General features: G+C 33.1%; 1 protein-coding gene and 1 long non-coding RNA gene across 5 annotated transcripts; one reads left to right on the forward strand and one right to left on the reverse strand.

Moving 5' to 3' along the window:
* Positions 1-1,809: 1,809 nt before the first annotated feature.
* On the reverse strand, positions 1,810-104,195 carry LOC146999152 (uncharacterized). Its single transcript, XR_015041430.1, has 2 exons — positions 103,807-104,195; positions 1,810-4,770 (listed from the first exon to the last, which is right to left on the reverse strand). It is a non-coding gene; the product is annotated as an uncharacterized LOC146999152 (long non-coding RNA).
* LOC118201820 (uncharacterized) lies at positions 51,007-116,571 on the forward strand. 4 transcript variants are annotated; one of them, XM_085817845.1, is made up of 4 exons: positions 51,007-51,292; positions 58,613-58,806; positions 109,731-109,855; positions 114,655-116,571. In XM_085817845.1, the coding sequence occupies exon 4, from the start codon at positions 114,669-114,671 to the stop codon at positions 115,653-115,655; it is 987 nt and encodes a 328-aa protein (XP_085673971.1). In that variant the 5' UTR covers positions 51,007-51,292; positions 58,613-58,806; positions 109,731-109,855; positions 114,655-114,668; the 3' UTR covers positions 115,656-116,571. The 4 variants fall into 4 exon arrangements, with proteins under 4 accessions (XP_085673971.1, XP_085673975.1, XP_085673973.1 ...); XM_085817849.1 differs by having other exon boundaries at positions 58,613-58,758; XM_085817847.1 differs by having other exon boundaries at positions 58,613-58,725.
* Positions 116,572-144,179: the final 27,608 nt, after the last annotated feature.

A 144,179-nucleotide genomic window follows, 5' to 3' on the forward strand; every position in this document is an offset into this window, starting at 1 on the left:
TCTTTCTTTATGTTTATAGAAAATAGTAAGTGGGTGGAACAAACTTTAAAGTAAATCTAATTGCACTTGAAAACATTGGGAGAAATAATGTAATAAAACCTGAATAACTACATTAAATTGGGAAAAGATACGTGCTTTTATAGCGATACGTGATCAAGTAGCGATCCTAGTAAAATAGAAGAATAGTTTCTTTATTTTTTATTTATTTTTCCAAAGAACTTCCATTAAGTTTTAAGTTTAATGCAATAGTACCAAGATAAATTCCTAAAATATATTTTCTTAGTTTTCTATATAGTAGCCGTTGACTTCAATTCACTTAAAACAGCTATCTAGTAATCATCCAATTCCAGTAAAAAGAAAAGTTTTGTCATACCCTTCTAACCATTCTTGAAGAGCATTCTTAGCTATAAATATGATTCTTGAATAGAAATTCATCATCGTTGCTGTAACGTGAACCACATAAAAACGCAGCTTTTCATTCAGAATTTGCCTAATGATCCAGCACTGATATCCATTTTCGTAGCAATCTGAGAAATTGTCTCACCTTTACTTTTTACACAGCTTCAAAACACATTTCTTCAGTGAGCACATCCACACTGTGGCTTGGTCTGGAATCATCTTCGAGTGATGCTGTTCCGTCTAAACAGGATAATCTACTTTTCGGTGGGGGTATAGGAAGGAGGTACAGTATCACGACAGACTACAAGTGTGGCGATCGGTGAATATTTACCAGTGTTATGCTTTCTTTTGTCAAAAACTGGATCACCGAAGTGTAATTTATATTTTCTTTGTTAAGAGGCATCAGTGCCTGCTAACATTTAACAGTCACAAAATCAAATAATAACACCTGCTATGTATATCAGATCATCCCTTAAATAATGTGTCTTTTTCAAATGAAATAAAACTCCAAGACGAATGGAATAAAACAGCTTCATCAACTTGCTATAAAAGGAGGTAGAAATCTAAGCTTTCTCTTATTCATAACGCAACTTTTGACGAATTCATCTCAATTAATAGCTATTTTTGCAAAGACGACTGGAAATCGGCATCGAACAAGAAGTGTAAGTTAGTGTGAACGGTTGTTCGAAAATTTCCGAGCTTAGAAGACTAGTTTCTTCCTGGAAAATTTGGAGAGCTGGTGAAACATAATCCTGTCGTAATTATAAGAATTATCAGAGGATAAAAGAGAGCATTTTACATTAAAAAGAAATTTTTACCTTTATTTTTAATAATAAAAGTCGTTTTATTTATGAGATATCCCAATATTATTCTTTTTCCCACTTGCAATAATTTTACAGTGTTTTATCGTCCTACGAGTATTATACCATAATTAGAATTTATTTAAATTTGCCGAAACTGTCAGTTGCTTATTCCCGCAACTTTTTTGTATTAGAGATGAGTTGTTAAAGCTAATTTTGTAAATGTTATTGAGTAATTATATAAAATTTTTCAACTTTTTCATTATTTAATTAATTTAGAAAAACGTAATTTACTGTATTCTCTCTCAATCAACAAAATTTCTGAATAGATGATGTCTACGTTACGCACAGATATAACATAGAACATTCAGCTTTGAAATCAAAATTAGATTTTGCAGTTATTTCTTCTAGTATTCACTGATACTCATCCCTTTCAGTAAATACACAACAATATGTTTTCGAGTATTTTATAAAGAAACATCTTAATAGCTTCCTCTGCATTTTGCAAGTAATTCTTAAAACGTTTAGCACCAGAGATGCTATTACCATGTTTTTCAGAAAATAAAAACTGGTTTTATATTAATTTTTGCTGAAAAAGACACGCTAGGGCTTATTTTCAGGGAATGGTTTATTTTTCATGCACAATAATTAACATTTATTTAAATTCAAGAAAAACATTTCTTCAGGTTCAAGAAATATGAGCATTCACATTCAACAAACATTAAAAAATGAAAAAAAATCATTTATTTTAATACAGCCAAGGCGTTTTCTTCTGGAACATCGTCATAAAGCTCTAAATCGTGAATACCGGCCTGAATATTTTTTGCGACTTCATTTTCTCTAAAACTATTGACCTCTCATAATGAGCTCTCCTCGAATGAGCTCTTCTTGTCCATGTAGCATGCTCGTTAGGGCACTGGCAACACAGTTCTTCGTTAATTTACCTCATGCATTCTTTACCCATGTAATGACTTTTTGTAGCTTAGGCTTTACAAAGTTTCCTCGTTGAAACCTCTCCATTCTATTTTCAATGAAGTCATCGATTTCCATGCGCCAATAGTCTTCAAATAGGACTCTGGAGATATTCAGTCTTTCCTGCAGGAATTATTATTTGAACAGTTCTTATTTGTGGCTTTAGCACGGTGACTGCTGGCAAAATCCTACACTAGCATACTTCTTTGACCACCTCGCAAAACATTTAGTTGAAATAAATCGACCCAGTTTCTTATTGCTGCTTGTGTGTAGCAAGCGTTTTCAGTCTCTAGAACATAGATACCTCAAACGCGTTCGATTTCCTCTTTTTTGACCCTAGAGATGATTAGAGGCGGGGGGGGGGGGGGAGATTCTATTTTTTCCAGACAAACTGCCAAAAAACATGTAATGTCTGCAATTTGGTAACCAGTGGACGGAGTGCATATCGCAGACGCACATCTCTGTTCAATACTAGTGTGAGACCCTTGACCTATAAACATTATAGTTTCATCCACAGAAATCATGTTCGAAAGTTGGTACTTGGAGAAATCGAATGTCATGTTTAATCACTTCAGCATCTTTCAAGTTAAATAGTCTTGTTAATCTTCTTAGACACAGTTTATATCGCTATGAAAAGCTATTCATCCAGTGTTGTGATACTTAGAGTTCGTCTGGAGATATGTCTAGGTACGGTGCCATTACAGCATTATTAAGGACAAAAGCTTGAATATTAGCTCTACGGACAGCCAAAAACTTGAATGCTTGCTTTTCTGTCAGCAACACATTCACAGATGATGTGTTCCATTTCAGGAAATAATGGCCGCCAACCTGATCTACACTTACGCTTCTTGGCATTCTGCTAACTGAGGGTTTCGTACTCTGATCTTCATTTTCGGACCATCTGATCGCCATTCGATCGTAGATCCATCTTCTTCTCTTTGCAGAAAGCTGCTATTTCCCACAATTCCATTCTTTTACTCCACATAATAAATCTTCCTTTTTACACTCATTTTATCTCAGCATCAGAATTTATCATCCTTTAAATTTATTATTAAATCAAGTTCTAAACATCCGTTGTTAATGTATTAGTGAAGATTCTAATTTGCCACAACCTCGTCCCCTTTTTTTTTTTTTTTTTCAAATGTGCATGTGTTTTGGGCCTACACTTGATCATTGGGCAATAAGGGGCTGTCTTCCGGGTAATAAGGCGTCCGTCTAGATGACGATCTTAAGTACGGCTTATATTAGAAGAACCCTGAAAAATCGTGCTAGGTTTTATTTTCGAGGAAACACGTTAGTCTCACACCTCACTTTTTGTCCGCATCACTTTTCAAATATTGTCGGCAAATTACTTTTATAGCGAATATAAAATAATATGTGGCACTGCAAATAAACGGATGTAGCCACCAAATATTATTAGTTGTCTTGTTCGCTTTCATTACTGATGTCTACTCTTAAAATGTAAACTCTAAGTTTTTGGACTGAAAGACTTAACAATGATGGACTTTCTTTGAAGAGATATAATTCGAAAAAAAAGGTATTCGTATTGATAGCTTCTCATGCACATGCACTTTGGTGATTGCACCGAACCGAACGGAAACGAAATCGCTTTACATCCATGCGCTACTTTGTTGTTATTTGTCTAAGCGTTAGATAGTTAAATCTTTGTTTAAATTTAATCTGCATATTATTAAAGGTCTGTATCTGTCATAAAAAAACTAAGCGAATGACAACAATAAAGACAGTCAGATGGCCACACCAGCGGTTGGTTATTTTGAAAAGCGAAATGGACAATAAAAGTGATTCGGCATAAAAAGTGAAGTTTAAGAATAATAGTCGTTTTGAGCTAAAAAATGCATGGCAATACTTAAAATATTGTGCGAATTTATTGTTATGCATTATAATTGCTAAGAAATGATGTTTAATAATAAAAAGACAAAGGCGTTGTGTCAGCGGAAGTGAATCCATAAGCAGATAGATAAACTGAGAGTTGATAGAAAGCATTAAAATACTTAACAAAACATCTAATGCGGTTTTTATATCCCTCACGTCCTGATTCTAAGGAAATCTTATTCCATTAGTTTGAAAAGTATTCCCATTTTTCAACGTTTTACGCTTGTGTTCTTAAAGCACTGGAATTACTTAAAATATTCATAAAAAAACGATACTTTAAGAGTGGTCAAATATGGCCCTTAGTAAATGCAGTTTGTCCATTACCACAACCTAGTCCCTTCCGAATGTTAACATTGATTGAAAATCAACTCACGATTATTTATTTTCCAGATATCTGGCAGGAAAATTCTGCTTTGTTCAACCCTTTCAACGGGGACATTATGCCCTCGACGTTATTTATGAGAGCTTTACGAGATCGCTCCTTTTCTTTATGTTGGCTCTCGCGTGTCAACACGCCGAACACAATAGAATGCAAATGCCTGAGCGATAGATTCATTTTGACGAGGAGACAATTTTATTTTTAGACAGTAATCTTTTCTCTTCAACAGACGTGTCAGAGGAGCTTTTCATAGGATTAGTTTGAATTCTTCAAGGTCAATCATTGTTGCTCGAGCAAAACCAGTAGGAATACCCATTCCAAAGAATACTTGAAAAGAGAAAGAAGAAAATATTTCAGTCATCCTGAAGAAATATAACAAGATTATACATGGTTACAAACAGGGTCAGGATACAGATGACTTAAAAATTCATTGAAAATGCCCTTAAAAATGAAAAATGACTTTAGAATATTAAAAAAAAAACCTAAAAAAATAAATAATAATAATATAAGAAATGGCACTATTAAAAACATTGAAAAATGGATTGAACTTAAGCGATTACACAAAATAGTTATTAGAATTTTCTTTTCTCCCGAATTTTCAACTTTACACAAATGTAATACAGTTGCACTAAATTTTAAGTGCTTCTTGATGTTTTCAAAAGTGAATGATCTGTTGTCAGTATGTAAGTTGTTGCGTTTTGAGAAGCTTTTCTCGACATCTACTGCAGTTATTGGAGCATACTTGAAAAAAAAACTACATCACTTAGCATTAACTTTTCTTCAGTTTCAAAAGAGTTTGCTTCTTCTGTCAAAATCCGGGATATTTTTCGTATAATTTGGAAGGCACACTATTTAGTCAAAACAGTGCTGAGTTCTGCAAATACAGTATATTAAACTTTGGATCTTTTTCCCACTTTGCCATCCATTCATAAGAAATTAGTAGCAAATCCCATAGGAAAATTCCTGACATTGGGATACATAATCTGTTACAATAGCGCACATCATCTTAATTACTTTTGTACAGCACGTGCAGGCTAATGTTAAAGTATTCACAACTATCAAACATTATCCTGGTCCATATCAATAAACCACCACCTCCAAAAGATCTTAGTCCGTTTTGATGGGTGACAGTGTCCTGGCTCTCCCCAGAGAGTTTGACAGCCATTATTGATTTGCAAGATGAATCTATATCCTATACATCAGTAAAGAGAAATACCATTTATAATCATGCCATAAACCACATCGTCTTCAACAACTCAAACGATGTGTACGGAGAAACAAAGCCTACTGGAAAATAAACCTAAGTTACCTGGTACACAAACAAATATCACCAGTCTTATACAGAGTTTGCTTTCATAAATTTCTACCTTTGGCTGCGAACAGTCGTAAAGTCAGTTGATATTCATGTTATATCATTGTTGAAATTAAACAGCGGTATCTTTTGCATTATATGTCTTTGGAAGAAGATGGTCATGCCGGTTAAACATATCAGAAATCTCACTAAATTGCTATCGAGTTCTTGACACTACTTTGACCCGAATGACCAAATCTTTTTTACCTTAAAGCTTAGAAACCCCGTCTACATAAACAGACATATCTACGAACCAGTCTTCCTCCCCGAAATGTCTCCTGAAAGCATTCACAGATTTCGCAAGGAGTATCTAAGTTCCTTTCAGCTACTAAGCTAATCAGAGTAGTCAAAACAAATAACGTGATTTGTTTCTAACAGGAGACCTCTATCGATCTCACAACAGACGTAATAATTTACACAATTTTCAATTCCTTTATTGTTCAGGGATTGTTTTTAAATAAGTTATCAGAATAACTCATACGAGTAATAACCAGAAGGCTTAATAACAGACCGAATGTAATGGTGACTAAAAATGCGAATAAAAATACAAAAAATGCAAAATTTAAAAAATGATTAAAGACTTAAAAACATTATTTAAGTATCTATTAAGTTAAAACTAAACGGGCAAAAGAAAAAAAGTAAGAAATTAGTAATATATCATAAACTAAAACTTAGAGATACCGCAAAATTTAAAAAAAAAAAAAAAAATTGATTAAATCTAAAAATGGAGTCAAAATAATATTTTCTGTATCATATAAATTAAATATAGAGGCAGAAAATACAAAAAAGTGGAAAAAGCTGTATTATTATCTTCAGACCTTTACATTGTCAAGAGGAGGCCTTCTTATGATAATACACTTTTTTGGGTAGATTTGTTCTGTTTCTGTAAATTTAAAAAAAAAAAAAAAAAATTATCAGAGGTACTGAGTTACGTTTGATGAATGTAAGAGCTTAGCAAATGCAAAGACGATTGTGTTGACCAATAATCAAATATTCTTGAAGCACGTGTTTAGTCATAATGAATTCTCAGAGAATTCTAAACACAAATAAATATTAATCAGTGATAGCATTTTAAAACACCTTTGCCATTTCCTTTCAAAATCATATCATTCTTATTGATATGACTTTAAAACCCGTAAGGTAAATACTCTTTACTCACAGGTAAACACTGTGTGTTTACCTGTGAGGTATGCCATAACTTGAAACAGGTTGGAAATAGTGAATTGCAGCAAAGCAAGCGCATCTATCCTATCTCCTTAAGGAAAATGATACCTTTGGTGGAAGGAGGAGGAGAAACCGGTACTATTCGGTTTCGAGGGCCGTAAAAAATTGCAGCGAAAATGTATGCGCAAAAGCGCCAAATCTAGCAACCGCGCCCATTTAACAGCGCGCCAAATCTAGCGTACGCGCTGATTTCAGATTGCGTACGTTTATATAGTTCTATATTTCTTAAAACGCCATTAAAATACTAGTTTAATTTTTAAATCCTTTTTTTTTTATTTTTAATCCTTTTTTGATATCCTATGGATTTAATAATTTGGGAATTGCCCATGACGAAAAGTCGGCAGTAAAATGTTGGGTAAAGTGCAGAATCACCCACTGCTTGACGCGTTTTTAAGAATTGCACATACTCGGTATCCATGTGCACATCGACCTATTTTCACTTTAAAAAAAATTCTAGAATTGCACAAAAATGGCACTGTGCACCCCTTTGACTTTATCTATGTACATATCGACCTACTTTCACTTAAAAAGTAAAAAAAAAAAATTGACAAAAATCCAATTGTTTTTACCCTTGTACAAAGCGGCAAACAAATAAGTGAGCGATTCTGCACTTTACCGAGAATATTTTCAAAGAAAAGGCATCATTCATTATAGAAAATTACATTTGAACAACCAACGAGATGAAATTATGCTTTAGCGATAAGTCGGTAGCGAAGTAGCGATGCAGGCATCCATTCAGTTATGTTTAGCAATTTTTATATAAATTATAATAATGATCTGAAATAGTTATTTACTCTTATGCTTCCATTCAGTCATGTTTAGCCTTTTTCATATAAATTATTATAATAATAAAAAAGTATTATATGAAATTAACCTTTCATCTAAATTAAAACATCAATCTTAAATAGTTATTTACTGTTATACTTCCTTTCTTGCCGCAATTATTAGGGTTGCCGCAATTATTTTTGGCAGCATTGGCATCAACAATAGTTTGGCGATTTTTTACGGCCCTCGAAAACGAATAGTACCGAGAAACCTTTCTAAGGAAAGCAGCTTGTGCTTATGTTACGCATGAGAAAACCGCCTATACAGCCAATCATTTCGCCGGGATTATAATCTTTGTCAATCTGCTTACGTTTACGTGCTTTACCCACTCGAAGGCTGGAGTATCTTCCTTCATCCAGAGTGAAGAAGTGCCTCCTTCACTTCTTGCTGCACACTAGCAAGCGACGGCGTTACACCGCTGGAAAATACTTGCTTTAACTGCCAAAGAATGAAAATTGGGTAAGTAATGAAGAATCACACTAGAATTTGCTTCATACATTTGTCTCTATTATTAAATAAAGAAGGATGGGTAAGTACGTTCCTCGTACTGTAGAAACACTTTGGAACCTACAGCCACTAAATTTTGAATCCACGTCCAAACATATGCAGCCAGGATTTTAAATTTGCTTTTGATTTATTTCATATTTTGTACAAATTTAGGGAATTTTTTATTAAAAATTCCGCGATGTGAAAGCTTTGTATTAGCTCTCGGTAAAGAGTGATATATTTAGGTTTCAAATTTAATCAGAAAACTCAGCAATATAAAAAAGTGCGTTTCTATTCGGCAAAGCGCAATATATTTGCTTTCGAATTTAATTGCATTGTGGTAAAAGCATGATAGCATGATGTAGTAAAAAATGAACAACCGAATTTTGAACACGCATAGTCTTCCCCACCCGAACATATGTACCTCGAAGCCCAAATTTCTGAATTTCGAATTTTTGTTTAAATTTATTTCATGTTTCGAGGGAATTTAAGGACTTTTTGATTAAAAACTTAGGGATATGAAAGCTTCGTGTTGCAACTAGGTAAAGCGAAGATATTTGATGTAGACTCAGTAGGTTTTTTTTGAAGCAGGAGACGTGAAAAGTGTGCACTGCCCTCGCCAGGAATCAAACCCTGGATCTCTCAAATACATGTCAATTATGCTTCCAATTACACTGCGAAGGCATGCGGAAAAGAGGGACAAAATATCTTAAATACTTATCAAATTTAACCAGAAAAGTCAGAGATATAAAAAAGAATGTGTTGATCATTTGACAACATGCGAAGTATTTGCCTTTCGAATTTAATCAACAAAGTCAAAGATTTAAAATAAATATGCTAAATTATCTTATCTTCCACGCAGCATTGTGTTATCATTCGGGAAAGTATAAGATAATACTTAATTTTTCTTTCATCCTGTTATAATTTAACAAATGAAGAGATTTAAAACAATAAATTCAGATTCGTTTCAACTATTAGAAATTACTAGGTGGACCATGAAATAACATTAGTCGGATTGATTAAACTCATCATATATGTTTTCCTTTCTTTAGGTTGCTTTTCCTGCAAGTGGGTAGTATAGCAGAAAGATTGAAATCGTTTGCAAGAATAATAAATCCCAAACCATTTAAAGATAAACGCATTTATTACAGTTTTTACTGAGCCGTTACAGAGAGCATTTCAAAATTCAGCTCACTTATTCACCCACAGAAATAAATTTGCCTGTTTACGTTTAATCAAAAAACCTCGTGAATGAAATTTTTGCGACTCTGAAGGAAGAAAAATAAATGTCTCGGAAGTTCTTAAAGTGATAAACTGCTGCTAGTAGTAATTATAGGAACGACGATTAACGCGTTTGTGGAACAGATAAATTACTAAGCAACGAACCGAAAAGTTGTTAAGTGGCCAAAGTTTATAAAGGAGAATTGCGAAAGATTATGTTATACAAACTCTTCCCATTAAGTTTCTTTTTCCCCTTCCCCCCGCCTTCTTTCCCATCAGATAACAAAAATGATGACACTTTGCGCAGACTGTAGAAACAAATTATTCAATTAAATGTATAACTCAGCTATTAACTGCAAAAATAAGGAAAGTCGGGCAACTGATTAAATCAATCAAAACTCTGGATCCTTAGAATTCAAAGAGTAACATATAATTCGAAAATTTCGGCATTAGAAACTGATAAAAGCATATCTAAGAAGTCATCCATATATTCCTTTTCCCCGTTTTTAGACGATAAAGGAAGGAATCTTACGGCTTGGAGGAAAATTACAATTGTCCGATTTCAGCCCCGAAGAAAACCATCCTATCCTCTTACCTCAAAATTCAACGTTTACGGAACTGATTATTGAAAGAAAACATAACAAGTTAATGCATAGTTGAGTTACAGCCTTCGAAAAGATTACTGGATACCGAAAAGTCGACAGCTTGTGAAAAGGATACTTAAAAACTGTCTTATTTGTAGAAAATGTACAACAACACTGCTCAACAGATGATCACACAGCTGCCAAAAGATAGAATAGTTCAGATTCCACCATTTCTTGTTTCTGGAATGGATTTCGCGGGTCCTATTTGAGTTAGATTAGCAATCGGAACTCAGAAATCATACATAGTTCTTTTCACCTGTGCCATTACGAGAGCCCTTCATTTAGAGCTATTCTCCAGTATGTTAACAGAAATTTTTTTAATGGCTTTTAGATGATTCGTATCAAGACGAGGACATTGCGACACAATTTACTCGGATAATGCCAAAACCTTTCAAAAGGTAAACCGACAATTCAAGCATTTTTCAAAAATACTAAAGCATTCCAAATTTCAAGATTTTATTGCCTGTAAGAAGATAAGCTGGAAACTTATTGCAGAACGTACTGCATGGTGGGGAGGCTTTTACGAACATTTAGTGAAGTCTGTCAAGGACTGTTTAAGAAAAAAAATGCGATGCAGCCAGCACGTGATTTCGCACTAATTCCAGGCTTTAAATAGCAGGTAACTTCAAACAAAGCATTACTTTCGGTTAATTATTTGAAAAGAAAATCTAATTTGTTGTTCCAATAAGCATAAATATTTGTAATGCAGAATTTTAAATAACATTTTATGTATTAGCTATAATTGTCCATTTGTAAAAATTGGTTTTTCTTAATTTATACCAACATAATTAAATATCTGCCTCTATTTTTAATTTTTTTAAATTAAAAATAAATTAAAAATTATTTAAATAAATTAAAAATATAAGAATTTCAAGTAAAGTATCACTTCTATATTATCATTTATAGTCAAAATCTATTATTTCGGAATCATGTACGAGTTTTAAATCAAAATCTGAGAAGTTCTGCATTATATCAAAATATATATTTTTACGAAAATCTCTTCAGAACTTTTCATTAAGTATCATTTCCAGTTTATGAGTATTCTAAACTCATAAATTGGTAATGAGTTTTAGCCAAATCCAATATACTGTTTTCCAATTGGTATAAAATTTTAAATAGTAAAACTAAAAAATCTGGGTATTTTAATATAGTTTTTATTAAAAGCTGTTATGAGCTTCAAGTAAAGAACCAATTCCGGTTGTCCAATTTTAACCAAAATCTAATCAGAACTTTATATAAATGTAGAACATGTAAACACGGAAAACAGACAATTTTTAAAATATGATATAAGTTATTGAGGACGAAAAAATTGTCATACATAGACACACATTATTGTAAATCAAGTAATAACGTCTTGTAAAACTCTAACTTGCCTTATTGACTGGAAACTCACCATCAAATTTGTGGAACAAAACACTGCTTCCTTTATTTATGTATATAGCTTGGCTGTAATTAATGATAATAATTATATTGTGAACTATACTACGTTACAAACTGTGTTGTAGTTTATTACTTTACAATAGGCACTTCATTAAGGGCCCTCTCTTCATTTACGATTGTAAAGTATCGCCATTACAGCACAGGATTAGAAGATTTTAACAAATTAAGCTATTCGACCCCTTTTATTTTCATAGCAGCCGTTGCCATAGTTATGAGTCGTGGTTTGAGAGAAAGAAATAGCTTTGAAGTGTTTATTCTAAAATAACAGATTGCAGCAATTAAATTAAAACAAAATACATTGTATACATTGTAACGCAGTGTCATACATTTTTGCAAATATTTGTATTTATTTGTTTATTATTTGGCCTACTTATAAGCGCTAGTATAATTTATTGTAGGTAACGTAAGACATATCAAAGTGACGATCTGCCTCCTACGTATGAACACCGTGTAAGGATTTTAAGTTTTACTAACGTTTATTTTATTTTTAAAACTTTACTTTCCTCTCTTATTTTCCACTTCCGGCCAGAATAAAAGAGGTTATTCGGTTATGCAAACTGAGCTTGCAAATTTTTAAGTATTTAAGTTGTGGTTTTTAGCCAAGAAGGAGTTAGAGACAGAGTTCTCGCTACCTTACCTCACGGGCGCTTTTCGGTCAGTTGCTGTCTGCCTTTAAGGCCAGAACTTAGTTCTCTTTGATACTTGAAGACGTAATGTAGTTTACCGTATTCTGCTTACTACATACGTAAAGTTTAAAAGGCCAAACTTCACGTTTCTAGTCTTTGTAAAGTATTTGATTTTAGTTTTAATTTAATTTCGTTATTTTGTAGTTCTTATATTTACGTTTCAGACTATAAGTACTGGTCTTTGTATCCCTAAGTGCAGGAACAGCTGTAAACTGTGAAGAATAAAAGGTAGTTAAATTCTTCCCATTTGTGTTGTATCTTCTACACGTGCACGAACATATTTTTAAGTAAACTCCCTGTTCTTACTCAGGACTTTAGTTATGTTTATAAGGTATTTCTCCCACTTTCCTAGCGTGCCTGCGTGGTGTAGTGGTTAGCACACTGGGCCGGTATTCCAGAGGTCCGTGTTTCGATTCCCGACGAAGGCATTTACTCATTTTTCATTTTGCTTGCTTCTACAAAAAAAATAACCTAATGTCTCTACATGTTCGCAAAAGCAATCAGAAGAAACAGAAATCCTGATAACTGTGGGCTTGTCTCTTTGCCATCGACCACTTTCGATACCGGTCATATATCTTTGAGATGTGTACATGTTCCTACAGCCTTCGGTTAGAAGTGAACGTAGTTCTGGTGCCATATTGGCCAAGACTGGTGAAATTTCCCAAATTCTTATACGAATTTTTGAAGATTCCGACAAAAATTATAATATTCAGTGACCAGCCGATTGCTCAACGCAGCGAATGATCCTTACAATACAAAGAGTGTGTTACCACTTTGTTCTTGCTATGATTAATCGCGTCTGCAATCCTGGACTCTGATCATGATTATCTGAATTATTTCTTACCTTCTAAGTGAACCATAAGAAATCTGTAAAGCGATTAAAATGATTGCTCTATTTATTAACCCAAATATGATCATTCATACAAAATTAGTATACTTTACTTACGTACATACATGATCATGCATATATGTAAGCAAAAAGTAACCTTAGATAGCGCAAGACCTTAGATAGCGTAGACTTCAAAGGTGTCTGATACAGATCATCTATTCTTCAAAAGCAAAAATAGTTTATAGAAAATACAGCTTTAAATTGTCCTAAATCTCGCGTAAAACCCTACCGATTTTGAGGGCGACTTACTTATAAAAAAGTATTTCTTAAAAAATGCATAACCTAAAAAGGTACTAATTCAGAAGTCAAACAACAAAAATCAGCGTTATATTTACAAAATTTTCACAGACTGTGAAAATTTTGTAAATATAACGCTGATTTTTGTTGTTTGACTTCTGAATTAGTATTTATTCGGTGTGTTATTGTGTCTAAAAATGTATTTCTTAAAATAGAGAGAAAACAAATAGCAGAGCAAACATAGGGTGCTTTTTATTGGAATTACAAACTATAGGTATTTTTTGAACGACAGTATCGCGAAGCACGATCTCCTGATGACGACAACACTCACTGTTGCCAGAACTTATCTAAACTATATATTATATTATTATTATTTTTATTAACATACTTTAATACTTCTCCTTGTAAAAATAATAATAATAATAAATTAAAAGAAAAAAGTCACAAAAGTCCCATCTTATCACAAAGAATCAACAGTCTCGGTTGAAATAAAGGTTTAGTCATTATGTCAGCAACTTGCGCCTCTGTAGGTACCTGCTGCACAATGATTTCCTTTTCTAGAACTTTCTCTCGTATGAAAAAGTGCTTGATATCAATGTGTTTTGTGCGTCGATGAAACTCCGGGTTTTGTGACAGTCTCACAGCAGCGGCGTTGTCTACTTGAATTACTGGAGTTTCACGTAACTTCGTTGCATCACTAAATAGTCGCTTTAACCAAATTACTTCTCTAAAACATTCACTAGCTGCAATTACTTCTGCTTCAGTCTTCGAAGTTGCAACAACTGATTGTCTTTGGCTAATCCATGATATAGCTCCACCACTATATAATATCACTACTCCACTCGTTGATTTTCCTGTTTCTTGACAGCCTCCAAAATCTGCATCACTATAGCATTCTAGAATTTCTGGTTTGTATTTATTCTTGTATGTAACACCTTTAGTTAGAGAACCTGCTATGTATCTGAATACACGTTTCACTTTTTTCCAATCATCTTTCGAAGGATTTCCTAAGTAACGTGATAGAATGCCAACACAGTAAGCTAAATCTGGTCTTGTGCCTAACATAAGATACATTAAAGCTCCTACAGCTTCTCTAAAATGAAAAATTTCTCTGTTTGATTTAGCTTCCTTTTTCTTTTCAGTTAGACCTTCCTTCAGGATAGGAGTTGACATTGGCTTGCAATCTTCCATCCCAAATTTTTGAAGAATTTTTCTTGCATAAGCTTGCTGACTAATTTTAATACTTCCATCTTCAAGATGTTTAATTTCAAGTCCAAGAAAGTATACTGCTGGTTTAGTTGTGATTCTGAATCTCGACTTCAATTCTCTGAGAAATTTTTCAGATTCCTGTAGATCTGTTGATGCTACCAAACCATCATCTACATACAAACATACGATTAGCTTCTTGCCGTTATTGTTTCTTATATATAAGCATGGATCAGCTTCACTTGTCTTGAAGCCCAGCAGTGACACAAAATCTGCAAAATATTTATTCCAGCAGCGTGATGATTGTTTAAGTCCATACAAACTGCGTTTCAACTTACAGACTTTCTTCGAACCGTCACTATATCCTTCTGGTTGCTGCATGTACATAGATTCTTCAAGTTTTCCATATAAGAATGCTGAACCGACATCAAACTGAGAAAGATGCTTTTTCTCATTGGCTGCGATGCTCAAAAACTGAACGAATAGTTCCTAACTTTGTTGCTGGACTAAACGTTTGATCATAATCAACTCCAAAACGTTGAGTACATCCTTTGGCAACAAGTCTAGCCTTGAAATTATCAATAGATCCTTCAGGATTCCTTTTGATCTTATAAACCCACTTGCATGGCATAGCTTTAGCATCTTTTGGTAATTTTTCTAAACTCCATGTTTCATTCTCTATCAATGATTTCATCTCTGAATCCATAGCTTCTTTCCAATTAACACTTTGCTTACAGTTGATCGCTTCTTCATAAGATTCGGGCTCTTCAGAATCAATAATAAAAGCTTCACTTATCATTATATAATCTTCAAAACGCTTTGGCTTTCTCAAGTCAGCTCTATCTCTTAGGTATCTTGGCTGTGCATTATTTTGCAAATTGATATCTTTACATTCTTGTCTTTCAAAATGTTCTTCTGATATATTTCCAGATATTTCTTTGTTGTATTCTTTTTCTGAATTATCTTTTTCACAAAGAAACTTTTCTGACTTATCTTTTTCTGAATTTTGTTGATGTTCAGAGCCAGAAATTAGGCTATCTTGATATTGAATAGGTAATTGCACCCTTTCTTCACAATTTGTGAGCTTTTCGTTAAATATAATATCACGTGAACAGATCACACTATTGGTTTCTTTGATCCATAGTCGGTATCTTTCGTCTCCATAATAACCAATTAAATAAGCTTTTGTAGCCTTATTATCCATTTTCCTTCTTCTTTGTTTAGGAATATGGGCATAACAGACAGATCCTACTATACGAAGATGCTTAATTCGAGGTTTCTTTTTAAACCATAGCTCATAAGGACTCATGCCTTCTACTGATGATTTGCCAGTTCTGTTTAGTACACATATGGCAGTGTTGACTAGTTCAGCCCACATTGCTGCAGGAAAATGAGCTTCAGAATTTGAGTACTTAAATGTTCTTGCCATTTCGATTATTGTACGTATGTCTCTTTCACTAGAGCCATTTTGTTCAGGAGAATAAGGTGCTGTTAGTCTTTGAGTTATACCCTCAGAATGCAAAATAGCACGCACTTTGTCATTGTCAAACTCGCCTTCATTATCGCTGAGAAATTCTTTGACTGAATGTCCTAAGATTTTAGCGTGTCTGTTGTAAATATGAGTTGTAACATATTTACAACAGCAGATTTTTCCTTGATAAAATACCCATAACGAAACTTTGTGTAGCTCTTTAAACACAACTAAGTATCTTTTCTTCTGGAAAGATTCATCAAAAGGTCCACAGACATCAGCTGAAATTAATTCACCAGGCTTGCTGGCTGGCTTTCTTATGAAAAATGCTAAACGGTGTGCTTTGCCAAAAATGCATGGTTCACACAATTTTCTTTCAAATGGGATTTTAATTCCTAATTCTTTCTCAAGCATGTTCTTAATGTGACGTTTATCTTGATGTCCTCATCTCTGATGATATAACTCTAACAAGGAATTGTCTGCTTCAGCAACATGCACTTCTATAATTTTATCAGGCATAATAGGTTCGATAGCTGCCTTGTATAAAGTACCATATACTTTGCGAGTTCCAAAAAGCACTACTTCACCATTAACCTTTAACCAGCATTCTGTAACTGTTGAAATAAATTTACTATTCGGATTTCTATCTTGAGCAGCAAGTAAAGAAAATAAATTTCTATTTATCTTTAAGGTAAATTCTTTGGATTTTACTACCAATAGTTGCTTTGACACATACTGTACCTTTACCAAGAGCAACTAAAGTTTCTTTTCCAGCAGCCTTGATGCTACAGGGACTATCAAACTTCATAAAATCAATAAAGTATGTGAAACAATTCATGATATGTCTTGTAGCTCCACTATCAATCCAAAAAGATGTTTGATCAGTCTTAGCCTCTTCGTCAATGGACATCAGTATTACACTGCCTGTATTCATTGGTTTTCGTTAACCTATTCTTGGGTGGTTTTCCATCAGCAATCCACTGTTTACAATCTTTTACCCAGTGTCCTTTCTTTTTGCAATAATTGCAAATATCTTCTTTTCTTGGTTTTCTTCTGAATTTGTCTTTTTTATATTGCTTTTGTTTTTCTGATTTTGACATTACTAATGCCACTTGTTCATTTGTATTGCCTTTCTCATGACTTTTAAATTCTCTTTCATGAGAGCAAAGCTGTGCTGTTAACTCATCAACTGTTCTCTTGTCTTCACCCAAAAGTAACCAACTTGACTTAAACAAATGGTATTGTCCTGGTAAGACATCTAAAATCTTGCAATTAAGTAGCATATCAGGTAACTTATTTTCAGTTTTCTTTTCAAGTCCTGAATTCAACTCATTCCATAAGTTTTTTAATTTGGAAAGATGAGCTGCCATATTATCATTTTCAGTCCACTTGAATTGAAAAAATTGCTTGCATATATTATACAATTGATTTTCTGATGATGCTTCAAATAACTTATGTAATTCCAACCACACTTCTCTAGCAGTCTGAAATCTCATAACTTTTTGCAGAGTTTCTTCCGTCATGGAATTCGTTAATACCATCATAGCACTAATGTTTGCATTTTGAAACTTCTTAACAGCTTCATTATATTTCTCTTGTTGAGCAATCGCATCATCTACAAGAATTTCTAGTTTTTCACTATAGTTCCTTCTACAATTTCTAAAGCACCAGAATGATAATTTAAAACAAATTTTATCCTGTATTTCCGTATAAGCCAATCGCTTTCACCTGATAAAGGCTTTACTTGGACCTTAGATAATTCCATACTTTGATTTCTAAACAACTTTTGATTGCTATAACAAAAACAAAACACTTACTTGATTAGGCTTAACGAGTTTCGTTTCTTCGAGAAAACATCAATTCAAAACATTTGACGCAATATGGGAGCTTGCTGGGCCCATAACCTAAAAACGTATTTCTTGAAAAATACATAACCTAAAAAGGTATTTCTTAAAATAGAGAGAAAAGAAATAGCAGAGCAAAAATACGGTGCTTTTTATTGGAATTACAAACTATAGCTATTTTTTGAACAACAATATCGCGAAGCACGATCTCCTGATGACAACACTCACTGTTGCCAGAACTTATCTAAACTATATATTATATTATTATTTTTTTTATTAACATACTTTAATAATTTTAGTTCCCTTTTCTTCATGAAAGAGCTTTCTTCCAGAAGCAAACATATTTTTGATCCCGGAGAATTTGCATCTGTTTCATTCGCCCTCAAAATAAGTATTTTTTTAGGAATTCTGAGGCTGATGTATGCTTCTTCCATATATATGATTAATAACGTTTCATAATCATCATACGATATTAAACTTTCTTACAGGAATAAAACATTAGGTTTGCCTTCTGCTATTTGCAGTAAGAAGACACATTTAAATTTGTTTTCTCAAATACCACAAGATGGCAGCATCGTATTTGCTTTGATCCTATGTTAAATTCTTCGCGGGGCGTAGCTTGAAAGCCGAAAACTTTTACTTCTGTAAATAATTATTGTAACAACATCTGCAACTATTCAAAAACTACTTCCAAATAGCGATTTTTGAGTTTGTAGTCAAGAAAAATATTGCATTTCTCTATCAAACATTTTAGATAAAAATTCCTTTAAATTTCCAGAGTAGTATGTAATCATGTATAAACATCGAAAATACAAGCAATTTATGTTACCATTGCTCATAAAAAATATAAAATTCATCAAAGAAATGTGAAAAAAAGTGTTCCTGTAAAAATAGCACACATTTATGCTCAATTTTTACGTTACTTCACGTATACTCATACTGCTTACAAAATTAGGAAGACTTTCAAATGCTTCATATACGTATTGTTTTCCTAATGCATAGATGCCAATTGCATTTCATGCTTATTGAATATCTTCCAGACACAAAATGCTCATTTAACAACGAAAAAAACATAAAGGAGGTTACAAGAGTTCAGACAGTAAATATAATATTGGTCTTCAGAATGGAAACTATGATTTCTCGGCCCATAATTTCAGGTGATTAACCAATATTACATATATTAGTTAAAATATTTTAATACGAGCAATATAATGTAATAATAACACTTTCTATGCAAAAATCTTCAGTTTTATTTCTAGCTTTTGTGTCAAATCTTTCTCTTCTAAGTCCTTGCATCTTCCTATCAAGATGCAACTTTGTATGTTGTAAAATTTATACTAGAACATTTTGGCCCGGTTTAGTTTAATTTCTTGATTTCTTGATTATATGTTTTAAAAAGTTATTTGAAATTTAACAGCTTTTTCATTGGAAATTTCTTCAACGCCAAATCTGTATCTGGGCATCATATACTATTTTCCAAATTCAAATCATTTACATCCTACACGTATTTACATATTAAAGTCAAAATATAATTTAAGCAAGTTCAAATATTATATTCAATTTGGAATAATTATTTGGCACAAAAGTGGCAAAATTACTAATGTAATTTTCCGTTATAGAAAATTAATAATAACAATATGAGAGTTGTTCCAATTCCCCATAAAAACCAACTCAGTACAAAAATAAAATTCGTATTAAAATTACCTCATACATAAAAGAAAAGTGCAAAAAACTAAAAGCACGTGTATTGTACATCTCCCAGCACGTTTTTATCAAGTGGTTAGTGTACCGAAAAATTTAAAAGGAAAAAGCCTATTTTTGTCTCGGGATTTTGGAACAGCTGTCCTATTGTCATTGTTTATTTTTCAATGGAGCAGTTTTGCTATTTTTATGCCAAGTCATTATCCTAAATTGAATATGATATTTCATCGTAGGTTATACAGGGTACCCATAATTTAATCACTGGAAAACAAAATTAAACTGATATGCAATTTTATGAAGTAAGCGGAAATAATTTATATCAATATAATCTTTAATTCAAAGAACTTCGTTTGTTCTAATTTTTGTGAATGGCAACAGGAAAGTTGTTTGTTAACAGACAAAATGGCGTCATGCAGTGAAAAACTAACATGCGTTCTGGTTATGGAAAACGAAATCTTCGAAAACAGTTCAGAAGCGATTCGAATATGAATTTAATAAGCCTCCACTAACGGAACAATTAGTTCAAAGATTATACCACTTTCGATAGATATAGATACACTTTTGAGAGACCGGTCATGTTTTGCATAAAAGAGTTGCAGGTAAGCCAAGTGTCAATGATGAAAATGTTTCCGCCCTTCGAGATAGATTTTTCTGCATTCCCAACAAATCTATTCGCCGTGCCAGCCTGCAAACAGAATTCTTAGGTCGACTGTTCATAAAGTTGTTCATGAACGTTTGAAACTGACTGCATATAAATTGCGATTTGTCAACAAATCAAACATAATCGTGTCATTCGTAAGGAAGTTTCTGTAGATATTCTTCACCGTATCAGTAGTGATGATCAATTTTTGCAGAAAATCGTACCTCTCTCATTAGGATATATTATGTGCATAATTTCATTGATGAAACATTCCTAAATCGTTGAATTGGTAGAAGTGGACCAATTCCATAGCCATCCGGTCTCCGAAAGTCATACCAATGGACTTTTTTTCTGGGGATAGAGAAGAACCAAGTTTATGTTGCAGAGATTAGCCGCATCGAAGAATTAAAAAATTGAATCACCACAGAAACAGCTACAGTTATGTCACAAATGCTAATAACATCTGAAGTGAGATCGAGGACAGGGTTAATACTCTCCGACCAAATAATGGTGCTCGTGTTGAAGTGTATTAAAATAAATTTTATTTTAAATGCTAAATAAAATTCAGTCAGTTTTTCTCCTACCTCTTATTCTGTATTATTTGAAGTGTGAATAAATTATAGACACTCTGTATTTTGATTTTGATAAATAGTACCACTAAATTAGTACAGCTTACAGTGCATAATTTGGTTTTATTTCTTGAACTTATTTTTTTTCTTTTATTTCAATTATTTAAATTTATATATTTATGCATGTATGCCTGTACATGTGTGTGAATAGACAAGTTTGTCAACTGTTTATCGTGAGGCAGCGATTGAGATATTTTGGGGCGCTAAGTACGAGGCGATCCAATAGGAATCTCAAAGACTATTTTCATAATTTTGTAATGGAAAAACATGAATATATCAAAGGATTATTTGGGAGGGGACCCTTAAAATTGGAGACATTCCGAGTTTTTCGGATTTAGGAAATAATCAAGTTTTGCTGCTGTTTGAATAACAGTAATCTTTTCAGAAGTCATCTTAATCAATCGTTATCTTTTCACTTATTATATAGTTATTATATTTATTCTTTGTATGGATATCATTTAATGCAGAGATTTCCAACACTTTTCTTGCATCGACCCATTTTAAAAGAATGGTTTTCTTATTCAACCCCTTTACCTATTCTTCTATAATATGCAGCACACAGACGCAATCATCATACAAAATAATAAGGATAATTGCACATAAATGCTTTAAAGATAAAAATTATATATTATATAGTTATTATATTTATTCTTTGTATGGATATCATTTAATGCAGAGATTTCCAACACTTTTCTTGCATCGACCCATTTTAAAAGAATGGTTTTCTTATTCAACCCCTTTACCTATTCTTCTATAATATGCAGCACACAGACGCAATCATCATACAAAATAATAAGGATAATTGCACATAAATGCTTTAAAGATAAAAATTAAACTATTAAACTAAAAATACGAAAAAACGTTCCGAAACAAGGGTTTGTTAAATTTACACTTTATTTTATTTTATTTACTTACTTATTTTTGGTATTATTGTTATTCTTAATTTTATTTGTATAAGCAAGTTTTCAGAAATATAATCACAGATTTTAATTGCACAAAAATTCGATTTTTTATGTAAAGTGATGGCTTCGCTTGATATAGTGATGAATTTGTTTTTAATATTTAGCATTAAATTGCTTGATTTAAATCTTAAATTATCTCGTTCAAAAATATTCAACTTGTTTCTTGTTTTGTGTAGTATATTATTGACTTGACTGAAGCTTGCTTACCCTAGATAAGAAGAGGGAAAAGTTCGGTAGCAATTTTTAATTTGAGATATTTTTCTCGAAGGACTTTGAATATAAAAAACTTATCTAACTAACATGGTTTTGAAAAATATTTATGCTTAAATATTCTCGTCAACTCTTTTTCATAATATCAGGTAAAAATATATCTCACTTCGGCTGCTCTATAAACCAAGTCGACACATTCAGATTTTCAATATCTAGGCAACGAACAATTTTTTTAATTTGCAAGTATATTTTATGTAATATATTTTTTAAGGAAATACAAATATTTTTAATAACGGTCAATGGTATTAAGTTATCAAAGTAATGGAAAACTTTTCTGTTCATTATGGATGTAAGCAAGTTAGTTTTAGAACGAAAATCAAAGATTATCGTTCTAGCTTTAATCAGATCGAGATCTCTTTTTTGAAGTTTGTTTTGTGTGGCACTGAACAATATATATATATCACTAAGTAGAATATATATTTTTTGAATTTTATTAATTGTGTCTCCATAGGGTTGTCAGTTTCAAAAAACATTATATTGATTATGACGGTCATTGCCCGTACATATTCGGATGTCGACGTCTTTGATCCTCGCTGATCATCTTTCAAACTTCATCAACCTCCATAAGGTCAATACTGATACCACTGGAAACTTCTAATTTAGCTAATCCCGCGTGGCAGTGAGAAATGTGAAATAGTGTTTAAAAAAAAAGTTACCACTTAGTATTTGTGGTGGATTGCCCTTCGCCTTTAATGGCTGTTTAATTAGAATGTCGTAGTTCTTAAAGAATTTATTAAATGAGAAGTGTGGTTCTCGCAATACCTCTGGGGGTTATATTTGGTTTTCTTTTATTTGTGGATTGTTTTCATAGTGATACATTTTAACACCAGATGGCAGCACCAGATATTTTAAATCTCGTTTCTTTGGGTATTCTTGCTCTACAAAGGATTTTCTACAACGCTATAATTTAATATAGAGAGCAATTTTACATCAAATAACAATCTATTCAGAGGAGCGAAGAATATGTAGAGCTAAAACATAAAAACTTTTCGAGAAGAAAAAGTGAACTAGGAAGGAATATGGAAAAATAACTGATACATTAACTCTTTTACTTCACAATAATTACAAAACCTATTTTAGCACTATTCAGATACTTTTATGAAATAACGCAAGAAGAATTTTTGAAAAACAAAAACTTCTTAGATGATTATTGCAAAATAAAATTTCAGTTTATCTGTTTAATGTAGATCAAATGCAAAAACATTAATAGCATTAGCATTAACACTTTGAGTTAACTCATTGAAGGCTAATTATTTTGCAATTTTTGTAATTAGTTTAAAGATATTTACAGTGGCGTTAGGATATGCTAGGAATGCCGTCGTATACTGGCCTAAAGGCTTAGAGAACCCTTGAATGTCCTGCTGAAGTACATTTGCATGTTTAAGCGAAAAAGAATACGGATTTTATTATAAAAAGTTTTGATCTAATGCGTAGATGAAGAAACTGGAACCCTTAATAGCTTTCGATATCTGTCATGGCTTATGGTTATGCCATACCAATGAAGATAACAAAACTGGATTTTTATAAATCACCAATCTTTATTTTCACCCATATCCAATTAATTTGGCAGACACTTATTCAATCATAATTAAACATATAAATTTCTATGTACTACATTGTTTATTTAAAAGAAAAGGAGCAGTAAATGTTTTGAGAATAAAGCACTCTAGTACTAAACGAAAAGATTAGCGCAAAATGCAGCTAAATCATAATTTAAGAGTTAAAAGATCCCAACTATCAGTTGTAGAGACATCAGGATTTTTTTGGAAGCCAGAGATATTAAAAATTAACAACCGCCTTCGCCGGGAATCGTACCACGAACCTCTGGAATACCGGCTCAGCGTGCTACCGTTACACCACCAAGGCATGCTAGGAAAGTGAGAGAAATACCTTATCTACTTCCCTTTTTAAAGAGCGACTAGGGTTTTAGGGGGCCTAGTCGCCAAATCCTGGGTGCGGAGAATCATCATCCGCAACCTTCTTAGTTCGGGCGCCACTTGTAGAGTCATTAGGTTAATTGGAAGCAGAAAAGATGAAAAATATGCAACCGTCTTCGCCGGGAATCGAACCATGGACTTCTGAAATACCGGCCCAGCGTGCTACCGTTACACCACGAAGGCATGCTAGGGAAGCGGGAGAAATACCTTATACAGTAATAAGACTCGAATTAATATATGAATAATCAAAGTAAATTAATATATGAACTACATAAAAGCAAAAACGTAAGAAAAAAAGGAACATTAATTTGAAAGAAGAAATAAAAACTAAAATTCTAAAACAATTATGGAACAAGAAAGTAAAGAAGGGAAGTAATGGTGTAAAAAATGAATTATGCAAAAATTTTTTTAATCTCCCTTGTCTGGAGCTTCATAACAGTACTTGTCAAGGGGAAAATGTTTTGAAGTTTCATACCTGGTCGATTAAAAAGAGAGCTAAGACAAATTTCGTTCCTAAATTTAATGAGATTTCTAAACGCAAACTTAATTTATTTGTCAAATAATTAGAAGAAAAAGAAGTCTCATTAAATTGTCTCGTTTCTTTACTTGTCTTAGCTTTCTTACACATAAAATGAAATATTTAACATGCATACAATGACAAGATAAAAATTATGTTACAAATTGCATAAATAGAAAATTTTTTACAATGCAAAAAACAAAAACAGAAAAACTCAAATTAGTCTCTGTTAAAGAATTTAAAGAGACAGTTCTGTAAAACAATTTAAAAAAGGAGTGTCTCGAAAAACTGTGTTGAAAAACAGTAAAGAAAAATGTAAATAAAATAGTCTGTGTTTAAGTAAGGGAATGCTAATAAAAAGAACAATTGAATCTTTAATAAGAGCAGAAGTGGCTTCAGATAAAAAAGAAAAGTCGACCTGGAACGAAGCAGTTTGCTAAAGTAAAAACAAAAAAGAGGAAAAGCCCCATAATTAAAAAAAATTCTATTTCAATTTGAAAATGAAAGGGTGAAACGAAAAAGGTAGAGCATTAAAGAGAGAGCTTAAGCAGAAATGAAATTACTTAAATGCAAATGAAAAAAGCTAGGAAACGGGGAAAAAAATTCAACTTACTTATTACTTATTCTAAACAAGGAATGAAATCTCAAAATCTGATGCTCTGAAGGTTTCCCATAAACCATTGTGAAAAAGGTTACCAAAGCAAAAACGTACATTTTAAGCGAATAGGCAGTTCAACCTATAAGTTGACGTGTCCTTGTAAGAGGGTGGGTTCTTCTAAGTCGGAAGAAGGGGGGGAACAAACTGAGGGGTCAATCCTCCATATCAGTTGCATAGGGTCTAAAAAGGCGACTTGTAGAGAAAGAAATTCAAAATGGCTAGTTCAAACTTACAATTTTGGCCAGAAAGTAATGAAAAAGAAAATGATACAATTGTTAGAATAGTCGTAATTCTTCACGTTTTTTGAGCTGCAAAAACGTCAGTTGAAAATGAAAATGGCTCCTTGATTAATTAAGAAAGGACAGATGGTCAGTAAATTACTGTAAAAGTAATATATACAAATTAATTTACTGAAAGAACTGTACACTTATAACTGTAGAATTTAGTATACATACGTACATGAACACTCTTGTTTCAGTCATGCATCATTTACCTCCCAAAAAGGTTTAAGTAAATGATATCATATCACTTTTACAAGTAATTCAAAGATTAATGTATATACCAGATTTTGTTAGGGTGTGTGAGATGACCTTTCCTGAAATTTGATTTTCTAGTAGAATTTCAATTAAGTATTAAATCTCTTCTTGGGGGAATTTTCAAGTATTACTAATTCTTTTGATCCTGTATAATTGTGCATTCTGTTAATTAAAACTCTTTTAGAAATGTTAGAGGTCCAATAAGTAAGCTTAAGAGTGTGAAATTTGAATTATCTTCTTTTATCATAAATTTTAAGTGTAATTTAAAATATTTAAGTCTAAGTAAACTATGCCATTTTGTTATGAGTTTGTTATATGTTAAACTATTTGAGCTTTAGGCAGAAACGATAGATCTTGGCTAGTTCGATTTTATTAAAGTTATTAAAAGTAATAATGTCATCGATATACTAGTACACATTTGTAAAAAAAAAATTCCATTGATTATTCAATGAAATCTTAAATTTGTACTCTTGCGTGAAAAAGGAAAAGATTTTACATAGCAGTTTAGAAGCTTGCGCCCATCGGCAATCCTTTAACTTGCTTGAAGTATTTATTATTAAAATTGATATAATTATTACAGATTGTAACTTGTAGGAAAAGTTTCCATTTTTCTCCGGAGATGATGTTTAAAATCTGCGGAAAAGATCTGGGAGGGAGAGTAGGCTAATGTAAATTTCTTTGAGAGGTAGAGAGATGTATAAATTTTCGAAATCATACGTATTGATATCTTCTATTTTGAGAGTCTGAAGTGTATCTAATATCTTCTCATTATTATAAATAATCCAATTAAAGTTGTGTTCTTCATATTGAAAGTTATGTAGAATTTCAAGAACTTGTTTCAGTATTTTGGCAAAGACATCTATTTTAATACTATTTGCGATAAAACGGAATATAATTGGATTTTTGTGAAATTTGGGGAGAGCGTACACGTTAGCAAACCTGTTAAATTAACTGTTAGGACGTATTTTAAGTTTTTTTATGCAGTGCTCTGAATCTTTTTAGAAGAACATTATTACTGGATTTTAAGAGCTGGTAGGTGTTTTAGGAGCTCATTATTAATTAGATTGTAGTAGAACCTTTCGCAAATGATATTAAAGTTATTACTCGCTTTGTCAATTTTCGTGACGATAAATTTATCTTTCAACTGTTGAATTTGATCAAAGAGTTTGTGTTTGTCATGCACTTTTATAAAAGAAGGTCTTTCTTAAATTCTTTTTTTAAATTCTTGAACTATTGCATCTTTTCATTCTAGAAAGGTGGAAGTGGGGAGACTGGTGTGGTAACTTGCTAAAAATATGAATGTATGTAGATCCTTAATAAACTGTTGTATACAGGAATTCTTGCTCAGATGGAAAGTTGACCGAAATTTAGTACCATATTTCATAATATCTCGTATTTCTGTATCTTGTACAATTTCAAGATCCCCAGTAATTATATAATGGTGAAAGGAATTCACACAGTTTATGCATTCTGGAGGACTGCAAAACCAAATGTCGTTATCCTGTATTTCGAGGTGGTTGGTAAGATAGTTGCTCAAGTGTTTCATGTATTTGAAACAAGGAGTGATTTTCAAACTATGGCAAGGTAGGAGATATTGCGATCTTGTGTATAAATTGTTTATATGAAGTTTATCGTAGTAAGGGTTTTTGAAATGCAAAGTACAATAGAGCTTTTTATTGAAAAATTGCTATTTTTAAATTTAAATTTACAGAAGTCAATTACCACATCTTTGATGATTTGCGTAGTCCGAGATTAGTAATATATTCTTTCCAAACATCTAATATTGCAACACTAAGCGTCCTTAGCAAAGTTTCAAAAGAATCTCCTTTTCATATAGGATAGCGGGCAACTAGACGCATTGCAAAGTATTAACTGTAAGTCAAAATTAAAATTCTTGCTTCTTGTAAAAAAATTTAAATGTTACATCCGACAATTTTAAAACTGTTTTATATTGGATTGTAATTAAGTACCTTTAACTTATATATACTGTTTTGGTTCTTATGAATTACCAACATGTTTTTAAAATTGGTAATCCGTTATTTTCTTAATTTCATTTGTCTTACTGTAGATCGCGTCAGGAAATTTCTTTCGTCTTTGAAATTAAGTGGTTTAAATTTTATAATACTATATATATCTGCACTTTTTTCGAAACGTGAAGGGGGTTTCATTCAGATCTAGGATAAAAATGAAACGCAATCATTCCTAATTATTGGTGATTTTGTGAGAAATGACTAATTCTCGTTCAAACGATAGCCATGGGGTCGACAATAATTCATTTTCTTCTAACTTGTGGGTGTTTTTTCTTTATTATAACTATTTTTTTTATTTTGTGCTATTATAAATTCAAATACAATTTATTATTTCTAATTTTTATTTTACATAGTTTTTCTCTAGTTCCTAAAGAATTAACTTTTAATATATAGCCTATTACAATAGTTTTTCTCTTCATTTCCTGGGGATAAACGAAATTAATAATTAAAATTTATAATCTTAACAAAGTTAGTTCTGGATTGGACTTTGAAAGTCCATTTACCTATTTACTTAATGACTCTTTTAATGAAAAGATGCTGTCGTTTGTATAACAATGAAAATGAGAAGCTACAGCGTACTTGTTCAGATGGTAGTCGAAAATTTCTTGCTGGTTTAATTGATCTAAATTTTCTTCAGGAAGAATTTCAATATTTTTGTTCTCGTATTTCAGTTTCTGTGTTCATTTTTTGAAAGTCTGAGGCTGAGAGTTATGACTCGCATCAGAAACATGCAGAGAATTTGATCTTTTAAATCTGATCTTTTGTATTTTCTTGCATGTAAAGAAGAACAGTACCAGGCATATAACGATGAAAATCCCGCACATTATAAATATTAACGCATTGAGAAATTTTCCCCAATCAGTGTCTTTTAACACGACGCTAAGATCTTTAATTGTGTCAAGGTCTTTTCTATCCGAAATCCTCGGTAGTGTCTCAAGTTCATTCGGAGCAATGGAGGATTTGAAACTGCTACGAGCAAATAATGAAGCCACTTTTCGACGATGAAAGACAACTGAGTGGTTAAATTGTTAATTGACGATGAAAGACAACTGAGTGGTTAAATTTTCTAGCATATCAATAAAATTCTCCGTATATTCGTTTTTCACAGTAACAAAGCCATGCTCCTTCAGAACTTGAGATGGTTTTTCAGAAGCCAATGCCGAAAGCATACTACGAAGAGAATCTGTTATGTTCTTGTAGATGAAGAAGGGCTTTTCAGTTGCAGTAATATCAGACGCGTCAGAAAAATGTATCTTATTAGCATATTTCTCACTGACAAAATTTTGTTGATGTTGTATTAATGATTGTTGTTCACGAGCAGATAATGGAAATACGTTTCGAGTATGATCTGCATTCTTTTTATTAATAGTGGAAAGTTTCTGAACCATTACATTATTAAGTGCATTAAAAAACGATTCCCATTCACTATCTTTCTGTGCAAGCAAATTTTGTTGAGGAGTCAACAAAGACATATTTTGATATTTGAAGACAGCTTTGGAGTCTTTAGTAACGCAAACAATTTTGGAAAGCTATTTGTAACTCTTTCGAGCAAGAAAGGCGTTTGAGCTTTAGTAGTAATAGGCATCACAAAAAGCTGCTTAGATATGCTATTTCTCGACTTCAAATAGTTTGTTGATGGTTGTTTACGAGCGAATAATCGAAAGAATTTTAGAAGCTTATCTGCAGTGTTTCTGTCAGTCGTGAAAAATATTTGATCGTCAGTCATATCAGGCAGTTCGAAAGTCTGCTGTCGAATATGATCTTTCGCTAAAAAGAAGCCCTGTGGATCAGAAAATCCGCTTGTTCGTTGCAAGAAGGCATTCAAACAAGAAACGTTTTTAAAAAGAGGTACAAAAAGAGCAATACACGATAGAAATCGTACCTTTTTAGATATCATGATTTATTAACAGTAGATTTCATTCGTTTCTTGAAATCGACACATGTCAAAAAGTTTTGGTTAGCAATGATTAAAATACTTCCATGATAAGTGACTAAAAAGGTTCGATGAAAAATGTTGGATTACAAAAGCTGATCTAAAAGGAAAGCTCTGTGCAACAATGCCTATGATTTGTAAGCAAATAAAGGCGCAATAAATAATTATATGCCAACCCTTAAGAATAATAATGACAATGAAAGCGCAAAGTTTAACACTAGACCAACAATGAAATATTCCTGTGAAGATAATAAGTTAATATTTACCTTCAGACCTACTTTACGTTCATATCCAGTTACGCCTGTCTGAGCATTAGCCAGTAATACCATCCTGAATAAAAACTGTACAAAATATTTTATTTTGTCAAATTATTAGGATACCTTGAGGCATTCGTAATATCAGAATTTAGAAAGTATTTTAAATTAAGATACTTTTCGCCTTTTTCTTCGAATTTATTCTCATATTCCACAAAAATTACTGTAAAGCTTACAATAGCACTGTAAAAACGTTTTAATTATGATAAGATACTAATTAGCCATCATACGGATATAGTGGTAGAAAAACCGACTGAACAGCCTATCTAGTAGCGGGTTATAGATAGGAATATATATATATGCATAAAACGTTGTCAGCTTTTAAAATAAAAACAAAAGCTTTAAAATTGTTAAGAGTCACTTTAAAATTGCTCAGATCTTTAGCCCTGAGAAGAGATTTGATCAATGGTAGTGTGCGGATGTGGGATCCCAAATAAAGTGAGATATCTCCTGTTTATTGTCGATCTTGTGAATATTATAGCTCATTTAGATGTGCTAAAGGGAAATTTCAAAGAGAGATTTATTAGGCTAGCTCGTACAGAAATTTAACGATTCAAGAAGATACGATTCGAAAGGAACAATGTATAACGTAAATGTGAATTGATCTCTGTCAGCAGCAAACTACACACCGCTCCTCAGATCCAGATCCGAATGCTATTGAAAATTCCTGTTATAGATTTGATTTCTCTCTCAATGTTTCATATTTTCCCAATTAATTTGTGATAATTATTTTAGATTTCTTTGAAGCATATCATTCAAGAATAAGGCAACAAATAGTTTTAAATTGTCGAAACGAATAACAGATAAAGATGATGTAACTATATAATAACATTCCTTTTAATATACGCAGAGTAAAAGAAAGATTTTGTACATTCTCCATTGTTTAGTCAAAAATTTACAATTACTCATTGAAAATGTTTATTTATTTCAGTTTCAAGTTGTTATAAGTATCTGTTTACTCCAGCCGCAGCTAAACTCTCAAAAAAGATTTAAATAATATTACGAAGTCTAACAATTACCAATTACTCTAGTGATGGTTTTCGGAATATTACATCGACATTCCTTTTCTTCCTCATTCATACTCTTTAGAGGCAGTTAAAAGGAATTATTCTTCATAAAGTTCTTGAAATGTCATTTATAGCAACCACTGGTCATTTATTAATTTTAGATAGATATTAAGCAGTATTTCTACTAAAGGTAAATCTACAGAAAAAAAGTAATATTAGTTTTCGTATATTTGAGGATTTTGATACCTATTAAATTCTAAGGAATATTTCTGATAATGCTATCTGCACTGTCAAAATTAATGATAGGACATTAAAATTAAAAAAGACATTAGAAATATATTCTAAAGTATTTTATTGCAAATAATAGCTGCTATAGATTGTGAAAATCAATGGCTGCATCTCTGCAGTTTTATGAAGTCATTTTAAGGAAAATTACGTAACTCTATCATAACTACATGCACACTACCAGTTACAATAATACAACACTCTATGATTATGTTTTCGGATACTTAATATAGTACAGCTCTAAGAAGTTAACTTTAGATCACGGTACTTTTATTACTCTTGTTAGCTACATTAAAATAGCACTACCTTAATGAATCTCTATTCGAGATGCTTCATTGAAGAGTAGTTCACAGTTTTACAAAATTTGAACTTGTCTGGGTTATATAATTACAAAACGTAAAGGAAAAAAATCTGATGTGTACACCATATGACTTCCTTGTCCGGAATATTAAATTATACGTACTTTTTTTTTCCATTTCATTTAAACTTATTGGATTGAATTAAATCTACTTCGTCGATAGCACATAAACCACAATAGAATAAATGGACTCTTTAAAATTCACTATATTTGTTTATCATAGCGACACTCTGGCGCTAGGCTCACTTAACAGCGTTACATCTCATTCATTTTTTAACTCAGAATGTACAAAAATTATATCATCTGAAGAATCAACTAATCGTTGAAGCGTGTTCTATTCAAATACTATAATAAATCTAAAAAGATGTATAATATAAATTAAACAAAAAAAAAAAAAAAAAAAAAAAAAAAAAAAAAAAAAAGAAACATCTCTTCACAGACGATTCAGTATTTCTCATTCAATTAATTCAGTTCTCCCTTCGCGACAAGGCAAAAATACATAAACTCTCAAAATATCTATATAGAAAATTACGAAGTAAATCTTAAACACTTATTTCCTATTATAAATTCCGGAATGGATTAAGCATGATTTAATTCGTAATAATAAATGAAGGCATTATCTTTGTTGTTGGGAAGCTTAGTTTCTCTAGGTTGGCAACAAATCCACTGTTCTGCTAAGTTTCAAATGTAAACAAATATAGCCGCCATGGTAAAAATACTTAGGCTTAGCCGCACTTAAACAACTTTTAGGATTCCCCACTGTATAATTATAAGTTACAGCTGAAAGTGAAGAATCTTAAGAACTGGTAAGAGAATAATCGATTGAGTTCGTGTACAGAAAACAACAAGTGAGAAGGGTGAGATAACCCTTTATTATTCCAATTAAAGTTCAACAAATATCCGTCTTGGAGTTGTACAATAAAGCTGACAGTTGGGCTTGAACCTAAGAGACTAAGAATAAAACTAAACTAATCTTAACTAAAGGAAATATAGCCGAAGCTATCAAGGTACAGTCGAGCGTAAAATAGCTTACGAGAAAGTAGCCTAAAAAGGCGGACGCGTGCAGCCAGAATATCCGGTATCTCTCTCACTAAGACTGTAGAACTTCGCGGTTATATACCGCTCTTCCTCATTAGCATTCAAACACGCTTCTAAAACTGCGTTCTGGCCGGAAGTGGTAAGTTGAAATAAGAATCGATAGAAAAGGAAGTTTAAATCAAAATTTAACTGTTAATAAAATTAACATAATTCTTACAAACCTTTAAATTCTTGATAATTCTACAAATATTGCATGCAGATTTACTAAAGGCAAAAAAACTTAACCAGAAGATAAGAACAACATAATTCAATCATTTTTAAAGCAAAAAATGCATTATTTACAAACATATAAGAATGGGGCAGCCGATTGCAACCAAAATACGAGGTACACATCTACATATTATAGCACTCCTACATACAAATTTCAACGTTCCGAGGTTACTCTTTTTTGAATTATGCGAGATACGTACGTACGCGCAAACGCCACGAAAAATTCTCATCAGATTTATGGGGGAAAAAGTCTTTTATTCTGTCTTTACGTGCAGATGTCATGCCAAAAACATTGTTAAATTACATTCGATAGCCGTCAAAATGGATATTTTCGTTGAAATATTATACCCGAAATTTTCCACAATTACAATACTCCCTTTTTACTTCTTGCAATGAAGTAAAAATATGGCATAGCCAAATCCATGAATAATATTCGACAAGCTAAAGTCAGACAGAGAGTTCTCCTTCAACAAATGCTTAGAAACCTCAGATTATTGACAAAAGTATTTATAGGAGTTTGTTCGAAGAGACAAGGATGCTAAGGATGCTTAGAGAAGAGTAAAGCTGGAGAACGTTCATTTTCCTTAGAAACAGATTATCTGAGCCTCGATCCTACTTTATTGGGCGCGGAAATCAAGAACTTTTATTCACCATCTGCATCTCGGAATCTTAATAATTTTTGAGGGAAAAGTTAAAAGTATTTCATTTTAGATTAAAATTATTAATTTATGTTAATATGATCATATATTTGAAAAACATACAAATTCATTTATCAATCCTTGGGATCCGATCACAAAGGTTATGTATGAGTTTTCCACCGTAATTGCTAAAATTTAAACTCCACTTTTCTTTCAAATTGAAAATTATTATATTTTTGCATTAAATAAAGTTTATTCCCCATATCATAAGGATTTCTTATATTGATTCAGAATAAATACGAATCGGCGAAGATGAAATCATGCGTCTTCAAACTATCCTTCGATCGAGCATTGTAAAAGTCTTAGAGATTTAAGATGAATTATTTGAATCTTGTTCAGACTTAGTAGCAATTCACTATTAAGATTATTACATTCGGATAATTTATTGAAAAATTATCTTTTTTTTACAACTATATGTTATGTTCATACATGTTCAATACATGTTATGTTCCACTAAATGCATAAGACTAATTTCAAGCTGCGAGCTAATACTCGTATCTGATAGAATTCTGCTGTCAAGCTACTTGTGTTTGCACTGACTGTCAAGCTGTTTGTGCTGTCAAGCTATTTTTGTGAGAGTTGAAAAGATTTTTCACAAAACGAAGCCACTTAGAGGTATTTTTAGTCATATGACTTTGAGCTTGCAAAAAACAATTTAAACTGCATAGGAATGAATAATCGTAAACAGAAATGAAAGGCTATTGGCTTTCTCCTTCAGGAGTCCTCGAAACTTAAAAACAATTAAGGGAGTGGAATAAGTAAGACATTTTAGTATCATCTAACTGAAAAGTATGTTAAAACACATTTATATTTACGGGACGGCATGTTTAAATCTGCGTGAAACAAACTTAACATAGTGAATCTTCTGGTGGCACCATTCTTCCTAAGACGACCATTCGGAGGGGGGGAGTCATTAATAGTTCATTATCTGAGATTATTCCTCAAAAGTTCATTTATGAACTATTCATATTCAATGTTTCTGGAAATTTGTTTCAGAAAGCTACAAGCAGATGTCTTCTTATGGATGCTGACAACTTGAATTTATTCGTCAATATTCACCCAAGCGTTAACTTCCTCACAATTCATGCTAGTTGGAGACGTTTTTAGTTATTTAGCTTCCTTTATTTCCTCATTTATCAAAAACCAGACATTCGAAAACCTAAATGTTGCCTGAAATCAAACAAGTTTCTTGAGACTTAACTCCTTACTCGGCGATATGCCTCCGTCACTTAATAAATTTTATACTATATTTGGACCTTATTCAACGATTTTATCTTTTATTTGACAGCCTCTTTTGAGTTTAAACATTCATTCTGTTATATTTTGATAATATTAACGAATTTTTTATCACAATAAGGGATGTATTTTGCATGTTTCCATATACAAACCGGAGGTATTTCGGCGATTCGATAACAGTATCATATTAGCATTAACCGAGGTCACATTAAGTGGCGCCTGTTGTATATATAAATATATATTGTAATATTACTATACATACCTACATATACACACACACGTATACACCCAAAAAAAGGCTTTAAATTGATTAAAATCTTCTGATGCCAAAGACTACATCCAGACTGAGGCAAATGGGCATTTCACAATCTGTCCACAGAAAATCGTTCCCTTTTTAATCTTTCTTCATCTATGCGTCTATCAAATATTTCCTTAATAATATGCTTTTATTTTTTAACAATTAATCTAGATTTGACAAAAGTCATCATCAAAACGTTGGATCCTGGAACCCTTGAATTTTTGTTTGGGTATTGTAAATTTATTAGGGGGCTTCAAGAAAACATTTTGCATAACGATACAAGAGTTCAAGTTATGACGCTGGATTCTGCAATAAAAAGCAAGTTCCTTAACAGCTAATGAATATAATAATAAGTGTTATGTTGTGGCAAAAGTTGCAATGAAAAGTAAACGATTTCAAAAAGCAGAAGAAATGCTGTAAATATAACTTCGGTCAGCAGATTAAAAAAGGAAAACGTTTTGCTAACATTTTTAGTTTATTTTACCATCAGCAGTATTTTGAAAAACTGTTTAGTTTGCGGCTAGTTGAGAATTACATCTGTAATATAATACAATAAGCACAGTGTATCATAGATAAAGCTTTGGGTTGCCACTTTGCAAAGCGTAAAATACTTATATTTCACATTTCTTCATTAAACTCGGAGAGTGTTACCAAAGGAAGTATATTTATTGCCTTCCTTATCAAAACTCAGCAAAACGCAATATATTTGTCTTTCGAATTTAATGAACAAACTCAGCGATTTAAAAGAAATGTGTTCTCGCTACATGGAAAATGTTGCTAACTGGATTCATTGAAATCATCTATCTATATAGTAAGTATATATGTATATATAAAGAACAGAGCATATTTGTTTGTTTGCGTGTGTGTAATTCATGCTAAACTTACGATCGTGATGAAATTTTGCACACGTGACCTTAAAAACAAGCGAAATGTCGTTTCTATATAAAATTTCGAAAAACCATCCCATGGAGTCTACACTCAAGGCGTTTATATTAGAGCATTGAGCTTATATCACCCATTTTAGGTTCCCGTCACCGTTGTTTCTTTCCCTCTATCAGTTCTTACAAAAAATGTTAGATGGCGATACATTCGTTTACTTTTTAGAACAGTGTACAACTTTCCAGAATATCGCGAAACCTTTGAAGCAGAATTTAAGTCCGATCTCTATCAGTTTTTTGTGAATATTTAGAAATCGTTGAAGAAATGAGCCAAAGTAAATGATGATTTTCCCAAAAAAGACATAATCGATAACAAAGCAAGTACCAGTTATAACAAAACCGTTAAACGGCGCCATATTAGTTCTACAGTTTTACCCAAGCTTGATAAAATTTTGTTCATCTCACCTTGAACTAAAATAAAAGGATAATCATTGTCTACCGAAATTTTCGAAAAACATTTTTCCACTCTCCTAAAGGAAGCCTCTTGACTTTGCGTAAAGGGCTGCTTACGCTACTTTAAATTTTATCCGTATTAAATTTTTATTGCTGTATTTTATTGTGCATGCAGTTGAGTAACACATAATTTAATTAGTTTTTAACAAAACAAAATTGTTTATAATAAATAAATTTAAATTAAATACTTTGAAACGAATACATTAATTTAATTTCTTTTAAGTTACTTCTGTAGCATTAATAAATATAAACTCATCTGCCCGTATATCCTTTCAATCTATATATATATATGCGAAATACCACTGACTCATCACCAGATCAAATCGAAATTTAGACATTTTGTCCATACAAAAAGTCTAGATTCACATTCAGATAGATAGCTTGCCCAGCAAAGCGGGCGGATATCAGCTAGTCTATATATATATGAGCGAAATACCACTGACTCATCACGAGATCTCCGAAACTATACATCCGATTGATTTGAAATTTTGCATAGTTACTCATTCGACGATGTAGACGCGCACTAAGAACGGATTTTACGTAAATCCTGTCCAAAATGGATTTTTATTATACAACAAAAGTTTCCCATACATTTGGTTTTCAAATCCAAGTTCATAATTTTCTCTTATTCTTGCTAAAACTAGATAAGAAATACAATGTTGCCAATAAATGCATTTTTCTACAACATTATTAAATTTGTAAGTAACTTGCATCTGTCCAATGAATACAAACAGTTATATTTATAACATTTATATTTAACTGTAACTACAATGGGTGATCAAATAAAAAGGTACGAAACGACACGGTGGGTACAAATGTACAGTGGTGGTCAAAATTGTGGACACTTTTGGAAATTTTTATGTTTTTGAACTTTTTATGCTTACACTGGTGTGCAAAAATTAAGGACGAGACGGTATTTTCAATATAATTTTGTACAAAAGCTTTCCAAATCAACACATTTAATACCGTAAGATCCCCAATACGTAAGGACATGAGTAATGTAAGCAACACTTACTAAAAGAGAAATCAGAGGGATAAAAAGAAGCTTTATTGAAAAAGTAGCATGGAGCGCAGTGCGACTGAAGGCCGAAACATCCCTGTGATGGGTGTCCAGCAAGAAACATCCGGTCTTTAATAGGGGATATGATTTCCCCTGACTGGCTAGGCAGGTTTCACAGCGTCTGCCCATGCTGAGAATGAGGGTGTCAATGAGTTGTTGAGGCATTGCTGCCCATTCGTCTTGCAGCGCCAATCGAAGCTCGGAATCGTTACTGGTGGTAAGGTACGAGCTGCCAAGCGTCTGCCTAGAAAATCCCATACATGCTCGATGGGATTGAGATCCGGAGATCGTGCCGGCCAATCCATATGTTCAATATCCTCACTCTCTAAGAGCTGTTTGGCAGCTACTGTGCGATGACATGGTGCATTGTCGTCCATGGAAAGGAAATGCGGACCCATAGCGCCTCTAAAAAGACGCACATATGGAAGAAGAATCTCGTTACAATAACGGGTCCCGTTGACTGAACCTGCGTCGAAGATGTGAAGGTCTGTACGACTACCAAGCATGATGCCTCCCCAAACGAGAACACCGCCACCTCCATACCTGTTCCTTTCAATGATGTTCGTGGGATGATTGCGGCTTCCCCGCTCTCTCCAGATGAGTATGCGATGAGAATCGCTACTCAGACTTAATCTGCTCTCATCTGTAAAGAGTACTCGTCCCCATTCATTGTCTCTCCAATTCCGGTGTTCCCGGCACCACAGAGAACGCCTTCTGCGATGGGCAGGCGTTAGAGGTACACACCGTACAGGGAGTCGTGCAAACAGACCACCACCGTGCAGTCTTCTGGCCACGGTAAAACGCGATATCGGTCGTCCAGTCGCCTGTCTAGCGATTTCTCCCGCTGTCTGCCGCCTGTTTCTTCTGGCTTTTAAGGCAATATACCGGTCATCTGCGGATGTGGTTCCTCGTGGACGACCACTACTAAACCCCCGGATAGCTGTTCCTGTAGTTTGAAATTGTCTCCAAAGTCGTGAAACGATGCTGTGAGCAATTCCGAACTCTGCAGCCACACTTGTCACACTGCGGCCTTCCTCCAACTTCCCAATGATTCGACCTCGGGTAAAAGCATCCAGATGTCGTCTAACAGATTGATTATTCGCCATTTCTCGCTGAGGCAGCAACTCGGTGTGATTTTAACTGCTATACGGCGTGCAATCTCTTTGCCAGAAATACTGATCTTACACCGACAACATGCTTTATACTACTCAGACACTCCCCCATTACGTTTACCTGCATATCTGCGCATGTGCTACCGTACATCACCTTACTTAATCTCCTGATTGGTCTTTCTGTCCGCTCTGCCTCTTCGTTCCGCTGATATGCTAATTTTTCGACTTCGTCCTTAATTTTTGCACACCAGTGTATAGAAAATGTTACGTTTCGCAAAATGCAAACTTGTATATATCATTTATAAAGAGAATTTATTACTGAATTCAATACAAAACACAAAATTCAATTATTTGCAATACAAAAAAAGTTATATGTACTTTAATATAAATAAAAAACACAGTTATGAAGTGGTTTGTAATGTCTAGCTTTCCTGGCCAATCACTGTTCTTGTTCTGAGAACCAATCAAATGTTAGTAACTGCCAGTAGAAGCTGACATCATGCTTACACTTGAAACAATTCATTATTTTGCTTTGTTCTGTAGAAGGAGGACCTGTTTCATATACACTGCAATTACAAGTAGGAATTTTTGTAAAAATTTTTAATATTTAGTCAAGAAGCAATGACATCAAATAAAAGAGTAGATTGGACGCCTAGAAAGAGAAGTAATATTATTGTGGTACGAGAACGTGGTCTTTCCTATGCTGAAATTGCAAGACAGGTGGGGGGTTCAGTGATTACATCTGAAGTCCGAAAGTTTTGTTTACGATATCAGGAGACAAATTCAATAAAAAGCAAAGAAGGAAAAGGCCGAAAAAGGTGCACCACATCTATTGATTACAGAAGAATAAAAAGACTATGTCACCAAGATAGAAAAATGTCATCAGCGGCCATCAGAAGTGATCTGAATGATGCTGGTGTTTCTGTCAGTTCAAGAACAATCAGGAGAAGATTAACAGATGTTGGACTGAGAGGTAGAATTCAACGAAAAAAGCCTTATCTTAATTTTCAGCAACGAAAAAAAGACTACACTGGGAAAAGGAACACATTAACTGGACAGATGATTTAGTGGTCACGAGTTATATGGAGTGATGAAACTAAGATATCGTTATTCGGTAGTGATGGGCGAATATACGTAAGACGTAGAATAGGAGAAGAGCTACATTCTGACTGCATTCAAGCAACTGTGAAGAACCCCATGCATGTCAGCAGATGGTATTGGTCGCCTTCATGTCATCGATGGGACACTGAATGCCAGAAAATACATTGACCCTATTCTAGAACCAAAACTTCTACCTTCCATCAGAGATCTCTTTCCCAACAATGCTTCGTTTATTTTTCAGCAGGATTCTGCTCCTTGCCACACAGCCAAAATATCAAAAGAGTGGTTTCGTACAAAGAGCATTAAATTGTTGTCATGGCCAGGAAACAGTCCTGACCTCAATCCTATCGAAAATTTGTGGCGCCGTTTGAAAACCTTTGTCCGAATGAGGCGCTCATCAAATAAAAGGGAACTACTGTAATCAAAAATAAAGGGCACCCTACTAAGTACTTATAACTCACTGCAATCATCACTATCTAATGTATATCGATAACTATTATCGTTTAACTATTTTTGTATTGCAAATAATTGAATTTTGTGTTTTGTATTGAATTCAGTAATAAATTCCTTTAAAATGATATATACAAGTTTGCATTTTGTGAAACGTAACGTTTTCTATAAGCATACAAAGTTCAAAAACATAAAAATTTACAAACGTGTCCACAATTTTGGCTACCACTGTAGACTTTATTCAAAATATACACCATAGGCCTGAGCACAACGATCCCACTGATGAAGAAGCCGCAGGATTCCTTATTCCCAGAATTCCTGTGGCTGTGACAAGACCCAGTCCTTCACAGCGTCCTTGAGTACGTCATCCAAGTTGAAGCGCTTCCCTTTCAGGTGTTTCTTCAGTGGACCAAACACATGGAAATCGCAATGCGACATGTCCGGACTGTAGGGCGGATGGTCCACTTGAACTTGGCCAGTTCCATGTGTCTGACTCTGGAGACGTGTGGACGCGCGTTATCATGGAGCAGAACCACACCCTCCGTGAGCAGCTCCGGTCTTTTGTTCTTGATGGACCTGCGTAGGCGTCGAAGTGTCTCACAGTACACATCGGAGTTAATGGTTTTTCTGTGCTCGAGGAATTACACAAGTAGCGGACCTTGAACGTTAAAAAAGACGGTGAACAACACCTTGCCTGCTGACGGTACGGCTTTGAACATTTTAGGGGGAGGTGACGACGCATGCTTCCACTGCATGCTGTTCCACTTTGTCTCTGGCTCGTAGTGATGGCACCTGCGACGATCCGCTCCATGAAAGCAGGGTCTTCCTGATACCGAAACGATGTTGCAGTGCTAGCCCCATACGCAGTTCCTTTTGCTGGTCGGGAAGCTGCTTCGGAACCCAAGCGGCACACACCTTCCGATATCGCAACCTGTCGTGAACAATTGTCCATACTGACATCCACCTTCACCGCCAACATTTGCAATGTGACACGCCGATCACTTCTCACTAGGTCGTCCACCTTGTCGATGAGATCGCTCGTGATGACAGTGTTTGCCTGGCCTGGTCTTGGGTCATCACCCACACTTTCACGGCCTGCACAAAAACGGGCACTCCATTTTCTGAGAGACTTGTCAGAGACACATTTCCCCCCGTAAACTGTCACCATCCGGCGATGAATAGCTGCCGATTTCTCACCTTCCGCTGTCAGAAATCGGATAACACCTCGCTGCTCCTCAGTCGTCGAATTTTGGAATGCGAACGCCATCCTGTCCTCATACGGACGCCGCTTTTGATAAGAGCTTCTGCTCTCTCCTGCGCATGCGGGTGCCCGAGCATGCTCCGATCCTAGTCAGAGACTCCAACACATCCCGAGATGTCTCGCTACGTTCTCCCATTACGGAATATGCAAATATTTAACTGTTAGGTTTTTACGTCGTTTCGTACCTTTTCATTTGATCACCCCATGTATTATCATGAGTTTCAGGAAAATAAATCTTATTAAGAGAAATAAATTATTGTGATGAAAAATTAAAATTTGCCATGCATAAAAAATCAAGGACAAATAATTATAATTGATTAAAAAAATTGATAACAAAGACAATAACATTTATTTTCATGATACTTATGATAACAGTTAAATACGAGTATATATAAACCTTAGTTTTATGTTGGCAATTTGTTGTGGTGTAGGCCTACTAGGGATCCCGCCACGTTAAATAATGGGGATGCATCCCAATGCATAGTACCTCATGGGTGATGGCGAAATCTGTGTATGACAGATTCATTGACTGGCACTATATTTCCCGACTTTGTAAAAAATTTACATTAATTATCAATTTGAAATTAGACGGTTCGTTCATATAAGAAGTCTAGGTTCACATTCAAATAGACAGTGTACCCAGCAAAACGGGCGGGTGTCAGCTAGTACTTAAATATCAGCGAATAATGGTCGTTCAGCTGCAAAAATATGTTATGTCTTGTATGTGCAACAATATGTTATGTTGCAAATTCTTATTTGCTTCAAGTTAAGTACCATTTCCAATCGTCCAGTTTTATCTAAAATCTAATCAACTCATAATAAAAGATTTTGGGAGTTTGATGTAAGAGTTATCGAGGACGGAATAAAAATCGTTACACACAGAGAGAAGGATATACGATACATGGATCGATTACAATACCAATTATAGTTATACAGGTGACAGGGTTGAATGCGGTGAGGAACACCCGAGCGGCTTTATAATTACAGTTATACAGGGATTTTATAGTTACAGTTATACAGAGATCGTACCAAAATTTCCAACATGGCGACATTTGGCTATTTCTCGCCAAATTTGGGGATAAAAATTAGTCGCCAAAAGAATCGACAGTTTGACGCTATCTCGCAAAGTTGGTAAGACATAGACCCAAACCTCAGTGTTAAATAGGAATTTCTATATAGTTCTATAATTATATAAAATATTTTCGTAAGGGTTTGAAACGCCTTATAACGAAAACTTTATCGAATTCTTAGGCTCTACGAGAAATCAGAAATGCCTAAAATGTTTCATATTACAAAACGTATTTAGAGTAAGAAGATTTGTTAATCTGAGCTTCATTCCTAAACTAATGCTAAGCAAGCTTGTCTACTTCTTCTTTTATTGTTTGCTTCCTTTGTGTAAAATTTTTATAGAGGTTGATACAACACTATACAGATTCCTATAGAACTTTTCCATAAAGATATATACATTTTAGGATTCCCCGCAATGTAATTCTAAGTTACTGTTGAAAGTGAAGAATCTTGATAAGCGAATAATCGCTTGAGTTCGTCTGACAGGAAACAGCAAGACAGAAGGGTAAATTAGCCCTTTATTATTCCAACAAAAGTTTAACAAATTCCGTCTTGGAGTGTACAATAAAGCCGACACTTGGGCTTTGAACTTAAAAGGCTAAGAATAATACTAAATTAATTTAAACTAAAGAGATATAGCCGAAGCTATCAAGATTCTAACTGAGTTGGCCCCTTAACGTTAATAGACTGTGAAGCTATCGAGGGCCTAAAGTGCGGCCGAGCGTAATAATAGCTAATGAGAGATTAGCCTAAAAAGGCGGACACGTGCAGTCAGAATATCGGGTATCTCTCTCACTAAGACAGTAGAACTTCGCGGTTACATACCGCTCTTCCTCGTTAACATTCAGACGTGATTCTAAAACTGCGTTCTGGCCGGGCCGGAAGTGGTCAGTTGAAATTAAGAAGCGATAGGAAAGGAAGTTTAACTCAAAATTTAACTGTTCGTAAAATTAATATAATCCTTACAATATATATATATATATATTGTAAGGATTAAGAGCTTTCACAAGCCAGGATTCTACTGAAATATCGCATTGCAAATCTCATAAAAATTTAATAAAGTATTTATATAATGAAGTTCAGTAGCAATCTGTAAATTTTTCAAACTATAATCAAAGAAAGGTTTGCGTTTCTGACGTGCTGTATGGCAATGATCTGAAACTGGCGGACCGGGGGCCGCATGCGGGCTCCAAAACAATTTTATTAGGGCCGCGAATACATTTTTATTATGCATTTGATGAAAAGGTTTTAAGATTTCAGTTATTTGAAGTCTGAGTTTCCGCTATTTTCATTATCATTTAAAACTGTGAATAAAGCACCAGAAAATCTATAAAGGAAATTAATAAATTTATTGTGGAATATAAATCTCTTTCGAAATTTGAATCTATATATTTAATTAACTTTTATTCGTACATGTCAAAAAAGGAAATATGCTCAGTTACGAAATTTTGCCCTATGAATAATCATTTTGTTTAGAAAGATGTTATTATATGCTAAGAGCTTTATATTTTGCTGAAAATTAATAAGAAAAGAAACCTATTTACCGATCAGCATACACAATACGAGATGAAGATAATTTCTAGTAATTTATCATCAAAGCTACAAGCTTTATCAGAATCAAAACACTATCAAGCGTCAAGCTGTAAGAAGCAAAGAAATTTGTATTTATTTGCTTGAACATTGTAGAGACATTAGGTTATTTCGAAGCAGGAGAGACAAAAAATGAGCAAAATCCTCGCCAGGCCTCGAGCCACGAACCTCTCGAAGACGCTCCGAGTGTGCCGACCACTACACCACGAAGGCATGCTAAGAAGGCGGGAGAAATACCTTATAGACTTACGCTTTTAAAGTGCGACTTGGGATGAGGGGACCCAATCACCAAATCCTGGTGGTGAAGAATCATCATTCACCACCTTTTATTTTAGTTCGGGCCCCACTGTAAAAAACATTAGGTTATTTCGAAGCAGGAGTGAAGAAAAATGAGCAATACCCTGTCCGGGGATCGAATGTCGGACTTCTCAAATACGCACTGAGTGTGCTGACCACTACATCCCGAAGTCACGCTAAGAAGGCAGGAGAAATACCTTGTAACATATCCATTTATATTTAGCGTCAAAGAAATGCTTAGCAAATAAGAGAATGGTTATATATTTATATTATTTCTTCTCAATTTTTATCCCACTTGGTAAATTTTATTAATTCTCAATAAATTCTTTTATTAATTCTCTATTTATTAATTTTATTAATTCTCAAGTTTTATCCCACTTGGTAATTTTTAACTAAACATAGTATAATTTTAAAGAAATATTAGTCTGAAAATTTAATAATTATTTATAAATATGTGCGAATTACAAAGTGTAACCAATAATGTTTTCTTGCAGGTGCCAAACTTTAGATTTCATATGGAAAATAAATATTTTTTTCTTTCGAGATATTATTATTGTCTACGTATGCGTTTATAATTATTTAGTAAGCAAAATTTTATATTTAGTTTAAATATTTTTAACTTTATTAGAAAAAATTATTTAGACCCGTCATCAGTTTTCAGCCTATGCATCCTGCCCGCATTTAACTTTGAGCATTCTGCCCACAATGAGTTTGAAACCACTGCTATATCGAATACAGAGGAACAAAAATAAATATTTCGATAAGTATCGCAACATTTTTGAATGGAAAGTCTTGCCAGTTTTACCCCCAGCTTACCGTGTTTAGCTTCTAAATTCATGTAATATATTGCGCAGTTTTTGTACAATATTGCTTATATAAGTTAAATATTTTAAAACTGTAAAACCAGTTTTAACCATAAAATTAATTCAAAGCTTAAATTTATGCTGTTATTATAATTAGAAATTTTAATTACTAAAATAAATGCTTTTAATTGTTGTATATTGATCCCTGACATGAGAAACAGCAGCTTAATTTGAATTAAACTTATTAACTGTTATCGAAAGGAACTTATTTTTATTTAAATATTTTTGGAAGTTATGACAATATCTAATTTGTATTAGCATGAATCAAAATATTTTTATTAGAATGAATGAAAAAATTTTATCAGAAAACTAATCAACTTATTCTAAATTTTTCATATTCCTTCCATCTTTCATGTCACAGATCAAAGTTTAGACTTAAAAATTATGTTCAAAAATCAAAATTTATTTATTCTTTTTAATCCCAAAAAAACTTTTCTTGATTTCATGATGCTTTTAATCATTCAAAATCTTCTGTAGGATGTTTTCAGAAAATTAAAGCAAGGAAACTTGTTTAGAACTATTCAGAATTATATCCCAGTTTTTCTATAAACTGGATCAGATACTTTAGTAAAATTGCATTAGTTCCTTTTATATAGAATTTCTATATATAGCTCAATAGAAATAACTAAATGCAAAGTAGAAAACAATTAAAAAAACCTAATCTATTTGCGCGCTGAATGCAGCAACAAATGGTGGAAATAATCCAAAATAAATCAAGATAAATACTACGCTTAAAATTCATCCTATATTCAGTTCGGAATAAACTATATACAAAAACCAAAAACTAGTACAGAGTAGAGTAAACTGTAAGAAAAGGGAGTAAAACATGCCAGAACCAAAATTGAAATACGAAATTTGCATCTTTTCGCTGCAGTAATAAATTGTAGCAATAAAGAAGTAAATAAATCAATCTATTTCTGAACTAATAAAGATAACAATTAAAGAATAAAACATAAAGTAGTCTCATAAAAACCATCAAAAGTAATCAGTGTCTTTGTTAGTCTAACTCTTATAGGTAGAAGTAAGAAACTGCTAAGTTATAGCACCAAAAACATGAAAACTTTCGAAAAACATAAAAATATTATTTTGAGCAGACAAACAAAAAAACAAAATGAAAAAATTATGTTTTTATTGTTGGATTGTATCTCTTTGTATTATGATTTATTTACTTACATCTGTAAGCCTCGTGGAATACTTCGTGGATTACGGGAGTTTTGTACATGTTTTCTTAATTAAAAATAAAAACGTGAAGTATTAGATGACTTCATAATCAATGAATGGAATAAACTGCAGTGTTTAGGTACCAAAATAATTATAGTTTTAAAGTTATTTAAATTCAGCTATCGAAAAGTTTGTAGAGCCTGAAAAAGTTTAAAAAACTGTGAAAAATAAATAAGTGAACGCGAACAAGCTAAATAGTTGTGATGAACATAGGGCAGTGTCTCGTAAAGCGTGGGCAAATATGGGAGCAACCTTAGAGAATGCAAAAGAGGAATTTAGCAAAAATATTACAAATTATAGATAACTTAAAAGAAGGGGAAAAAACAGAAAACAAAAGTAGTTGCCAAATGTTACAGAATATAGAACTCACTCAAGCGGGCATTTTTGAGACTTTGAAGCTGAAGTAGGCCCATTTTCTTAATAAAAGAGAAAGATAATTACTACACTATCTAATCTAAATTAAAATGTAATGTAAGAATTTTGTCAAGCTATACTGCCAAAATGATTTAGGCGCAGTCTATCATAAAAAAACAGCAGTTTGATAGTGAAAATAATTTTTAGACTGATAAATGCAATTTAGCTAGTTATGTTTTGATGAAATTACGTGGAATTTTGTTATCTTTTAGCATTTTAATTAATAAACTAAACTCTGTTGTAAAATCATTGCTGTTATTACAAAAGCTTTTGAATTTTTCTGTTTGTTTAATAATAGCAATAACTCTTCTGGAAGTATTAGACTTTACAGAAGCTTTATTTACAATTTTCTACAATTTTATAATTTTTTATAGAATTCTCTGACATTTTCGCAAGGGTTATCAGGTTTTACTTTTGCATTTAAAAAGAACTCAAACTTCCTTCTATGACAACATCAAAAGCTAAAACATTTGCCCTACTCATTTCACTGTGAATAAATCAAACACTCAAGATGGAATCTTCCTTTCCTATTTCAGGTAGAGAAAAAACTCCTTTGTTTCTTGAGCATAGCATCTCATAAATCTTGAATTTACAACTATGCTTTTGCAGTTTTGAGAAGAACAGCGTAGATATACGAAAGCAATCTTTTTGTTCCCTTTTGACATTGATGAATATTAGAAAAGTAGGATATTGTTACTTTCAAGAATCTTTTCATTCACGAAATATATGGCTTTTCCCAAAATAAATTTAGGAAACATTATTTTATTTGCTCGTAATACGTGCCATTTTGTGTTCTCGAACAAGAATGGGAATGTTTTTTTATCTTCTTGCTCATTTTTTGTCTTCTTCAATTCTGCAGCCTAAAAGTTGATTAGTTAAATCTCCACTGCCAAAAATCAGACCAAATATTATTTAACATTTTTCTTTAGAGCATCATTCTTCTTCACCTTTAAGCAATTTTTAGTAAATACGTCTTTTCCATTATAGGAAACCCTGCGCCAAATAATTTTTTACAGAAAATTATAGGCTTTAATTTTTGTCAATTGGCCATCTTAAGTTAAAAGTGTTTTTCTTATCTTTCATAACTGTATTCTTGTTTTTAGAATAAGTATTACTAATAAAAGGTTTTTAAGAGTGTTGTTCTACTTTTCTTCAAATAACTAATTAAAAAGATATTTTTTATAATTATTTTACATTTATTAAATGTATTTTATGTTTAGAAAAAAATTTACCACAAATGAAATACGTTAATGACGAAAGTATATTTTCTCACTGCAAGTATCTAATCGCATCCTGTAATACAAAAGATCCCAGCAGATTTATTCAAATAAACTTGCATTTTCATTTGCTAGAACATTAAGTTCTCTTTATTGCTGCTCTGAAATTAGAGATTATAGCATCAGGATATGAAAACAACGTAACTAAACAATGCAACTTGGTAAGATAAATTTCAGGAATTTATAATTATTTGAAAATGTAGAATTTATAATTATTGTGGCTAGCGTCAGAAAATTTGTTTGACGTCTCTCGCATTTTGAGATATTAAAACATTTTAATGAACACCTAATTTTTTCCATAATCTCAATTATTTTTTTATTAGAAATCATTTCAATTTTTCACTTTCAAAATTCTTTCAAAAGAAATAGACGCTTTCCAAATTACCAGCTATCGCAGGAACGAACAAACCTGTTCTTAAAGAATGAAATCTCTCAAAGTTGAAAAAAAAATAATATTAAAAACTCTTGATGAAAAGATAAAAATCAAATGTTGATAATGACAATCCAAATGGGCGATAAACCGTTTCGTTTGAAACAAAAGTAACTGCAATAAAAATACTTGAAGAAGAAGAAGAAATAAGAAAACATTCGCATTCGAACAGTGCAAATCATTTAACCATGGAACAGTTCGTAAGTACAAAAATCGCATAATTGAACATGTCAAAAGGTGTAGAGCCAATGCAGTCAACAGACCGGTCCACTTCGAAGAGTAGCAGAGGTGGAAGAGACTACTTCAGTTAAAATTGCTCCATACAATGCTAATGGCAATAGCATTTTCCATGTTTGAAACAGGTCTCCTTTCTGTGGAAAACTAAAAACCAATTTTTGAGACGTTTGCTAAAATAAAGCCTACTGTGCACGGTGACATACAATACTCTTGTCTTATTCACTATGAAAGAAAAATAAAACTTGTTGAGACGTATATTTTCTTAAGAAAGACTCTTCAGATATCGCCGTTACTGCCCCTTGCCAACATGCTAATTCCTTCCACCTCTCATACAGCTTGTTTTAGTCGGCCAGACTGCTGTACCACCGGAGTTCTCGAGCAAGGAGTTCAATCTCTGTTAAAACGATTAATATCATATTAATTATGAAAGTCCAAATAAACTCCCTTTCATGCAGCCCTCGCATTAAAAATGTCCCTTTTTGTTTGCTGATGAGCCTTCAGAGAACAAATCAAACGTCGACTTATCCCCATCCATGTAAAAATCTACAAGCTCCGTTCTCACTTCATCCACAATCTCAAAGTCGACAATCCGAACGTACTGTACAGCGCACGGAACTGTGTATCGGAAATTCTAAAGAAATGCTCATTATAAAATTATTTTGCGACATTGCTATTGAACTGAATTTTATGGTTTAAGTGCAAAGAACATGCTATTTAATAAATAAAGTTAACACGCAAAACCTTAAAAAAACGCCCCTTCGGACGTAATTTAAAATCTGAAACCTTTCACTTTTTTTTTTTTTTTTTTCCCTCATTTATTTTATTCTTATTTTTAAAATAATATTATAACTATTATTCTTAAAATAATGATTTAATAAATAATTCTTTTATTCTTATTATCAATATTTAATTGAAAAAAAACAGTATGCAGTTTGCATTAATTTGATTTTGTTGTGCAATAGAATTAAAAAAAAGATATTACATACGCAAATATTTAATCTCGCAAATAAAAGCGTAAATTTTCAGATTTTATGAATATTATTAAATGGTAGACAATCGAACAAGTAATATTCTTCTTATTCTTAATCTAATAAACCTCTTCTTGTTAAATAATAGCTTAATAAATAATTTTTCTTATTCTTAAAAATTTATTATATTTAAATATTCTTAAAAAATTATAGTATTAATTTTCTTATTCCCATGCTTAATATGATTCTTTTGATACTCAGCGTTGTTTATCCAATCAGCGTTGTTTTTCTTACGCTCAGTTTTACTTGGTGTGCGATATTTTCCTAGTAACCCTTTTATTCTTAATATAATATTCTAATAACTGTAGCCTTTTTTAATGTAATTCATTTAATCTTCCTTTTAATATTTAAATGCAAATAAAAATTTTTTGTCAGAAGCAAATTCTATCAAAATTAGTTTAATTTTGCTGCTCGATGATGACATGAATATTAATATGTAGACATTTTAGCTTAACAAATAATAATAAAAATTAGAAGTGCAAGTGGTATGAATATGATTCTAAACGCTAAATAACTGAATAAATAATAACATTTTCATTCTTAAAACAATTATATTCTCCTTCTTAAAATAATAACTTAAAGAATAATTTTTTTATTACTTTTGCAAAAATTAATTGTATGGAAAATGTATTTTTGAATAACGGTTAATACTAATTTAATCTTATTGTACAAACAAATAAAACGAATATTAAATATTCAACCATTTTAACCTAACGAATAATAAAAAGCAGCGTACAATTCCAGGTGCTATGGATGTTATTAAACAGTAGGTAATAATCGAATAAAAAAGAAGCACCCCAACTTTAGACGAACAGGGAGGAGTGTTATCACGTGATTTCCGTTACAACTGCTTTGTCGCTTCTCATTGGATAACCGAAGTTGAGTCACGAACGTGCAAAAAAGCAGACGAATCGATATTTTATAGTAGCGGCAGTTGCATTTGTTTTCCACAAACCCACCTCCTCACTGAGCCCGCTTTGTCAGTTTCCTCTTTCCAATGCCAAAAAGCTCGTTGCTTGCCTCACATTTCATTCAGCGACCTTTTAAAAGTTGAAGGTACTGGCGTTACGCATTTTTTGATGATGAAGTGAAAACTCCGCTGCGGGTGAAACGAGCGGGAAATGCTTCAGTTCGACAGGTAGATACGGTAGTGAGTAAGTTCAGTCAAAAAATTCTGTGCGATGAGGGAAAAAAGTGCTGTTTTACAGGTGAGAAATAATTTACTAAATTTTAAATTTTTTATTATAAATGTTTCTCATATTTTTTTAATCTTTCCTTAATTAAAAAAAAATTATCGTAACACTTTATATTTTATTTATAACTACCTACATATTGAAAACACTGCATAGTGCTATAACTTCATCGCGGGGAGAATTTTTGCGAGTTTTAACTTCTCTTAATTATTACTTTATTTAAATAAATTTCTTGTTACTTACTATTAGAATTTCGGCAAAAAATACACTGCTCTTATGCCCAGATACAGAAGAAAACTTTGAATTACTCTAAGCTCTGATGGACTTCTGGAATGCCAGATAAATTGTTTCCTTAAGTTATAGACATACAGTTTCGATGCTGAATGATATTTTTTAAAACTCATACTATGTAATGAAGAAAATTCATGCATGCTTAATATTATGTGCAAAAGTATCATCCGTTTAGATAGCAATCTTGATACACAACGTGTTGGATACCTTTCCAGAATTTATAAATGTCAATTAAATGTCCATCATGTTATAGAGTCTCACTCTTTTTGGAAGCACACAACGTAGACTCTACGTAGAAGACAAAGTAGTAAATTACTCGCTATGTCTTTGAAGAATAAATACTGCAGAAGAAGGTTTAAACAACCTTTTTATTTGAACCAAAATAAACAGATGCACCCAGTCGGTGTTGACAATTCACCACCACTTGTGGCTAACTTAAATTTAACAGAAAATAAAAATGTAGCAATCGCTAATAAACTTGAATTGCTAACGACTGGCTCCTTAGCTTAACTAAACGCTATCGGCTGCACACAGCAAAGCTGAGCCTAGAAATATCAGTATAAACTGATAGGTGTCTAAAACCGACTAGAAAGCTAATTTCAAATGCACAGCATAAACTCGGAGCTAACTCCGCTACTACTAGTTTGGGAATCTTGAAACGCAGCTTAAATACTTCTTCTGAAACACGTTTAAATTAGCACACTATGTCATTTGAAAATTTACATTCCGGCAGGAAACTGAGATCAGGAGTGAAAGGAAAGTAAAATTAAAAAACAAAAAAAAAAAAAAAAAAAAAAAGGCATAAAAAAACATCTGAAAGGTTTCGGATTTTAAATTACGTCCAAACGGGCGTTTTTTTAACGTCTTCTGTGTTACCTTTATGTATTATATATGTTCTTTGCATTTAAACCAGGAAATTCAGTTCAACAGCAATGTCGCAAAATAATTTTTAAATGAGCCTATCTTTAGAATTTCCGATACAGAGTTCCGCGCGCTAGAGATAAAAATATCCCCCCCCCGTACAGTGTTGCCATTGCTCACTTTGAAATCATTGAGTTTGTTAATCACAAATTAGTTAAAGGCTTATAAAATATGAAATTGATAATAAAACAAATTTCAAATTCTAAATTGCAGCTTCCAGATGCCCATATTCAGTGCAAGATGACGTTATTCAAAATTTGATGGCTATAGGTACCGTTGTTTTATCACAATGCGAGAAACATATACAGTCAAAAGTCGTTAATCCGGACACCCATAATTCAGAATGATCTATAATCTGGACCTCAAAGCTACAAACTTTCTGCGGATGCGTCAACGCATGCGCATAGGCGTTTACGCATGCGCATATGCGTGTGCGCATTATACATTTACGCATGCGTGTTTAATGTATAACAGACGGTATAAGCTAAGTTAAAATTATCTAATTATCTATTTCAGGTAATGTTGCAGTTAATGTTTCAGTAATGCCACGTTATTCCGAATAAATAGCAGTAAAACGTTAAAAAGCTAAGATGTTAGAATTTGGAAAATGTTAAGATATTTTGTAAAACTTTCACGAATTTTTGATTAACAAAATCAACGATTTCGAAGAGAGCAATGGCAACACTGTACAAGAAAAAAACATTTTGATTTCCAGCACGCGAAACTGTGTATCGGAAATTCTAAAGATGTGCTCATTTCAAATTTATTTTGCAGTATTGCTGTTGAATTGAATTTTATGATTTAAATGCGAAGAACATGATATTTAAGAACAAAAGGTAAAGCATAAAACTTTGAAATAAACGCCCCTTGGGCATAATGTAAAAATCTTAAAGTTTTCAGACTTGTTTTAACGTTTTGTGCGTTACCTTCATTAAATATCATCTTCTTCTCACTTAAACCATAAAATTCAGTTCAACTGCAACATTGCGAAATAATTTTTAAATTAACATATCTCTATAATTTCTGATATACAATTTCGCACGCTGGAGAATAAAATGTTCCCCCCCGTACAGTGTTGCCATTGTTCGCTTTGAAATCGTTGAGTTCGTTAATCAAAAATTCGTTAAAGTTTTACAAAATATGAAACCGATAATAAAACAAATTCCAAATTTCAAATTTGAGCTTTCAGATGCCCATATTCGCAGTAGGATTACGTCATTCAAAATTGGATAGCTGTAGGTACCGCTGTTTTATCATAATGCGAGAAACATACACACAGTTTATGCAGATTTTTCATTATTTAATTTCTTCGAATATAATTCAGGACTCTAACATTTGGTGGCAACGATTTGAAATGTGGTACGCCGTTTATAGAGTTCCGACGCAAAATCGCAAAACAAAAATAATAGTCCTTCAGGCACAAAGCCCTTTGAACTAATAATTAGTTAGAATAAAATAAGGTCTTTACAGTGTTATGCTTAATTATGTTCTATGTACATACAGTGGGTCACATTTGTTTTCAGAATTAATGTTCAAAATTTAGTTGCATATGCATTAAATATTGAAACACAGACTCTAAATATTTTCTAACATATTTTTTAATTGCATACAAATTAAAAATCATTAAAATATTACTTGAATAAAATAATTTATTTAAAAACTGTTAGTTAATAATTCCCATAATAATTCATATACTCGAAAGTTTTGTTGCATATTTCTTAATATGATATTATTTACCAGAATTTTTTGTTTTAAATGAAATAAATCGTAAGAATTATCGTCTGTAGTTGGAAAATATTACTTTTTTAGAAAAATATACTAATAATTCTATATTTGAAGTTAACTAGGAAAGATGCTACAGATTAAGAACAAGTTCTGTTAGAAATTTAATAATTCTTCATTTTAAAAGTGGTAAAATTATTCTAAACCTAAAAAAACTCCATAAAGTAACATGTTCAGTTATCTCGAATGCTATATGAAGATCAGAACTGCGTGGAACTGTTGGAAATGCCCAAAAATCTGGACCTTCTTATAAGCTAACACGAAGGAATCGGAGATTTATCCTACCAATAATCAAACAAAATCCAAAAATTAAAGCGGTTAAATATACAGGAAATTTCGAAGAATGATTTGTAAAAGAAATTACTAGCCTGAAACTGTTAGAACAGTCACTTAGGCACATAGATACAATGGGCGGTCAGCAAGAAAAAGATTCTTTGTCAACTAGCATGCAAGCAAAGAAATGTCTGGTGTCCGCAGAATTCAACGTAAGCAAATGTTTATCCTGTAGATATTTAAACATGACTCAAGATTTAATATATTTGCTTCCAAAGTCATTTTGCTAATATTTATTAACTGATGTTTGCAAGTAAAATTGAAGAACACAAGTGTCTGAAAACAAATGTGAGCCATTGTATGTTACTCCTTTGTTTCTGGTAGGTAGCCTCCCTTCGCAATATTTACATAAATTTCCTATACCACCAATTTGTTATTGCAAATCCCAGCCCACAAAAGTTTTATGAATTAGTAAGGTTGTTATTTAAAAATAACCACTTATTTATGATTTCATCCTCATATAACATGTTTCATATGTAATTCATGGAGTAAATTTTGCCACATGTATATGTTTTTGAAATTTATTTAGACTTCTATTCAGTTTCTAAAAATGATACATCATTAGTATAAGAAGGTTTAAATAAGTTCAAATGTGATAGCTAATTAGATTAAACCTCATAAATAATATCGTATTGGCCTGCGCGGGTTTACATTCTGCAATTGGTAACATGACCAGCTAGCCGGGCGGAAGATCCTGTCGTTCGAATCTCGGTGAAGGTATAGATTATTTTTCCTGTTTCTCCCTCCAAAAAATATCTAATGATTCTTCTCAGTTTGCGATAGTAATTTTTGAACAAGCTTAGTAAAATAAACTTTTATTCAAATTTTTCGAGTCACATTTTAAATAATTACATTCCTGTGCAGCAATGCAAATCAAACAATTAAGAAAGTTTATTTTAACAAAAATTTTTACGTCCATAGTGAATGATCAAAAAAAAAAAAAAAAAAAAAAAAAAAAAACTTTCTTGGTGTAAATAAGGATGCTAAATTAAAATTCTGATTGGGAAACCGAAAAATAGCAATAAGTAAGCATAGATGAAAGCCATATAAATTGCAAAAGATTTTTAGAACTATCATAACATTAAAATCTCCAAATCTGAGTAATCTTTGCCGTGTGCGAGTCATAACAAAATGAATATGCTAAATAAATTTTCATACATGTCAGGTTTTTACCATTTTTTAAATTAAAGGTTTTCAGAATTTTTATTTCATCTTTTATTTATTTTTTTAACTTGTTGGAAGGAGATAGTCTAGCCTGAATTCTCCTAAAATTTTAAAGAAAATTCAACCATGGGGTTTACTTTTTTTAAAATTTACGATACTAGTGAGAATATCCACTCTACAACGGTCCCACCAGCGGCCGTCAAAACACCTGACTTGTGTTCGATTCCAGGTGAATGGACTGTCTGCATGGGCGTTTTTGTGGTTTTTCCCATGTGTAACGTGTATACGAACAAATATCCCTAAGAAAATCCTACATGAAAAGACCCCTCCCTTTACGCAGTGGTGCTTTGCCATAATTTTTCCCAACAAATTAAACCACTCAACAACGATATCACTGACTTGCGTTATTCAAACAACGTAAATTGTTCGAAAAAACGTTCAATGTGTCCACTTGTATAATTAAAATTACGTCCAAACTCTCATAAGATTAAAACCAAAAGGAATTTTGTATATAGAATTTGTATTATTATTAACACAATGACAAAACAGCTTGGTAATTGAAAAAGTAAAGTTGCACTACTTCGTTCAAATTAAAAATGTCGGCTAATATTTGTCGTACAGAAGTGAAACTTTTTAAGTTTTATTTTTTATAATAACAAAATTTTTTGAAATATAAGTATGCGAACCGAAGGAATATATATAAAAAGTTAGATTTTGCAATTTTTACAAACTTGATCACTTTCAATTTTAAAATGCCAAAACGTAAATTTTTGCGTCATTTATAACATTTTTGCAAATGGAAGTATATGTCTAAAACCAAGCATTGCAAAAATAAAAGCCGAGTACGAACTTTTGTGAATACGATGTTTATACATCCTTTGAATTCGAATAGATTTCCTTTTCTAAAAGTAGGTTATAAGCTTGCGTATGAAACATATTTTATGATTTTACTACCATGTGATTTTTATTTGGACTGTATAAGAACTAGAAAGCCCGGCGGTCATACGAAATGATCGCTGTTCTAGATATTATAAATTGTAATTAAAATGATTTGTGCAAAGGCGTCTGCTAATTCAAACTGAATTACCCAGGGCAGGCGGCGAGGACGCCCCTTTGCTTACTGCCCCACGGGGTTTCCCCCTTCTACTTGCTTAATTGCTTAAAGTAGAGTGCAATGAAGGAAACCACTTGCGGTACATTTCTTAAGAGCCACCGCTAGCTCAATAAATAAAGGTGATTTAAATAATAAAATGTTAATTCACATGTCAAAGATCTCTTTGTATAACATTTCTTGTGCAGCTCTTTCCATCATTTTTAAGCTCGCCTTGCAGAGGACCATCCATTATTTTTAATTTTACGTCCGTTCTTTCACGAACTCTTGAACAGGCAACATAAAGTTGTCCGTGTCCAAATGCAGGCTCAGGTAAAAAATTGCCAACACGCTTAAGCGTTTCGCCCTGAGACTTATTGATGGTCATAGCAAAGGCAAGTTTTACAGGAAATTGTCTACGTCTCGATTGAAGATGCAACCCTGTGCCGTGGCAACCTCACCCCATTGGCTAGTACAGTTACGCAAGCAACCAATAAACTATCGGCGACAAACAGACACTTAAGCCGCATATATACATACATATATATATATATATATACATATATATATGGGGTGAAGTAACATCAACTTCTCCGAAACGGCTGTCTTCCAGGCTTAGCGAAGCACACCGTTGAATTCCGCAGGTCCGTGGCACGCCATTTTGACCATTCGCGTCTTCGTGGGACTTTAATTAGCCGATATATTAATTAAAAACTAATTTTTCGCTGCGTTTTCCCTACATTTTCCACTTTCTTTCTTGGGTTTTCCCTATTAGAGGGATTTGGTTAAGTGACAAATTCTTTTTTCTCGAATATATACGGAACGGCGCCGAGTTGAAATTCGAGACGCGTATCTTCGGACTCCAAAACATTCTCCGAATCCATCGATATCGTTCTCATTTTCGTACGACTTTAATCAGCCGAGATATTAATTAAAAACTGCGGAAACGTTAATTTTCGCGCTCATTTTTCCGAGTGGCAACAATAAACTATCGGAGACACACACTTTAGCCGGTTATATATATAAAGATGTACAAAAATTAAAACTTTATTTATAAACATTAAAGGAAATTCCATAAAATTTGAAAAAAATAACTCTCAGGAATTTAAAAAATACTTTAGTTTACAGGTACAGGTAAAATTTAGGCTATTACCTGTGTAGCACCATACATGATTGAGGTACTGCTGTGCCTAATATCTTACTGTTAAGCTTTTCTGTCCGAATTTGGAATTCTGAGGGGCAATACCCAGAAGGTCTCCTACCCTGAGGATTCGAATAGGAATCCTTCAGTACAAAGCTAACCACTATCTCATCTGGGGACTGTTTTAGCTTACAACATGCTATTAATTTTTAAAGATGTTAATAAAGTGATAAATGCTGATGAAATTGAACTTAGTGTACATATTGATATTGTCAAATTCTTTAAGGTGCTTGGTAACTGTTCAATGGTATATCGCTTCGAAATATTTTAAATAAAACAGCAAGCACGTTACCTGAAATCCAGGCTACTACCAACTCTGTATACAAATTATTTATTATATTCTCTATATTCGAAGAAATTTTTGGTATCTTCCCCAGTAATCAATATGTATATTGCAGGCTCCTCAATTCTTAAATTCCCAAACTGAATTTAATGAAATTTGTATGAATAATTTTTGTATATATTTTTTATGTTATTTGTATTTTATATCTTATCATCTGTATTTTCAGCAGATATCTGTTCTACAGTATATATTTGTATGTTACTTTATCAGGACTTGTATTCCTCTTGATTTGCTTTGGGAACATGAATGGTCCTGAATAGGAACAGGGAGCTTACTCAAGCTATGTTCAAGAAGGTGTGAAGTAGACAGCACACGCAGGAAGGGTATACGAAACCCTTTATTTTCTATCTTTACAGGTATTTCCGAACTTCGGGATACAGAGACCAACCACTTGTGGTCTGAACGTAAGAATATAAAAACTACTAACTAAAACTCTAACTAAAATTAACTTTGAATTAGTATACAAGTGCCTAGCACTAAGATTGGCCTGTGTTTAAAGAAAGGTACGTATGTAGTACGCCGAGCTGCTAAAACTACGATACGTCTGCAATTATCAAGAGGGCTAAACCTCTGGCCTTGAAGGCAACCAGCAACAGAGCAAAAACTCGTAAAACTACAATGGCAAGCGGCTTGCTTCCAATAACTCCTTCCTCTCTCTCTTGGCAAAAAGCCACAACTTAAGTACTTGGCGTTAGCAAGACAATTTGCATAAATAAGCTAAAGCTTTTAATTCTGGCCGGAAGTAGAAAATAAGAAGTGATAGTAAAGATTTAAAATAAAATAAACGTTAGTAAAACTTAGGATCCTTACAACTTCTGTAGTTCCTTTGTATAAGAGATTCCAAGTGCCGTTTGTGTTTTACACTGCCTGTAAATGCTTTCTGCACAGATATGTACCTATCTTGATCACCAGTTCGACGACTCTGGGCTTTCTTGCCTTCGATATAACTTAGCTTAATGCTTCTACATTTGAGCCGTGTTTCAATCTTTTTCAAAATTAAATTTAAAAAAAAAACTATTATTATGTATTTATTAGGTCATTTCTAGTAATCATTTGCAAAGTTCTAGAATGTTCTACATAGCAGAGGGTAATTTCTTTCCCTCTCGGTTAATTTTAGTTATTTCAACACATACAAAGCGTTGCATTTCTCTTCAGAAGTACAAAATTGGTATTATGGGGCATAAAGTTGAATTTTGATAATTATTTTACCAAATAAAGAAATGATGAATTGAAATTACATAATTAATAATGTATCGCATTAATTTTTATTACTTAAGCTCAGTATTTATTACTATATAGGTCTGCTAAAAGCTTTCGTTCGGTAAAAATACGAAATAGTATATATTTCTTGTTTCAATTTTTCAGATATTTATTACTTTTTAAAAATAGTTTTATCATGAGCGAGGGAAATTTGAGAAATAATAATTCATAATGTAAAACACACAAGGGTGAGAAGTAGTAGTTTGTAACAACTGACTTCTGCTATGTTTTAATAATTAAAACATGGAACATTTTTCAATCGATATGAAGTTACAATATTCAACACTCATTACAGATTGCTTAAATTTTCTAATGGGAAGCATTAAAAATTAAAATAAAATTTCAAGTACACTATTAGAAGTTATTATAGCTTATTAATTCTGTGTTTTATTTTCAGGATTTTAAAAAGTATAATACACTCCACATTCGCTACTTTAAGCAATATTGGATACAACTTGATGCAAATAATATTAAATCTTATCCGTTGTCGCTATAATTCCTGTCATATTTAAATTAATCATAGTCATTAAAAAGACCAACTATTGAAGAAATTTTGTTTTCTTCACTTACTCATCATACTTAACATACATACTAGACTTAATCACATACTATGATTATTAGCATAGTATGATGATTTTCCAATAAGGCGCTGAAAGCAAATTGAAATTTGAGACTTTATAGTGGAAATGATATATATAACCATGAAAGGTACATAGCTTTATGAGATCATTTTAGTACAGAAAATGTTAAAGGAATTAGTTAAAAAGTGTCGTAAAGAAATATCTGCTTATATAAATTCATATTAATACCAAAAGGAGGCACAAAAAAAGGTAATCTCTTCTCAGCGTCCTTTTAAATATTCAAACTTTAAGGTAAAACATTGTTGACAGAAATGCAATTTGTAAAAGAGTTGCGATTTATTTCAAAATGATAGAATGTATATAGATAGAGAGAAAAAAGCCGTTAATGAGTACATTATTATCGCCAACCAACACAACTTCACCAGAACTATCATTACCGAATAAGTCCAGATTCTTATTAGTGATTATTGCTTTCAATTTAACATTCTTTTACTCAGAAAACAAGCGTTATTTCTTTGTTACCATTTTCTTCCTTTTGCTTCAAAAAAATCTTAAAATGAACAATTATAAAGGACCATGTGAATTTTTTTACTTTCAAAATTATTACAGGGGAGTTGATGTCTCGCAGGAGGACTAGATCTTAAAAGTACAGATATCATTTTCTGCAAACGTTACGATACGTTACGATAACAGAAAGAATAGAGACTTATATGAGTTCTTCGAAAATGAAAATTTCTTTATAATTAATGCTCTTCTAAGGTAAAGCTTTGGATAACATAAAACTGATGTGCTTCAGAACGTTTTAACGCTGAACTTTAGCACAAATTCAGATAAAAATTTGATATGAATATTTTTACAAGTTTTTAGCAGTAATAAAAATTTCTCTCTGATAGAGAGGTTATATTTAAAATGATATTTTAGCTCTTTTTTATATTATGAATATTTTATTGGTTATGTCAGTAAGAACATGAACTGCATAATAAGACATAATAATATTTTTAAGAAAGGGCATAAGGTTTGACTATATGTCCAATATTAGGCAGGGTTCTAAACCCTACCTAATATTGAACCAGCTAAATATAAATCAAAGGCGCTTACAGCACACTTTGATTTCAAGCCCATTTTAAACAGAAATTCTTTTTAAGTCAAGAAACAATGCACAAAAGAAATAATGTTCATTATTTTAACTACTTTGCATTTAAATGCCGCTCATCAAACACATACACACAAATATGTTCTTGCTTTTAATCAAGCTGAGCTATGAAAATAAAATTGTTTTATAATTGCAAATTAATGCTCTGTGTAAAATGCTTAAATAAAACATACATTAACTTAAGTGTTATACCTCTTTCTTGTATGATCTCTTAACCTGCGTGAACAAAAAACAGTGTGGAGTAAGCAGCTATTTTAAAAATCATTAATGAAGGCTTAAATGAATTCCTAAAGTTTGAAGAAATTACACGTAATTAAATTTATCAGAAAGTAAATAAGACAAAGATAATTATTTAAAATTTTGATTATAAAATAAAACTCAATGTTCTAAAATAATTAAAATTTATTAACTTTTTAATCAAAAAGGAACTTTTTATACGTTTGTTATGTTGAAAAATACAACTGAAATCCAAATATGATTTAATGCAACAAATAATAGCTAAGCAGAACTTATGCCAAGTATAATTCCGCTCTCGCTTCTCTTAACTCGCGAGTGATCAAGCAAAATTTTCCAATGCTAAATGTTTAATATAATGAAGGGGAAAGAGAGAGTTCCTAAACCTCTAAGAATTATGAACATGAATATATTGTTGCGAATTTTGTACATAGATAAATAATTTTAGTCCAATTATATGTGGAATTGATGTGTTTTTTCCTGTGTAATGCAACATGAAAATCTAGAGAGAGAAGCTATACCGGAAAAGAATACAGGGGCTAATACTTAATTGTGGTGCCCAACCTTTGGGCCTCTCGCGGGCACATTTTTGCGTATTGCGAGCACATTTTGGCCTATCACGAGCATATTTCCAAAACAGAAAAATTTTTGTTAAACATATTTCCAATCTTATGTGATACATCTAAAATATTAATTTCGGCAAATGGTTTTGAGATGAATAATAATATGGGTTGAACTTTATGGAAATCAGATAAGCAGAGTTCAAAATTATTTTTCAGTGCATTTAGGTTTTCCAAGTATTTATCTATTTCAATTGCCTTGTGGTTATTAATATGGTTGATAAATTCTGAAAATTGGTGAAATTTTTTTCTTTCATCTGATTTATCCAGAAATTTTACTTTATCAGAAAAGCAGTTACAATCCCAGTCAATTGAAAAAGGATTTTTTCTTTTCCCTGGAGATCTTCGTTCAGTTTGTTCAGTTTAGCTCTTATATCCGTGAGAAAATACAGATCGGATAACCAATTATTATTGTCCAATTCTTTATAACTTTCGTTTCTGGATTCCAAAAACTGCTTTACTGGTGAAAGAAGTTCTACAAATCGTTGAAGTACTTTTCCCTGCTTCAGCCATCTAACATTGGAATGAAGCAATAAGATTCCATGTTCGCTATAAAGTTCATCAGTGCGCAATCAATTATTTTATAACGTCTTGCAAGATATCTCTCATGACTATAAATGCTTACCATATTTTAAAAATTAAGAAATATAAGTGAATGGTTATTTTTAAAATATTTTTTGTTTATACTATCCAATCGGGCTATCGAGCACATACAAAACGATCAGCGAGCACACTTGTGCTCGCTGATACCGGGGGCGGCAAGGGTTTTGGTGATTAATTGTTATCGCTAAATTTTGCAAGAAATCGGCAAAAGTCTATAAACTTGGCAACCGTTTGGCGACATATTGGTCTGGTCCCTCTATTACCGTAATAGGAATTGTAATTGAATAAATGTAATCGATCACTATATTAGCTGTAACGGTAATTCGACCCTCATTTTTTCTTCCAGTACTTTCGAGAAGCTGAAACTGCTAGAAATATCTCGGCGGCTGGGTGAAAACTATATAAAGCCAGAGAGAGCATCTGTTTCCAATTATTGTGTTAGCTGTTAGCTCAGCGTGAATTCTGAGTACTATGTCTGGCTTAGCTGCGCTTTGCATTGCATTGTGCTTAGCATTCTTAGTAGTTTGAAGCTTCCCTAGTGATTGCAGTGATACTGTGAAGATTTATAAAAGTATTTATGCGAGCTTTTTTTGTCGAGATTGAAACTGAAGACTTCTATAGTCTTTTAAACTTTTCTTTCCAAAGCTCTGCTCTAACTCCCCGAAGCTTCGAAATCTAATCTCAGGTTTTTAGGTAGAGTTTGAGGAATAATCGCTGCGTCTGCTCTCAGAGAAGCGGCGAGATGGCGGGCCTTGTCTTCAGAATACCATCTACTCGCGTCCGCCACTATAGAAAATTTTGTCTCATACACTTGCCAGGAGGTCTTAACGTTATATGTGGGTAGCTTCAGAAAGAGAGACGAGAAGACATGGGTAAAAATTTAAAACCATAAGAACAGCTTCCTGCTGTCGCTATGCATTTCTTTTCGTAGTCAACGTCTGCGGACATGAGTTCGAATGCCACTTCTGACACCAAAAAGTGTTGCGTGAGTACTAAAAGTGTTCGTGAAATAGTGTCTCTGTAGAAATAGTGTCTGTCTCCAATCACTATGGTTTCAGCGGTGCAATATTTGCATACCCTTATTAGCTTAGTGCTTCGGTTATAACGTCCTAAGTGCTATATCGCATATCATTCATATTAATCGATTATTGTGTTCATATTGAAGAGTTTTCTTTTAGAATTAATTGATATAAAACCAAAAATAACATACAAAGGAAAGCCACTTTCTTGTTTTGCTGAAAATGCAATCAATACAGAAGCAACAATAATTCAAGCTGTTATGGTATGTTCATTATTTTCATAATACAAAGAAATTATTGGAGTGGTACCAATACTTAATATGACTGCTGAAGATGAATTAGATATATGTATAATATAAGCAATTAATTCATTATTAAAATTAATAATAATGCACATTCTATATAGCATATTGTCTTTTGTACCGTATGCAGAAAAGGTTAGTGATTTTAAACAGTGTATGAAATGTATGATCGAAAAACTAGTGTTAAGAAAACATTAGCATTTCTATGAAATATTATAATCTATAATTATGTGGTACTTAATTGTGTAATATTAAAAAACACTAAATATTTTTTATTGATTGCAAATTGCAGTTTTATTACTTTTTGTTTAGTATCTATTCTTCCAAACACTGTGTAATTCGCGTTTTTTTAAATATGTGTGTGTGTGAATATAGCAAAGCCTCGAGGGCTATCTGCCTAAGATGAGGGATGCCTTCGTGGAGGGCTTTCTAAGGGAAACTGGCTCGTATACACGTTACACATGGGGAAAACCACGAAAACACCCACGCAGCCAGCCCGTTCGCGGGATTCGAACCTCGGACCGAACTACCAGGTGTTCAGCGACGTTACCGCTCGGCCGCTGGTGGGCCCGTTTTTGTAAATAAATATTGCCGTTATGTATGTTTATTAGATTATCTCAATAAATAAATGTTGGAAATTAGGTTTTATTTTTTATTAAATTTAAGTATGTTCTATTTTCTTCGCTTACTTTTTATGTGCTTGTAATAACAAAGAAATTCATAATGAATAGAAACAAAAAGTTTCATCGTGTGCTATTTAAAGAAGAGCTTACTTTAACGTACTTAGCTTACCATCGTATACTATATATTATTTCAATTATTTCTGTACAGTAACAAAAAGGTTAGTTACTGATTATAAAAACTGCATGAAATAATCATTGTAATCTACAACTATTCTAAAATGTAGAAACTAAAAATAAGTAAATACTTTAACATATGATCGAAAGATATGGTGTTAAGAAACATCGGCATTATTAGTAAATACTGCAATCCATAATTATTGCACTTTTAATTGCTTACTATTTACTAAACATAAATTTTTCTTATTAATTGGAAATTTTGGTTCTGTTACCTTCCTTCTGCTATTTATACTTTCAAACACTACTAGTTCATGTTTTTTCTTTAATAGTGCTGTCATGTATGTTGTATTTTAGGTTATTATTTCATTTTAGATATGAATATGGGAAGTTATTAGATTTAGGTATATTTTTGATCACATTTATTAACTACTTTATACTGTCTTTCGTTTGCATATCTTGGAGATATAGAAGTTAATGGTTATATTTTTTACTGTGAAACGAGAATAAATTTATTTATACTTGAGTTCAGGTAAAATACTGATTATGTTACCTTAAGAAAGTCTTCCTAATTTATCACGACAATTTTACGGCAATTTTCAATATCTCTGAGATTTAACAGAAATAAATGTGATAATGCTGTTATCAAAAACGCTCTTTTTTTACCCGCATATGTATATCTTTACTTTTATTTATGTCTAATTGAGTTTTATTTACTTAAAACCTACTATTAATCTTATATATTTATAATAACCACTTTCATAATTACTCTCATTTAAGGGAAAAAATGATGAAATCTTAAATAATCGTAACTTAGAATTTAAGTTATTTAAAAACTATAGTTTAAAGTACTGAAAAGAATTAAAGCTATTACTAATTATGCATATTTAGTCTAAAGAGAAATATAAAAACTATAGTTTAAAGTACTGAAAATAATTAAGGCTATTATTAATTATGCATATTTAGTCTAAAGAGACAAAACTATATTATCTGCTGGTTTTCAGGAAATGATAAAATATTTAAACTTTAGATAAATACAAGGAATACAAAATTTTAAAAAAGAAGAAAAATACATTAATTACTAAGCTTAATTTTCTGCATAAATCAATCTGTAACACAAGGATATAATAACGACATTTTCACAACTGTTGCAAAACGGTGGAATTTTGCGAACAATTAGGCGTCTTTAAGACGTCATGATACAATACTTTCACAACCAAAATATCACCTGCGAAAGACGCGATAACGACGTCTATGCGACAAAAACCTCATCTGCAAAGACGTAATAAAGACGTCTTTGCAACGGTTATAAAACAGTGGAGTTTCGCGGGCATCCGAGCGTGTTAAAGACGACATATTGCAACGTCGTTATGACGTTGCTGTGCTACTTGGGAGCTATGTACAAAATTTAAAACAATATTTTCTGTGACTAAGCTTTGTGGATTGAAAAAAAGATGCCCTCTCTTCCCTCACTTCCCAAGGGCGGGTTAATCCGCTGATCAGTCGAATCTGTACCAAAACTAAAATATTTTCTCTCATTTGGGATGAAACTGTTTTTGATTTTGAAAATTCAGAAGTTTTTAAAATTGGTTTACTTTTCGGAATAATTAGATGACAAGGGAGCCCCCCTAGCTATGCACCTATTGAGGATGAATATTCTAAAGGAAGAATTCTTTATGAAGTGATTATGGTTTACCAAAATCCGAGCATTCAGAGTAGATACTCAGTTTGGGGCCGAAGAAATCCTTTCAGTTCCCATTTGTTTCTCCTGGAATTTTAATATTTACATGAAGTTTTACTGGTCTGGAATTTCTTGGAACGTTTATTCCATAGCTCTGAATAAGGTGTTAAGTTATAATAAAAATGATTTATTGTAACACAGCTATCTTAGAATAAAAATTGTCTGTTGCATTATAAAATTGAATTTAATCGTTTCTTATGAGAATGTACGCTATATGCCACTTTTATTTAATTCAGGTTTTTTAAATAAAACTTAAACGCAATTGATATGAATCATTATTAATTAGTTACAACATTATAAATTTCTGTTAAGAAAAAAAAATTCTTTTCAAAGCGAATTAATAGAAGTTTTGCCTTTTTAAATGAAAAATGATTATATTTATTCTCCATTCCAACCGCGTTTTTTAACTAAAGAGCTATTTTTAGCTAAAAATTTAATTTTTTACACTAAAATATGTAAAACTTGTGTTCTGAAAATGTCATCTTGCAATCCAGAGAGAATAAATAAATGCAATACCTAATGTTGAGAAACGTTAAAACTATATTGTTAAATAAAATCAATATTCAATTTTTTTAATTTATATTTCTTAAACCTGATATTTTTTGTGTCAAATTACGTAAATAAACTAACGGACTGCAGCCAAAGTAAAATTTTTAAGCTCTGTGTACACCTGAAAAACAAATGTATAGAAACATTTCAATATGAATGAAACCAGTTCATTCCTTCCAAGCAACAACCAATTCGTAAACAATTTCTTTTTGTTGCCAAATCAGGAAACATGACACTTCAAGTTAATATGTATGACGTCATTATTTAAATTTAGTGTAATATAGCTACTTTTTCCCAATATCAATAAAAGAATTAACGTGGCAATAATATATTATGTCAGTTATACTAATCTGAAACATAAAACAGCAGGTATTTGTTTAAAATGTTGATATTAACGAAAGCTTTTCGACATACAATGAAGCCACATGCAATCACGTGCTTTCGTCAGCGTTAGAACATGACCTTATATAGCCTAACCAGCGGCCAAGCGGTAAAGTCGCTTAACACTGGTAGTTCGGTCTGAGGTTCGAATCCCGCGAACGGGCTGGCTGCATGGGCGTTTTCGTGGTTTTTTCCGATGTGTGACGTGTATAAGAGCCAGTTTTTCTAGAAAGTCCTCCACGAAGGCATCCCTCCCTTTAGGCAGATAGCCCTCGAGGCTTTGCCACGATCACATACACATGACCTTGTATAATATTAATAGGCTTAATGTTTGGCAATGCTATTTTTATTTTATATATTGTAAAACTTACAAATTTTTGCAAACTCTACGACTTGAAAGAGGGCAGTGGCAACACTTCTCAAATTAAAGAAGTTTTTTTTTTTTCAGCAGCATTTCCATGGTCTGCACTTGGGTGGGCGACCATCACCCGACAGCGCAGATTATAGACTTTGCAAGACCTGACTAAATATGTTTTGGACTTAGTGATTTGTGTGTTTTCATCTTCAATTCGTTACAGTTCCAAGTGTAAAATTATAACGTACTCCAAATATTGCAAGAAATATGTTCTCCATCTGGAAATAGGGGGAACTCAGGAATAATTCTGACTAATAGTTCTAATAATAGTTCTAGGGGAAATCCTGACTGAGTTTCTCCTAGAACAGCCCAAGCTCGCGCTTAAATCTCTCGCTTTCAGTTAAAGACTCTTTTGCTCGCTAGATAGCGGCACTCGTCCATGGATTCGCATTTTCAGCGTGAATAACGCCAGTGCCCTCGGACAAAAACTCCAAATATAGGTAAAAGCATATTTTGAATGTTAAATGCCTATTTCATCCTGATGACCAATGATCTGCTTTTACCAAAGCAGATTTTTGTCTCCAATTCGCTAGACTGTTGCCACTGCGAAAAATGAGTGCGAAAATTTGCATTTTGAGAGTTTTTAAATAATATCTCGGCTAACTAAAGTCATACGAAGGTCAAAATGCTAAAAATAACTTTCAATGAATTATGGCAATCTGGAGGTACCTCTCTCGACACTCAATTTCCCGCCATTTCGGCGGATGACACAAACAGACGGACGTGTACAGATACATATCAAAATATTAAAAAATCAAAAATATATCATTTGAACAAAGTTAAAAAAAGGTTATCATCTGAATAAAGTAAAGATACAGAATGCTACAATATTTACATCACGACAAATTTTTGTCATGATTCTTAAATTTTATATTTGATACTAATTATAGTAATTCAGAAGTCAAACAACAAAAATCAGCGTTATATTTACGAAATTTTACAGGACTAGTTTCGATGGTTTTACCATCAAACAACAAAAATCAGCGTTATATTTACAAAATTAATCCTGTGAAAATTTTGTAAATATAACGCTGATTTTTTGTTGTTTGACTTCTGAATTAGTATTTATTCGGCGTGTTATTGTGTCTTAACTAATTATAGTATAAGCAAAAATAAATAACTTACGACTAATATATTGAATCGTGTTTTAAATGTACTTAATTCATTACTTTAGCAGTACAAAGTGCAACTTTTGTTGATATGTATTGTTGAGGGCGTACGGGTTCGTAATAGAATGAATGCACAAGTCCGATAAAATGTTGATAAAATTTATTCTTATCGAAAGAAATATAACAGAATGTTGGAATTTTTCGCAGAGATATTCGTACAAGTGTTCAAAATACCACGTAGTAATAATCAGTAGGTATACTTCGAACTACTAAAACGTTAAATACAATCTACAGCGCAGAGAAAGCTAATCCGATCAACAATAACAACAGTAGCTAACTAAACAACTGAGATGAGATGTTCTCTCTCTGGTTTTTTATAGCTTTAAATCGGTCGCGAGATATTCTAGTAATTTCTCGAGATTTCTGGAAATCAAAAGAGTAGAATTACGGTTACAGTTAACATAGTAGTCAATTACATTTATTCAAATTAAATATAAATTACCGAGATAAACTTATTCAATGTTAAATTCACGTGATCCTGTATTTTTACTTTTTCGTCTTAGCTCTCTCTTAAAACTCGTCTCCCGCTGCACTGCACAGGGAAATAAAACAATTATAATTCTACTAACATTAGCTATCTAAATAAAAAGTTTGTAACAATATTAATGAATAAATGATATGATGAATTATATGATATATGTAATGATAAATGATATCGATAAATGTACTTTCGCAATCATCCACTTCGTCGATGATTATTGCACTTTTACAGTTTGGAAGATAACTGAAATATCTTACATTTGGTAGAGCGTCAAAAATTTCTTTGGGGGAGAATATCAGTAAATGAAAACCATAATATCCCCTGGACGCATTATACGAGTATTCTACAGAGTGTTTCATAGATCATGGCACAAACTTGGACGGGTGGTGGAGCGTACTAGAACATGCATTTTTTGTATAGGAATGTAGCGTCTAAAGTGGCGGGTTAAGGCAGGAACGCAAAAAAACGACATAAGAGGAAAATGTGTTTATGTACAAAATCATCGCAAAGTGCTTCTTTGCAGCAATAAAGTATTCACAATAAATGTTCAAAAAAGGGAACACTAACAGTAATAGGAACTACAGCTGTGATTGGCTGGCAATGCAACGGTAAAGGGCGGTAGTGAGTCGGACAAACCACGATCCGATGCATCAGAGCATCATTCGCAATTCTGATGTCGAGCGTCATGGGTGAGTTTACGCACGGGAAAAAGCTAAGGTGTATCTCATATATGGTGCTGCTAATGGGAACGGCGAAGCAGCGCTACGGTTGTACCAGGAACGGTTTCCGAACAGGCGTATGCCGAAGCACACAATGTTCGAGATCTTGCAACGGTCTCTGTGTGAAAACAGGTCATTTGAAGCCACCTCTGACACTAGGAGTGGAAGAAGAAGTACATGACAACCTCGCATTGAAGAATCCATCTTGAACATTGTGCATGAATCACCTCAAACAAATACAAGAACTATTGCACGTCGTCTGCAGGCTGAGTCATTCCATCCTTTGGAGAGTATTGCATGAAAATGGTTTGCACCCATACCATTTGCAGAGAGTCCAAACCTTGCAAGAGGCAGATTACTCTTTTTGAGTTCATTTCTATCATTGATTCTTGCAGGAGTGTGCGGCGCAGGCGGATTTCCCATCGGATGCGCTATTCACGGACGAGGCAACTTTCTCACAGGACGGCATCTTCAATAGCCAGAACATGCACGTGTGGGCAACTCATAATCCACACGACACACGTTCACATGCACTTCAAACCCGCTTCTCCGTGAATGTGTGGTCGGGTATTGTTAAAGACTACCTCAGAGGCCCATACCTCTTACTTGCACATTACAAATGGCTTATGTTATCATATTTTTCTGCAAGAGGTGCTACCGGAATTGATGCAGGATGTTCCGGCTGTCATTCGAGGTCGCATGTGGTTCCAGCATGATTGTGCACCATCCCATAACCACGTGCGAATCCGCAGTTACTTGGATGGGACATTTCCGGTCTGATGGATTGGCCGTGGTGGACTCGTTCGATGGCAAACCCGTTCGCCAGATTTATCCAGCTTGAATTTTTTTATGGGGCCATCTGAAGAGCATCATTTACGAGACTTCCGTTGACTCACTAGAGGACCTCATTGCACGACTATCCATTGCGGCTGCAAGCGTGCGCGAAATGCCTGTCGTTTTTCAAAATGCTCGTGAATCCCTTTTGCGACGTTACCAAGCATGTATTACTGCTGGTTGTCGCAATTTTGAATATTTATTGTGAGTACTGTATTGCTACAAAGAAGCACTTTGCTTTGATTTTGTACATAAACACATTTTCCTCAATGCTCATATTTTTTGCTGTTTGCTGTCGATAAGATTTCGTGGCAATAATTTAAAAAGTGATTTGGACACAAAAGGGAGTTTCGAAACTAAAGGCACCTCTGCTGTTAATAAAATAAATTAAAAAGAAAGTGAAATGTAATGCATTCTAAATTTCATCTAAAACTGAAACGTAGGCTGTACCTTTACAATCTGCGACTTTATGGCATAACGTTACAGCTAAATTCCTTCCGTCAGATTAATAAAAAAATTACATTTCGTAAAATATGATGGTTATCTTCCAAAGTACATTCTCATGATAAAATGTTTCATTGTTTAACTGAACAAACGTTATTCTTATGTAAACCATATGTAATATATACTTTGCATGGAAAAGTAAATATTTAAACTCGTATAAGTTGCATGAAAAAGTAAATATTTAAACTTATGTAAGTTGAATGGAAAAGTAAATATTTAAACTTATTCCGAAATTTGAATATACAGTATTTCCTTGTAAAATGAGAGACACTTGCTCCGCTATGGCGATCGTTATGCTAATCGCTCGTTATGCAGGATATAGTTTTCTAAAGATTACTAGTGAAATAATTTTAATCCTTTCTCAAACTCGACCCAGAATTACGAAATATCATAAAAAAATATTAGAAATATTGAAAACACCATTATTTTGGGAAATAGCATGAATTTGTGTCTATTAAAAAGGTTTACATGCACTCTGTATGCTCACACTTTCATAGTTTTTTAGTTCAGTTCAATCTAAATCTTAATCTTCAATTTGAAATTAAAGACTATTCATCATTTTTACACGTCTGCTTTTGGTTTTATGAGAAGTTTAGATTTTAAAAAGTTTCTAAAATGCTTAATAAATTATCTAAAGTATTCTTTCATCTTTCTCTTGTTCAGAATGATATTCTGAGGTAGTGTATCACAATCCATTAAGCAGATCCATTATGATCATCTCAGCTTATTGAGATGCTACTGTCCCGCTGTGACCTGCACATCATTTTTGCAGTGGTGTTCACAATTAAAAGAATTTACATACTTTGTCCATTTCCTCAAAGTACTCAATAAAAAAACTTCTAAAAAATTATGTTTTCAAACAAAAGCAGCAAATCTTAAATACCGTAAGCGCAAGTGTACACGTGCATGTGGCGGATCATTTAGCAAAAAAGCTCACGTGGCATTTTCCAAACTTAGTTTCGCTCATACTTCTCCACGACCTCAGTGTTTTTTGTTTTTTTTTTCATTTATTAACCATCTTTTTTTTTTATTTATTTAAGTTTAATTTAATTGAATATTTAATTAAACTTTAAAGCAGATAGTTAAAGTAAATAATCACTAATGTTTGTATTCTAAGAAGTGAAGAATCGTCTGGAGACTGGAAGCAGAATGGTCTTAAATGCAGAATATAATTCTCAGCGTCGTGCGTAAGGGACAGATAAAGCTTAAAGATACGGGATCCTTAGAGAAAAAGACTGAGTAATACCATTCAGGAGTCCCGACGACCAATGAAGATGAATCCATTACATCGATGCGTAAGAGCAGTGCAACAGCTTTTCGTCGCTCATGTGACATCCATGCGACCAAAAAGATGCAGAGGTTTTTAGGAGTTACTATTTCCCTAATATGGCATGAAAGAGATTTGTTTTCAAGAAGACCTGTTATGCTATGTTTAACCAGAAACTTCATTTAGCATGAGACAGAGAACATGAATACGGACAAATCAATCAGTAGAGAACCTTTCTCTTGATTCAGCCTAACCACTGATTCTTGACATACTTTTATCTAAATGAAACCAAGAACTCATGGCTTGTCATTTAGTAATCCAGAAAGCAACCAGTAAGGAAGCAAGGATTTCACGGCCTAGACAAGCGTTATGCTGGATAGACACACATATCTTCCATATCTCTGATAGAAGCTTTATAAATGCTACTCCCAGCAGTTGGGGGTCTCATTTCATTTTACAGACGATAATATTCGTTCACATAAGACTAATCTGATGTATAAGTTTCTGAAAATGAGCGTATTAACGGCATGACTAGTCAGACATCTGGGCACGATTACATTATCAAATGAGCCTAAGACACTGTTGAGAGAGCAAAAGCAAATCGTCTCCATTTTCCAGAACTCTCCAGAATTTAAAAACAGCGGTGTTTCAGGAATTGAACGAATTGTCCAGGTACTCGAAAAACTATCTAATTTCAGCAAACTATCTCTTTAAGTCAAGTTCCAGTGCCGTTGAGCTTTATGCACAATCTTAGGGGTATACCATGACTATTTTATAACATTTTTTTGTTTAACACTTGACTTGCTACAATAGACTTGAATAAAAATAAACTATCTCTTAGATATTCTCCAAGTAAGCAACGATGAAAACATGGAATTTTACTACTCAACTAGAGAAAAAACTGTAAACATTTTCTATGGCTTTTAAACTAAATTTATCTGAAACATTTTCTATGGCTTAAACTAAATGTATCTTAAAATTTTGCATGTCTTTTAAAGTAAATTAATCTAAGTTATTATCTACTCTAGTTTTCTTGTGGTTTTTATAAGAAACTTGTATAGTTTTATGCATTATTATATGGTATTCAGAGAATACATATATGAATACCATATAGTAAAAATTATACATATGAAGTTAGAAAACTCTAGATTGAGAAATGAATTTGTAAGGTTGTGTATGAGCTGTTACTTTGAGTCTTACAACCTTACTAGACAAGTAGAGAGTTATCGCTATATCTGAAAATGAGGTCACAGAAACTTGCGAAAGTTAAAGAAATCTTTTTATTAAACTGTAACAAAATAGCATAACTTGGGCTACAAATAAACCACTACTTCTGGCGATGGCGATGTAAATTATTCAATAACAGTTACTTAAACGTCGATAAAAGTGGTCTAAGACTGCATAGTCAAATAAATAATGTAAAAGCTTGCTCAACTAACTTTATCGGCGAATAAGTTTGAAGCAGTGGGCTGCAAGAGAATGCAAAAGCCAAGATAATTACATTTACGTACAGTTGATAGAATCTAACAACGCTACGGGAGTGCCAAAAGCTCTATCTCTCTCTTTAAAGTCCAATCTGCATCCTGGTGCGGAATGTGAAAACAAGAAGTTAAAGTAAAGATCAAAATCATAATCACTGATTAATTAACATAATTTCACAGTTTCATTATATAAGGTATTTTCTCTCTTCTTTCTTCATTCCTTTGTGGTCTAACTGGATAGCACGTCCGGCTAGCAATCAGAAGGTTCAGTGTTCAAATCCCGACGACGGTACTGAACATTTTTCTTGTTCTTGCTTCGATATAACCTAATGACTCTATAAACGTTTCGCGTAACGTGCATAAACCAAATGACTTTACATTCTCAATGGCATAAGGACGTTCTTTAAATTCTTAAAATATTGACAATAATAATCATAAAGCAGATTACATACAAGCGAACAATTGATTACCACCCAGATCTCCCTATATGGACTAATCCTTCCTATTTTTAAGTATTTTTTAATTAACCTGTCATTATTTTTCTCTCTGTTTAAATGGAAGGAGACTAGTTAAAAGAGAGTACATATTAATAATCTAAAAACTGTGTAAAGCTCTGTTTATATATATAATATTATATTGCTTATGCGATGTTCAGGAAAGTAACCTATGATTTTAGGACAATTGGCTTCCAATATAAGCCGCTGAGCATTTCTTTGCAACTTGTAGAATTAAGTAATACTATTACCGGCACTTATATCATCGAACACTTACAGAAGAATCTGAGAAATATCGCAAAGTATCTTAATTAACAAGCAGAAGTACGATGGTTAGTCAAAATGTTATTTAATACTTTCCTAAAGGAAACAAAACGTAAAACATATATTATTACACTATTTTATTTACATGAATGTATTTTAGTAAACTCCTTTTCTACATCACCAAGTATGTTCAAATATTTATCGCAACGTGGAATGAGTTTATTTGTGCTTTGTCAGAAGAATTTGTCCGAACTTTCGATAACCATTCTTACGACACAATTTCAAATTCCCATCGAAATTACATCGTCTCAAATTCATAAAAGCTCAGGTGCATAGAAGTTTCTGTTTCCCTTCCTCTGAAAAATAATATTCATTTCCGGTCACGATTCGTCCAATTGATCATTTTCTTCTTTTGCATAATTAACTAAAATTACAAGAGATATTTGGAAATATAGCTTCTTGTGTTAGTCTGTCAAGGCAAGAAACACCCATCCAGTACACAATTTGCAAAAGTTCAGATGTTTTATGATAACATGTGCACGCTTCCGTTCCGTGCGAATATCCGATTTTGCTGCAGTTTTGTTCACCGTTATTCGCCTATTTTGTTGAATCAATTATAATATAATCGATCACAATATCCGTTAGAGAATTCTCGATTAACTCGCACAATTTTATCATCACCTACAGAGAAATTGTACAATCACTGACCACTTCAGACAAATGACAAATGACAAATGGTGATGGATCTCAATGAAGGCAGTCTTTTATGATACATGTTCTCAAGTCATGAAGCGCACTTCCAAGCTGACGTCATTTCAAAATGACAGGATGTATTCCCCACTGATAATGGCCTATCTCTTAACTGCCATCTTTCTCAGAGAATTTTGGACATTGCCGGCACGTTCATGAAAAACATTTATAGGGAAAAAAATATATTTTTCAGACGAGCTAAGTGCAACTTATTTTTTGACTTACATACAAGATATGTAGAAATGAATAAGAGAGAATGTAATAAAATACATTTTGAAGTTAGGGTTCCTTTATTTTATGAGCTCTGCGCATTTACCTTCGAAAATATACATACTTACAACATTTTTATTTTCCTTCCTTAAAGTGATACTAAATTTGAATTATATTTGGTTATCGTTGCTTTTATTGCTTTGCTATATTTGGTTATCAATAAAAATCAAAATGTTTGATTAATTAATCTTCTGGAAAAATATGGTTCAACTTATGTGTTAACTTCAAATTAAGAGCTAATTCTGCTATTTTAATTTTGTACCATCTTTTTCCTGAAGCTAAGCACAAAAATGCTTCTTAATCTAAATTTACTGAACTATGGTGTGTGAAAAATACGTGTTCTGCGTAAATTCCTAGGTTGCAGAATCTTTCTAAAGCCTTTCGTGCAGATAAGCGTTACCAGTTCCAGTTTCCGGCCGCATTTATTTTCGAACTTTTTTTTTTCTGCTTTCAGTTTTGCAAGTCGAAGAAACTATTTTATTTCTGGTCATTAGAAAGTAGTCTCGTGATTTCCCTTTTAACTTACCAAGCATTATTAATCTTAAATTCGAATTAACTTAAGCTCTTATTCATAATAATAATTAGAGTCTGCGGTTGCCAACCATTTATATGGAGTTTATAATTTAAAAAGTATAATGTCCTTTCTGCTTAAATTTCGATTGCAAATTATGCGATTTAAGAATGAATACTTCCCAGCCATACTGGAGGTAATAATAACTTATTGAAATATTTGCAAACAACAACAGTATGCATAATTACAATCACTGCAGAAACCATATGCTTGCTGATAACGCATACGATTCTACTGAACATAGTGATCATAATAGTAAATTTTGACTGAACTCTTCGGATATTGAGAGCATGCTGAAATTTGTGTGTGAGCAAGACTATAACACAAAAAACGAAAATTAAATTTTCAGTTATGAGTCAATTTTGTTGTTACCTGTTCGAACGTTACTACGGAGAGCTTGAGATTTCTCGACATGTAAGATTTTGAGTAACCCGAAAGTTTTTAATATTAATTATTTCTATAATATTACTTACTTGTAATATAATATATTTATATATAATATTATGTAATATACAAATAGGTAAAACAAACTCCAGGAGAGACAAAATCTCATTCTGTACAGATAAATACTCAAATAAGACCGCGGTAACTGAAAATAAGCCACAATATGATTTTAGAGGTGAGCATTATTAATGTCTTCGACAAATAGCTGTCCTTTTCTTGGTTTTCAATTAGATATTGACCAGCGGCTAATACAATGTTAATCTGCTAATCATTACCTGGGTAGGTGGCAAATCGAAGAATATCTAAAAATATTTAACCAAGACAAAGCCAGAAGAGTAAAGAAGTTTAAAGCGGAGAAAGAGGGGGATACTTACTCACGTAATTTATTATCGAGTGAACGAAGTCAGTTTCAAGCAAATAAGGACAAGTGTTGCATTTTATACTCTTGAAACTTTAAAATAATATGCGTCATCTACAAAGACCCATTTAAAAATAGGGTTAAGGATAGCTCCACGCTTAGTACATTTCTTAACCAGGAGCGATGTTGAGGAAAAGTGCAAAAGTAAGATTGTCTTTTTCTACCAAAAATGGCTTTTTCAGCATTAGTTTTCATCTCTGTGTATCCAGTTTTCTAATGCATGTATAATACGGAGGATCTGGAAAGGATTGCACTTATGCAAAAGACTTATACGAAATTTACACAAGGAACTGTTATTTCTTCTGCATACATTGTTCATATAATGTCGTGGAATATCATTCACATAATAACAGAAAAAAATGTGTCGATAGGAAAAAAAAACCTTGTCGAACAACGGCATGCAGATAAAATATCTGAGTGAAGAATAACAATGTGTCTACCTGTAGGGTATGATCTTATAATGTAACTCCCACTGAAAACTCCAGCGTGATGAATCTATGTATGACAGCACTTGGCCAAAGGCTTTAGCTGTATTAAGGAATAAAACTGTAATGAATATATTTGCAGGTAGTACATAACCTTTTTTTTCTCTCTTGAGAATGTATTTGTTGCAGACCATCTGAAATAAATTCCACCACCCTGTAGAGCTAGTAGATTGCAGAAAGTTACTTACGAAAGCCACATTATTGAGGGGAAAGTATGTTTTTTTTTTTTCCAGCTTAGTAAAAGCCGGTGACTTTGTTTTATGATGAAAGGGAGACCGACGACTTTAAGAAATTAAAAATCATCTTGAGCAGACATGATTTAGTCATCATTTTTTTCAACACAAGATTTTTTTTCCCGATTTTGTTAGCATAAGCATTAAACTTTAAATGAAAAAACTTAGTATTCCTAGCGTATGGTTTTGCAGTGAAGCGCTGTAAGAAGTTACTATTTCTGTGTTCAGTATGAGTATGTTACGCGTTGCTGAAGCTTTTGCAAAACTGAAATCGAAAGGTTTCCTTAAATGTTTCATTTTTGGTGTATGCAATTCTGTCACAGCAACGAACATTATCGAAAAAAACTTAAGAATTTGGTTTTTATTTGCACCTCATGCATTAGTGAATCTTTTGCTTGAAAGTTCTTTTCCAATAAATTCTGTTTCTGTAAATCAATAAATTAATTCCAATAAATTCTGTTTCTGTAAATCAATAAATTAATTCCAATAAATTCTGTTTCTGTAAATCAATAAATTAATTCCAATAAATTCTCTTTCCAATTCTTCGAAGAGCAAACGCTTGAATATTAACATAAAGACAACTCTTTCAACACTAATATTTAATGGCTTTTATAACACGGATATAGAGGCAAAAGTTTTGGATCTTTGCTTAAAAACTATCTCATTAGTGTTGCGGGATTTATTTAAATCATTTAACAGTTAATTTAATTTTGAAGTAAGTTTCCTATTATTCTCGCTTTCAACCCACGCTTTCTTGCTAGAATGTAAATGAGGTAGCGCGCATATATTCTAATGAGGTAGAAAGAAATTAGTAGTTAAAGGAAGGTTTTGGAAGGAGAATTTAAAGAGAAACAGAGAGAGCGTGCTTTGCGTGCCTGAAGGCCACGTTGATATCGTTGATATACTAGCGATTAGATTTCTGTGGCGTTGAGTGCTTTTAGCTCTCCGGCTTGTTTACGCCGACTCTTACAAGTCAGAGCTTGTCTAAGCGTTAAGTGACCTGTGAAAAACCGTTAGACTAATTTACTTCCGTTATAAGTTATTTGTAACCTTTTGAGTTGAGCCAAAAGTGTTGGCCTTCGTAAACATTGTGTCGGTGCCATCTGTGAATATTAAGTTAATAAAGGGTCCTTTATACCCTTTCTCTGGGCTTTGTTGTATTTAAGACTCAATTGTAATTCACAGAGTTTACTGACGTCTAGTTAGTTTAAACTCGCTAAGAATCATAAACGTTACAGTATAATCAGCTTAGATACACGCGCGTGTAAATAAGGAAACGTAGTAATGAAACCACTAAATTAATAACTAAATTGGATTAACGTAATAGAATATCCAAGTTCTGTGACACTCAGGCACTGAAATATTGAGTGATAAGTGAAAATTGCTGTATGTATGCGATAAAAGCAGTTTTGATACTGAAAATTGTAAATATTGTATAGCGGAAGGGTTATGATATTTAATTTAAAATGAATCATTTTTCTCATAGTTTTATTGTTTTTCTTATAATTATTATTGATTCAATTTTCGTTTAGGTTAAAAGTGAATATCTCTTTTATTAAAATTAAGCTATGAAACTTAATTAATTAATTAAAACAAATTAAAAAACATTTTGTTTAAATGGTAACTGTCAATGACACAACTGGTAAAATAATAATGGGATATTAAAAGAATTCCGTAAATCATTCTTGTGCTCGCAGGTAACTTCAGTTTCATTTTCGAATGCATTTTGAGTTCCAAAATACCTTTCGTATATGACATTCCATATTCCCATCCATGTAAATCAATACTGTTCTTGTCGTTTTCTACATTCACATAGCAACCATACAGTTTCTGTTTCAGACAGTTAAGGTTTCTGAATTAAACAGTAATTTTCCTCCCGGAATTTCGTGAGAAGTTATTTTTCGTTCTCTGAAACTGACGAATGGTTATATGAATACGGAAATATGAATGTACATGCCTGCACTATTAATCGAATGCTATTTATCAAAATTGCGTAAAACTTCGAACATAGACCGAACTACCACGTACTTAGATCGACGACAGAGGTCGAAATAAATATTTACACAGACATAATACTAAAATAGGAAAGGTCGCACTATACAATTAATTTTTTTTACTTGTAAAGGAAGACCACATATCTTTGAATTAAAAAACAATTTTTATAACGTGTAAAATTTAAACTAGCTGAAGAGCCCAGACTTCACGCAGAGTTAAAAGGCTTTTTACAGAGAATGGGGGAGGAGATAGCTTTCTCGAAATTTCAGGTAGACAGTGAATTTTCTCTCATTTTGGTCCAAAGTACTGAAAAATTTTACCAAGCTGGAATAAGACTGTTTTTGGAAATGAGTTTTCGGAAAATCATCACTTTAGCCTTTTATTCACTGCTTCCGAAATATTCTCGAAAAACTAATTCAGAACCCACTTTTGCTTTAAAGATTCTGCTCTGCTTTAAAGAGTAAATAAACATAGGCCCATTTAAAGGTTTTAGTAAGAACTGATGGTGAAAACGCTGTAGAGAAATTAGGTATTTTTCGGAAACAGGAGAGATGTAAAATGAGCAACGCCCTCGCCGAGAATCGAACCACTGACCTATAGAATACGCGCACAGCGTGCACTACACGACGAAGGCATGCTAAGAAGGGGGATAAATACCTTATATATTCCCCCTTTTAAAGGGCGACTTGGATTTTTAGGGGGCTCAGTCGCCAAATGCTGAGTGTGGAGAATCATCATCCACGACCCTTTTAGTTCCGGCGTCACTGTAAAGACATTAGGTATTTTTGATACGGAAAACGTGAAAAATGAGCAGTGCACTCGCTGGGACTCGAACCACGGACCTCTCGAATACGCATCAAGTGTGCTGACCACACGCCACGAAGACATGTTAATAAGGCGGGGAGAAATACCTTATATACTCTCCCTTTTAAAAGGTGACTGGGGATTAGGGGACCCATTCGCCAAATCCTGGTTGTGGAGAATCGTCATGCACCATCTTTTTTAGTTCGGGCGCTACTGTAGAGATAATAGGATTTTTTGGAAGCAGGAGATGTGAAAAATGAGCAACGTCATCGTCGGGAATCGAACCACGGACCTCTGGAATATGCGCCCAGCGTGCAGACCACTACTAAGAAGGAATACTAAGAAGGCGGGAGAAATACCTTATAACACAATAAGTGGAACATGGATTACACGAGCGCAACGTTCTTTCTTTCCTTTAACTTTGAAGGTTAAGTGTGCAAACTCTCATCAATATCAGAATAGAAGTATTTAATTTGAAAGAATTACACATCCACACCGCACACGCAAGCAAACAGATTTTCTTCTTTGTGTACATGTATATACGTTATATACGTACATATATAGATCGATAAATGTCATTAATTAATCCAGCTAGTGTCATTTCAACGGTCCAATTAATAATTATTGATAACTAAAATGTATGTGTGTTATTGGATTTTAAATTTCTTAGTTTGTTCATTAATAATAAAATAAATTTGAAAGTAAAATTAAATATCTTACCATTTGTTGATCGACAGAACAGTGTCTCGTAGAAGATAAAATATTTTAATTCGGGTAACACACTTCTTTTATTTTGCTAAGTTTTGAATTTAAAAAGTAAATATCTTACGCATTGCAGAGTGACAACATAAAGCTTTATTGATGACACATCGCATTATATCATAGATATTCTGCTTATTCAAAATTCCTGGAATAAACTTCATAGATCATATATGAGGCAGTAAATTTTCCGCGGGAACAAAAGGAAGAACTTAAAGGAAATCATATTGCCTGGAATTTACATTACATTTTCATGAAAACTTTTGCGGCTGAAGATTGACATTAACGTTTCGGGAAAAGATTACTTCATAAAAGAAGCAATAACATAAATTATTAGTATCTGACCAAATAAAAATTATATTATGAAGTTTTTAACTGAAATTTACATTTAAAAACCAATAAAATTCAGACTACGTATTGAACATTGTAAATTTAGATGAAGACTGCCAGTTTATTGGACAGCGCTTTCATGTATTACACAAGGCACGCTGTTCTTTTATAAGGTTTTTATTTATACATTACACTCTACATTGCTCAGCATATATAATACGCTCAGCATATATAATACTTTTTTTATAAATTATACTACAGTGAAAACTCGGTTCACGAACTTACTTAGTTCCTGAAGACCAGTAGTCAATCGAAATGTTCGTATGCCGAAACAATTTCTTCCTGGACCGTAGTTGATTGCTTTTTTTTTAAACTAAGCAACAATAAATTGTGTAATGTTTGGAAATCATTAAATATAAAAAAGATAAACTCAACACTTAGCAGAACAAATAAGCAAAATTTAATTAATTTTACTCTACCTGTGTAAACAAGAGAGCACAAATGAGAAGCCATGTTAATAATGATGAGGAAGATACTTTTGTTAAGATGCGAACTTGTCTTCTATAAAAATATGTGTCCTATATTAGACATCTGTAACTCTCTTTAAGGAGTATCTCTTTTATATTTTCTTCGTTTCTAAGCTCCACTCGACTCTGATGGAGACTTACTAAGTCTCTGTTTTTTTTCTTCCTCTTATTCTGAAGACTTCCACAATCTTCTTTTTTTGCTGCGTTTGAAGTTATGGATTTCTTTTTTAATAGGGGGACGGGAAAGTAATATCGCTTTCTTACATTAAATTCAAACGAATAAATTTGTAACAAGTTTTTATTTTTAATCAGTAATATAATCACCCTCGTTATCAGCAACCTTTTGCCATCTAGTATGCCGATTTCAAACCCAGACCGATAAAAATCAATTGGTTTTTGAGTAAAATATCTCGAGATGGCATTTTGGACATCATCCAAATTTTCAAATTTTTTGTCGCTAAGAAAATGTTGTAGGGATCGGAATAAATGGAAATCCGAGGGTGCGATATCGGGCGAATATGATGGGTGAGGCACTACCTCCCACCCCAATTCCTTATATTTTTCCAGTGCTCGTCTTGAACAGTGCGGTCTTGCATTGTCGTGTTGCAGAATAACGCCATTTCCGTTGACAATCGCCGGATATTTTTCGATTAAAGATTGGTTCACTAGATCCAATTGCTCACAATAAAGGTCTACATTAACAGTTTTTCCAGGTTTCAGCAATTCAAAATGAACAATTCCGCGTATAATCCATCAAACACCCAGAAGCTCCTTTTCGGGACGCAAACCCTTTGTAACCCTTATTAAAAACTGCCTTTTGAGTTTTGAATTATCATAGTAGACTTTTTTTTTTTTTTTTTCTGCGCTAATCAAAAGATTAAAAAACGGTTCTGTATGGTACCGTGTTGAAGTAATACGTTGCATGTGATGGATAGGTTGGCTTTGTTCTTTTCGGACAGATTATGGGGCACTCAAAGACCTGCTTTGCTTATTTTTCAATTCTGCTTTAAATGTTCTTGAATGGTCGACCAAGGTTGGTTAAGAGTGTTTGACATGGATTTGCTTCCACTTCTGAACTTAGCATGTTATTGTCGACATGCGCAGAAACGACATTACTTTCCGGTCTCCCTATTATTTACATTTTTATTGTTCGCTGGTAACTTCATGTCTTTATTTTTAATTTCCTAGCTCTAGGTTTCATCTAGAGACACATAACAAAAAAAATGTCCTGAATATCAAAATGTTCAAAGTCTCTGCCAGCAATCCAATCTGGCTGTAATTTCCTCCAGGTCGAAGTAATTGTCTGGTAAAATCCTTGTTGTCAAGGTTTTTTTTTTTTTTTTTTTTTTTTTTTTTTGAGACTTAAGGAATGGAAAATTTTAGAATGATGTTTTCAAAAGATCCTAGTGTTAATTATAGGGCATAGGTTATCTCAGCTCAAAACGCTGGGGCAAATCATATGAGATGAACTTGAATGTTTGTAACTCAGACCACGTTCTCCATCCGAGGCATTTTTGTTCAGATTCGTCAGCCGAATTTTTGTTTCGTCAGCCGAATTTAAGTTTATCATGATCCGAGGCTTCACTGTGTATATATATGATAAAAGCAAAATATAGTAATTGAGAAAAAATGAAAAATCATAAGGTTTGAAAAAGTTGTAGAGACATTACGTTATTTAGAAACAGGAGACATAAAAAATGAGCAGTGCCCTCGCCAGGACTTAGGCTAGGTTATTTAATTACGGCAAAGCCTCGAGGGCTATCTGCCTAAGGGAAGGGATGCCTTCGTGGAGGACTTTCTAAGGAAAACTGGCTCGTATACACGTTACACATGAGGAAAACCACGGAAACGCCCATGCAGCCAGCCCGTTAGCGGGATTCGAACCTCGGACCGAACTACCAGTGTTCAGCGACTTTACCGCTTGGCCGCTGGTGGGCCTCCCCTCGCCAGGACTCGAATCTCGAACCTCTCGAATACGCGCCGAACGTACTGACCATTACACTACGAAGGCATGCTAAGAAGGCGGGAGAAATACCTTTTATACTTCCCCTTCTAAAGAACGACTGGGGATTAGGGGACTCAGTCCCAAAATCCTGGTGGTGGAGAATCATCATCCATCACCTTCTTTAGTTCGGGAGCCACTGTAGAGACATTAGGTATTTTTTGAAAGCAAGAGACATGGAAAATGGGCAGTGCTCTCATCGGGACTCGAACCTTGGACCTCTCGAATACGCGCCTAGGGTGCAAGCCATTACACCACGAAGGTATGCTAAGAAGGCGGGAGAATTATCTTATAAAAGGAACGGTAAATTCAAGAGCTAAACACTTGGAATAAAGTATAATTATCTTAATTATATTCTCTTTCAATGGAATGGACACAATTAAAACTGTTGCCACGGTTGGAATGTAAATTAAACCCCGAGTTTCTATGTTACACTTGTTTTATTCAATGTCAAAATTAGTATGTATAAAACTTAGTTTTTATTAAGCTTGATTTTAAAGTATTACCTATTATATACATGCAATTTAAAGTTTAAAATTCTTAATTTGAAATTTCTCGACCTTTTTTTTATATTTGTATAATTATATATGTATACGTAGTACAGATTTTCTTTATTAATTAAAAAAAAATTATCTTTTTTAAAAAATATGGTTTAGCATCGAACCTGTGTGCAATTATCAACAGGAAATGGAGAGTGTAACAGACCTATTTAAGTGTAACTGAACTATTTTATTCACGCCATGAACTCATGAACTGTAACCGAACAATTTTATTTAAACGCCATCTCGTGGCGATATGAAAAAACGTCAGTCGACCTCCAGCCGCCATGATGATAGCTTACTATGTTATGTTATTCTCAATGTTTGATGTTCCATTTGGTATATGTTTCATTTTTATGTATATTTATTTTGTTTGTAACCGTTCCTGTGTGCTCTGTTAATAAATCCTTTTAAAGCTAGCCGGCATTAGTGTCTATTGAGGAACGGCTACATCACATTGGCGCCCAACTAAATTTGAATCCAAAATGGCGCAACAAAATGTTTAGAATTTCTGTTTGGCTTTAACAAGCTCTTACTCCCGAATTTAACTTTTAGTTGCTGGAGATCGGCTCAGTTTCTTTTCAGGTGTGGACTACTGGTCAAATATTCTGGAAACCAATTCTGGAATTAAAATTGTCATACCGTGCTGCTAGCACATCGAATCATCAACTGGACAATTTCAACGGAAAAGATAAGTTTCGTTTACATTATCGTTTAATCTGAGTTTAAAGTTCTTTTAAACTGATTATTTATTATAAGCTGGTTCTTAAAGCAAATGTAAATTCTTTACTGAAATCTCATTTATTGATACTACATAAGAGTATTAAACGAAAGCAAACAGCTTTCTGTTAACTAAAGTTATTTCTTGAATTGTAATTTATTTTAAAATGTTAATTCGCATAGTAAATTAATTTGTGAATAATATTGTTTCACTGAATACATGTTTTGATGTTAAAGTTTGAATATATTCATGGACGTTGTTCATTAGAATTTATTAGTTTCGATTCTGACATACAGCAGCAGATGTTTTCCCCCCCGCGGAAATGTTTAGACTAGCGATGATTTATGATGTGTTTACGTCAAATCTTTTATTATTTTTATTTCCTTTGAGTGCTGTTGTTCCTTATTAAATGTTTTATTCTACATAAAATAAAATATTGTACTTGTTGATTTATCTTTCGACGAACATTTTGAGAAAATGATTATAATATACTACTTCAGGTAAATATAATTGTTTTCAATTTAAAATATAATATAATTGTTTTCAATTGTCTTAAAAATATTTCTTGAAGCGAAAGAAAATAATTATGAATAAAATCGAATGACTATTTAAATAAAGTAAAAGAGTTACTAAGTGTGTGTTGCTTAATCAGCTTAATATTTTGTTAAGATTAAGATTTCGAAGAATTCAGCTTAAATATAAAAGCTTATGGTAAGACATTTATGTATGTTTTTGTATGTTTTGCTAAGTAGTAAACAATTTTTGAGCAATTTATTATATGTTATTTTCTTGATACAAGTTGAATTTATGAGGGCATTTATTGATATTTTTACGACTTCGAAATAATAAACTTTGTGAATATTATTGTTTACATTTATAAATACTGTTTAATAGTGGTATATAAATGTACGAGTAACATTGTTTACATTCATACATGCTGTTTAATAGGGGTATATACATTTTACTTAAAGGTATAATTATTAATTCTAAAATACTGTATTGTGAATAAAATCGAAATAACAACAAATTCAACTTCATATTTTCCCTCCCCCCTGACCTCTCATATAATTATGGCTTACCTTGCCAAAGCACGAAAAGAGGATTTAAAAACTCTCGTTGCAGAACTGGGTTTCACTGTAAACGACACTATGCGAGTAATAGATCTTAAAGATCTTATTGTCAATTCTGACACTTATGATGAGGCTTTTACCAGGAATCTTCTGGAAACTTTAATCGAAACTAGACAACAAAAACAACGTGAAAGCAACGATCTGGAGACACGTCAAAGAAAAGAACAAGAACTTTTATTAGAATTGGAACGTTTAAAATTAAACCTGGCAGCTGCTAGCTCAAACCCTAACTATGCCGCCTTTGCTTCAAATGCAGCTATTGGAACAAATATTCAACACCTAATCCCTAAATTTACAGGAACTTCTGACATTGCAACCTACCTGCAAATTTTTGAAAGACAATGTGAGAAAGTTAATATAAAACAAATAGATTACATCACTCATCTCCTACCTCTTCTGCCTATAGACATTTCGCAAATTATTTTAAGAGAACCAAAAGACAAATTAGAAGATTATTCTTACATCAAGAAGATTCTGCTACAAAGATTCAAATTAAATGCTGAATCATTTCGAATTAAACTTACTACACACCAAAAACACCCTGGGTCTTTATGGAAAGATTTTACTTACGAATTAAACAATTATCTCGAAGAGTGGCTCCATAGTCTCGATGTTACAGACTTTGAATCACTCAAAGACTTGGTCCTGACGGATCAGCTTAAAAGAAGAGTCAGTAGTGACGTTAAGGAGCATTTTATTGATACTTGGGGAAAAATAAAGAGTTCATCTGAATTAGTACAGAAATTGGATGATTATGAAGCTGTACGTGTTAAAAATACGAACTATAAAACTGAACTTCCTGGCAGGCGGAACTATTCTTACAAACCGGCTAATCCATCCAAACACAAAGTAGAAAATCGAACAAGTGATATACAGGGAACTCATAAAACCTTTTTAAATCGTAGTCAGCAACAAACAGAGGAAAAGCGACCTCCTTTAACATGCTATGGGTGCGGAAAAACTGGTTTTATCAAGTCTAAATGTTCAGACTGTAACCCCCCAAAGAGTTCAAATTCATCAAATTTTGGCACTATCCAAATCCGATCCTGTTTATCTTCCACTCGGACTGCTGTATTTCCAATTAGTATTGGAGGTGTTTCCGGTACAGCTTTCGCCGACACTGGTGCTAGTCACTCAATTGCAAGTGAATACCTCTATCATATTCTGCAAAAACAAGATGCAGTATTTGAAAAGACAACACTACAGGTGTCTTTCGCTGATGGTTTGGTATCTGAAAAAGAGGTACTTCGCACCGAACAAATCATTCTTCTCGAAGGCAGAGAGTTCAAAACTCCGCTCCTTGTGTTGCCTGATGCCAAAAATAACTCGACTCTGTTAGGAATTGACTTTCTTCAAAAAGCTAAAATTGTTTTAAATCTTGCTGAAAATAGGTGGAACTTTTCTGATGAACCTCGAAGAAAATATAGTTTCGTGAAACCTCATCAATCCCAAGTACTGGAAGAAACCCCAGTTGTTGTAAACAACTGCCAACTACGAGAAAATGAAGGACAACAATTAACTACAGCCCAACGGCTTGCAACTGATGCATTGCTTAACAAATATCACACTGTCTTCAAAGTAGGGGGAGAAGCCACTCCATTCATTGAACACCATATTAACACAAGAAACAGCCCCCCTGTTTCAGTCCCTCCATATCGGATGAGCCCAAGTAAGAAAGAACTGTTGAAAAAGGAACTTGATTCCCTTCTAAAACAAGGTATCATAAAAGAATGTGAAAGCCCCTATGCCTCTCCTGTGGTTCTGATTCCCAAGGCAAATGGAAAAGTACGGTTATGCATTGATTATCGTAACCTAAATGCTCAAACCGTTCCAGACACTTATCCTTTGCCACGTATAGATGATTTGTTGAGTGAAGCAAAACCGACACCTTATATGTCAACTATTGATTTGAGATCCGGTTATCATCAGGTGAGAGTAGCTGAAGAAGATCAAAATAAGACTGCTTTTGTTTGCCCTTTTGGTACATATAAATTTACCCGAATGCCCTTCGGATTGAGAAACGCTCCTGTAACGTTTTCTAGATTGATAGATAGGTTCCGTTCTGGACTTAATAATGTGTTTGCTTTGACATATTTAGATGATATCATCGTGCTGTCATCTAGCTTTGAAAAGCACCTTTCTGACTTAGAACAAGTTTTCCAACGTCTATCGTTATTCAAGCTCAATGCTAATCGTGAGAAGTGCCACTTCTGTTGTGAAAAAGTGAAATATTTAGGGCATTACATTACTAAGCATGGTATAGCTGTTGATCCACACAAGACTGCTGCCATTGCAGACATGCCATCGCCGAAAACTGTTAAGCAAGTGCAATCCTTCGTACAAACGTGTTCCTGGTATCGTCGATATATTCCAAATTTTTCTCAAATAGCCAAACCGTTAACGGATTTAACAAAGAAGAAAGCGCTGTGGAAGTGGGAAGCACAACAAGAAAATGCTTTCCAAGAGCTGAAATCCAAATTAATTAGCCCGCCGATTCTTAAACAAGCTGATGGAACGAAGCCTTTTATCATTCGCACAGATGCTAGCAATGTAGCCATTGGAGCAGTGTTGCTACAAGGGGAGAAAAATGAAGAACACCCTATAGAATATGCCAGCCGCTTGCTGACTGCATCAGAACGAAACTATTCCACCATAGAAAAAGAAGCCTTAGCAGTAGTATGGGCACTCAACAAATTTAGAGGATATGTTGAAAGCCAGTCTATCACAATCACCTCTGACCACCAACCATTGAAATGGCTGATGTCTTTAAAGTCACCAACTGGTAGGCTCGCAAGATGGGCCTTACAAATCCAATCCTACAATCTGACTATCAATTACATTCCTGGACGATTGAACTTTATTGCTGATCTATTGTCTCGTCCTATTTGTGAACACTCAAGTACAGATTCTTGTCAAGTATGTGCTGTCTCTGTTGAAATACCTACTATTAGCCCTGCAGAATTAAGACAATCACAGCTAGAAGATGATGATCTTCGGAAGATCATCGAAACTTTTGAGAGTCCAGAGAAAGAAGCAGACTGTGCAACTTGGACTGGAAGAGGCTACGTTATGAACAGAGGAGTTTTGTACCGATATTCCCCTGATTCAGAAGAGGAAGAAGCTCAACTAGTTATACCTCAAAAAAGAAAAACAGAAATCTTGAAAGAATATCATGATTCGCCAACGGCCGGTCACTATGGATCTGAAGGAACATTTTATCGAATAGCAAAAAGATACTACTGGGTTGGAATGAGAAAGGATATAGCAGAATATGTCAAAAGCTGTCTCGAATGCTGTCGTTATAAAGCCACTAATCAAAAGCCATCTGGTTTACTTCAAACTCCAGTCTATGCTCAACGTTTTGAGACCTTGTCAATTGATCTTTTCGGTCCCCTTCCTGAAACACCGTCTGGTGAAAAATGGATTTTTATTGTGCAGGACTGTGCTACGAAGTGGACAGAACTATTTGCTTTAAAGGAAGCCACGGCCAGAGAATGTGCCACTATTCTTTTGGAGGAAGTTGCCCTTCGATTTGGGTTACCCAAGAAAATAATAAGTGATAATGGTACCCAGTTTACTAGTGCTGTTATGCAACAACTATGCTATATCTTGAACATTGATCGAAGTCTTACTCCTTTCTATCACCCACAATCTAACCCAGTTGAAAGGAAGAATAGAGATCTGAAACCACGTTTAGCAATACTTGTTGGTAACGACCATCAGTCATGGAAGGATAAACTGCCATTAATAAGGTTTGCTTTGAATACAGCCAAATGTGATTCAACTGGACATTCTGCTTCTTTTCTTCAATTTGCACGAGAGTTACGAACCTTAGATGATGTAAAGCATGATATAAAAGCCGTAATTGAGAACGATAATTTTGTTCCCGAAATTACTCCATATTTGAAACGTTTTGCAAGAAATGTACAACAGGTACGAGAAAGAGTAAAATTGCATCAAGATAAACAGAAACGCTATGCTGACAGAAAACGAAGAGAAACACCGAAATTCGTTCCTGGAGATAAAGTTTGGGTCACCCTCCACCCATTCAGCAAAGGTCCACTGAAGAAAACTGCTAAATTCATGCCCAAGAGAGATGGTCCTTATGTGATAGTGACTACAAGATCTCCAACCACTTATGATATTGCCGATCCTCATGAACCAGACAAAATTCTCGGCAAGTATCATGTTTCAGCCTTGAAACCATATCAAGAGCGAAATAAGCAAAACTCAGCTCGTGTAATTCCAGTGGTTCCCTTAAAGAAAAGAGGACGCCCGAAACGTGTAATACCATCCGAATCTGCACCTGTTGCACAAGGTGCTGATGACGCAAAATCTACTCCTCGTCAAACTGGAGCCCATTCACCTGATTCTCCGCCCGCTGCACAAAGTAGACAAATGTCAGTTCCTGCCTTCTTGCCGAGACGTCTACGAAGTCAGAGGGGGAGGATGTAACAGACCTATTTAAGTGTAACTGAACTATTTTATTCACGCCATGAACTCATGAACTGTAACCGAACTATTTTATTTAAACGCCATCTCGTGGCGATATGAAAAAACGTCAGTCGACCTCCAGCCGCCATGATGATAGCTTACTATGTTATGTTATTCTCAATGTTTGATGTTCCATTTGGTATATGTTTCATTTTTATGTATATTTATTTTGTTTGTAACCGTTCCTGTGTGCTCTGTTAATAAATCCTTTTAAAGCTAGCCGGCATTAGTGTCTATTGAGGAACGGCTACATCACAAGAGTTATTTTATATAACTTCAGGAAGCGAATTTTTCTCCTATTCCAAAAGTTTCCAAAAACTTTTGGGTGATTTAAAATTCAATATTCTAGTTTAGATTTTTATATTACTTTATAATGTATTTTTACGCAAATTCTAATATAAGTGACATAAAATTATGGAATATGAAAATAATATAATTTGTAATAGAAATTAAAAAGTGAAAAAAATCCGAAATCTGTGTACTTAAAGTACAGTCACGGAAAAATCTGATATTCCAGAAAACTTAGAAAATTATACAAAATTTTGAAAAATAATCCTGGTACTTGTAACCGCTATGCGTTTTCCTCAATTGTCTTATCAAGTATGACTTGATGGGTACGTAAAGTTTAAATACTAAACTAAAAAATAATGCATCCACCCATATACTTCCTTGTAATATATTCCTTCTCCTAACTGTTAGATGAATGTACCATCTGACAGTTAGGAGATCCCTGATTCACTTCCCGACCCCAAAAACTTAATCGACAAAATTTCATTATGATGTCAATTAAGTTGTAATGTCTAGTTGCTTAACTGTACCTGTAACTGCTGATATAATTGCATGAAACAAACATGAAAAGGGTTAAAAGAACCCTTTATTAGAACCTTTAAAAATTCACAGTACGTCGACTTGACGCTAATAAACTAAGCCTCACTCGGGCGATAACTCAAGTAACAAGAATTAAAATTGAACGATATTAACAAACGAACCTCAGGGCTAACAAAGTATTCACAGGGCTCAGATAATCCCGTTACTTAAAATCGCGTCGAAGTCTAGTGGCAGCAAAGGAATAGAAATTACACCACTTTTCCAGCAATAAATGCATTTAAAAGCAGTGAATAGAAATTAATTCTGAAGATTTACAAATGCACAGCATAATCTGAAAACAGTGTTTACCTCTTATAAAAGCATTTCTTTCTTTACTTGTTTCATATTTTTAAACAACAATTTTTCAATTGTGTTATCAATTTTGTAAAAATTGGGGGCAGCAGTTACTAGGAGAGGGAGATATGAAAACTTCGGTCAAAGCCGTTTCATTCAAGTACGACATGCCTGAACGATGTAGCTTAAGGTCCACAATACGTTGAATGGATTAACTACGAAAGGTTTTGATAGATACAAATAGAATATTTTGGAAGTGAATAATCAGTCTCTAGCCAATCAGCTTAATAAGCGTTTGAAATTAGTTTAACAAACCGTTGATTAGTATATATTTGTTTTATTCCTGGAATTTTGAACATAGTAAGCGGCTGAATTTATTAATTAGTGAGCAGCAGATAGTGTAATTAAATTTGAAGGAAAGTACACATATGATTATAAAAATGTTTTGTTTATATCCCAAGAAAATTAATCTTCCATTTTCATAAGGACCGATAATGGCGCAAAATCGCTAATACTTTTTGTGTCCGTCATAACAGACAGCTTCTTTATTGATCAACATTTATGGTTTCTTAGGTATACTAAGAAACCATAAATATAAAGCCATCATATTGATTGCCCGATTAATATTCACAGAAGCGTTTGGAGAGATTGTTGCTTAATTAACATTCACACTACAAGCCAAAAATGGCTTCCAACGTGCAACCAATTGCTTTTAATGGGATGAGAAAAACATACAGGATTTCTATTCTTGTAAGCGCTCAAATAATCTTTAAAAAATAATTAATATGCAATAATGCGCAATTTTTCTCTGTCCTTGCATGAAATGTAAGAGGAAAATAATTTCAGAATATGCTTCTATATTAACAAGAATTAGACAACTTTGTTATTAAAACATTACACCAAGAAAAGATTCTTCAGTTAATATTGTCTCTGCCAAGGTTGAACAACTTTCAGGTTGTTCAACTGTGGCGGAGATAATGGCAGGGATAAACCGTGGTATAAAAAACTATATTAAATAGTAGTACTTGCTAATAGGCGCTGAAGTCATTGTACTAGTAAGGCTGACAATAAACATACAGAAGAAAAGATACGTGCATATTAGCAGATATAGATAATTATGTAGGTAAAAATATTACTCATGATATGAGAAGATTTCGAATTAATTCGGTCCTACGGACCCATTTCTAAAAGATACTAACCAAGGAAATATGATTTTTTTCAATAGGATTAATCAAGGATTTTATTTTAGCATACTTGCTCTCCAGGTCCTCCGAATAGGAGTTAAGTTTCTACAGGTATTTTCAAGATATAAGGCATTCTTTATAAATGTTACTGAATATTTGTGTTGGAATCACACATATCTTGCAGGAAATGATTATGTTCTTTCTGAACATTGAAGAAAACACGAAGAAGATTAATTACCTCACATTTCAATTTTTTTCAGAAGAACAAAGTTCTCACATATTTTTTGACCAAACCCTATATATACACTCTGTTTCAGTGTCATAACTTCATTCGCATGGTGTAACATAATGCCTCTGCGCTGAATATAAGGTAAATATTATTCAAAAAAAAACTTATGCAGCCAAACTGCTATCTGTCAGACACACAGTTTATCTAAATCTACAGATGGTAGCATATGAAAAAAAAATTAAAACTCTCGAATTTCTGTATATGGAAAAAATTTGGATACGAGGAAATAGCTGAGAAAGTCAGAATATAAGGATATAGAAGAAGCATTGAAGAAAACCATAATCTGCCAATATTTATATGAATGCCAATCAATTTGCCAAACACTTTGGAGAGATTGGGGAAAACGAACAAAGTTAGTAACTGCAATGAAATCTTCATATTTTTTAATTAAATTTGTTATTTGCTTTTTTGGTAGATGTCACAAAGTTAGTTTTTTCTTTATACATCATTTAATTATGATTTAACTGTGTTGTGCAAATGTTTCAGCTTTGTTCTCTGAATTTCAACCCATCTCTGATTTAAAATACGAAGACATTAAATTTAAACTGACCATTTTTTTCAGAGAAAAACTCATTTTCAGGGACACTTAAAATCAATAAACTGCCGCAATCACTATATGAGGAATATTTTACCTTTTATAAAGCAGCTGAGTTTAACAAATGACAATAGGTGCGTTGTAAACCATGCATTACATGTACATCAGAGCGGTTGAGAAAAAACTTATATCCGTATAATTGAAAATTTGAAGCACTACTTCTCACAGGGAGCACACAATAATAAGCTTAAGTTGTTCATGGATTTGGCGCCCTATTCTGTATTTGCCATCCATACGTTCTTGCTGCTATGGCAAGTTAGAAGTAAATTCTTGACTCCTTTCAAACATCAAGGTTTTCTTGCTTTTGTCAATAACCAATTAACCAGTGTTATCTTAGTTTTGGGGTCCATATTACAAGATAATAACAAAGTTAATATTCTTTAGTTTCTTAAATCTTTTGCTGTTTCACTTTTAAATATTCAAAGGAGTTCTGGTATTGGTGTGCACTGTAGTTCAGTGTCACCTGTATTATGAATTCCGTGGGCCTTGTATTGTCTTTCAAATAAATAAATAAACGTTTTTCAAATAAATAAATAAATGTCTTTCATCCACATACCAGCTACTTGATCCGCTTCTTCCTTCTCGCTAATTTGTGATGTTGGATTTCTCTATCTTGTGAGCTATATGTTCGCAGATATAAAATTCTCTCCTATCACTTAGCGAATGAGTGAAAAAAGCTCTAGAAATAGAAACATTTTTTAGCTTTATAGCTTGAAACCATCTTAGAAAAGCAATTTCAGCGTCTCTTGATTTTCTGTCTTTTTAACGCTTTCTCAAGACATTTGCATTTTTTATTATCTCTAAGTAACAGGCTTATATTAAGTGCTGTTTGGAACACTATTGCACAGTGTTTTTTTGGAAATTCCATGTTACAATGCAGCTTTTTTAGGGCAAAGAAGTCTGCAACCTACTAAGAACATCAAGATGTTTTAATGATTTATCGCTTTCTTTCAAGCCTAAACCTTTTTACTTAGATATTTTCGACATGTTATAAACTAAGCATACAACAAATTAAAAGAATGCTTCTTTCAGTGATTTACACAATTAAGAAACTTATATTTCTACCCAGCAGGAATATTGCCCCTTGTCTATTCAGTTGATCTGCCAGTTCATCAGCCAACACTTACCACTTCCTTTACATTCAGAGAGTCTTAATGTATATTAATCCTTAGAAACATTTCGTGAATTTTATATAGCTCTCAGGGAACGTAATGTGTCTATCCCAAAGAACAAATTTTAAATGTGGAAACCTTAGAAGATGAGATACAGAAGTTTAACTTATATCTTCTATTACCTGGTATTCAAGAAGGAATCCTCGCTTATTTACAGTTCTTCTACTCTAAAGGACTGTTTTTGTTAACGTTAAGATTCTAGCCCTCTGAAGTCCATTGCTAATAAAACCTCTGAAAGCAGTGTCTCACGGATCGGAAGGGTATGAAAATTCGGGTTTTTTTAAAGCACCACATAAGTGAACGATAAAGCCACAGTCCACGTTATCTTAAATAGATGAACAAAGAAAAACTTTGATAAGTAGGATGTCCTGGCACTGAAAAATCGGTCGTTAGCTAAAATGGCCTTAATAAACGATGGTTTTACTATTTATTAGGAAATATTTATTTTAATTCCTGGAGATTTGAACGTAATGTGGCTGAGTTTATTATCTAATGTGTTTAATAATTGACAAGTACTTATTAAAATATACTGAGACTTTTATATTAATGGGAACAATATATTTAATTTTGATTGAAATTGATATATCTACGAGGATAAGTTGAAAAATAAGTTTTCCCTGTCGACTGTGATCAGAGTTGTGTATAAAAGTCAAAAAATAGAATGAGACATTAAAGATATGACATACCTTTATTTTTCCACATAGGTACCAAGTACATTGAGACATTTGTCATATCGCTTGATAAGCTTCAAAAAGCCCTCCAGGAAAAAATCAGGGCTTTGCATATGGAAGAAGCGTTGAACGGCTTGTTTCACTTCAGTATTGCTTCCAAAGAGCCTTCCCCCGAGATTTTTCTTCAAAGCCGGAAACAGATGGAAGTCGCTTGGTGCGAGATCAGGACTGTATGGCGGATGGTGTAGGCGCTCCCAACCAAGAGTTGCAATATGGTTTTGCGTTGCCGTCGCCGAATGTGGTCTGGCATGGATGTTCCTCCTATTGTGAAAAACGGCTGGGCCTAGAGCCATCCAATTTTGAACACGCTTAAGGGAGCTCATACACCTTAAACCCCTTATGATCTTCGAATATGTGACTGTTGCAAGAATTGGGATATTTTATTTATTTTAAAAGCCATTACTTCCAACGTTTTGCAGCTGACTACATAATATAGCTGATTTGGAAACTAGTAACAAGGAAGTTTGTGTTGCCAAAAATAATTTTGTAATTTAATCCTCTTTGTGACAAAATATTTCGCCATGTTTCCACCTTGCGCGCATGATATTTTAAAAATGGCTGATGGTACATGCTTAAAATTCGATGGAATTTCTTATATGGGCACTATTTTCTAACTGAACCAAAAATCTGATGAATATTTTAATATTAAAAAATTTTATGGACGAAAACATTACAAATTTTTTTAATAAAATACATTTTATAAACTCAACTCAAAATAAAATAAAAATTTAACGTGAAATTTTTAGAATTTTAGGTTCACAGTAGTTTCCAAATGTTATAAAAAGCTATATATTAAATATGGAATTAAATTATTTGACAGAATGTCTTAAACTGTGCGCGCAAGGTGGAAAAATGTTGTCACAAAGCGGATTAAATTATAAAAATATTTGTGGCAACCCAAACTTTCTGAGTACTATTTCAGAAAGCAGCTATATTATGTAGTCAGCTGTAAAACGTTGGAAGTAATTGCTTTTAAAATAAATAAGTTATCCCAATTCTTGCAACAGTCACCTATTCGAAGATCTTATGGGTTTTAAGGTGTATGAGTCCTCTTATTCTTCCATTCGAACACATGCACCTCGAAGACCGAATTTTGAGTTTCGAATTTTTTTATTTATTTCCTGCTTTGGGCGGGTTTAATGAAATTTTTATTGGCGATTTAAAAGCAAAGTGTTGCCACTCGGCTAACCGTAAGATATTAATTTTTCAATTTAATCAGAAAACTCTGAGAATTAAAAAAGAAGTACGTTGTCACTCGGCTGAGCAATAAGATATTTATCTTTCGAATTTAATCAACAATCTCAGGGATTTAAAATAAATGTGTACCCACTTTTCTTTTGAATCGAAATGTTTTTAAATTTTTACATTGTATTGTTGCCATTTGGCAAAGCGTAAGTTATTTAATTTTTCTTTAAAATTTAATCGGTCTGCTATTCATTAACAATCTAAGTGATTTAAAAGCAATAACTGCAGTTCTTCATCTCTATTATTATTAAGTAGTAACTGAACTCAGGAAGTTACACTAGCTGGTCTCATTAAAATCATTAATTTTTTTCTCTTTTGTAGTAATTATTTTAGACTGCTGACCACGCAAGCGGCTAATTAATAAAAAGAAAATGAACTACTTATTCCAGAAAATAGATTTGGCTTAAACTAGTTAAATATTTTTCAAACAACCTTTCAGATTTCTTTTTAAAAGAATGAAACATTCTTTAAATATTTTCTTTACAGAACGTCCTTTTTTTGAAAATAAAGTAAGCAACCGAGAACTTCCGACTGATATTTTTCTCAAACAAAGCTAAAAAGAAAAAGAAAGAAAAAAAGGGATCCTGGGTCCGTTATCTAAAGCTTACACTCGGTGTCAAGTGACCTTAAGCACGACCTTGAATCCATAAATTGTCTTCTAAACGGTGCTCTGTTGTAGTACATTATTTACACAGCATTGTGTGAAGCCATGCATCGAATATTAGTTCTCAAAAATAGGACGTACCTAAGGTTAAACGCAAAGTTAAACGCGCGGATGTAATGCATTTTTCAAAATTGTTCTAGGGATATGTTACGAGCTTAGGACAAACAAATCTTTCCAAATAGTTCTCATTTATAAATAAATTCAAAGAAACATGAACGCATGGATGTACTGTTTTACGACAAAAAAAATTTTTTTTTACGTTTTTGTTTGATAGTTGCAGCGTTTAAACAGTTTATATTTTAAATTATGACCAATCTGAACGCAACGTCAGAAAGTGGAATAAAACGAATAATTTTCTTCTTTGCAGTGTCTTTATCTAGCTATAATTTTTCCCATCATTTATTTCACCTAGTCTGAATTTGGATGGATCGAACAACAGGAACTCAGAAAATTTCAAGTACAGTTCCTTGAAATGTTTATTCTCTCAAACTTCTATACAACCAAAAAAAAAAAAATTAATAAAGAATTTTTAAAAAATAGGAAGGAAGAAAACGAAGTATTACAGGATTCAGATTTTAACTTAATGTCGCAAAAAATGGGTTTGTTAAGGTTTTTTAAGCACTCGCTGAGCTCGCAGTTTACTTATCTGCTCTTGAACTAGTTCTTGCTAACAAAATTTTTGTCTTTTTTAATTTTTATTAAAGTCACTTTCTTCACGTTTACGTCACATAAAATTCAATAGTAAAATCACAAAATTTTTAAAATTTAAAAGCAGTTATTAGTTTTAGTTACTAGAATCATTAAAATCTTTAAAATTCCCGGATAAGTATTAAGCCATACATCTTTTATATTCGCTGTATATTAAAAAATTAACACATGGAGATAACATTCAGTGGCATCATCCTTTTATTCGAAATGTGATAAGGAGAAAAATATGATGTTCGAGTCTAATAGCACCTCTGGTGCTAAAAACATTACAAAATGAAACGGATTATATACAGCGTTAGAAATATCTTTGATTAATGACATTAATGGCAGAAATGTTATCAATTGAGCATGTTATAAATTAAATATTGCTACATCACCTATATATATGTGGGATGAGGTTAGGATTAAAATAGAGGAAGGCAGTGGCATTTTAAAGGTATTTAATGATGAAAGAATAAACATGACTATGGTATGTACAGAGTGAAAGGGAGTAAGATAAAAAAGTTCTATTCATCATGAAACGAAATTATATCATCAATCAACATCGTCAAGCAGCATAGTTCAGTTACATCCAACGCCACGTCTTAACCTCATCGGAATGGAAGTCTCCTTTCATTTCCTCACGCAGCTTGAAGAAGTATCTTGCTGCTGTAGCTGTTGCCAGATTTAGGAAGGAGGCGGTGTTTTAGGAGCGAATGTCCACACGGCCGTTCTGCTTTGCCGGGGGGGGTTGATCTGAAAAGAAAGGAAAAAAACAAAAAGCAGAGAAAGTGAAAAAAAAATCAATGTCCAGGTGGCGAATGTTAGCTTTGTGCACCACCAGTTCATCTTATCGGTACAGGTTGATATCATAATGGTTCCTTCATGGCGTATCTTTCGTACTTCGTAACAATCAGAGGGATGAACTGTCTCATAAGGACCGAAAAATTTGGGACGAAATTTTAAGTACAAGTTTTAGTTCAAGTCGAAGATTCAGTCCAAGTGGATGTTTCAGTTCAAGTCGAAGATTCAGTCAAAGTGGAAGTTTCAGTTCAGGCTGGATTGGCATTTGGTGTCCAAGTTTGTATTTGCAGGCAGGTTTGCGACGTTTCTTATACTGTCGTATATGTGCTTGCTTTAAACGGAGGAGGTTCCGTTGAGCTTCAATGCATAATGCAGCTTTTTCATCATCATACTGTGTCAGCAATTTCATTGTCTTTGAAGTTCGTTTAAATTTTCTTCGTTTATACTTCCAGGCTTTCTGTTCTTTGGGAGTTTCTGCAGTTTTAGCAGGTGTTTTCTCGTTTGCTTGATCAGCACATGCTTGTTCAAACTGATTCAGTTTATTTTTCACAGTTTCTTCAGTATTCTGCACGTTTAGTTCATTATCGACATCATCATCATCATTAGCTTCATTACTGTCATCATCATCATCTTCGTTGTCATCAACATCTTCATTGACATGATCTTCATCAACAACAGCAACGTCATCTTGATTAACAGCATTATCACCATCTTCATTAAGTTCAGGAGTGCTATCATCATCATCAGCACCATTAGCGTTATGATAGTCGTCATCATCAATATCATGATCTTGATCCATGTCGTCGTCTGCGTCATCATCATCTTCATCAACATGATCGTCATCATCATGAGCTCTATGATTGGTATTAGCATCATCTTTGTCATCGACATCATCCAAATCCAAATTGTCATCATCTAAATCCAATTTTAAATTATCATGTGCAGCATCATCATTTTCCTTACTTGTTTTCTTCAACTGATTTTCATTTTCTGTTATTTTCTGAAAATCTTCCATAGCAGTGTTAACTTCGTGTGGTTTGTGAGGAGTAATGATATGAACTTCTTGGAGAATTTCCGGTTTTGAGATGTGTGAAAGATCAGGTGTAAATGTGTGATCATTAGCAACATTAACAAAAATTTGATCATTATTATTGTTGCATAAATGAATACCATCTTTATCAAATCTAAATCGAGTTTGTTGCAAAACGTCTATTCCAATAATGGCATCAAGAGGAATCATATAGTTTTTTGCTGCATGGATTTTAGCAGGTAAAATAGTGTTTTCAATTTGAATGTAGTCCTGAAAGAATCCAATACTTTGAACTGTGTCTCGGCCAAGTTCTGAGAATGTAATTCTGAAAGGATGTAATGGTGGAGAACCAATTTTGCCGTATATTTTCTCCGTAATAAGTGTTGCTTGTGATCCAGTGTCATAGATAGCAGTTAACTGAGTTTCTTTAAGTTGAATATCAACATGCATAGGACTTTTAGAAAAATTTTGAACAGAAAGTGCATTTACAGTACTATCAGATGTAGAACAATTAGGAGCAGATTCCGTGGTAGAAATACCAGAACGTTTGGGACAGTTGGAATGAATGTGACCATAATTTTGGCAGCCATAACAGAATTTGCCATTAGATTTATTAGGACAAGTATTGCTTTTGTGGCCTTTTAAACCACAGGAATAATATACTGGTTGAGTATCTGATGTAAGTTTATTATCAATTTTAACATTGGAAAGGGAGTTCGTAAATTTATTTGGAGTATTTTGGTTCGAATGTCTGAAATTGTTAAAGAGTTTTTCATAAACCTTCAGTTTTTCTTTAAATTTAGGAATGGATTTACAACCGTATAAAATTATTTTATCGTTTGATGAATCAGGTATACCATTGATAACATAATCAATCAAAGAAGAATCATCCATAGAACCTTTGTGCGAGGTATCTCATAGCTAAAAAATATTCTTGTAAGGTTTCAGATGTTTTCATATGACGAGATTCCATTATTTTATGTAATTGAAGGTTATTAATTTTATCCGAAAATTCATCTAATACATGGTGTTTTAATTGTTCCCAATTAGTAATTCCACGAATTGATCTTATTAATGTTAAAGCTGGACCGGTAAGACATTTTTTAACAAAAATTACTTGGTGTACAGGTTTCGTGATCTCATAGAGATTAAAAATATCTTTTATGTCAGAAATAAAAGTTTCAACGCTGTAATTATCCAGAGAGGCAAAAGGTTTGATCAAATTAACAATGTCTTTTAAGCCAAAACGTTGAAACGGAATAGTCTGTGTTTGCGGGTTAGTCGATACCAATAAATTTGCAGGCGCACTTTCAAGACAGATTTTTGCCTCCATTTGTTTACATAAAGATTCATCTGGAGTGTGATTAATGGCTGTTTGGGCGACGCTATGCGTCGAGGGTGAACTTTGCACCAAAGTGTCTTCTTCAAGGTCGCTGTAGTCAGTGGAATCTGATTTTAATAACGATACATCAGCAAGATTCGTAAAAATATTGTTAGCACAGTTTTCAATATCGGTGGAAAATTCTAAATATAGTAAGTTACATATGGCAATTAATTTCGCGAGAGAAAATTCTTTAAGGATTTTTTGTTTCGTTTCTTCAAAGTTAAATGATTTGGGAAAACCAGAAAAATTGCGTAACCTAGCACGATTCTGTCGATCACCATCTGAGCCAAAAACTAAACGATGTAAAAGCTTGATATGCTTTGTACTGGCAGTTTTTAATGACCGTGCAATGTTGGGATAATCGTTAAGTGTAGCCATTATTTATCAGTTTCGTTTTTACCAAATATGAAATTCACAAAATATGTAAGTTTCGATTTCGTCAAATATTTATCTGGTATTAAATATTTATCAGAAATTAGCATACCAAAATATACTCTTAATTTTTCATATTCTTCAAAATAATATGAATTCTTCTTAGTATATTACACATTAACTATGATGTTAAAACACTCAAAAATCATAAATGAAATTGTGAACATATGATTCAAACAAATGGTAAAATATATCTTCGAACAAATCTTCATATAAGTTAAGAATGAAAAATAGAATTTCACTTTAAGATATGATATCAAAATTAATAACTTCAAATAATATTCTACAGTCTTTGTAAAATATAGGCATCACAAGAAATAAGAAATTTATGCACCAAATTCGAAAACGAAAGTATTAATTCTTCAGAGTAATTTTTTTTAATACATCACAATTCTTTAAATAGTCAATAACGTATTTCCATCAAAGTCAAATACCTTTAGTTTATTCAATTAAACTTCATCAAACCTGTTTAATTAATTAGCATCAACATCAAATTCGAAAATGGAAGTGTTAATTCTTCAAAGTAATAATCATTCAAAAATAAAATGAATTTTCATCAAAATCAAATGCCTTTCGCTGCTTCAAATAAACTTCATAAAAAGGCGTCATCAAATATTTATAATAAATTGAAAGAATATTACTTCTTCATTAGTATTACTTCATCAAATAAAATTAGATGTACTTACGTGCTGACGAATCACAACAACGGGAATCTTGCGATATTATTCCACAGTAGTCCATCATTTATGGTTATATTCGGTATGATATATGGTAGTCTAGGGGATTTAAAAAGTTGAAGGGAAGAACAGATTTTAGTTCAAGAGGTCGAAAGAGTTCGCGGGGCCGAGCCCCCATGTGGGATGAGGTTAGGATTAAAATAGAGGAAGGCAGTGGCATTTTAAAGGTACTTAATGATGAAAGAATAAACATGACTATGGTATGTACAGAGTGAAAGGGAGTAAGATAAAAAAGTTCTATTCATCATGAAACGAAATTATATCATCAATCAACATGGTCGAGCAGCATAGTTCAGTTACATCCAACGCCACGTCTTAACCTCATCGGAATGCAAGTCTCCTTTCATTTCCTCACGCAGCTTGAAGAAGTATCTTGCTGCTGTAGCTGTTGCCAGATTTAGGAAGGAGGCGGTGTTGTAGGAGCGAATGTCCACACATATATATATTATTAAAAAATGAAGAATCTGCATGTATGTACGCATCTAATGTTCCTCGCATTGAGAAAAAACGGCAGAATCAAAGTGCACCAAATTTTGAACAGACGTAGGGATGTGCATCTCAAAGACAAAATTTTGAATTTTGAAATGGTATTTTATTTACTTCATATTCTGTGCGAATTTCATAAATTTTTGGGTAACCGCGATTTAAGAACAATGTATTGCCACTCTGAAAACCACAAAATATTAATAGTTTAAATTTGATCAGAAAATTTTTGAATTTAATTAACAAACTCAACAATTTAATGTCACTGACCAAAATAAAATATTTTCTCTTCCATGCGATAGTCTATTGGAATTCGGCAAAATATAAGTTATCTAATTGTCTTTCAGATTTAATCTATCTGTTATTTATTAACAAACTAAGCAATTTAAAAGCAATAAATGCAATCCTTCATCACTCTAATTATTCGCTAGTGATATAGCGCTAGCTGAATTAATTATAACCATTACATATTTTTATTTTTTATAATAACTATTTTAGGCCGATGATTGCGTAAGGGGTTAATTTTATTAAAAATTAAGTAAAACTTCAAATTATTAAAAAATTCTTTTGTTTATTTTAAAAATCACCCAAGCTGCTAAGCATGTGTAATTTGAAAGTTAAATGAATGATATGGGGTTACGCTATGAAAACCGACTCTTTGCCTAATATGGTATGGCAAATTATAATTTTTATTAATAAAAATTGAAGTTCATATTATCACCTATTAAGTCCCGTGTAGTGGCAGCACTTTCCATATCATATGGATAACGATTGACATTGTACCATAAAGTAATGCAACATAACTGTTCAGAAATTTCAAAGGACATTTCTAATTTAAAGAAAAAAAAAGAATTTTTTTATATTCTATGCAACGAATTTTCTCTTTTATATTCTATGCAACGAATATTTGAATTTGTAGGTTGCAGACCACTAAGTCGCAAACTATTTTAAAGGTTTATTTTTGTGAAAAATTAAGGAACTTGATTCTGTATATATACTTGATTCTGTATATTATTATGATTCTGTATATTTCTTATTTCTAGTGTAATTAATTTTTAGATATTTTCTTTAATTTTTAACAAACATGTTAAAAATTATTTATAAATAGGTAGTTATTTTTGATAGTTATGTGTTTTCTCTTTTAAAACAGCTATATCTTTTCTTAACATTTACCTCTTCCCCTCCCCTTTCAACTTCTTTGCGAGTTATTATTCGCTTTATCTGTGACAAAACTGCATAGACAAAACCAACGAATAGAAAAAAAAAGAAAAGAAAAGAAAATATCTAATTGGGAGTGAAGTAAATCTGAGAAATTACTTTTTATTATTTAGTTTAAAATTACGCGGAACACAATCTCAAAAAATTTCGAACGCTGCATTTTGAGAAGATCCTCTTTTTAAATCTTTCAATAAAAAATCTGATATAGACACATCGTAATGGTCAAAATGGACAATACAATTTGCTTAAAAACATCCCGCTAAAGTGGCCTAAAGCATAGGCTAAAACTTGGGTAATTACCGATGATATTCAAAAGAGGAAGAGTCCTCTATTGTTCTGCTAGAAACGAATTTTATGTTTGCTATATCGTAAGTAGTAAGATAATAGAAAGAAATTAAAGGTAGTAAATTTGGAACGGTATTTGAAGTGCAAATATTAATTAATAAAATAAATTCTGGTAAAATATACAATTCAAAAATAAATTTAAAAAAAAAAAAGACTTTTATCTATTCTAAATGCAGGAAAATCAAACCTCATTTCGTCTTCAGCCAACTACATGCTTGCTTAGGAATCTGGAAAATGTCCTTCAAAGAAAAGGAAGATTCGATTTTAAAAATGGCAAACTAAGATTTCATAGCGTGGTTCTTTCAGGGAAGGTAGACTGAGAGGTCAAGAATGTTAAACCGAAAAAAGGATGAGCTATGTACACTGCACCAAAAAGAAAAAAAGAAATGGGGCAGTTCGATTTCTCCCTTTTTACTAGGCCGATTGACGAAATTCAAATTGCGTTTTTCATGTCTCGAAAGCGCTACTTACGATATATATTAGATTTATACATAGCATTGTTCCAATATAGGTATTTTCACCCAAAATCGGACTTTTTCTAAGATGACATGCCAATTTTTTTTTCCATATATCGTTTCTACGACTCAAATTATGCCTAAATACTTAATTTTGTAAAACTTGGTGCGAAATTTACGGAGAAGTTTAAAAATTTATTTTGGCGCATTATTTTCAGTTTGCGCCAAGAATAATTCACTTGGCGAACTTCTTAGTTTATAGCAACCTATTTTTCTTTCCTTTTTTTCGTTGTACACGAGCAGAAAAAAGGTCACTTTCATTACTTTCAAATAATTTTAACAAAGTGCGTAAACCACATTTGGCGTTATTATCGCTTGTAACGAATATGCCAATTTCAAAATACGCCAATATGTAAATTCACGTATATATTAGGAAATTTTGAGGAAAAATTTCTAATTTTTTTTGCAGGTGTGCCTAGAAATGCATATACTTTAAGATGATGTTAAAAATTTTATAGATTATAACACAAAAAGTTTTCGAAATTTTTTTAAATATTTAAAAATTCAAATTTTAAAAATAAATCATATAAAATGTGCGAATTGTATTTGGATTAAGCCTAAATTTCTGGTAAGTTTAAATTTTAATTTACCAATAATTAAATTTAAATTTTAATTTAAATTCTGGAAGAAGGTATCAAGCAAGTTTAATAAAAAAAGAAATATTAATAAATATATATCAAATTCAATTAACAATGAGGAGCTAAAATTCTGAGAGCTAATTTGTTAAAACTTATTTGTGCCATATTTACAAAACTTTGGCAGTTTGGCATAATTTGAGTCGTAGAATCAAAATATGAAAAACAGTTGTCATGTCATTTCAGAAAAAGCCCGATTTTGTGTCAAAATACTTATATTAGAACAATGCTATATATAAATCTAATACATATCCTAAGTCGCGCTTTCGAGACATGGAAAACGTAAGTTGAATTTCGTAAATTGGTCCACTAGAACAGGAGCTATAGAACTGTTCCCCCCCCTTTTTAAGCCCAGAGGGCCAATTTTCCCAGAAGGGCTATTAATTTCGTTTTGGCATTTTGCGTTGATTCACTATAAATGTCGGTTCAGTTTTCCAATTGTTGGCACCAAATACACCCTGTTTTATATTTAAAGAAATTAAATAATGAAGAACCTGTATGAACGTATGTATGTTTCTCGCGGTGTGAGAAAACAGCGGTACCTAGAGACATCAAAATTTAAATAATGTAGTCCTCCATTCGAATATGAGTATCTGGAAGCCCTAATTTGGAATCTTTTTCGTTATCTATTTTATATTTCGTCAAACATTAAAGAATTTTTCATTAACAAACTCAACGATTTCAAAGCGAGCAATGGCAACACCGTAAGTGGGGGGAAAAAAATTTCATCTCCAGCACGCGAGACTGTGTATCGGAAATTCAAAGATATGCTCTTTTAAATGTTTTTGTGATATTGCTGTTGAATTGAATTTTAGGGTTTAAGCGTGAAGAACATGAGATTTAATAAATAAAGGTTATAAGGTATTTCTCCCACTTTCCTAGCGTGTCTTCGTGGTGTAACGGTAGCACGCCGGGCCGGTATTCCAGAGGTCCGTGGTGCGATTCTTGGTGAAGACGGTTGCTAATTTTTCATATCTCTGGCTTCCAAAAAAATCCTGATGTCTCTACAACTGATAGTTGGGATCTTTTAACTCTTAAATTATGATTTAACAGCATTTTGCGCTAATCTTTTCATTTAGTACTAGAGTGCTTCGTGGTGTAACGGTAGCACGCTGGGCCGGTATTCCAGAGGTCCGTGGTTCGATTCCCAGCGAAGACGGTTGCATATTTTTCATCTTTTCTGCTTCCAATTAATCTTATGACTCTACAAGGTAACACACAAAACGTTCAATAAAACGCCCCTTTGGGCGTAATATAAAATCTGAAAGCTTTCAGATTTTTTTTTTCATCCCATTAGCATCTTAAGATGCTGAAAGTATAGGCTTCATAGGATGACGTAAACAGTGTCAAATAGGACCTCTCTTTCAGTATGTTAGTCGTCGGATGTTAATATCATGCTGAAAGTCCTTTACATTTACTAGGACGAAGTAAACAATATCAAATAGAACCACTCACTCAGTATGGTGGCCAACGGAATTTGTCATGCTGAAAGTTCTGTACGTTTTCTAAGATGAAGTAAATAACGTGAAATAGCACTACTCAGTCAGTATGATGGTCGGTGGAAACTACTGCCGTGCTGAAAGACCTTTAGGCTATTATGATAAAGTAAATAACATCAAACAGAGCTTTTCAGGTTTACGAAAAGGAAATCAACAGTGTCAAATAAGAACATCTACGAGTTCTTATTTGACACTGTTGATTAGTTGGTACAGTGATCACTGGAAATTGTCATGCTGAGGAAAATCCTTTAGATTGCTAAAATGAAGTAAATAATGTCAAGTAAGACCAGTAAGCCAGTTTGGTAATCATTGAAATTTACTATAGCGTCAAAAAACCGAGTTAGATATAAACATTGTTGATTGTAAAAAGTTTTTTTTTTTTTTAGCCAGCACGTTATTTCCATATTTATTTTCTATATCTACTATTTCTTCTGTGAACCTCATTCATAAATCCAGAATAGGTTGATTTTTAAAACCGAGTGAGTTCTTAAAGTTTATTCAAAAAACCTTTCATGCGTATTGGCCTGAAACCTGAGTAAAAACCTCCTTATCAGGGAATTAGCCAACTAACAGGCCTGTGTATTTGGAAAGTGAATTTTGTATCTGCTAAAGACCGCAGGGATATAATTCCTGTTAACTGGATCGGAGTTTTTTAGGTGAATGTTAGATTTAGTATTCTGATTGGGAAAAGAAATTTAAACCGTTGATGAGTTTTGTTATCATATCACTTTCACACATAAAATAAAACAGCAAAATAAGTACAGCATCAAATCAAAAATTCAATGAAAATACACGGTATAAGTATTTGACATGTTCTAAGACAAGTACTTCATTACAAATAGCATGTTTGTGCATTCGACATATTATTTTGCAAACTGTATTCTAAATTAATGATGTATCATTCAAATAAATTGTATAATAAACACAGGAATAGTAATACTATTTCTAATGAACATCCACGGTTCCAAGCAGTTTTAGTTGTCTTTGGAGATGGTCTGGTAAAGAGCTGATGTTCTATAGCAACAAGCATAAAAAATTGTTTTTAACTCAAGTTAATAAAATATTATGTGTAATATACACATACTGTTTTCCCAAACATCGCCATTTTTTCAGTTTAGTTTACTTTTTCTGGAGACTCTTCTTTAACCGTTGCTGAAAACTGACTTTTATTTTGATAGTTAAGTGCCTTGACATGACTTGTCAAACCACCATTCAACTTCTCCCAAAGAGCAGCGACAGGAATAACAAAAAGGGTGTTCACCAGCTATTAAAGTAAACCTGTACAAAGAAAAAAAGGAGTCTGGTGAGTAAAATTACAAAACATTATTAACTCTCTTGTATTTAATGTACATCATGATCATAAGTTACATTTCTCTGGTAGACTAGTGAAATATATGTCAGAAGAGGGTTGCCTTTGTGGAGAACTTTCTAAGGAAAACTAGCTCATACTCACGTTAAACAGGGCGAAATCCATGAAAGCTAATCATGTGGTCAGCTCGTTTTCTTGGGCTCCAACTAAAATCGAACTATCAGTATTCAGCGGTCTTACCCATTCGGCCACTGGTAGGACTGCTAAAAGTAAAAGACATAATGTTTGATGCCTTTATTAAATTCTAAAGTTAACAGACTTGGTATTTGATTTTTTAATGAAACTCTAACCTATGTATATCATAGTAAACTCAATTCTGGATTTACCGGTTTAAAAGAATAACGGTAAAATATTAGGACTTCGTTCTAAGTTCGTTCCTGAAATTGCATGGAGTTTGCGTGATTTAAACTCACTCAACTTCACTGCTATGCTAATTGAAATATCTAATGTTGGCACCACATGACTTCCTTGTACGGAATATTAAACTATACAAATTTTTGGCTGCTTTTCATTTAAACTTATTTTCTCGAATTTCATAAGAGATATATTTCTCATTCAATCATTTCAGTTCTTACTTCGCGCCAGGCAAAAATAGATAAAACCTCTTCTTTTTATTTACTAAAGAAATATTGATTATATTATCTCCTAATAAAAATTTAGTACGTAGAAGTATCAATATATATAAAGGAAGAAAGGAGAACAAACTAAAAAAAGACCTATATATATATATACCCATTCGAATCCACATAGGCTTGAAATCGAGAACCAGTAAAATCCCAAAATCTCCCGATAAAATGCAAAAAAGCCATCATTTGTACGCCAACAGCGCCAAACAGGCAAATATTAGCATCTACTTTTTTTCCTTTCGAATTATTGGAGGTTCGAATCCCGCGAACGGGCTGGCTGCATGGGCGTTTTCGTGGTTTTCCCCATGCGTAACGTGTATACGAGCCAGTTTCCCCTAAAAAGACCTCCACGAAGGCATCCCTTCCCTTAGGCAGATAGCCCTAGTGTGTTTTGCAGTAATTCAATAAACCAAACCAACCTTTCGAATTATTGTCCTTTGTACTTTTGTACTTCAATAGTAAGTTCAGAAAACATGTTGTTCCCTGTTAATTTTTAATTCATTACTATGTAAATTATTACATTTTAATTTAAATTTTAATATTACTTAATAGTGTATATTTTACTTTTGCTTTAATAAGCATTGAATATATTTTATTTAAATTTGTTTTCGTATATCTTTATTTCATATGAAGGGAGGGCTGCTGTGTCGAGGACACATTCAGAATTTTCGATTAAACTGGTTATAGTTAAATAATGTAAGATGGTTCGTCAGCTAATTTTGGATGAAAGAACACGTAGTGGTTTTCCTGAGAAAAGAGATTCAATTGAATCTGATCTACTTCCTCTTGAATCATATTTTAATTGTATTCCTCTTCCTATTTTATGAATTTTCATACATTTATGTATTTTAGGATATTCTCCTGGTTTGGAAACACTTAGTTGATGGGGTTTTTTTGCATTTTTATTGGGATATTTTGTGATTTTACTGGTTTTGGATTTCATATCTTTGTGTATTTGGTTCTAAATTTCCTGCTATTTTGTATATAACTGATTAATTTTTCAGCAACATATTGCGCGGAAATAAGATTGGGATATTTTTGTTATAAAAAATGTTGTAATAATGCTAAGTATATATAGAGTTCTGAATTGCAGTTTCAGTAAAAGGAGATTAATTTTTATTTTTATATATTTTTATTATCTTGTATTTTTTCCCCTTTTGCATTTTCATTTTTATTTTTAGAGTTTGTACTACTATGAATTCTTATTTTAATTTTAATATGTTTGGTTATTTTGTTAAATTTCTTATACACGATTGCTATTATTAATATTGTTGACGAATAGCCTTGCTTTCACTCAAATTTACTTTCAATTTTAGATTCTTTAAATCTATGTATATATACACTTTTGGTCCGGCCGATTACGACAAAAAAGGAAGATGCACAGTTACATGTCCCATATACAAAATTTCAACGTTTTATGGCTGTTCATTTTCGAGTTATGCGACAAACTTGCATACGTACGTACTTACGGACGGATAGACGTCACGAAAATTCTCTTCTGAATCCGTTTTAAATCCATTTTACAATCCATTTTGGAAAAAGAGTCCTTTATTCTACCCGGACGTATAGACATCAAGGAAAAAAATCATTCAAATTGATTCGAGAGCGGTTAAAATTAATCTTTTCATTGAAATATGATACACGAAATGTTTCGCGATTACAATACTTTCTGTATTTCAAAAGGAAGTAAAATGAATAATTCTTTTATTTTCAAAGGTAATGATTTGCTTTCTTTATTATTATTTTCTTTTTTTAATTTAAGAAAAAGTTTTTAAGAAAAAAAAAAAGACTTCTCAAGTTATACTGTTAAACTCGCCAAAATGAAAAAAAAAATTCTTTTAGCTATCAGAGTCTCACGTAATAAACCTAAAAATCCTCGGACGCACATAAATTAAATAATTAATTGCAATTTGTATTACATTAAAAACATTTTACTCGGCGCGTATTCGAAAGGTCTGAGATTCGAGTCCCAGCAAGGGCATTGCTCATTTTTCATCTCTCCTGCTTCAAAAGACCCTAATGTCTGTACAGTGACGCCAGAACTAAAAAAGGCGGTGGATGATGATTCTCCACCACCAGGATTTGGCGACTGGGTCCTCTAATTCCCAGTCGCCCTTTAAAAGGAGGCATATATAAGGTATTTCTCTCGCCTTCTTAGCATGCGTTCATGGTGTAATGGTCAGCACGCTCGGCGCGTATTCGAGAGGTCCGAGGTACGAGTCCAAGCGAGATCATTGCACATTTTTCACATCTTCTGCTTCAGAAAGCCCTAATGAGTCACGAATGATGTCACGAATGATAATGAGTGAATGAGTCACGATAAAATGATCCCATTCAAACCATTTCAAATTTTTCTTTGAGAATTAAAATTTAAAAACGTGGTATTGTTCGCATCCAAGTGGTTTTATTTCCAGATATACGTAACGAAGAATGCGGTGATAATTAAAATAATGATTTTTGAATCTGCAGAGCAATTTCCTAAAAGTTAAAATTTAAAAAAAAAAAAAAAAAAAAGATTGTATGTATATTTTTTTCCATTCGATTCATTAAGAGCGATGACTTTTTCATATATTATATCTCATTCAGAACACATTATATATTAAATCTAAAATCGAAAATAAACAATTGCTAACCCACGCGGAGTAACGTATTCCTATTGATATATATGCACATATTTTACTATCGTTGTTTAAAATATGCTGTGCATGCTGCCTTTAATCTCGTGTTTCCCTTCCTTTTTTTGGAATTTTGCCGTCTGAAATTCGATAGGGGAAAACTATGGGAGTAATTAAATTTCCGAAGAATTTATTTTTATAAAGTAGTCATCGTAAACTACAGGTAACCCTCATAAATATTCTTTCTTTAAAAGAAATTTACATTCCAGTGAGAATACATACTAATATTAAAATTACACTATTCAATAAAATTAAGATATTTTATTAGATAGAGTACTATTTAATAAAATATCTTAATCTATAATTATAATCTATATCTTATCTGTAATTATTTAATTAATTATTAAAACATTAATGTTATTATTTAATTAAATTTGTCTATAATCTTAATCTATATCTTATTTGTAGTTATTTAATTTACACTATCCAATAAAATATCTTCATTTCTGCTCTCCTGTATCCTGATTGTCGCTCGCTAGCATTGTCGTCCACTGCTACTCCCTAGATCTTAATCATTTAATGCTTCTGAGACTGCTGTTTATATCGTCTGCTGTAGCTTGCAAATCGTCACCGTTCAATGTCTTCTTCTGTGCAGCGATCTTAAAAATCAACAAGAATATTAGCCATTCCCATTTTCTTGAAGCTCTTTAGTAGTATCGCTTAATGAGTCAAGGCCCATGCACCCAATATCCATGAGCAAATCAGTTAGTAAGGTGAAAACAACCATTACGTGGACGAAATGATTTTAAAATTTAGGGAAGCTCGCTTTCTGAACGCTTTGAAGAAGGTGAAAATTACTTGAATATTTAAAAAAATTTTCAGAACCTTGTGGTAAAGATGCAATAAATACTAAGAGAAAAATTACGCGAGGGTGAAAAATATTCGAGTAAATACGGTAATAGTATATTTTAAAAAGGATCCTATGTCTTACTGTGATATTATTTTCAACATGATTAGAACAAAACATAAATAAAATTTATGCATTACTGCTACAGTTAAATTTCATTGTAGTAGTTTCGCTTTTATTTTAAACATGGTATTCTTATTATTGCGTAAGAGATGCAGTTTTATCGCAAGACAGATTTCTGTGTCTAAACTCTTCATATACTAATGGTACAAACAGCCTTTTGTTTAGATTTTAATTCTGTGTTTTCCCGGGCAAAGTCGAGAAATTTCATCGAAATAAGAAGAAAGCGAAATCCGTTAAAGTGGAATATGAAGGAACTTACAGGTTTAAGTTTAAATAAAGAAATATGGATATTTTTGATAAATTTATTTAAAAAATATTAAATGTATTTAATATTGCGTAATAAGTATAACAATACAATTTAACTATTTTTATATTCTCTCTCTATTTCTATAGCTCGCTATAATTGTAAACCATATCGTATATAAGTAAATCAAAATTTACTGAATTAATTTTTATTTCCAGGAAAGCAGCCCATTATGCTTCCATTCCCGAATAACTGCACGCTATCTTCAGCTGCTTCTTACGATGTTGACAAGGTGTATGTCGTCCTGGCTGTATCCACTGCTACCCTCTCTTTCTTCTTGAATTTTACCCAGTTTATTGTTATCATCCATCAGCGGCTACTGAAGCAAAATAAAAACATCATTATCATAAACCTTTGCGTCTGTGGCCAGCTCTCTTCCGTCACTGTCATTTGGTACATTTATAAAGTCTTCGTGTTCTGGCACCAGGAACGCATTATAGACAATTATCTTCTGTGTTTTTTGCTACCATCCGGGCTCCACTTACTGACCCTGTTCACCTTCACACCACTCATTACGCTGTTGGTTTTACAACACCACCTGGTGGTGCGACCAAGGACGAGCAAGCGTTTCCATACTAACCACCTGGTGATTGGATTATTGGTGGTATTGGCTTGGTGCGAGGCCGTCATAATATCACTCATTCCATTAACAGGATGGAATAACTGGCACGATATCTGCTCGGTCCCATTTGCATGGTCTCCTTCCTTCTCCGTGCTGATATGCATCATTTACTTTTTACATTACCCGATGGTGATTATTTTACTGACAGATTTGTGTCTTTGGTCTTCAAAGAGGAGGAGTTCCATATGCCCTCAGCCTCTGCATAACAAATTTAATTACGAATGCGGTGAACAGAATATGATAGTGCATGTGGAACCGAAACCATTATCATCTCAAAATGTAGTTCTTCTCTTCTTGTTATATATAGCTGGAACGATGCCATTTATGTGCTATACGGCGAACGTTGCCCTTAGCCAAGATATGGACCTCTGTCAATCGCTCGTTGCCAATGAAAAAGCAGCAATGTGGACATCATGGATTACTGTAGTGTTCGCCGCTATCCGTCCACTATTTCATATCTTCGTTGAAGATGATTTAGGCGACGGTACAGCCACTTTCATTTCCACAGTGTGCCGAATCAAAAATACGTACACCTAAAAAATTAAACGAAGATGGACTAGTTTACTAATACCTTTGCTATATGTAGGTAAACAAAGATTAAGCTTTTTTATAGATATGAATACAATTTGTAAAACGCAGTCAAACCTCTTTAAGCCCTCGCATGAATATCGCATTACTTCTTTAATTCCGCCATGTTTTCACTATCATAGATTATCCTAATTACTCATAAAAATTATTTCGTTCACTCTTTTTTCCTCTGCTCTAGGGAATAGTTTCGCTTATTATATCATTTTAACTTAAGTTTTTATTTTGTTATTATTTTTCTTTCTGATAAGACTAATTAATTTCCGAAACCTATAATATGACAGGTTTTAATGAAGTCCGATGCAATAATACAACCTGAATTCTGTTACCATTCCTTTCTACATGCAATTTAGTCAGTAGTCTAACATGAGGGTTATATTCTACACAAACAGACGCTTCCAAGTGTAGCTTACAATCAGAAGTGTTTACTACTGAGCTTTCATAGCTTGTTCTATTTTTCACAATTTTAATTGAAATATCTCTAAAGTTTATCAAAATAATTCATCGAAATCTAGAAAATCTTGGAATTTCAAATAATGAAAGTTAAAAAAACTTTAATGATTTATTTTCGTTACCCGATGGAAGATTGTTAATTCTATCACCCGATAATGATTGTGAAGTGTGATAGACTGTGAATCTGGTGAGAAAGAATTGATTCAGTTAGCGTTTAAAAACTTAATTATGTGAGTTATTTCTTTACGACTTTTTGACATTCCTCATAATGATATTTTAAAAAAAATCAGATGCAATTTTAAAGACGCATACTAATGTACTACTTCAGACACAATTCCAAGACTGAAGATTCCTAGGCTTGACTGTATATCAATCAATAAAACGAAAAAATAAAATATTTTTTACAATTGTGTAATTTTTGCCTGAATTGTACAAATTATTTTTAAATGTAAAAATATTTTAAGTTTAATAAAGCTTTTAGAGAAATTATTAACGTATTTTTATATCAATCACGTGGCAATCTTTTCCGGTGTTTCAGTTCATGAGATCATCTATGCTGCAGAAACTCAGATTGAAATGCTTTATGTATGTACGATTAATTAGTCAGGGATTACTCTTTTAAGGAGAACATATCAGGATTTTATTTATCAATTAAGGACCCGAATTTTAAAGGTAATATTGAAATAAAACACATCAAACATATTTTTTTAAAAAAATCTGGAAGGGTTCATATTTTAACGATAGCCCAAAAGGGCTCTTTTAAAGTATAATATGTTTTATCAGTAGAGACGATCGACAGGGATCGCCCAGATGGAATAGTGAAACGTTTTATAGAATGCTAGATGAGTATACATTTAAACTAAAAATGGGAGCGATCTACATCTTCTATATGTTTGAAAAGCGAAAAAAATATGTAATGTAGTTCTGTAAAAATATTTAATGTTTTTAATTAGCTATGTCGTGAATTTAATGCATTTTTATTTAACTTAATCAAGATCAACTGTACGCATTCGCAGTGGATTTTATGCACACACAGCCGATGATAGCTTGATAAAATTTATTTTTCTAGTATATATATATTTATATATATATAAACTTTACAGTTCTGGAAATTTCACACAAAAACTCTCGTACAGCTCTTCTCTGTATGCCCCCTCACAGTCAGTAGTCATCACTTCAAACTACTAAGAGCGCATTAAACACAACTCAACTCAAAGCGCATCTAAAGAGAGAATCTCGTACGGAGATCTCTCAATACTCTAAAATCAACTCTGAATTGAAAACTGAGAACTGATATTATTTCTAGTCTTAAATAGTTTTTCCCCTGTCGACGAGAAATTTCCATTGCCTTCCATTTCTCAAAATTACTTGAATCATATACGGTTACAATTACATAGAGCTGTCTATAGTTACAGTTACATATAAGAACCACGCCAAATACAGTTATACAGAGATCGGATCCAAATGTCATCAAATGTTCCCCAACTTTGGTGACTTTTGGATGTGAAAATCTCCCGCCAAATTTGGAGACAAAAATTAGCCGCCAAAATCACTGCTATTTTTGCGATGTTTTGTCACTTTGGAGAGAGAGTTATTTATCTCAATGTTAAACTGACTGACCCCTGTAAACCTTATTTTTCAGGCGATGCTTCACACCCTGAGGCCTTTTTATGTTACATCATACAAGAGATATTACAATTTACGTACAGCTTCACTCAATTGCGTAGTTAGGGTGGGGCAAGGGAAGACATCTGTCCTCGGGCGCAGCATCCAGGGGGCGCCAAATTGATGTTACGAAATTTTAGAATGAAATGTTTTCCATTCTTGGCACACAGAAAGGCGCACATGTCCCTGGGCGCTGAAAACCCTAGCTACACCTTTCATTTCACTAAAATTATTTACGTATGTACAAAATTTGTACCAACAGTATTCTTAAGAACTGGATTTGTTGCTTTTAACTAACTTCGTTTGTTAATCCATAGGAGACAGTTTCAACTTGAAAGATAAAATATCTTATATTTCGCCAAGTGAGAACACAGTCAAAAGAAAAGTGAAATGACGCATTTATAGTGATTTGATGCAAAATATCATTTCGAGATTAATAACCCGTTTAAGCTAATGAAAACATGATAGTGAGAATATAGGTAATGAAATTTTTTTCAACTAAAACCTCTTTTTTTTTTTTTTTTTTTTTTTTTTTTTTTTTATGTAAGCATGGTATACTTAATGTAATCTTTCATTTAGTTCACTCATCGAATTGCACTGTGAGCGGGATTTTGTCAGCTATTTTTAACCTGCTTCCTGATAAGCTAACGAATTCTAATTTTGTACACACACATTATTTTTCAATAATAATGCAATGTGGGTAAAGAGATTTTTCAAAATTTCACTTAGATCTTTTTTTATTATGAATTTATTTTAGAATAGATATTTTACTGAAATTCAATTTAGCCTCTATCTGACTTCCGAACATTTAAATTAGGCAACGTAATTGAACATATAATAAACATGTCTGTTTTTTGTATTCTTGACCGCCTTTTATTTATACTACGCGCTTGTGCGGCCAGCTACCTAAAATAGCTATATAGTATATATATATATTTTTTTTTTAAGGAATCCAGCTAATGCGACTTAACGGCTCCAGCCAGTAATTATTGGTAACTGAAATGAATATGTGTTTTTTATGCTTTAAATACATGGCTTTTAAATCGCTTAGTTTTTTTATTAATAATAGATTAAATTTGAGAGAAAAATTAAATACTATCTTACGTTTTCATAAAAGACAACGTATTTGCCCGTGAGAGATGAAAATATTTTAAGTCGGGTAGTGGCAACACGTTTCTTTCAGCTGGCTGAGTTTGTTGACTAAGTTCGAAAGACACACACATATTTTGCGTTTTGACGAATGGCAACACACTCCTTTTATATTTATTATGACAGTTATTTAAATTTCAAACATAAATATCTTACGTCTTGCCGAGTGACAGCATAAAGCTTTTGCATCCCTAAGTTTTAAACGAAAGCTCCTTAAATTTGCATAAAATATGAAATAAATAAAAAATAATTTCGAAATTCAAACTTGGAGGTGCAGGTGACAGGTGACGGAGGACGGGGACGCCTGACGTATAACATAGGTAAACAGGCATATGTCCCACGTCCTCCACTATCTCGAAGAAGCAACTCGCTGGAGCCCCGTGAGGCTGCACCAGGAGTTTACATGGCCATACAGGGGCTAGATGTCGGGTAGTTTTTACATAGGACGTTGTTAATAACACAAAGTAACTTAGAAAGAATATAAAGGATAGCATTAAAACACTAAAACACCCATATAAGCTGAAACACATAGATATACAAAATTAAACGTAAAAGCATAAAAACACACTCGTAATTACGTAACATAAAGACATAGAAACACACACGAAAATACATATCATGACACATAGAATACATATGGAAACACGTAGAGCACATAAATGCAAATATTACACTCAGAGGAAACATATAAGACATAGTAAGGTGTGCGTAAAGCAGTAGTGCTGTGCGGAAATATGCTCAGTTCCCATAATACATAATGTACATACTTTCATTAGGGGCTTCTGTTGCATGAATTACATATTTCGTTGCATACACTACATTCGTGCATTGTACGGATATTATATATTTCGATTTACGATAACACATCATTCCATTGGGTGCCCAGTGCTTCACACTGATAAACATGTCAGTAACATTATATCTGCAAGTTGGTGGCTATTGAAAGCAGATAACTTGGAGGTGCACATGCTCGAGCGAAATACTATGTTTGTTCAACATTTTTTTGGCTCTATGAGCCACTCTTTCTCCACAATGCAGTTAAATTCAAAAGCGCTTGAATTTTTAAAAGTGACAGCACACTTTTTATATTGCTGAGTTTTCTGATTAAATTTAAAATATAACTATCTTATGCTTTGCACAGAGCCAGCACAAAGAGTTTAAACTGGTAAGGTTTCAACCGAAAGATCCTTAAATTCTTCCAAACTATAAAATATATAAGAAACAAATTAAAAATTCAAAATTTGGACTTGAAGGTGCACATGTTCGGGCACGAGTCTTCAAAATTTGATAGGTCTAGGCAGAGCCATTTTCCGCAATGCGAGGAGCATATAGATTCACAGTTATTTAATAATACAAATGTCAAAGAGGACATCTCTCCAAACGATTTATTTGTAACTAAATTGTATTATACAGTTTCTTTAAAAAAATTAATGACACATTCATTCTTCATTTGCATAAATTACTGTTTCTACATTAAAAAATAAATAAATAAATAAATAAAAACTAAAATAAAATAAAATCTGAAAGCTTTCAGATTTTATATTACGCCCAAAGTGACTTTTTTTAACGTTTTCTACGTTACCTTTATTTAATTCAATTCAACAGCAATATCGCAAAATAATTTTTAAATGAGCATACCTAAAGAATTTCTGATACATAGTCTGGAGCGCTAGAGATAAATTTCTTTTTCTTTTTTTCTTTTTTTTTTTTTTTCCGTTCAGTGTTGCCATTGCTCGCTTTTAAATCGTTGAGTTTGTTAATAAAAAATTCGGTAAAGGGTTAAAAATATATTAAATCGATAATAAAACAAATTTCAAATTAATTAGGGCTTCCACATGCTCATATTCGGCGGAAGATTACATTATTCAAAATTTGATGGCTCTAGGTAGTGTTGTTTTATCACATTTATACAGATTCTTCATTATTGAATTTTTCTTAATATAACACGAGGTGATAATATTTGGTGGAAACACTTCGCAAAGTGAACTAACATTTATATTGAATTAATACAAAATGCCAAAACGAAATTAATAGCCCTTTTGAGCTAACAGAAGGACTATTATTAGCCCTTTTGCGCTAAAAATCTGAAAGCTTTCAGATTCTATTACGCTTAAAGGGGCGTTTTTTTAATATTTTGTGTGTTACCTTTATTTATTAAATATCATGTTTTTTGTACTTAAACCATAAAATTCAATTCAATAGCAATATCACAAAATATGTTTATAATTTCCGATACACAGTTTCGCGCGCTGGAGCTAAAAATGCGTTTTTTGTAGTGTTGCCATTGCTCGTTTTGAAACAAAAATTCGCAAAAGTTTTACAATGTATGAAATAAATAATAAAACATATTCCAAATTTGGACTTCCAGATGCCCATATTCGAGTGGAGTACTACATTATTCAAAATTTGATACCGTTGTGTTTTTACAATGCAAGAAACATGCATACATTCACGCAGATTCTTCAGTATATAATTTCTTTAAATACAATGCAGAGATCTAATATTTGGTATCAACAATTTGAAAAATGAGCCTCCACTTTATTGTGGAGGACACAAAATGTCAAAAAGAAATTAATAGCAAATCTGGGCAAATTGCCCCAAAAGTCTTCTGATTTCAGCACTTGAATTCACGTAATATATAATTTTATTATATTTAAAAAAAAATATTCAAAAGGCATCGGATTTATCTGACGAAGGTTTCTGGTGCATCTCAAAAGAGGCTAAGATTTCCATGAAAAGGGAAAGTCGATTTTGATGCACTACAATTAAAATTAAACATTATAACTAAACAATCGCTTCAGTAATAAGTTCAAGAGATAATTATCGAAAAATTATTACGTTTCGTTTTCGGTGAAAAGTCTCGTTACACGACTTTTGATTTTAACCAAAAAATATGTTACATAGTTTGAGGAACGTTATCCCTCTTCAAAGAAATTATTAACTTTCATGCACATTTGTGATTTGTGAAAGAAGAAATTATATGTCGTGTCTACAAAAGTCTTTACCCTGCCTTTATTTTGGCAAGCGTTGATCTCAGAAAAATACTTCCAAATAAAGAACTGTTTTATAATGAAGCAAATATTCGGGTTTTGGTATTTTAAATTTAAAGAAAATCAATTTTGCAAAACTTAAGACATCTAACGTTTTAGACATTCCCTCGCCCGTTCCCTATACTTATGTTTAGGAAAATTTTAAATTCGTTATTAAAAAGAAAACGTTCCCTGCTTGTTCCCTCTTTGTTCCCGTTCAACAAAAATTGACCGACATATTTAATTTCCAAATCTGTGATTTTTAACTTCATTTTCAATTTGCACTGATGGTTCGGTTAATGAATAAATTAGAATAATTCGAGGTTTATTTTCACCTCCTTAAATATCCTTAATTGATATTGTTTTATGATTTATTAGTGTTTTTATTTATAATTTTGATACTTTTGGTATGTCGAAAGCATCTCCACACAAGTAACTTCAATAATTTCAGTCTAAAAATAATTAATATTCTCATGAAATTGTATTACTTTAGAATAACAATTTGGCAGTCGTACAAAAGATTCATTGAACAGCGAATAGCTTTTTATCTTTAATTAATACAAATAATAACATGAGTTGGATGCGTGCCAATATTGAAGCCTGATAGTGTTTTCTAGAATTTTGGTAAGATCATCATTTTGAAAAAATTTACATTGAAAATACTTTTCAAAATTATCTGCACAGAAGTGCTTGTCGCTTTAGTCTCTTAACATCAGGCACCTTCTTCCTAAAAGATATTTTATTTTTAGTTACATTCAAATACAAACATTTCATTCTTAAATTTGCATACAACCCCCAGATATAGTATTTAATCGTTAACAAGAAATATCTCGGTCAATTTTTGTACAGGAATAGAACGTTCTGTATTTTATCTTTTACAACGAGTAAAAAATTTTCGTAGATACGCGTATAGTGAGCAGAGAACGTGTTAAAAGTTAATTTTGTCATTTAAAAACGCCAAAGTGTAATTCTTTTCGTAATTTAAAACATTTTTGCAACTGGAAATATATATCTACAACCAATGGTTGCGAAAATAAAGGCCATGTAAGGACTTTTCTAAATAACGTGTATAGTTAATGTAGTGCATGTAACTATACAGTTATTGCTACATTTTACTTTGTAGCATTTTTAATTTATTCAAAGTTATAACTATTTTTATCACCCAAGATTATAATATGTTTTGAAAGATATAGCTACTTCAAAGATGCTTCCTTCATCTCTAATAAAGATACCTTCACTAGCACTTTACCGAATCCCTACACTCGATACATATAATTCTCAAGTAGAAAAATAAGCATTTTACAAAAATTCAAAAACACGTTCTATTAAGTGATTTTTATTTATATTATTGTAAATATGTAACCGTTCTTCTCTAAACACAAACGCCGTCTAGCTCTAAAAGTATTTATTAGAAGGGCACATAAACAGTTATAAAAAAAATATATACCAAAACAGAACCCCTAACCTTAACGTTCGAGTCACGGAGACATAATACTGGAGAACCTATTCTCATCGCAGGTGGTGGTCGACTTCTGTAAGTTGCTCTCGTCGCCACTAGATGGCGTTCGATAAAATAGTTAGATTACATTCAAACAGTTCTGTTACAAATAATAATAGTTTGATTGTTTATTACAACAAAGCAGATAGCTATCAGCCTACGAGGAAAGAGGTTTCTATGTGAGTTTTTCTAAGGTAAATTTCCTTCTACTCACATAACATATGTTATGTTCTCTTGGTTTCCAAATCAAGTTTTTATGATTTAGGGAAAATGGTGGTTTGTGTTTTTCGTTCTTATGAGATTTATAGTAAAAACGACGACTTTATGTTATTTCCTGCGATTTATTTTTGTAGCAATATTCAAGCAACTAATTCCACTAGCTGCAGATAATTAGCTTCTAGAATTATTCCAAAATTTGAAAAATTGGATTTACAGACTACAATTGAACACCGCTCTAAAGAACTTCTTGGGACCGGAAGTTTGGTTCGCTATATCCGATTTGGTAAGAAAAGTAGTTCATTCCTCAAAAGTATAAAAACAGTGTGTTCATATTTGTATTAAAATAAATATTAAAAAAATATTGATGAAATTACCTTTAACTTTTACGATACGTATGTAAGTTTTGTAAAGGAAAAATTTAGAAAGTTTTGTAAAGAATATCCTATATCTTTTAAAAGACCTAAAGAATGCAAACTCCCATTCGAAGGACAGGACTTGGATAGTATTCAGGCTTAAACAAGAAAAGAAAAGTTTTCTAAAAAGACGTATCAATTGTATAACCCAAATTCATGAGCTTCATTACTCCATGAACAGCGAGAATTTCAAAACTTCCATCATAGTATCAGCCTGTCTAACAACTCAGTCAAAGAATTTGAATGAAATCGAAGAACGCACTTACGTCTTTGGTTTAAAAGTCATATACACTACATACAAAGGACTCCATATGGTCTTCTAAGATTTGCTTATTATGTCATCTTTCTCTTAGATTGGGTGTCATAACTGTTTCGAGTAGTCTTTGTACAGAACACAGATAAAAGTTGTTGAACATAAAAGAAAAGCACATAAAGGTGTTTAGTTTTACGGACGGAATGTTAAATGTCAATCCTAGCATCCTAAATGTGGATGATTTTAAAAGTTTTTTTTTTTTTTTTTTAACCTGCAGAAATTTTGGGAAAATTCAAAAACGTTTTGATCGAAGATAGCCATATAGTTTGTTATATGCAATTTTTATACCAGTTCGCTATAGAAGTAAAAATTAAGTGTATAGGAAATTGAACGGGACCAAACGGTTCGTTCGTTATAAGTCGAATTCTTTATACAACGGGTTTCGACTGCATTTGAAAATCAAACTATCTTGTGAGGGGGGGAAACCACTGAAAGATTTTTTGCAGTCATTCCGGTGGCTAGAAACCAAACCCAACTCTCAACGTTTAGTGATCTTAAACTACTCTACCATTCGTGGATATTTACTCGGTTAATTTTAATTTTTGAAATTATGTAGCAAACACCTTTTCAAAATGCTCTTGCAGCAAATATCTCAAAAAATATTGCATTTCTAAGCACATAATTGAAATGCACTGAATTCCTTTAAAAGTAAAGAATTTTCTTTGTAGACAATAACACATATTACATAAAGAGCGCCAAATCCTGGCTGATATGGGTTCTTCCAATATGGCATGCAAGATCTCATTTTATTAAAGTATGGCTAATTTATTCCATTTCAAGGCAAGTATTTTCAAAGTGTACCCTTTCTGTATTAATAATGCATATCCCTAATACCATCATTCAGAGGCCAAAATCAAACCTAAGTATTTTCGGAAAAGAAGTCAAAGAGCTTTCGCGTGCGTAGACTGCGCCACCAGAAAGATAATACAGCAACCGACGCTAGGCGTCGAAGTCACTTCCCAAGCACGAGAACTTCAAATTCTGCTGAGGCCACCGCAGGTCGTTTTTAGTATTTTATTTCGTCAATAAATTCTAATATGAATTCTGCTTGAATAGTTTCATGCGTGTATGTTGTTACAGCTTATAAATCCGTAATGACGACTTTGAAATATATGGACACGAGATTGCTGTTCTCACGCTAGAAAACATTTCAATACAAACTTTAAGTCTTTTCAGAATATGATTACTCATATGTATTTAATGTAAGAACTTTTCGAGAATACTTTATAACGAAATAATATATTTCTAAAAAAAGGAAAGAGAGTAATATTCATGTTGTACATATTTCTTGATAAAATAGAAATATTGTTCAGGCACGACGTATAATGAACAAGTATAAATCCCTACTAAAAATACTGACGTAAAGAAAATGGGTAATAGACGTTTGATATGATTGCATTAAAACTTTAAACAAGCACTTCTACAGGGTATGGTGTTTGAGTAATTAATTCTCTAGCACAGTTATAGCTGATGCACAGTTATACCAATATTGAGTTATAGCTGATGTATCGCTTTTCGGCGCTTGATAATGAAGTTCTCGTAAAATGGTTGAGATCCGTGAGGACCGAATGTAAGAAAAAGGAGGCAACCGTTTGTTACCAGAAACATTCTGCAGCTATGTTGAGGTCTTTAAATGCACGTTGACTCTCATATGTTCTCGCAATTCGTTAGGCATTTTAAAGATAAAATACAATCTGTAGAATGGAATAGACATCTGTAGAAGTGCACACAGACGTAGTCATCAATTGTGATGGTTCATAAAAATGTACAATTCATGAGAAAAAAAAGTACAGTAAATACTTGATCAAATAATATTCAGAAATTCAAGTGATTAAAAGTTAAGCTTTACCACTTCGCTAAGGAAGTTACGCTACTACCGCCCAAAACATGAAGTATGAGTGGACACGCATCTCGATTATGAATAAATGTCCATGCATGAGAATGAAGAGTTTTCCATGCCACGTGACACGGGGGCCGATGAGAAGGTCCCTCGAAGAGAGTCTCTGGTTCGGTGGCTTGGCAAATGCGGTCGAGAGCAGGAGACTGACGTTAATTACGGAAGGGGAAAGTAAACGGCTGTGTCAGGGATCATAAGGGGTGATATATTTTAAAAAAAAGTGTTTTGAGGTCTCATTCAGTATCAGTATATCAGAAATAAATGATGCACATGGTATCAGAATGGTGACAAATTACATAAGATACGAAAAGTTATATTTATTTGTTTATTAACATTTCATTATTACATTGTTTTCTTATAGGAATTTCCTTCCACCCCCCTCTGAGCAATACAAACAGGTACATGTAAGTCGGCTGAAAAGCACTGCTATAAACAAATAATCCAACCCAATTCCAGTTGAACAGCGCTTATTAATACTAATTGTTTACGGAAAGCATCCTAGTTTTTGAAAAGCTTCGTATCATCTAACATAAAATTAATTAATTAATCATCTTAAGAATGATTTTGTGTTGAATATGGCAAAACATATGAGGGTTGGCTAGGCATGATTTCATGGAGAATTTTCTAAGGAAAATGGGTTCATATTTACATATCTTAAGATTATAAGTATTGATTAACATTTCCTATAACTACTTCTAATTGAGGCTTTCTAAGAGCAACCCCCTTAATTTTGACTCGCAGCTTTTAATTTTAGACTAAAATATGAGCATAGAATCTACCTTTAAACAATGGGATTTGTTTTTAAACACTGTGGCATGAGAGTGCCTAGTAATAATAGTTTTAGCGTCGCTAAGAATCATTTTCTGGATTCTCCTATTGATTTTTTTCCAAAAGATATTAAAAGCTGCAATTGACAAGTATGAGCAATGCATAATACATACATATATAACGTAAGCATACCATAAAGAAAAATGAACCCCCAACAAAAGCTGATCGACTGCTATTGAACTCTAAATAGGGGTTTATCAGAGGGAAAATGGCAATTAAAATCAATTAAAATTCCATTTAATTGATTTTAATTATTTATTTACTGTATCGATTTATTACTTATTGTAATGGATTGGAATATTTGAATATGAATTAGCTGAATATTTAAGAAAAAAATTATGACTGTGAGAATAGGAAAAAAAAAACATTTTTTGAATATTTACTTTCTTATAGAATGCAGATGAATTCATTTTTACTCAACGAAAATCAAAATTTAGTAGCTAATTAATCTGTCTTGTATCGACCACTTTAGTTCAGTGATTCGTATTATAATGTGCGCTTTTTTAAAAAAAAATTTAAATGCTTCAAGAATAATTAATTAGAAAAAAGCATAATTCTCTTCTTACCCTTAAATTCTTCAATAAAAGAACTGCATTTTCAGCTATAACCAAGTGAAATAATTTTCTAAATATAATTCAAAGCATGAAAAATAAGGTACATAAACAGCTTGGAAATGGAACTAGCATTGAGATTCTCTTTAAGAAATATGGTGAAGCTTAACAAAAAGTCTACGAAGTGAAGTAATTCCGTAGAATATTTTCTAACTCTTTATAACTAAATTGCACTCAATTATACTTCATAAACGACATGTAAATACTATTTAATGTATATGTGTCTCTGTGTGTGTGTGTGTGTGTGTGTGTGTGTGTGTGTGTGGCTCACTAGCGGCTGAGCTGTAAAGTCGTTGAACTCTGGCAGGTCGATCCGGGGTTCGAATCCGGATCGACGGGGATGGCTGTATTGGCGTTTTCGAGGTTTTCCCCACGTGTAACGTGCATAAGAGTCAGTTTTGCTTAGAAAGTTCTCCACGAGGCACCCTTACCCTTAGGCAAATAACCGTCGAATGCTTTGCTATAATCAAACAAACCAGACCAAACAATAGATATATAAATAAGTAGCTTAAAAACTGCTATATTTTATGTATACTCATTAAGTAGTATTTCAATATATATAATGAATAAAAGAAAGGAAAAGTCGGATCCTAACTGATTGTATATAATGTCCCTATGAAGGCCCTAACAATTCTCTCTCACTTAAAGTCGTAACCCAAAAAGAGAACAAATTAAACTTCAGATACGTATACAATACTGAATGTAATACAAAAAATACAAAATATAAAAATAAATTATATATGTACGAAACCTAACTAACTATTTATATTGATATTACGTAAATATACGTATGGTAATGAACATTGTATAAATAAAGATATTTTATACCTTATTCTATATTTGGTTCCATTTATATATACCTATACATAGATATATATAATTTAAGGATTCCGTTTAAGGATTATAGTAGTAGTTAATACTACTACATATAAAACACAAAAGTGCATCAATAATGTATTTTTCAGTATTATTTAACTTCATTCTTAGGAATTTTCTGCAGTCTAGTTTGCGTTATTTTATTCATAAGTCTCAAATAAAACAATTATTGTTTATATGCCATTAGAAAATTAACCAAAAAGCAGCGACCACAATGTAATTGAGAAACAGTCCTTAGCCGTGAAAAGGTTGAAAGCCATTCGGTTATGACTATTATCTCACATACTCAGCTACTTCGCATACATGGAACATAGCATTCGAAATGAAAAACTCAATATTTACTACAAATTCATTCGTGTAACAAATATCCGTCTTTCTACACCTATGGCTTTAAAAAAAGATGGTATTTATCGTACAGTTTATCGTTAAGTAATACATTTTCATTGTACAAAATTGCATTCACTCGAAGAATTCAATTTGTATTTTCCTATGTATAAAACTGAAAGTAGAGTATTTCGTGTTTGTGTTTGTGAGTATGGCAAAGCCTCGAGGGCTATCTGCCTAAGAGGAGGGATGCCTTCGTGGAGGACTTTCTAAGGGAAACTGGCTCGTATACACGTTACACATGGGGAAAACCACGAAAACTCCCATGCAGCCAGCCCGTTCACGGGATTCGAACCTCGGACCGAACTACCAGTGTTTAGCGACTTTACCGCTCGGCCGCTGGTGGGCCTGAAAGTAGAAAAGTTAGATGTTTAAACAACCCCCGCTTTTTCTCTAGATCCCTAGCGAGATTGTCCGCACCTTGTCAGCTCTCCCCCTGAAAAAACGGATTGTAAATTTATGACCTGACCGCAAATGAGGGTATTTCTCTGGTTCGGTCCTGGTTGATATCCATACAGTCTTATCAATGAAAGAGGGTATAGTCATATGACAATAATTAAGCTTTGCTGGAGGAGCTTTCTTGCTGGTCATGTGACGGGATTTTCCGTAATCAGCTTGGCATGGAATCTTTACAGAAATAAATGCAGAAATTTAAATAATACTCTAGGAATAGGCAAAATGCGAAATGGAAAAATAAATATATACAACTATATTTATATATAGTTACAATATATACAACTACATTTGAAAAAATTTTCATTCGCACTATCCAATACTTCGTATGAAAGATCTCATCTCGGAATAATTTACAGCCAGGCAGTTCACAGCTTTGAGGAAAAAGTTATCATTTAGTACTCTGATAATGTCGTGCATTCTGAGGACGTTAAGGTCTCTATGAAGAATGTTCGCACTGACAACATAGTAAGCATTTGTGATGATTCTCAGCATTCTGTTTTGTAAAGTTTGAAGAGCTTTCACATTAACAGAAAAATTATAAGTGCCTCTCTGGCCAGTTTTATAACCTTTTGACGTACCTCGGAGAGTTTACTAAGAAAGTTTTGACGTCGTTGATCTCGGGTTCGAATCTCACACTAGGCACGGACGTTCACAAGCCTAAAATTCTTTTGTGGAATATTGCAGTATGTTCACCATTCAAATCCTCTTGATAGGCAATGGATCTTAGTATTCTCGATTTCATATTTTCTAAGGTTACCGAGGTTTTACAAGAAGATAATTTAAGACGTTCCAATTTTCAATTCTGATATTCATTTTATTCTCAGAAATCCTGTTCGTTTCAGAGGTGGTGGTCTTAAGAGGATGATCGCTAAAAGAAAGTTCGTTGCATAACTAATAATTTTTACAAACATTTAAGTTAATAATGCAATTATGAAAAGCCATCTCTAATACTATACATTATGTAGCTTAGTTACAGAATATAAATCTCCCATTAAAAAATATTTAAGTATGTAACAAATGTTAATTTTATAAAATAATTTAATTTATATGTATACTAATTTATCATCGTTCTTTTAAAAATAATAAGTATGATACATTATTTTAAGCATATTGCTTTAGATAGAAACTGCTTTAAGAAAGCATGAGTATTTCAAAAACTAAAGAGAATACGATAATAAGCAAGCGACTAACAAATTTAAAGTTATAATATCCGAAGTTATCTAAAATTAAAGCCAGAATCGAATCAAAAGGGACTGGAAATAATGCAAGAAAAAAATATTTTGTGATTGCGTAATGAGAATAGAAATTCACATTTGAAGGATCAAATCACAGGATTTATATGCCATTGAATTTTTTTTTATTATTATTATTTTCATGCGCGGGCATTTATATTTGTCATCACAATAGCAAGGGAAGTGTACCCATTCTTTATAGCTGTTTTTATATAATAGGAATCATTTCCAGGTAATATATTTTTTCCTTAAAATTACCTAACTCGTTGAAACTTGCTCATTGCTCTGAGCAGCACGTGTTCAAGACAAGAGACTCTGTCAAGCTTTCCTGGAAACTGTTAGTTTCATGTTGTCCAACTTCTGCATTTCAGTGAGATATATTTTTTTCTGTGATGATGCAAAAATACCATCAATAGAGTACATCACTCTTCTATTATTTCGAAGTTTAAAGCATGTCAAAAACTTGAAAACGCATTTTCCTTGGTTTTAAGCATCAGAAAGAGATTTTCTGTTTATTCAACAACGTGACTTTTTAGTTCTAATCCTTACGAACAGCAGTCGAAATGTTTAAGCAAAGCAGTGTTACCTAACCTTTTCTGGGTGCTGCTCTAACTCAGCGTTTTAAAGATTTTCATGCTTGTCAACTAAGTTCTGAAAATGCATAATATAAATAAGTTATAGAGTAATTAAGATTTTTTTCAATCAAGAGATGGGGAACGTGTGCAATGCCCTTGCCGGGACTCGAACCTGGATCTCTCCGATATCCGCCGAGTGTGTTACACTTACACCACGAAGGCATGCTGGAAGAAGAGAGAAAATACTTTATAAAATGCTTTAAGTAAAAAAGATACATAATAATACTATTTTGAATTTCACATTCTTCAAATAATGTATATTTTATTATTAAATCCTCATATTATATAATATAAACGAAAATGAACTTTGGAAAATGAAATTGATTTTAGCTTCATCTATAACCATGATGTCTTCTGTTACGGCTCTTACTGAAGTATCTAAATTCAATTAATTTCCAACTCGAGCTCCTAACCCTAAATTCATGGTATTCGTATAATATCACCCTTTCCTCTATTAACAGATCATTTGCGAAGCTACAGCTACCTTTAAAGGAACGTGAAGGGGGTAAAAAGGCAACTGAATTTTCTTGGAATATTAACAGAATTCGATATGTCATTCCTATCTTTTCCCAATGACATGCCATTTTTTCCTTTTACATTGCATAAAGTTTTAATATACTCACTATTTCACATTTCTGACAGTTCTCATTGCATGGTCTCAAAGGATGTTTGTTCCATCACTATGTTATTGAATGACGCAGAATATTGTTTTTTTTTAATATATCAGTAAGGAAGTAATAAATGCAACCTCATTTTTCCTAGACACCTCTAGACATATCTTTATTGGTATCCGGGGCTCATTTCTAAGGGAGACACATTGCTGGAAACAATTCTATTCCAGTCTGTGAGATCCCGGGTCGAATGTGACAGGGACCACCGTAAACATGGCTAGTGGTGTACAAAGGTGAGGGGCAGTAAGCGCAATGGCCGTTGTTACTTGAGCCCCCATACGATGAGTCGCCTATGCAGACACTGGTGTTCCGGTTACACGTCGGACGGTAGCTAAGAACGCATCAGGGGCTATGAGACCAATCGGACGATCACTCTATCCTCATGTTCTATCGTTGCCCGGAACTACGTCCTTGACGCTCAATACTGTCGAATGGAAGTATCGCTCCGAACCAAACGTCTAACAATCCTTGACCACTTTGTTTCCTTTAGCCCAATTGCACTTGTACAGACATTAGGTTATTTTTTGGAAGCAGGAAGAGTGAAAAATGAGCAACGCCTTCACCGGGAATTGAACCATGGACTTCTGGAATACGCACCCAGCGTGTAGACCACCACACCCCGAAGGCATGCTAAGAAGGCGAAAGAAATACCTTATATACTCCCCTTTTAAAGGACGACTAGAGTTTTTAGGGGACCCAATCGCCAAATCCTGGGTGGGGAGAATCACCATCCACCACCCTTTTAGTCCGGGCGTCACTTATAGAGATATGAAGATTTTTTGGAAGCAGGAGAGTTGAGAAATGAGCAACGCCTTCGTCGGGACCTCTGGAATATGCGCCCAGCATGCAGACCACTACACCGCGAAGGCACGCTAAGAAACCGGGAGAAATACCTTATACATTTCTCTCTCAAAAGGTACATCTGCTCTTACTGTTAGCGAAACCCGTCTAAGATGCATTAGTAACAGTCAACGTGGGTTGGCGGAACCAGAGTCGTGTGGCCTTTGTTATATAGAAAAAAAATTTATGTCGGCACCAATGTTATATCTGAAAATTTTTGTTGTGTACTTTTAACTTTGAACTTGGAATCATCGTGCCGGATAAATCCACAAAAAAAACATCATATCAAATAATTCAAAACAAATCTAATTCATAATATATCAAAAGATGAATCAAATAAACAATCGTATATCATATCTATCAATCAATCGTATAGTGGTAGTACAATTTAACGTTTAAGGTTTGCGTTGTGAGTAACCTATGTAAAAGGAAAAATCAATAACTCCAAATTCAATTAAACTCCATGTTTCTTAAAAGCCTCCCGGCTCAAACAAATGGAGGGACATGACAAACCACAGTAAATTATACGCTACATAAATACACAAAAGCAATTAAATTTTTAAACACACATTTATTAAATTCTTGAATGTATTATATAATTAAATAATGGATAACTGATCAGTATCCTACAACATATTTTTACTCGGAAAAGTAACACATAATGTCACACGCATTTACAGCTTACAAAAATTAATATACCTTAAGTTGGAAAATAACGCATATCTCATTCCAAAATTAACATACTCATATTAATTTGTAAGTTTACTATTTTTGACGTTCAATAGCTCACTAATTATGCCGCTAAAAAAATCTTTAAACCTTCCTTTACAGACTTTAAATTAATTAGTCATTATTCAAAACATTCTAATCATTTAGTAGTTTACATATATAAAATAAATAATTTCCTTTTAAGTAATTTGAAAAGATAGAGAGGTAGACAAATTTAAAAATCACTCACAGATGGAAGACAGTTTTTTCTGGATTGAAGAATCTTTAGTGTCCAATCCACTTGGAAATGAGCTAAAACAATATTTTTTTTTTTTCAAAACACTTTCAGAAGCGTCCATTGATCTCAGGAACAAGGGAAGCATGATACCTCCTTCTGGAACAAATCGGTATCTCATGACAAATTTCTTCAACTGGAATGTCTCAAACATGACTATTCAAGTTCTCTAAAATACACGATGAAGCGGCGAAACAAAATTTTGGGTAGAGCACTTTTGGCACAAACTTCTTAGTTGTAACCAATCCCTCCTGTCTATGAGGAACAATTCTAACTGGAAAGCCTGTAACATGATAATTCAAAGATCACAAAATACACGATGAAACGGTAAAATCAAATTGTGCGTAGAGCACTTTCTCCGTGCGAACAAATTCTCAACAGTGGGAAAGCGGCGAGAAACCTCGCCTCAGACCGAGTCGCAAGCCCCCCGCAGGACGTAAAGCCGCACCGAACTTTTTCTTTTACTGTCTTACATCTTCGCAACTTAAATGGCTCCAAATCCGACGCAATAGCCGGCGCCCGCGAGAGCAAGACCCGCAAGGGGTCAAGTCCCCACTCCTCTTCTTACTCTTAGCTTGAAAGAATCAGGAAACAGAATGATCTCTAGCCTGGTGCAAGCACCCAGGAAATCTCGGTTTCTTCTCCTCTGTGAGTTCATAGGCTTTCAAAAAAATCATAAAATTAAATCTTACCAATCCCGGAATTTTATGTTATCTAAATTGAGAAAATGACACACCCATGACGAATCAAACACCAGAAAATCTGACAATGAAATCCGAAAAACATCTGTACACATAACGTGAGAAAAAAATAGACCCCCCAACTAACAAGCGAAACTAGCTTTTACGAGCATCCAATTATCTAACTTAGTACACCTCCCACTGTCTTGAAGTAAGAAAACTGCAAACTTTAACAAAGCGACAGGAAAGCGATTTCCGTTTCACACGCCAAGAGTTAAAAGGCGACACACGACTCCCAACTGCCTCCATTGTTAAAAGGCCATAAACCAGATGGCTTCCGCAACCGTTTCCCGCCTTAGTTACAATTCCTACTCAAGAATAACAAGTTAAACAACACCTTAAGAGCCTAGGAATACTTTTTTCTAGATTAAAATACACATGAATACGAATAAAAATCTTAGAATAATAATAACTTAAAACACATATTAATAATTGAAATTCGCGACATAACATATTCCTATTAGAATAATAATAACTTGAAACACATATTAATAATAAGTTCGCGACATGACACCTTAACATCAGAATGTTCTTTGTTTTAAACACCATCCGGTGCTCTAGTCTTTCATTCACTGCCGAAAGTTTATCATTTACATATTGTTACGAATTTTGCACTTAGATATTTTTTTTTTTAATAATGTAACATTAAAAATCTAAAGAGACGAGCTATGCTGAAAAAGTAAGAATGCAGGGGTAAATCCATTTAATACTGAGTAAATGGGTGTCGGTAATTTGGCGACAAATCACGAAAAATCGCAAAACTTGGCCACCATTTGGTGATAATTTGGTCCGGTTCCTGTATTATCGTAAAAGGTATTGTAATTGAATAAATGTAATCGGTCACTATATTAGTTGCAACAGTAATTCTACCTTCATTAGCCATATTCCTTCTAATTTCGGGACACAGAAAGTACTAGAAATATCTCCGCGGCCCAATGAAAACTATATAAGAGGGGAGAGAGCATCTGCTCTCAGTTGTTGTTGTTATCAGTTAGCTCAGCCTGAATTCCGAGTATTATCTCCGGTTTACCTTCGCTCTTTAGCTGAATTGCGTTGTGTTTAACGTTCTTAGTAGTTTCAAAAGTGTTTCTTTTGATAAAATAAATTTTAGAAATCTATCTTAGTATTTTTATGCATTCAACCTATTACTAACCCGTACGCACATAACTATATTCTAGCGTAAGAGATGGGTATATGCAATTTCGTCCCGTTCGGATAACTCCTTTATGCATCGCTATTTATGTTATAGAATCGGTTATAGTTACGTTATCGGTGAGGAAGTTAAAAGGTATTTCTCCCGCCTTCTTAGCATGCCTTCGTGATACAGTGATCAGCACATTCGGCGAGTATTCGTAATGTCCGTGATTTGAGTCCTGATGAGGGCAATGCTCATTTTTTATCTCTCTTGCTTCGAAATAACCTAATATCTGTACAAAGTATCAAATGCAACCTCATTGCTTAATTGGTCCTAAAGTAGTCAACCAATTCATCTATAGGATTTACGCACCACGTTCGTAAACAATGGCTTAAAAAACAGTATCTCGTACGGCAGAGAGTATGAAGATCTATAGACGCCTTTGTTGCCTTCTTACCTGAAACCTAAGTAGGAAATGCACAATAACGAGCAGCGCTTACTATCAACTTAAAAGGAAAGACGACATTTGACTCTAAACTATGTACACCAATCAAATTCGTCCATAAACTATTATATAACAGTATTTTAAAAATCTATGTGATAAAAATCTAGTAGAATCTCATATGTAAGGATGATACTATTTCTAAATGGGAAGTTCTGTTTTTCTTTACAATATGCATAATGTCTTACGTAATTTCCGACAAAAATCTACAAGCTTCAGTTCATCTCCTCATAACGTCACATAGGGCTTAATAGTTGATAGTTGAACGGGGGACGTGTGCACCATCCCTTTACCGTAATGGTTAATTGGCATATGCAACACGTCCACCTCTATCTTGAGCCAGATGGGCCACACAGGCGCCTCGCACCATACACCGAAATCCAGCGACCAGGCCATCCAGGTGGCAGTCCAAAAGACCAAAGAAGCCCCCAGAAGCATGTTCACATCAACCGCCAGGGCCTAGTATTTATTGAGTCAAAGTTCAACAAATACATGGCCAGACAAGGGCTCAAAAAAAATATAAATAGATAAATAAAGGGTACATTTGTAGTTTTGACAAAGCATATGATTACAAAGGTGCAAGTGCCAGTTTTGAATAAATACTGTAATCACATAGACATAATTAGAACAAAACACTTGCAGATAGCGATAACAATAGAAAACCAAAGGAGTAAACACCACTACAAAACTACTACTACTACATACTACAATACTACAAAACTACTTCTAGAATGCTTACAAACAGTACTACAAACTGATACAATGCTAAATATTACAAAACTGCTACTGCTGCTATATACTAGGCTGATAATAATGCTGATAGTATGATATCGGTGATGTAATGATCTTAATACTGATGGTAAGTTCAATACATTAGTTAGTGTACAAAGCAAGGATACAATACATAAATACATTATGCAACTATATAAATACCAATACAAGGTAAAAAGGATACATTATACAACTATATATACATATATATGTCTAGATTTAAGATGTTTAGGTATTGTTTAACATATTTTAACACCTTAATGTGTCATTCTGTGCGGACGCGTCGGGAAATTGGAACAGAGAATTGAGACTATTAAAATTTCCAAGACACTTTGTCTAAATTTTTAAAAAAATTTTTGTAGCGAAAAAGTTTCAATTGTCTGTTTCGGCGAAACGCGTAATGGGGTTAGCTTGATTCGACGTTCAAATAAATGAAATTTCCCTTGAAAAGCCAGTTTGGAAGTCGAGTTGGGCTAATTTACCATTTTCCGCTTACCTTTTTATCTGATTCTGTTTTTTTTAATGTTTGACATGTTTAATGGTTTGATTTTTCATATGTATTAATTTTTTAAAACATGTAGAACTTTTTGGAGCAGCAGATACTGGTAACTTTTAGGCGAGCTTACTACATTTTTTTTATATTTTACTTATTTTGCAGCATATTGCGCAAGATGTTTTCTAGACCAAAATTAGTTTTTCAAAATTGTAATTACTACCTTGCTTGATATATTATATATACACACACACACATATATATATATATATATATATATATATATACACATACACACACATATACACACACATATATATACAGATATATACCAATACCAGGGAAAACGATACTAATGATTCTGTACGAGATGCAAGACAAGACAGATAATTCAATATAAGATCAATAAGCCATATTGTTCAATACAACAGTTAATGCAAAGTTAATAAAACACTATTTATATTACTATACCAACTGTATATTTCCTATATTAGTGCAATTTTATACAAGATGACGCATATCTATACGATGCTCACAATTTAGTATATATTACACAGTACTGTATTGCAGGGAACTTATAATTCAATTTTATACAAGATGATACATATCTATACTATACTCACAATTTAATGTATATATTATATAATACAGTATACAGTACAATATGATTTACAACTAATACGTAAGGTAATGGATGCTATATCATTCAATTACAAAAGTTAATGCAAAATTAATGATACATTATTTATATTACGATATCAACTATACATTTCCTGTATTACAGGGGACTTATAGTGCAATTTTATTATGTATACGATGCTCACAACATTGCAATTTCATATAAGATGATACATATCCATACGAAGCTCACAATTTAATATATATATTATACAATACGGTTATACGATATAATATGATGTACTGCAAATACGTAAGATATGTGATACAATAGGTAAATTAACATGCTTACAGGGCAATGCTTTTAATATCAATACAATACTTAGTATACAAGACACAAAAACAATAGGTACAATACAATACTAAGAGTAAATAAATAGAGTATGTGACAGTATATAGACAAATGCAATGTAGAAAAATACATATTGTCAAGTAATTGGTAATAATTCTATGCAATATGCAATACAAGACATATGATACAATATAAAATCGATAAGCTACGTCTATGATACTATTTATAGTTTAATGGAATATTTAATGCAAAATGAGACCAAAATACTACTTTAACTTTCATACAGTATTTTAACACAATTGCTAGTTCGGTAAAATAATTAATACAATTGCTAGTTCAGTAAAATAATTAATACAATTGCTAGTTCAGTAAAATAATTAATACAATATTTAATTCAGTACGTATCTCAGGGTATAAAAAGAAGTGCATTATATATATTCTTAATAGTATGATGCCTATAAGGCAATGTTCTTAATAACTAAAGCGAATTAAATGCAATACTTTGTATACAATACACAAGAGCAACACTTCAGCACAATACTGAGGATAAAAAGACATATTTTGCAACAGTATAAATATACCAAAGCAATGTATAAAAATACCTATGATCAATTCAATATTAATAATTCTGTGCAATATGCAATACAATGCAACAATATAGTTATACCAATATAATGTATAAAAATACTTATGATCAATTCAATATTAATAATTCTGTGCAATATACAATACACGACATATAATTCAATATAAGATCAATAAACTAAATCTAAAATCTAAAGTCTAAAATTCTGCATGTAATTCAATAAAATAGTTAATGCCAAGTCGAATCAAGACTACTTATAAAGTTATGCTAATAATCCAGTTCCTGTATTGCAAAGAATTTAATTTACTGTTCCATACTAAAGCATACATAGCGATACGATGTTCATAATTTCAATATGTTGCATCACATAATCTTAGGGTAGAACTTATAACTCAACATAATATTACATAACTACCAACTCAATACAATAATTAATGCAAGAATTAAAATAATAAGTAAATTAAGTTAATAGACTAGTTAGAATATAATGCAGTACTTAGGGTGCAAATTGGTATATATGCATATATTATAATATAATGCAGTACTTAGGTGTATATTGTAATTATAATGAAATATAATACAATGCTAATAGTTCGATACAATAGTTATTACAATGCTCGATACAATATTTTTGATATATAACCAGATTATAATACTTAATATGTAGCTTGTAATTCAGTAAGATAGTAATACCATATCTATAGTTTGAGATTGCGAGTATAATACTTATTGTGCAATATATTATAGTGCATTTAAAATACAATACAATTTGTAATAATATTTGTAACAATACTGGGACTATTAAAAAAAGAATATAGTTATAATATGTAAATAGACAAGAATGCAACTGGAGTGTACAAGAATACAGTTGTATTATGAAAACAGGACAAAACCATTAACATTACGCAACCTGACATAGATCAGATCCATAACTGTGGAGAATGTCCATAATTTTTGAGAGTTTTCTGATAAGGTACTTCTGCTTAGTTAAAAATTTACTAAATGCTAGTTGATTATTCACAGGGAAAGGAATGTGAAATTCCTCCGTTAACGGGCATGTAGTAATATAGTGTTCAGGTATGCCTAGAGTTCCGCAGACACAATATTCACTATTTACAATTCCATGCTTGTAAAAGTAGCTTGGAAATGGACCATGCCCCGAGATATATCTTACTAGTTGATGATTTGTTATCTGACGACATTGATCCACATACGTAATATGATTGTACGTTCGTCGACTAGTTTCATCAGTATCCCATTCTAGTTGCCATTGGGATATAACTTTTAAAAGAAGAGCTCGTTTTAAGTGAGATCTTAAGAATCACTTCTTCAGCCTCGGCATCGGTATTTTCGGCAGCTGATTTGGCTAACGTATCTACCAAAGTAGTACCGTGATTCCCAGCATGGCCCTTAGTCCAAGCTAGCGTGATGTTATTTCCCACTTGATTACGAAGTTCACATTGGATGTCCGAGATAAGCGAAGAAGAATGTCTGGGGTTTTGAATCGCTTGAAGCGACGAAAGACTATCAGTGATAATTATTGCCTCCATAGCACCACTTGTTTTACAGTGTTGAACTGCTTTGAGGATGGCTAGGGCCTCCGCTTGAAATACACTATTATTTCCATGGAGATGACCCAGCCACTGATAAATTGACTGACCATTATGAAAGGCTACAAGGGCACAGCCTGTCTGTTGATCTATTTTAGATCCATCAGTGTAATATTGAATGCTTGGGATAGGTGGCAGTGTTACGTCTTTAAGGAAAATCCGAAGTCCTGTTCCTTGAAGGACTGGATGCACATCCAAATGTTGTGAGGGTTGTTCATAGTGCAATGGTGTGAAAAGTTCATCAAATAGGATGAAAGGTTTTTTCAAAACCTTGACGGATTGTATTGCTGCTTCCTGCAGAGTACATAGATGAAGAGGGATCAGTCCCACTATGACATTTAATGCACTGGATGAGGTGGTACGAAACGCCCTAGTTATCTGTAAGGCAAATTGGCGCTGGAGACTTTGCAAGTGGCGCATTTTGCGACCCTGCAATGGGTTCAGCCCATATAGCAGCCGCATAGGTGACCATTCTCTCGATAACGGTGAGATAAAGAACTTTTTGTATATAGGGACTAATTCCCCATCCACGACCCTGCATTTGACGCAATTTACATGCAATTATAACAGTTCGTCTCTTTAGTTCCAAAACATGCGGCATCCAGTTCAGTTTCTCGTCAAAGATGACGCCGAGAAACTTGAGCTGCGGTTTGATAGGTATGCTTGTACCATGAATGGTGATTCGAGGCCGTCGAACCAAAGATCCTCCTTTTTTAGGGATTAATAAAATTTGCGATTTGGTTCGGAAACTGTTAATTTAATTCTAGAACATAAGTTATAAAAGAAATCACAGGTTTCAATAGCATTTCTTTGCAACTCTTCTCGAGTTCGTCCTTGAATGATAAAAACTGTATCATCTGCATACGCATATGCCCGGGTATGTGCTGGCCAGTTTGCTGCAATAACAGAATTAAATGTTATATTCCATAAATCAGGGTCAGCACAAGAACCCTGCGGACAGCCACTGTTTTGTTGTCTTTGTAATAATGCCATGATTAGTGGAGAAGATAATTTTTCTTTCCGACAAGTAACTTTGAAATGCAAGTAATAAATTCTGAGGAAAAATCAGCTTGTCGAAGTGCCTCCAGTATTGCAGGCCACCACAGTGAGTCAAAAGCATTCTTAAGATCTATACTGATGAAAGCACTGTGGTGACCATTGTTGCGATTGCGATGTATATCTTCTGTAATTTTTGATAATACTTGTAGGGTAGACCTACTTGGTCTAAAGCCATATTGGTGATCACTTAAAAAGTGAATTTTGTGAAGATAATGTTTTAAACGGTAGACAATAATTCTTTCATAAACTTTCCCCGGAGCAGATAATAGACATATAGGTCGATAAGATGTGGATAATTGCGGATCTTTGCCTTTTTTGAGGAAAAGACCACTCTTCTAGCTTTGAAGATACGAGGAAATACACCGTTAAGAAATAACTTATTAAAATAATCACAGAAGAAGAAGATGTGGGAATTAATGATTACACGAATTATAGAATAGTCTATCCCGTCGGGGCCTGGGGCTCGTTTTTTTTGGGGGTGGAATATTTCGAAGAGTGGTTTTAATTTCTGTAATTTCTGTAATAGGGCTTAATAGGCTGGATTACTAGAAAGCATGCAGTTCATTCGATTCGACGGATGTCGTCACTCCAGAAGATTCTCCAAAGCTCTCGTTTGACGAAGCGTGACAGTATCATTCATAAAAATATGCTTCGTCAGTAGCACTATGAAACAAGTGAAGAGAGCGTTTAATAACCTCTTTACAATAGCTTTTCTCCTTCATCATACCACTAATCAATACTTGCACCTCAGAATGGCCATCAAACTTAAAAGTCATCCAAATCATGCCACTCGTATCCAACATCATAATAAAATTACCTCCCTATTACAATTCCTATGGTACGCTTTATGTTTTCCCCGCTAGATGAATTATTGTCTAAAATCGTTCGTCAAGTGAATTGGCTATCATGAGGGGGGAAAGATGTTGGTTTATTATTGCATCCTCTTATTTCAGGGAATCTGACACCATTGCAAATGAATTTTGTGGTGTTCTCAGAATAGAGCCGCATAGATGACCATTCTTCAGGCATACACTTTTCGCAATTCAACTACTGGGCCCTAGTTTGGTGGGATATTTTCTTTACTGCTTTGGACTTGGAAAACTGACAAGCCATATAACTTCAAATAGGTTTAGATATTACATCTAAATGTTAGCCTTCTTGTACAGTCAGAGAGGGGAAGGCTACGTCCTGCGGTACCTCTGAAACACATTCCTCTGAAACACAAACTCTGCACAATGGCTGAAGAAAACACTCAATGTGATTTCAAACTCAATACAACTTCGGTGACTAAGATTTCATTCAAACGACGGCTTTAAAGTCATAAAGTCATAAGTCGAGCTTCGTTGCTAGGCAATAAGACCTTGTTATGTTACAAAAACTTGATTAAAAAACTGGATTTTGCTTTAATATTCCACCTTTTGGACGATGCCAACTTGGTATAAGAACAAAGTAGTCACAAAATCAAAATCGGCTACACATTTACGCAAGAGCAATTTTACCTTTTCTCAGCGGCAAAAGGTTAAACTCTGTTCTGCAGTTATGAATGGACTTAATGGCTTTCACTTAAGCCCATGATAATATGGCAAGTAGACCATCCACTGAATGATCACTATGAGCCTTTTTCTAACATTTCTGTAATCCTTTTGTTTGTAAAATCAATAAAAATCATAAATCTTTGAGATATGACAAAATTTAATATATGTAGGTTTACTCTTTCATATTCAGAATTTCTAATAAGCACAGTTTACTGACAGTGCAAACTACCTTTTTAATTCCTTTTAATTACTATATCATCTTAAATGTGAGAACCGGAAATCATTATATTCACTGACTTTGCGCAGTCCATATTTTAACTATGCAAATTGCAAAGTGTTGATTCGCCATATTCTTCAGCATTAAATTTGCATAATAATATTCATCTAAAATTTTGAGCATATATATAGAAACATAATTTATAAACAACATGAATACATTCCTTAAAAATGAAAAACAAAAATGCTCAGTTGAAGTTATAGAAAGTGAAAGAATTCGACATCGAAATTTATTGAAAGAAACAGATACTCAAAATGAATTTAATTCGAAAGAGGACGAAAATTACTAACGAGAATCGGAGTAACGCATATAAAACTTGCAGGAAGTGCTTCAAAAATCTAACTACACTTTTCCCGCCAGCTGTTAATTGATATATAGAGGGTGTTTCATAGATCATGGGGCAAACTTGGAGGGGGTGGAGCGTACTAAAACATGCATTTTTTATAGGAATGTAGGGTCTAAAGTGACGGGTTAGAGCATGAACGCAAAAAAACGACACGAGAGGAAAATGTGTTTATGCACAAAATCAAAGTGTTCTTTGTAGCAATACAGTATTCACAGTAAATGTTCAAAATTGGGACAACCAGCAGTAATGCATGCTTGGTAATGTCGCAGAAGGGATTGAC

The sequence above is a fragment of the Stegodyphus dumicola genome, chromosome 1 (genome assembly GCF_044657685.1).
Source record: "Stegodyphus dumicola isolate Sdum_Otavi_A_Nest chromosome 1, ASM4465768v1".
In the NCBI taxonomy this organism is placed as follows: Eukaryota; Metazoa; Arthropoda; class Arachnida; order Araneae; family Eresidae; genus Stegodyphus; species Stegodyphus dumicola.

Bases quoted from the DNA above. Each gene is read 5' to 3' on its own strand.
- LOC118201820 (XM_085817845.1), top strand. From the start codon at position 114,669: ATGCTTCCATTCCCGAATAACTGCACGCTATCTTCAGCTGCTTCTTAC.